This window comes from Pleurodeles waltl, chromosome 7 (assembly GCF_031143425.1).
Source record: "Pleurodeles waltl isolate 20211129_DDA chromosome 7, aPleWal1.hap1.20221129, whole genome shotgun sequence".
Classification (NCBI taxonomy): domain Eukaryota; kingdom Metazoa; phylum Chordata; class Amphibia; order Caudata; family Salamandridae; genus Pleurodeles; species Pleurodeles waltl.
The window spans coordinates 1410669025-1410813203 of record NC_090446.1 but is presented as its reverse complement, the minus strand read 5'-3'; the positions used below and the strand labels follow the sequence as shown (position 1 = coordinate 1410813203).

The 144179-nt window shown below is 46.9% G+C and overlaps 1 long non-coding RNA gene across 1 annotated transcript; it reads right to left on the bottom strand.

Annotated features, from left to right (window-relative positions):
• Nucleotides 1–36916: 36916 nt before the first annotated feature.
• On the bottom strand, nucleotides 36917–131106 carry LOC138247414 (uncharacterized). The gene is made up of 3 exons (XR_011194495.1): nucleotides 130943–131106; nucleotides 43648–43737; nucleotides 36917–38543 (listed from the first exon to the last, which is right to left on the bottom strand). It is a non-coding gene; the product is annotated as an uncharacterized lncRNA (long non-coding RNA).
• Between the last annotated feature and the right edge of the window lie 13073 nt (nucleotides 131107–144179).

Sequence of the window (144179 nt, the reverse complement as noted above, 5' to 3'; positions counted from 1 at the left end):
GGGGGATCAATTGCTCATTTCGTTGGTTAAGCCTTATCATCCTGTTTCATCGGCCTCCCTGGTTAGATGGATGCGATGGTTACTGAATGAAGCAGGCATTGATATTTCGAGATTTGGTGCTCACTCTTCCAGAGGGGCTATGGCTTCAAAGTCTTTTGCTTTGGGTTCTCGTTTAGAGGACATTCTAAGGGCAGCAGACTGGTCTTCTCCTTCGACTTTTAAAACTTTCTATTGTAAACCTATTGTGGATATTGCATCAGTGGTTGTGAATCAGCTTTGAACAAGCATAATCTGAGCCTCCGGTCCTGACATGGAATAAAAACATTTCTAGCATTTGCGTTAAGAATTTTTCAATTCTATTAAGGACTCGGAGGTGAGGATTATCCCGCCGCACTGTTATATATGTTATATTGTGGTACTTAATATTGCTATGAAGTTTATGCACAAGTTTATTGTATTTCAGTGCTAACCCACCCTATTTAGCAGTAGATATAAGTATCATTTTATGATATTCAGTTTTTATGGCCTGAATTTTCTTTTTTTTTCTCTCCTAGGAAATGACGAGAAGTAAATTCGGTCCGTTCTGGTACCGTTCAAGTTTCCAGTCAAGTTGGTTTCCAGTTCTTCAGTTTTTCAGGATTTCGTTTACAAGTTTCCTGTTAAGACTTTGACTTATCTGTTGCGAGTTTTGGACAAAGAAAGAGGAGTGCCTGGGTGTGAAGCAACACTCTATAGGCTTCCTCCGCTATGATCATCACGTGACATATCAAGTGTTGGGATATGTAGTTTTTTGTTTTCCATGATTTTCATTGGCTGCTGTTAAAAATAAAGCATGGAAAGAGAAGCATAATCTGAGCCTCCGTGTCCTTAATATAATTGAAAAATTCTTAACGCGAATGCTAGATTTTTTTTTATTCAAGCCCTCCTCATCCCTTTAGTGGGGGGGTGGGTGGAAAGGGAGCAGGCCAATAAATATCCATGAGATGTGGAAGACTAAGGGGCCCCTCTTCACATTCTGCAGAGGGGCTCCATCATTTTACAATACGCCATTGAGGCTGGCAGACCGCCCTTCAAGCCCTGTAGAACTCTCTACTACGTACAAAGACTAGCCCATTGTGACTGCCTCAGAGCGTTTGGAATTAGACTCTCATAGCTTTTTATGCAAGATAAAATGGAGATATCACTTTCCAAGTCTGACTAAAAGTAGGATGCGCAAATCATGTGAGAGAGAGAATACTTCCTGGATGGAGGCCCTAACAATGAAAGCCTTGATGGGAGATCACTGTCAGCCCTTGAGCTGTACCAACTAATACAGTATTAGCAAAGCTAGTAGGTCTCAGTTTTGGGACCTATTGACTTCGCCAATGGTTCAGCAAGATGTTATTGAATATACATAGTATTTTACATAGGTAAAGAATTTGAAATTGTTAACATGTGTAAACATGTGCCATTTTGTATTGTAATGTGTACTATGTACTGGCAAAGCTAGAGGTCTCATATCTGACGCTGAGCTATTGGGTTCTCCAGTGATTGGGATGTGCGAGCTGAGTCGCAATCAGGTGTCCTGGTGACTTCTGGTTGTTGGAGGGTGCTCATAATGGGCCACAATTAAGAGAGATATGGAGTTGAGTGTGACAGCAGTGTAAACCAGAGAGCCATAATCGTATTCAGGTTACATGCTCACTCAATCCTTGGCCTCTCTCTAGTGAACACCTGGTGATGTTCACACATGTTCACACATGTTTCCAGTTCTAAATATTTACAATAGAATCATTGCTGTTAATCATTTACACCCAGCTGCTACCAAACACTCAGAATGCGATATGTTTGATATTTATGGATGCAATAGCAGAAATCTCACCAAAAGGGCAAACAAATGCTGGTCAATCAGTATGCTGTGTAAAGCACAAGACTGGAGTTCACATGTTTTGGCCAGGCCCTTAATGACTTAGGCCACACTCCTTCAAAGACTCGTTCCCTCACCCTTTTCATCTCACATAAAGCGTTGTTGTTCACAATAGCTTTTGCTTACAGACAGCTAAAATCTGTCTTGTAGGCGAGACCTAAAGATTGTGATGTTGTACAGCTGTGGAGTGCTTGGATTCAAATTTAAAACTTGTGGGGCAGGAAAGAGGAACAACTGCTTCGCTCGTGTGCAGCATTCACTCTCTGGCGTCTCTGGGGGGGCAAGAGCACATCTGGTGCTACACTTCAGAAGGGGGCGTTGTGCCCTTCAGCTAAAACAAAAATCCAAATTCTTGGCCTCCACTGTGACACCCCAGTCTGTGATTTTAGGGGCTCTTGGTGCCACCACATCCCTTTAGAAGTGGTGCTGCAGTATTTGTTCCCTCGCAAACCTGATCCAAGAGTCACCTGGTCATTTTCTCCTTGGCAAAGCAGAACCAAAAATCCTCAGCTTTTCTGACAGTCAAGCACAAATGGAAAAAAATGAGCTAGGGATAGCTACGTGGGGCCAGAATCACCGAGGATGGGTGCATGGGAAGAAACTAGAAGGTGTGGGACGTAACACTTAGGGTGGGGTGGAAGCAACGCAGAAGATACATAGCGGGAAATAAACGAACAGGGAGAGAGTCAAAGTAGAACGTGGAGGGACGAAAAGTAAGCTGGCGGGAGAGCAACAAGAGGCACAGAAAAAGCACATAAGCAACATGGTGTATAGAAAGGGAAAGAGAAGCACACCATAGAGACAGTTGGAAACACATGTAATCCTGTGGAGTGCTCAAACAAAAAGAAAAATGCACCTGACAAATGAGCAGTGGAAGGACAAAAGTAGCAAGTCCATGCTCCAGGGAAAGGACAAGCATAAGAAGAAGGAAATCCCACACAAATAAGATGCAAGCAAATGAGAGTGACAGTAATGTTAACCAATGGTAAGCAATGGGTGGACTCCAAGCCCGCATGGATAAGCCAGGACCTAAAAAGGGGACTATTCTCAGTAAACAAAGGCTCATTCAGGATTCCAGTCCCCAAAATAGAGTGCCTGCCCGAGGTTGGCAAAACGAAGAGAATTCCTTGTTACTTCTACTTTCCTTGTGTTCTGCATTTTGCAGCAAAAATAAAGACAAAAAAGAGGAACATGTCTCTGAGGAATTGTTTTAGTGCAGGAAGGATCTCTTCCTGCACAAAAACCATCCTGACCAAAACACAGGCACCATTGATTGCAATGAAAATAATTGGTAGCAATCTTTTTTGTTAAAACCAAAGCTTTAGACTGCACAGAAACCCCAATCCAGTGCTTAATTTGTGCTTGTTGTTTCTGGTGCTGAGCACCAGCACTTTTTTTGAGGGCCAGGGCTTATTCTTCTGCCTCAAACATTTGCTGCGAGCTATAGACACATATGGGAAAGACAGAGGAAGGGGAAAACGAAAAAGCGTCACAAACGGTGAAAGTAGAAAGCTGGAAGCGTGAGCTAAAGGGGCAGGGAGTGCCTTTAAATGGATTGAAGAAGCCTGAGATGGCTTCAGAATTACGCTGCCTTAGTATTCTGTGTTTGCACATTTAATTGCAGCAGCTGCGTGTTTAGGAGGAGGGTTTTGGGCACCGGCACCTTTTTATTTACAAATTAAGCACTGCCTCAATCTACTTTAAGCACTACTTTAACTCCTATCTCCTTTCATTAAACAGAAATAAGCAGAAATAATCTGGTGGTACTGCGGGACCACAATGCAGTAATTGTTCTACACAGTACCTAATACTTGTTGGGTGCTTCACGACACGGTTGTAATTTACAAGAACAGTTTATTCTCAGATTTAAAATGCAAGGAACATTGGTTTTCACTTCCTTGCAGTCACTGTATATTTGTTTCCTTTTACTGCTTGGTTCACCTTTCCATGAACTCTCTTCCACAGCACACACCTGAACTGAACAGATGCTACAACGGAAGCTTATTCTGCTACTACAATGAGCAAAATGATTGTAAGTACTGTGGCACCCCTTGAATAAAATGCTCAGCTTTCCTCCATTTTGTTCAAGATTTGCCATTGGGGGAGGGACACTGTTCCAACTACTCCTCACTAATCACACGAGAAAGTCCCTTTTCTAGGACAGGCCAAACTGAACAGCTAAGCCAAGCAGTCAGTCTAGAAGTTCAGGCCCAGAGCTCATAGAAAGAGATGTATCCAGTTGTTAGGATTATTCGAAGAATTACCATCTTTCACCTATTGTCTGCACAGTAAGGTCTCCCATGTGGCATATATATTCCCAGGTTTGGGTTGGTGCCATAAGGACTGAAACTACACCTGATTAATGAGAACCAGTTGGCCGAACGTGCCCGTGATTGCTTATGTTCCTGTTGATATGGGACATGGCAACCAAATGACTCTGGTGACTAGGGAGATCAGTAGTTTAGAATGTCGTCACTGCTATGGTCTCTACTATTGTGAGAGTTGTGGTCTCTGCAGGTGTTGCTACTGTTCTCTCTGCTTTAGTTTTCACTGTTATCGCCACTGTGATCCCTGCTGTGGTGGCATTTGTCATTATTACTGTGGTCCCTGCTGTCATGGCATTCATAGTGGCTGCTGTGACCCTTCTTGTAGTAATTTCCGTAGTCTCTCTTTTAGGCCCTCTTTCATTGCAGCCTTGTTCTTGCTGCCACTGTGGCAGTAGCTGTAGCTGCCCTAAGTTTGATAGGTCTGCAGAGATGTGTGTTATACACTGACTGTGCCACAGGGCTCAAGCAACTTCTCAATGATGATGTCTCAGTTGGCTGAAACTAGTCTGGGGTTGGTTTTGGCCTCATTTGCAGAGAGCCTGCAAAAAATTATTGGGTGACTGGATCGATTGAAGCAGGTCGAAACACATTTGATGGTCTCTGTTTAGAATGGGAGAGTGGTTGAAGCAGGATGGTACAATGTCTGGGAATCTTTCAGTCAATCAACCAGTATTTGTGCAGTGCAGCACTATCAGGTCTGGAAGTGTTCAGCCTCTCGAGTGCGAGGTCTTAGTCAAAAAGCCAGGTCTTGAGTTTCTTTCTTCAGTCTGCAAGGGAGGGTGCTGTTCGGAGGTGGCGTGGCAGGTTGTTCCAGTTCTTAGTAGTGATGTAGAAAAAGGAAAGCCGGGGCTTATTCTTCTGCCTCAAACATTTGCAACAGCTGCAACAGATTTGGGGGTGTGTGAGGGAGGGCAAGTCAGGAGGAGGGCAGGTGTCTGGCGGTTTAGAAGAAGTTCAGTCAGTGGTTGATGTTGGCCGGTCCTTGATCATGTGGAGCTTTGTAGGTATCTTGTCTGGATGGGGAGCCAGTGGAGGTTTCTGACGTGGGAGGTGATGTGGATCCATTTGGGGGGGTCCAGGACGGGGCTGGCTGCCACGTTCTGTATGGTCTGGAGTCTTTTGAGGAGTTGAGTGGAGATGTCGGAATAGAGTGCGTTGCCTTAACCGAGGAGGCTGGTGACGAGGGCCTGGGTGATGGTTATCCTGGTGTTGACTGAGATCCATCTGAAGATTGTGCAGAGCATGCGGAGGGTGAGGAAGCAGGAGGAGGCAAATCCGTTGATTTGTTACTTCATGGTTAGTTCGCTGTCGGGGATGATGCCGAGGAGCTGTGGTCCCTTATGGATGTGATTCTTTCGAAGATCAGTACTTCTGTTTTGTTGAATTTGAGGCAGTTTGCTTTTATCCATTTGGCTACATTAGTCTTGGTGCTGCAGAAGTTTTTTCTGGTAGTGGGGGTCTTCAGTGAGCAAGAGGATGAGCTGAGTATCATCTGCATATGATACAATGTTGAGATCGAAGGATATGATGCGGTCGGCAAGGGGGGGCCATTTAGGTGCTGAACAGTGTGGGGCCGAGGGATGATCCTTGGGGTATATCGCATATGATGTTCTTGGGTTCAGAGGTGAGGAAAGGCAGCCGGATGATCTGAATAGGTCCTGCCATTTGAGGGTGTTCTCATGTGGGCTGATGTTGTGGAATCTGTTGATGAGGGTGTGGTGGGAAAACGGCACTGATTGCAGCAGAGAGGTCGAGGAGGATCAGGGCAGTGGTCTTCTCCTCATGATCAAGAAGTGTTCTGATGTCATCTAAGGCTGCAATAAGTGTGGTCTCAGTGCTGTGGTTGATGTGGGATCCTGATTGGGAGAAGTCAAGCAAGTTGTTATATTCCAGGTATTCCGTGAGCTGTTGCTTGATAGCCTTCTTGAGCACTTTGGCAGAGTAGAGGAGCAGAGAGATTGGTCAATAATTTTTTAGTTCACTGGGGTCAGGGATGGTTTCTTTAGGAGGGGTCTGATTTCTGCATGTTTCCATTCGTCCGGGAAGACTGCTGTGGTAAAGGAGGTGTTGAGGATGCTGGTGAGTTCTGTGCTGATGTGATTGGTTCTGAGATTGCACATGTGGTGGGGGCATGGGCCGGTGGGTGCTCAGGAGTGGATGGATAACATGATGGCCGAGGTAGATTGAGTGGTGAGCGGTGTCCATGTGGTGATCATTCTCCCGCTGTGCACTAGTTGGTCAAGGCTGCTGAGGTTAAGAGTTGTTGGTCTGGGGTCAAAGATGTTGTAGATTGTGACAATCTTGCTGTGAAAGTAGTCCGAGATGGTGTTGCAAAGGTCTTGGGTACAGTGGATAGTGTTCCCTGTGGCTGCTGGGTTGGAGAATATTTTGACTATTTTGTGCAGTTGGCTGATGTGTTGATGTGGGCTGAGACGGCTGCTCTCTTGGTTTCCTTGATTTCCCTGTGGTAGTCGTTAAGGGTTGCTTTATGGGAGGTTCTGCCGAAGGGTTCGTGTTGGATTGCTATTGTTACTCAAGTTGGTAGCAGTCACGCTTGGAGGGTCTGAGCTCAGGGGTGTATCATCTGGCTCATCCTGAGGTTGTGTTGGTTATAGCTGGCTTCGGCGGGGCAACTCTGTAGGTGCATTCACTGATGCAGATGGAAACATTCTGGACAGCCAGTTGTAGGTCAGATCAGGCCTTGGGTTGGGAGGTGCTGAGGTCCGAGTCCACTGAGTGTCTCTGTTATCTTGCACCTGATGCAGTGGTTGGAACTGTGGTGGTTGGTCTTGGTATGCTGTGTGCCGGCAATGGTGAAGTGAACAATAGTGTGGTCGGTCCACGTGACTGTCACTGGAGTTGAAGATGGTGGTCGAGTGTGTGGTCGGCTTTGTGCATGGACTTGGTGACCAGTCGGGCAAAGCCAATGCTGCCCATTTTCTCCAGGAGAGTGGTGGAGTTGGCATTGTTGGGGTTGTCGATGTAGAATTTGAGGTCACTGAGTATGTTCTAGTGGTTGGAGTCAGTGGCTACAGGGGCAAAGATGTTGGGGATGGCACCACAGGAGCCCGGTCGATATCCCAGGGGTATGTATAGGAGGGTGCTTCTTACCGTTGTGTTGGCATTGGTTTGTAACTGTAAGTTGATGTGTCCCTTGAGAGGTGTAGCATTGTCATCAGTGGCAATGCATCGGATGAGACTAAAGCAAAATCTAGGAATATATGACCAACAACACAGCAGAGCCGCCCAGCAAGTGCCAACAACTGAACCTGTAAAGAAAAATCCCTGAAACATGTACTGACACTTTGAATCACTCTGTTTGAATATGTTTACAAACATCTCCTAATGCACCCTTTTTTAACGCACTTTAAGGGGGTGATTCTGACCCCGGCGGTTCCTTACCGCCGGGGCCAGGGTCAGCGGGAGCACCGCCAACAGGCTGGCGGTGCCCCGCAGGGCACTCTGACCGCGGCTGTTTTGCCGCGGTCAGAAGTGGAAAACCGCTGGTCTCCCGCCGGTTTTCCGCTGCCCTGGGAATCCCCCATGGCGGCGCAGCTTGCTGCGCCGCCATGGGGGATTCTGACAGCCCATACCGCCATCCTGTTCCTGGCGGTTCTCCCGCCAGGAACAGGATGGCGGTATGGGTTGTCGTGGGGCCCCTGGGGGCCCCTGCAGTGCCCATGCCAATGGCATGGGCACTGCAGGGGCCCCCGTAAGAGGGCCCCACTTTGTATTTCAGTGTCTGCATTGCAGAGACTGAAATACGCGATGGGTGCCACTGCACCCGTCGCACCTTCCCACTCCGCCGGCTCAATTCTGAGCCGGCGTCCTAGTGGGAAGGGTTTTTGCACTGCCTTTTGGCGGTCGCCCGCCAGCCCAGTGCAAAAGCCAAAATACCCTCAGCGGTCTTGCGACCGCGGAGCGGTATTTTGGAGGGGGGAAGTCTGGCGGGCGGCCTCCACCGCCCGCCAGACTTAGAATGACCCCCTAAGTGTACACACAGTCATTTTCATGTCTCAAATACATTTAGAGTCAAAAAATGCACTTTATATAAACTCTTTTGCACAGTTTAATTTGTATTGCTCTTTCTGTATATTCTTGATGGATTTAATTAACTATGCACTTGATAAGAAACATTGAAAGCTATGAGAAAACCCAGTAGCCAATTCCTAACTGAATTAATTTTCTCGATTTTATGGAGGGGGGTGTTGCTTCTCATGCTAAAAACTTGCTTATGTGAGAACTGATACTATCCATTATTTATTGTTAGTTTTTCACTAATTGCTTTCCATTAAACAAGTTGTCCATTGAGGACCCAGGCCCCAATTTCCATACTGCCATTCTGTCTAGTCTTTACCACGGTGAACCAAATATGGGACCAACTAGAGGACTTCAAAGTAGTATCTCCTCCTCAGCTTTTGTTACTAGGATCCCAGATCTTTGAATTCCTATTGACGGCAAAGGACATTCATTGTTGCTATCTTGAAAATGAAATATTTTCACATTAGGAATTATACCAGACCTCTGTAACAGATATTTCGTAAATCTGTGGCATGTACCCAGAATTTAGCACAAGAAAGTACTAGAATGTCCGGCTGTTGGGATTGCATCAACAATGGATTATAACATTTGGAACTGCCCTGATGAAGGTGACCTCAATAATAGAGGAATACCGAAACGTGCTTAGGCAACAGGTTCCCATTGAATCTCATTTGAGATCATAATATTAAAATCTTTATTCGTGGACATTCATCCCTTTCATATCGGTGTATAAGACAGTTACACTAACATTTTTGGATTTGCATCTATGTTGGGTAACAATATGTAATTTTTGGATTCTATTTTGTCATTGTATAAAGCGTATGATATTAGGATCACTATATTGTAACTTTTGTAATTTTTGGATATTGTATTCTTGAGGTTTTAGCCTAGTATGAATGTGGAATGATTGAGTTAGGTGAATGTCAATGTATTTTTGTATTTGGTTTTATATCTTTAATATTTTGTAAATGAACTCAATAAAATGATATATTGTCAATAGAACATCTATTCTGTTATCTAATAATATATGTAGATCAAACCGTGCATTCTAAAGTTGTTGTATTATATGACATACAACACTATGGTTATCGATATTTATAGCGATATGGCATTTGAGAAATATCATTCCCATGATAATTGTTTGTGGTTCATAATTTAGATTTACTCTCCAATTTCCATACGCCTGTGGTTTTACAGTGGTTAGACTCACTTGGGATGATTTCAGTAAGGATGCTGGCTAAGGATGTTTCTGAATGACTAATGGGTATAAAAAATGAAATAACTCTTCTTGCCTCTTTGTACACATTCAAGTAACTTGGAAAGGTACTAGTTTGGGGGTCCGTATATTGGCCTTTTTTGGATGTAGGTATTAGCACAGTTCCCCTTTTCTAAAGTTTTTGAACTTACAAAGTGTTTAAGTAACAAATTAGCTGCATGTGATTTGTGTGGTTTGAGTGCTTGGTTATGCAGTGCTTTATTACTTTCACCTTCACCTTACTTTCACCTAATAATGAAATGTGTGATACAACTTCACTAGTAAAATGGGCTCATCAGAGAATTGTTTAATTTAATATTTGAATGCAAACATGTGACAGCCACATGTATGTTTTTCTTTTTTTCCTTTTGTGGCATATGCTTACAATAAAAAAAAAACAATAATATCTCATTTTGCCAAGGCTAGGCAATTGGCTTTGCCAGTGATTGTTTCACTTTCTGTGTCATGTTGAGCAGTATACTGGTAAACTTTGTGAGACAGACAGTGTCTAGCTTCTCTCCTCATTTCAAATGTTTTTTACACCGTGTGCCATTGTTGGATTCTTAATGAAATTGGGACTGTAGCTTGGTAACTTCAGCACTTGTCACCTCAGTGAGTTCATGGTTCTGAAGTCGATTAATTGAGTAGCACTATATTTGATAAATAATTCATGTTATTCTAAGGAGCACTGTACTCAAGGAAGTTGTTATCATAGGCGCCCATTCACCAAAATGCCAGAGGTGGAGGAAGTGACATCAGATACCCTGTGATCTTAATGACATCAAAGGAAGTGACATAATATAATCCTTACTTTTACCAAAAAGGCATGTCACATGAACCTAGCATCACAACAATTGACATCGCAGAGGTTCCATAATAACTGCATTAGTATAACAGGATAATGCAGACAAATGTCTATTTTAGATACCTCCTATATTATGGAGCCGTCTTGATCTTTTAAAATTCTGGGGCATAATACGTGTCCTGAATTGTAATGAGCGAGCAAAGTGAGTAATCAAGAACTATTCTGGGGTGTTTCTTCCCTGAGAAAACTTTTAAAATAATGGGGTGAAATAGTGTGTTTTATTGCGCAATTTTCACATACATTTCATAAAATGCCATGGGCACAGAAAGGGCACTCATTAACAAAGTGGTATGGTGCCCCATATGTCAAAAGTAATCTCCATTGTGCCAGGGTGAGGTTGCTGTCATGGGTACCCGATATTCCCACAGTATCCCCTATATAAAAAAAGAATATAAAATATGCCAGCTCCAGAAGTTTGCAATTTATTACGTCCGTATGACCCTTATGTCAAAAAGTACCGTAGAATGTCAAGGTCAGCATTTTGTCATGGTAGACACCCTTCCATGTGCCAGATTTTTCACCTTTATGCAAAGAATTACCTGCATTTTGCCAGTACCAGCATTTTGCCACTGGTCCATATGACAAGAATGTTCTCAATTATACCAGTATTTATCTATGGGTACCCTATGTGCCATGAATTACCTCTGGTATACCGGTACCAGTATTTTACCATTGGTGCCCTTTTACCAAGCATTACTCCAAGTGCCAGGATTTTGTCACAGCTGTCTGTCATGATAAGAATTGCTGCAAGTATGCCAGTGCCAGTATTTTGACCTCTTTGCCTCTAAAAGTTAATTATTACCTTCAGTATGCCAGGGCCAACAAATAACTTGCAAGCATCACATCGCATTCTCGCTTAAACTCACAATCACATTTACTTACTCATACTCAAGTTCCATTTAAATAAATTTCTTCTATACATCATTGATTATAATAAAACCTAAAATATAATATCCTGTTTATTAAAACATCCCCTCTTTATAAAACTTTAAATACAGTACAATTATAAAAAAGAACAAGAGGTTGTAGAAAGTGTTTACTTTAGTGGCTGGGTTAAACTACTTCTCTGTTTTACTTGCTTGAGATAAAAATATGTTTGATTGAGAAATTTCATATGGTTACACATAAAAGAATTGCTGTGATAGCCTCATCTACTGTCCTCATGTTGAATTCTATCAAATATTTCAGTGGAATGTCTTGAAAAGTAAGGCATAGACAAATCATATGACGCGTTTGTATTTCAGTGATACCAAAAGTCTTCCTCACAGTGGCTGTCAAATAGAGAGTTCTTCATTTGTCTCTTCTGAATATCTTTGGGCATCCCTCTGAGAATGGTTAGTTGGCATAGCGTTTTTACTCCATTAAGGTCTTTAATGACAAAAGATTCAGACTCTCTTTTATATCTGTGTTTGTATTTAGATCATCCAAAATGAGCTGCTCAAGGGAGTCAGATTTTTCTCTACAACAGTCACAGTACAATTTATTGTAGCCATATGGAGTGGTCGTGGTGATGAAATTCCAATTCAAGACATAGCATGCTTTGAGGGGTTACCTGTCCAAAGACTGAACTAAAATCATCACTTGCATGTATATAGTGTTTATATCTGTAACTGTTTTTGGGTGAAAAATTGTGCTCCGTTCAGCAGTGATGGTGTTACTTTTGCATTAAGAACTTTGATTTACTGATCAATGGTGCTTTCTACATAGATTCTTGTGAAGCTTTTGATAGTGTTGATTACTACTCAGACTTTATGTTACTTTGTTTGAATGTGCAAGCTCCATTTTAGTTTATCATCTATGTTCACACAAGATACTAATGGTGTCCTCCTTAGCAAATTTGTGCTGAGCCAATGTTATTTCATTTTTGCTTATGGTGTTTCTCAAATCACATTACTTGTGTTTGTGTTTGATTAACCAAGAGAAAGATCTTCATGTTAAATTCATGTGGTCTTGATAATTGGGGTTGAAGGCTTCTGGCCCTTGCTGAGAATATAACCAAGTCATCTGCATAGACTAGTTGTGTTTTTGGTTGTTTCCCCAATTTTGGTGGTATACCATATGCAGGTTCCAGATGAAGAAGAAGATCAGAAATATAAAGGGAAAACAAAAGAGGAGCCGATATGCATGCTTGTTTTAGTCCATTTTGGACATGAATTTTTGGTCAAAGAACATTTACGTCTGATAATTTCATCTGTAACCATGTGTCTTCGTGAAAAGCCTTGATAAAGTGAAGGAGAGAGTTGTTGATTCCCCAATTTAGAAGCTTGGACCTCAAGAGAGGGCAGTTTGCCTTGTCAAATGCAATAGTGTAGTCAATGTAACAGGCATACAATGAATTCTGCATGTCTATTGCACTCTGAGCTAAAATTGTAAAGGTAGTGATGTTATCAATGGTAGATCATCAGAGAAGAAAAAATGGACCCAATCAAGAAATATTTGAAGCAGATGTTTTCTGAAGATCTCACCTTCATAATACAAGAGAGTCTGCAATTCCTTGGATCACCTTTATCACCTTTATTATTGATCATTTGGATAATAGATCCTTTCTAAGATGTATAATAGCGGACTGCATGATTCTTTAAACTGCATGACTCTTCCTATATATATTCTTGATATAGGAAAGAACGTCAAAGATCTGAAATCTTTTTTTAATATTGACATGCAAACTGTTAAGCCCGGAAGCCTCAGAAGCCTGAGAAAACCAGCTTTTTGCTATCAAAGAGGAGATTTCATCTTGAGTTAAAAGTTAAGTTGAGTTCAAGTATGGATGACTGTCCGGTGAGAGTGTGCAGTTCCCTCCATAGAAAGTTGTAATATGTGCTTCCCACTTCTCAAAGGGAATAAAATAATAATTTTCAGGTCTGTAAAAGTTTATTCCACTACCGACCAGTGAACAAAATAGTTGAGATTGGTTTGAATTAACTGCCTCATTTGTGCAAGCCATAATGTAGCGAAGATGTTGTATTTCTTTCAAGATCTGATAATAATGCAGCTTGGCTAATTTAATCTGGATTCATGAGAAGATGTGTGAGATAGCTTCAATAACTGTCGTAATGCCTTCCGATGTACCCACTTCACATCTCTGATCCTCTGGTTCAGAAGATTATTTACACCATTCTTCCTGAATAAATGATTTTTACAGTGGAATTTTGTTAGAAATTGGGTCTCTAGTTGGTAGGGGTATGCACCCTGTCTAGGTAGGGACCGCAATCGTAGTCACAGTAAGTCAGATGCACCCCTCAAATTAACCTGTGCTCACCCTCTAGTATCTTGGCACAGAGCAAGCAGGCTTAAATTAAGAGGCAATTTGTAAAGTATTTGTGCAACACACACACAGTAACACAATGAAAATGCCACAAAGACTCCAGATTGGGTTAGAACAATAGAGCATGTTTATCTGTATAAAACAAGACTAAAATGAAAAAATCCAATCAGTAGAAATCAAGATATGAATTTATAAAGCATAAACTAAAAATAGTGCTTAGAAGTCTCCCGCTGTCAAAAGGTTACTTGAGGTCGCAAGGGACTGGGACAAATCCAAAGTTTAGGCCGACCGCAATGAAGCACAGGTCAGATACAGTTCCAGCTGAATTTTTGCCTTCTCAGTTTGGTGGCAAGAATTTGTTTGCAGACATGATGACCTGCCGGGTGTCGTGGACAGACGGGCTGGAGCCTCACGGTTGGGAGCAGCAATGCTGGTGTGTGAAGAGACAAAATTGCACCCGCTCACAGTGGTCCTTTGTGCGAGTGGCCCAGTTATGGTGCCGTTTGCATTTGCGAAGAGCTCAAAAGCTTGATCTGAAGAGGAAAAAGAGAAGAAAGACCACTTCCAAAGGCCCAAGAGTGGGGAAGTGCTTCTTCGGGGTCAAGAGCTGAATGACGGTGGATCCAGGAGCTGTAGCAGGTGAGTCATAAGAAATCTTTTGTATCCCTGAGACTTCAGACAACAGGAGGCAAGTCAGCAAGCCCTTGGAGTCATTCTGGGTTGAAGTTAGATGGGTCCAGTCCTTTTCCCCTCATCAGGGCAGACATAAGCAGGCAACAGAGGCAGCTCAGCAAAGCAGTGAAGCAGTTCATCAGAACAATCAGTCAAGCAAAGTGGCAATCCTTGAAGCACAGAGGACCTTACTCCATTAGTTCTTCCAAGGTCCAGTAGTGTACTGATTTGGTAGTGTCATGTGCCTTTGAAGTGGGGGTGACTTCAAAGCAACTCCCTGAAGTGCACAGGTCCTCCTTTCATCCTAGTCTTGGCTCCAGACTACCAGTAGGGGGTAATCAGGCCTCTGTGTGGGGACAGACACTTCCCAATTCAAGTTTAAGGCCAAGATTTAAGAAAAGTAGCGCTTCACATCGTGAAGCGCCACTTTTCTTGCACCCCTCTTATGCCACCATGTGTGCTGCATATTTAAGATACAGCGCACCATGGCGGTATTAGGATTTGCCGCTAGTGGAGCAAAGTGCAAGAAGGCCCTTTGGTTCCAATAACACCAAAAATGCTCAATGAAGTCTTGTAGATTTCATTGTGCCATTTTTATGGGCCTCCTTGCGCCGGAAATCTCCCTTTGCATACATCATGCATGGTGCATGCATAATGGAGCAGAGGGTCACAAAGTGTCACAGTTCATGTTTTGTGCCACTTTGTAGATATGGCACAGCGTTTTTGGCAATCTAATGCCACTTTAGCACCAGAACAATTACGCCTTAGATGGCGCAAGGCCCTCCTTAAATTTGGGCCTAAGTGTCAGTTCCCCTCTACCATTCCTGCCCAGGAAGCCCCATCAGAATGCAGATGAGTTATCTGTCACACCCGGAGAGCCTGTGCTTGTGGCTGTCTAGAGGAAATGCACAAACGCACAAAGTGTAGCTGTCACCTACCCCAGACGTGTATGTAGTATGTGTATTGGAGACAGGCTGGAAGGCACACAGAGCAGTAAGACAGGAGAAATGCCCTCTTTCTAAAAGTGACATTTCTAAATCCCCAGTAAAGACAATTTATCAATACCATTCCAAAGATATGAACCATTACAAAGCTACAACCTTCTGGTCAGGAGTTGCAGCTTAAAAGTCTATTAAGCAATTCCCAGTGCTGGCCTATGAAAGGGGTAAGCCTCACCAGGACATGTAAAGCTCAAAAGTACATGTCCTACCTTTTACTTATATAGCACCTTGCCCTATGGGCTACCTAGAGCCTACCTGAGGGTGACTCATATGTAATAAAAGGGGAGTTTAAGGCTTGACAAGAGGTTTTAAATGCCAAATCAAAGTGACAGTGAAACTGCAGACACAGGCTCAGCAATGGCAGGGATGTTTAAGGACTGCTGAAGTGGATGGCACAATCAGTGCTGCAAACCCACTTGTAGAATGTAATTTATGGGCCCTGGATATATGGTATCCCACTTTACACGGGTCTTACAAGTAAATTAAATATGCCAATCGTGCCTACACCAATGTTACCATGTTTAGGAGAGAAACTCATGCACTTTACCACTGGTTAATAGTGATACATTGCTCAGAGTCCTAAGGCCAACAAAATGAATTCAGCAAAAATTGGATGGTAATATGCAAAATGTTTGGGGTGCAGAAACCCTGCAGAAAGGGCCGTTTCCAACAATTTCTGATTAAAAATACAGACCATTACCTAGAACGAAATCCCAATCTTCTGGCCAATTCTGGGTCATATAGTCAATTTTCTTCTGTTTTTCTAAAAACTGTGTTATAAACTTTTCATGTTTCAGTTCAGATAGGTTTGAAATAAGGTTTCCATTCCATCGTATGATAATTTATTTATTACCATTACGTTGCTGTCAATTGAGGTAGTTTATGGAAGAAAGTGATAGAAACTCAGGGTTAATGCAATTCCCTGAGGATCATGATTCCTTCCGTTTCTGTGGATAATTTCTTGCAAAATTGTAATTGTGAATAATGTAGAAAAGATTAATCAATAGTTGATTTCTGGCGACCAGTGCTTAAAGTTGGAAGTGCAGGTCGATCATGCTCTATCCTTCCATTTAATGACCCGATAACTTACGCTGCGCAGTTAAGTAAATGTATCCCTTTTTGTTGGAGTAGGATTCCTCCTGATGGTAGTTGAGGACAATGAGGGAATATTATTGATCTCCTCTGCTTTATCTTCAGCTGTTGACACACTGGTTGGTTAAAATATCAGGTTCTGAATAACGCATCTTGCTGGACCTATAGCACAACTACAACTTAGATCCATGATTTCCTCCAGATTGTCAAACAGGCATCGATATTGAACTCTGTTCCTTATTAATGACGGTGATAAATATATGTTTATGATAAGAAGATAAAAAATGTTTGGTGTGTTAGTGTCAAGTAACACTGTTGAAATGTTATCACAGGTTGTCCTGAGTTTTAGCAGATATGCTTTCGTCTGCCAGCTGGTATTGACTAGGATACATTATCCACTGCTTGGAATACAACAAACACTTTGTTATGCCAGAAATTCAAAGGTTGTCATATTGGGCAAATAGAATGATGTAGTTTTCCATGATTCTTGAATACAAATAACATGGAATGTCATAATGAATGATCCCAGTTATTGGTGAGAAGTCACTCACTCTCCTTCACCTTCATTCTCACTCTCTTGCACCCCCTTACACTCATTCTTATTCATTCTCACTCACTTGCATTCACTCGTAATCATACTTACTAACACTGAGGTCCAGATTTACTAAAGCCTTGCCCTAAAGTTGCGTCACTAATGCTGCTTTGCATTAATTTACATCAAGGGGGCGTTCCCATGCAACCATCCATGGGTTTGATGCATATCCCTCTATACAAACATTAGTTAACAAGAATTTGCACCAACATCCTATGCTTGCTTGAGGTAGGCGTAAGGAGGAGAAATGTTTTCATTTCACCTCATTTTCCCTATTTGGCATGTGTGCTGCATTGTACAGCACACATACAAAGTGGGAAAAGCCATAAAGCATAGTTGTGTACTGGAAGAGAGCCCTTCCAAGATAAATCCATGCTTCAGAGAGCACACACCCATACACTATGGTGTACCGGTCGGGTGGGTTGTCGCATGGCCCCCAAGAGTTCCCCAGTAATGGGGAAAGAACATATGCACGGAATCTTAGTAGAAATGGAACATTCTTTTTCTCTCTCTCTGACACAAGGCAGCACAGCAAATTTGGAGCGGTGTTGCCTTGTGTCAAATAATAGTAATCTGGCCCTCAATCTCACACAACCTCATTCACTACCTCTCACTGACTTCCCCTGACACACACACACGTGCTTACACATATAAACAGTGGCAGCTGGTAATTTTAGGAGGGAGATGGGCGAGCAGCACACTCACACACATGCATTCACACACGCATGCATGCACATCCATTCACAACACTCATCAACATTCAAATATACATGCACGCACCAAACGTTCATTTAAAAAACACACACACTTACATTCACACACACACACACACTTACCTTCAGCCTCGGAGGTCCGTGGAGGGTTGGGACTGCTGCCTTCCCTCACTGGCTGACCTTAAGTCAGCCAGTGAGGGAAGGCAGCAGTCCCAACTTCGTCACAGAGTGGGATGGGGTCAGAGAGACTGCTGACCCCCGCCCACTCTGTGACGAGGTGTTAATGATTGATACTCACCCTGGGTGCTTCAGGGTTTAAACCTGAAGTGCCCAGGTCGGAGTCAATGGGTAACGCTTCCCCTTGTCACCGAGGGGAAGGGCCTCAAGGCACCTTTGCTGAACTGAGGAGGTCACACCCATAGGAGCTGTGACCCTTTCAGCCCAGTAAAGTTCAGCTCAGACAGCCAGAAGTCTGCACAAATCGTCCATGTCTCACTCCTGGCTGCCTGATCTGAACATGAAGAGTGTCTGTCAGGCTGAACTTTGCTCAGCCTGACAGGCACTCTTCATGAGGAGCAAAAGGTGAGGGGCGTGGCCTCTCCGCCCTAAAGGGCGGGCAGTGGCTGCATATAAATATGCTCACACATATATACGCTCTCTCTCACATAAGCACCCTCTCACCTGTAAGCATGCACACCACATACATTTTAAACCATTTTTACTCACCACTCCTGCCACCCTTTGCAGCTAAATGTGTTCCATTTTTTCTACTAATAGTGAATAATAGCCAATTATTCACTATTGCTGTAATGAAAAAATGGGCAGAAAATAAGGAAGGGGAGCACCCCTTTGTATTTGGCATCTGTTTTGCCACTTCTGAAGACAGGGTTCACAAAGGCAGTGCCAGGTGTCACAAAGGGCAAGTCAGAGGTTGCAGTGAACCCTAAATGACATCAATGGTTGTTATTATTATTCCTGAGCTTCTTATCAAGAAATTCATAGCCTTTCCTCTAAAAATAATAATTTATTAGTCTGATTTTCATTATACTTGAAAATTTCCTTTGTGGTCTAATTGTCTAATTTGACATTGGTTTCACATACCTTGTTTATGGTATTTTGAAACAATTTGTATAATAATAAGAGACAAAGACTCTGAGAAACGTGCACCTGTGGCATTGTCCCTTTTTTGAGAAGGCGCGTGTTTACTTTAGTTCTCATTCAACGCATTGTGTTTTCTCAGGTCATACGAACTCCTTTCAACAATGTTCGTTGTTATCTTTCTTTGGGTTTATTTAACAAAATTCATGCTACAAAAGCACTGCAGTACAACTTGCTTTGAAGAAAGGGATTGTAAAGATGTGGGAACTTGTTCAAGTTTGCATAGCGCTGCGTGGTGCCAAAGAACCAATTCAACCTCATCAGTTCATTTCCTTCTCTAGTGTCTCCATGTGTCTTCCATACTCCTTTATACATACAAACGCATTGAGCTGCTCCTACTTAGAATCCACTACATTATAGTTACCACTGCTGAGAATATCATTACCAAGAAGATCATCACTGAGAACACCCTACATTGAACACTGTAGGTAAATTTTTTTTTTTATACGACCACCCCCTTTTTCATGGACTGATGCTGCTGGGCTATTGACCCTGTGCCCCGCACATGTGCTACGACCTCTAAAAACATGTTGAAGTTGGCTTTAGTATTAGCTGATATTTCTAACGTACCTGTAAGTCCTTAGTATATGGTACAAACTCTACCCAAAGCTTGTAAGTCAAATGCCACTAGAGGACTGTAGCACATATTGCGCATATTGGCAGAATTTAAGGAGCTCAACGTTACTCTGCGCAGCACAGAGTGCCCGAATTCCACAAACTCAGCAAATGGTGTAAATTTCAACGCCTGGCCTAGTGGAGTTGCATAGAGAGGAATGGCATACAGTGGAGTGGCTACAGTGGGATGGCATACTGATTTATGTGAAAGTTAGCAGTAATGTAGATTTATAGTGTGCATAGTAGTACAAAGCAGTGAATCACCCTACCTTGCATTTCTCCAGATTTACCAGTCAACACAGGGCCACCAATAGTGGCCTTGCATTCCTTTGTAAACCTGACTTAAGTACTGCATTGCCCAATTGACATTGAGAGTGAAGCAAGGGTACTGCAATCCAATAATATAGCTAGGCCTTAATTTCATTTTGAGTCATGGTATACTGTGATAACTTTGCAGTAAACCATGGTATATGGCGATAAGAATCCAGCATATAATTGGGTAATGGCTGTTTTTAGAGAATGAAGAGGCAGCCGTATTGTTTGTACTACACTTTGGCTGTGTTCAGTGTTAGCGCCTTAGAGATACGCAAGTAGTAGGTCCCTACCTATTACCACTTTATTTAAGTAGTAATAGGTTGGGAATGTATTTATATTTTTTCTATGTTCTTAAATAGGTTTATGGCCAAGTACCACAGTCATTTCACAAAATTTTTTAAAATTTAGCGAAATTACCATGGTGACAAATATCACTAAGTTTAAATGCCTTACAACTTAAAACATATTAAACCTACTTAATTGCAGTACCCAAAAGCATTATTTCTGCACAATAATGTATAATCCTGCCACATTTCATTGAAATGCATTCAGCCATTTTTGCGCTACCTAAAATACAGTAGCCTACAGAAAATGCATTGGTGGAAAACCGCATTATTGGACCCCTTTTATCTTTGCACTCTCTTTCGGATTCACCAGAAAAATTTACCACCAGTAACTTGGCTGTCAAGGTTTAAACTGCAAGCTCAAACTGTCAAAATAGCACATTTTGACAGGCCTAAACCCTCTTTTAAATATTAATAAGCCACCACAAAATTAGCCTAAAGTGCCCATAAATAAGGGTGCATTGTGTTTTGAAGGAGGGCATGTAAACATTCATTGTTACACATGTGCTTCCAGGGAAAAGGCCTAAAAAAGCTAATTTCACAGTAGGAGGGTTAGCATTGGAAAGCATTTGAAGTTAATATTAAAAATAAATAATGGAATATCCACCTAGGAACAAAGATAAAAATTTAGTTCTCAGACCTTTTAAAATATTTATGGCAGTTCCAATCCATTGTTAAAGTCCCATTTGTATTAAACATTTCACAAAACATACTTTTAAAAAGTATCCTTATGCTTGCTTAAAGCCTCTAGAAGCCTATTTGCATGAGCTTTCAATGGTCACACAGAAGCTAAACAGCCCCTTCATAAGGTTTGAACTTGCTCTAAGAGCTGAGACAAAGGACTTTGGTTGGGGAGGTGTCACCTCAGTCTGCTGCCTCTGTTTCCTTTCAGCCAGGCACCAATCTCAGTGGGAGAGGAGTTCCCTGTAGAACCAGTTTTGTGTGACCCCGGGGCTCCCTCTTCAGAACACTACTAAACCTGGACAGAAAAAGGGCTACACCTGCTGTTGAGACCTGGGATGAGAACCTCAAGGGCTGGACCCACTCCTACTTGCATCCAGAGCCGAGGTGCGAGTTTTGAATTTCTCCCACTCTGAGCTTTTCCACCAAAGGAAAAGGCTTCACTGGGACTTCATCTTATGGCTATCTGGCCTTGTAAAACCCATCTCAGACACAGTCTGCTGTTTTGCCCTGCTGATGGTTTTTGATTTCCCTTTCATTGACAAAGTTACAATGCAAAACATCCGACCTGGACAAACCTGGTCCCTGTATTTGTTCCACCCTCTATCGCAGTTGCCCTTAACTCGCATTGAGGTATTGGTCAAGTGCAACAAGATGACTGCGGTTGGCGCATAATGTTTTTTGGTACTACTTTAAAAAATGTATATATATCTTCGGATCTCCTTATTGGATTTTTTTTGTTTTTATGTCATTTTGTGCATTAAAATATTATCTATTGTACTAAACTGGAGTTTGATTTTCATTGTGTTGTGTATTCAACGTTTTAACTCTTACATTAAGCCTCTCTGCCTGTGCCATAGCTGCCAAGGATTGAGCTCAGGTTTTAATTACTGAAACCGTTACTGGACCTCACAGGAATATAGACATTAATATTCATGGTGGACTAGCATCCACCTCAAATAATGCTCTACTTTCTCACAAAAACACAAAGCAGAAGGGTAAGTATAGTAACTTTAAGTGTCACCTTATCCCTAAGCGATACCTTACTCAAACTGTGATACAATAGTGTGACTGGTTTACAAAGATAATGTCTTACTGAGAGACATTTTCTATACAAATTAGTCTCCTACTTGTATCTTGCAACACCATTTTGCCTGAGGGGTGGGATCAGGTTCAAAAGTGATGCAATGCAAGATTTTGTGGATTTTTAAGAAAGTTTGTGAAAATATATTCATATGATTCCACTGATGTTCTTACCTCTGTTTTGCTGGTGATGCCACCCCGGTGTACTAACACATACTTGCCTGTTTGGCTAGTATCATTTTGATGAAAGAACCTCTACTGGAGTGGCTGAATAACATTCATCTAAAGCGAGTGCTGAGCAGCTGCCTTTATTGTGAAATAAAGTTACGAGTATCTTCTTGTAAGAGACTGAGGTGGTCATTACAACCCTGGCGGATGGTGTTAAAGGTGCGGTAATACCGCAAACAGGCCAGCGGACAAAAAAAGGGAATCATGACCCTGGCGGAAACCGCCAACAAAGACAGGCACTTTAACACTCCGACCGCCATGGCGGTACAGACAAGCAGCACGGCGGTCACCACCAACAGATAGGCGGAAGACAATGTACCGCCCATAGTATCACAACCCGCCAATCCACCACCTTTTCCGGGGCGGATTGACCGTGGATAAAAACACGGCGGAAACAGTTCCTGCAATGGGAAAACGCTCACCTTAACACATCCCATGAGGAAGGAGGACACCATGGAGCCGGAATTACAAATCCTACCTGCCCTTCTCTTCCTACTCATCTACGAAGACCAGCGCCGGCAAAGACAATGGTGAGTACTGCACCTACGACATAGGGGAGGGGGGAGGCAAAAGTCAGGGGGACACACACGAAACACCCCCACCCCCACCCTCGCATATTACAACACACACACCCGGAAGAATGCAAAGACAAAACAAAATCAGTTCAAACATTGTAATGTATCAAAATACATGTACCAAATATATACAGATAGATATAAAATCATTCTAAAGTATATACATTACGAGAAGTAGTGCAGATATGCACATCTCAATGTCCGTGCACCACTAGTCCAAAAATGCATGGGCGAGGCCCACACAAGATACTTGTCCACAAACGGAGAGAACACTGCCGGGGCATCAGAGAGAAAAACAACAGGCACCTCAGGGGGAAGGGAACGGAAGGGGGGGGCACCTCAGCCGGATTACAGCACCACGCCACATCCACGACGGGGCTCCATGCCCATTGATGTATCCTGGGGAGTGCAAAGCCACAGTCTCACAAGTCTTTACAGTGGGTGGGTTGCCCACTGTTCAATCCTGGGGAGTGTAAAGCCACAGTCTCACAAGTCTTTACAGTGGGTGGGTTGCCCACAGTTCAATCCTGGGGAGTGCAAAGCCACAGTCTCACAAGTCTTTACAGTGGGTGGGATGCCCACTGTTCAATCCTGGGGAGTGCAAAGCCACAGTCTCACAAGTCTTTACAGTGGGTGGGATGCCCACTGTTCAATCCTGGGGAGTGCAAAGCCACAGTCTCACAAGTCTTTACAGTGGGTGGGTTGCCCACTGTTCAATCCTGGGGAGTGTAAAGCCACAGTCTCACAAGTCTTTACAGTGGGTGGGTTGCCCACAGTTCAATCCTGGGGAGTGCAAAGCCACAGTCTCACAAGTCTTTACAGTGGGTGGGTTGCCCACAGTTCAATCCTGGGGAGTGCAAAGCCACAGTCTCACAAGTCTTTACAGTGGGTGGGATGCCCACTGTTCAATCCTGGGGAGTGCAAAGCCACAGTCTCACAAGTCTTTACAGTGGGTGGGTTGCCCACTGTTCAATCTGGGGAGTGCAAAGCCACAGTCTCACAAGTCTTTACAGTGGGTGGGTTGCCAACTGACCAAACCTGGGGAGTGCAAAGCCACAGTCTCACAAGTAGATAACAGCCTCCACTGGTTCTGGAGGGGGACTGGTGCCCAGAGTGCTTCATCCTGTGAAGGACAGAGGTAGTGGATGGATCTCTCCACTGGTTCTGGAGGGGAAATGGTGCCCAGACTGGATTAGTCTCCCATGACAAATCCTGTCCCCGTCACTGTCCCAGCTGCACATGGGATAACGATGCTTGATGTTGCGGTCTTTTCCTTCTTCAGCGGTGCTTGCCCTGTTCACCGGTGCATGCCCTGTTCAGCGGTGCTTCGCCATGGCAGTCTCTGGACTGTTCAGCGGTGCTTTGCCATGGCGGTCTGTGGACTATTCAGCGGTGCTTTGCCATGGCGGTCTCTGGACTGTTCAGCGGTGCTTTGCCATGGCGGTCTCTGGACTGTTCAGCAGTGGTTTGCCATGGCGGTCTATGGACTGTTCAGCTGTGCTTTGCATTGGCGGTCTCTGGACTGGGCATTGGTGTGTGGCATGACGGTCCCTCATTGCCCAGCGGGGCTGTGGCTGCCAGGGCCCTCCTGGGCAATGACTCTGGCGGTGGTCTCCTGACCAGTGACGATACTTGGGCCCTCCTGGGCAATGACACCGGCGGTGGTCTCCTGACCAGAGACGATACTTGGGCACTCCTGGGCAATGACTCCGGCGGTGATCTCCTGACCAGTGACGATACTTGGGCCCTCCTGGGCAATGACTCTGGCGGTGGTCTCCTGACCAGTGACGATACTTGGGCCCTCCTGGGCAATGACTCCGGCGGTGGTCTCCTGACCAGTGACGATACTTGGGCCCTCCTGGGCAATGACTCCGGCGGTGGTCTCCTGACCAGTGACAATACTTGTGCCCTCCTGGGCAATGACTCCGGCGGTGGTCTCCTGACCAGTGACGATACTTGGGCCCTCCTGGGCAATGCCAATGGCGGTGGTCTCCTGACCAGTGACGACGGTGCTGGTGGTGGTGTCCCGGCCGCCGGGAAGGATGCCGCCCTTCTCCGCCGTGATGCTCACACCAGGCTGTGCTGACTTCTTCTGGCCCTTCCCCACCTTTGGAGGAGTCACAGCTGACTCTGCAATCCCCCTGGGACCCCTGTGAGTTGTTTTCCCTCCAGGAGTCTTCACCCGGTGCCATCAGCCACTTTCCAACTTCAGAGCCTTTACAGGGGGTGGACTGCCAGTGCCTTGGCTCCGTGTCACAATGCCTGCCCTGGTGGCCGGTGCACTCCACACACCTTGAACACGCACCACTGGTACTGGAGGCTTTTTGGCTGAGGCGCTACTAAGGGACTGATGAATTGGAGGGGTGCGGGTGGGGGCAAAAAGGTCAACTTTGCAGAGGGACAGTTTCTGACAAACACTGGGATGGGTAGCTGGAGGGGGTCTGGGAGTGGAGGAAGAGGAGGTGGTTGAAGGAGGTGTCACTTTAGGTGTTTTGGGTGCAGGTACTGGAGGCTGTCGTGAGGTGGATGGATGTTGGGTGTGTGGGTGAGGGGCTGCTGGGAGGGCGGTGCTGGTAGGGGAGGTGGCGGCTGTACCTGTAGAAGTGTGCACAGATGGTGCCGCCACCACAAGGGAGCTCCCATCGTCGGACGAGTCCATGTCGCTGGTTGGTGATCCAGTGACCGACGTGTAGCTCCCCTCGCCCTCCATCCCACTGGTGCATTCTGAGTCCGTGGTGTGGCCCTCCATGGCCATGTGGGATGCAGGTCCCTTGTACCCCGGTGCCACTGTACCTCCGCCTGATGATGCTGATGCACATAAGAACAGGGAGAGCAGAAAAAGGGGGAGGGGACGACAGAAGAAAGACAGGTTGAGTGCATGGCTTACCGCTACTGTTGGCGGACAATACAGACCCAGCAGCCCCCTGCACTACGCCGTGCTCTTGGCCTCTACAGAAGCAAATCCTGCGATCTGGCCTACATGCCTATGGTGGACATCTGCACACATGGATGCCACAGGGGCATCTATACCTGTACTTGGGCCACTACTGAGGTGGGGTGAAGTGCCACATGCCCTGCATTACGGAGGGGCCTAGCCCTCGTATTTCTGCCTGGCCTAGGTACACCCACAGCCCTCCTCCCTCAGCCAGCCCCTCAACTGCGCGCCAAGTACCCAGAAAGAGGTTGTACTCACCCCCTTGTGTCTGCTGTGATGCCCTCAAGCGCCCATCCAACTCAGGGTAGGCCACCGCCAGGATCTGGAACATCAGGGGGGTCATGGTGCGACGGGCACCCCTCCCACGTTGGGAGGCCATCCCCAGCTAAGCCTCCGCCGTCTTCTTGCTACAGCGGCGAATGTCCTCCCATCTCTTCCGGCAGTGGGTGCCCCGTCTCTGGTGGGCCCCCAGGGTCCGGACTTCCTTGGCGATGGCACGCCAAATGTCCTTCTTCTAGTGGGTGCTGACCTACATGACATGCACAAGGGAAGAAGAGAAGTCATTACCAACTGCACCTTCGATGTAAGTGTCCCCCCTCCCTACCCTTGCCATGTGGCACATGCATTCACATGCATTCATGTTCCCTGAACTCAGCTCCCTTCCCTCTTACAACCAGCCCTCTCCACCCAGGCATAGCCCATACAACGTGCTCCCTGTGTACTAACCTGTTGGTCTGGAGGACCGTAGAGTAGCGTGTACTGGGGGAGGACCCCGTCTACTAGTTTCTCCAACTCCTGAGCAGTAAAGGTAGGGGCCCTTTCCCCAGACGCAGCAGCCATCGTCGCTTCCAGACCGAGGTCACAGCAGCACTTGCAGTGTAGGTCCTCTCCTGTCGCAGGTCAGGTATTGAGTGATTGAACAGATAGAAAATGGCGGTCACATCCACGGCGGTGCGTATCATCACCGCCGGCGCACCTGTTCATTGGCTCCTGGGACCCATAGGGTCCAATGTTAACCAATGCAGCATTGCGCCGCGGTCTACGACCGCCTACCTCGACGGTGTGCAACGCCAGCGCAGTTACCTCACAATCCCATTGTCCCACTTTAGAGGTCAGGCAGCCGCCATTTCAGGGGCCCACATGGCTTCTTTTACTACTGCGTCACACATAGCTAGGCCTACACTCAACACACATACAGGAAGGGTTTTGTGTCGTGTTCTGTGTATCTGTGGGTACATACCTGGAACTTTGTTGACTCTGTGGTCGCTGTTGTCCTTCCTAGGCACCGTCAGCTGGGACAATTGAGAAGATGGCGGAATCCTCCGGTGTACCGACCGCTGGTGGACCTGTTGACAATGGAGGAGCGACATTTACTCATCACCTACAGGTTTGACCGTGCCACTATCCAGGAACTATGTACCCAGTTGGAGCCAGACCTGATGTCACCAATCCGCCATCCCACTGGAATCCCCCCTGACGTGCAGGTGCTGTCAGTGCTCCATTTCCTTGCAAGTGGGTCTTTTCAGACGACAGTGGCCATGGCATCTGGGATGTCCCAGCCTATGTTTTCCAACGTGTTGTCCAGAGTGTTGGCTGCCCTGCTGAAACACGTAAGGAGATACATAATTTTCCCTGAGGTGGAGGATTTGGCTGCAGTGAAAGGTGACTTCTATGCCCTTGGACATATCCCCAACATCATAGGTGCTATTTATGGCACCCATGTAGCTCTGGTCCCCCCCCCCCCACAGGAGTGAACAGGTGTACAGGAACCGGAAGAGTTATCATTCCATGAATGTACAGATGGTATGTTTGGCCGACCAGTACATCTCCCAGGTAAATGCTATGTTCCCTGGCTCAGTGCATGACGCCTACATCCTGAGGAATAGCAGCGTCCCTTATATGATGGGTCAACTCCAGAGGCACCGTGTGTGGCTATTAGGGGACTCTGGTTATCCCAACCTTTCCTGGCTATTGACCCCAGTGAGGAATCCCAGGACCAGGGCAGAGGAACGCTACAATGAGGCCCATGGGCGGATTAGGAGGTTGATCGAACGCACCTTCGGCCTCCTGAAGGCCAGGTTCAGGTGCCTCCATATGACAGGTGGTTCCCTATTCTACTCACCAAGGAAGGTGTGCCAGATCATCGTCGCCTGCTGTATGCTTCACAATCTTGCTTTGCGACGCCAGGTGCCTTTTCTGCAAGAGGATGGTCCAGATGGCGGTGTTGTGGCAGCTGTGGAGCCTGTGGACAGTGATGGGGAGGAAGCTGAGGAAGAAGACAACGACAACAGGGAGTCAGTCATACAGCAATATTTCCAGTGACACACAGGTGAGAACATTTTCATTTTTACCATTACATTCACTGTCACACCTCTTCCTCTATCCTGTGTGTAATTTCATAGCATTATTTGGTAACTGAGTTGTACCTTTCCATTACGGTTTCACAGGTGTGGTTACCAACGTGTGTTATCTGCTTGCATCCTTCAAGGACTTGTGATGTGTGACATAGGTATGTTGGCTTTACAACTATAAACTCATTTTGACACTGTCATTGATGATACATTTTACCAAATCACAGACTGACTCCAGATTGTTTTGTGGTTCAAGGGTGTTTATTTAAGTGCTCAAAAATGGAGGTGGGTTGTAATATGGTGATGGGGGACGGTGGAGGAATGTCCGTGGCAGAGTCCAGTCCATTGGTCATACAGGTGCACTAGCAATACGGGCTTTGGAAGTGGAGCTGGGGCAGTTAAAGTATGGACAGGGTAACAAAGTGGGACAGTGGGAGGACAATCAGGGTGGTCTCATTTCCTGGCGGGGGTCTTGCCATCTTGCTCTGTCCTGTTCCTGGATCTCAGGGACCGCTTGCGTGGTGGTTGTCCGTCTGCAGGGGGTGGGGTGCTGGTGTGGTGGTCCTGTGGCGGGGCGTCCTGTCCACTAGCGCCGGCGGAGGTGGTGGGCATTTCATCGTCCATGCTAGTGTCAGGGGCCCCTTGGAGTGCCACAGTGTCCCTCAAGGTCTGCTGTATGTCCTTCAGCACCCCTACGATGGTGCCCAGGGTGGAGCTGATGGTCCTGAGCTCCTCCCTGAACCCCAAATACTGGTCCTCCTGCAGGCGCTGGCTGTCCTGAAACTTGGCCAGGACCGTCGCCATCGTTTCCTGAGAGTGGTGGCAGGCTCCCATGATGGAGGAGAGGGCCTCGTGGAGAGTGGGTTCCCTTGGCCTGTCCGCCCCCTGTCGCACAGCAGCCCTCCCAGTTCCCCTGTGTTCCTGTGCCTCCGTCCCCTGGACTGTGTGCCCACTACCACTGCCCCAGGTCCCTGTTGTTGTTGGGGTGGTGGGTTATCCTGGGTTCCCTGTAGTGGTGGACTGCTGATTGACGTGTCCTGGGTATGGAGGTATGGGCCCGCTGGGTGGGTGCTATGCTGGTGTTACCAGAGGGTGGAAGGTCAGTGTTGGGCTATGCCTATGCAAGGGGAACCGACTGTCCCGAGGCCCACGATGGTCCGGGCTGGTCATCAGGATCCAGTAGGGCAGAGCTGCTATCGTCACTGTGGGCCTCTTCTGTGGGTGGAGTGGAGTTGTCTGGACCCTCGGTGTGGTGACGGTCCTTCGTGATCCTGCAGGGGCATAAGTGCATGATTATTGCATGTGTGTGTGTCATGGTGTGCAATGGGTGGCTCACTGTGTACCCCAGTGCAAGCATTCCTTTGGGGGGGCTTGTGTGATGATGGTTGGGGGGGTGTTCTGGGTATGTGCAGTGAGCATGCTTTAGTGAGGGGTGACCATGCTTAGTTGTGTCATGGAGGGCATGGTGTTGGGATGTGTGGTTTGTGTTATGAGTACATTAGTGAGGAGTTGTAGTGATAGGGGAGGGGATGAGGGTGGGGGTGTGTGATAGCATGCAGGTAGGGTAGGGGATCTGATAGTTAAGATTTGACTTACCAGTGTCCATTCCTCCACCAACTCCTCCGAGGCCCTCTGGATGCATGATGGTCAAGACTTGCTCCTCCCATGTTGCTAGTTGTGGGGGAGGAGGTGGGGGTCCGCCGCCAGTCCGCTGAACCGCGATGTTGTGCCTGGAGACCGCTGAACGCACCTTCCCCCGTAGGTCGTTCCACCTCTTCCTGATGTCCTCCCGATTTCTTGGATGCTGTCCCACAGCGTTGACCCTGTCGACTATTCTGCGCCATAGCTCCATCTTCCTGGCTATGGATGTGTGCTGCACCTGTGAGCCAAATAGCAGAGGCTCTACCCGTAGGATTTCCTCCACCATGACCCTGAGCTCCTCCTCGGAAAACCGGGGGTGTCTTTGGCGTGACATGGGGTGGTGTAGGTGATGTGTGGGGTGGTGTATGTGGTGATGAGTGTGGTGATGTGTAGTGGTGTGTGGTGTTTGGTGCGTGGATGTTGTGTGGGTGATTGTGTTGTGTGCCTCTGTGTGGTGGGGTTGTCTATTCTGTGCTCTCTCTCTGGCCTTCGTTCGTGATTTTTTGGTCGTAGAGGTTTGTGGGTGATGTGGGTGTGTGTTTTACATAGTATTGAGTGTGTGGGAGTGGTGTGGGTACGTGTATCAGGTGTGTGTATTTCGAAATGTCCAATGTGGCGGTGTTTTGGAGATGTGTGTGTATTTTGAGCGCGGCGGTGTGTACCGCCAATGGAATACCACGGTTGAAAGACCGCCACGTGGATTCGTGGGTCGTAATAGCATGGGCGTGTTTCTGTTGGCGTGGAGGTGGAGGTTTCATTTTTGCCAGTTTAACACTGACCTTTGGTGTGGCGGACTTGTGTGGGTGTCTGAATTTCGCGGATTCCGAGATGTGTGTCATAATAGCTGTGGCGGAATTCCGCTGCAGTGGCGGTGTATTGGCGGTCTTCTGCACGGCGGTAAGCGGCTTTTACCGCCAATGTTGTAATGACCCCCTGAATTCCTACAAGATAGAATACAAGGATTCGGACTATGCTTCAAGATAGCGTTTTATTCGCTGCAGCCGGTCACCTCCAAAGGGTATAAAAACACTCTTTGGCCAAAGCAACTGACCTTTCCCTCAGCCTTTGATGTCTTTTATTGCAACCTCCCCCCCCCACTTTACCACACTATACATGTGTCACAATTTCCAGACGCCTTCAAGCAAACATTTCCTGTAGCACCTTTAAACCACAAGAACAGGATGTTCAAATACAGAGATAACATTTCTAGAACATGGGGTGACTAGCCGATCTACAAGTATCGAAAGCAAATCTAAGAAACCAGCACATTTGCAAGGAAAGAAACATTGTGCAGGGCTGAGACATAATATTTTCCTCGCAGCACAGAACAAATGGAACTGAAATGTTAGACAAAATAGAGCCCTCACCCCTAGTTAAGAAATCAATTTTTCACATTATGTAGTGGATCTGTTTCAGAAATAGAAAAACACAATTATCCTGATATGCAAGGACATGTTTCCTTGGGTGTTGGGGCCATTCTTAAGTTTTTCTGCTCAGGTATGGCACGCCTTGCTTTGACAGTATGGCAGAGAGTAAATCTGCAGGAGAACCACCCTAAATTGAAGCAGACTTCCTGGTGCACTAAAGGTTGACCATCTTTTGAAGAACAGGCTGCTGCCAATGACTGTGTACCAGCAGAGCTAGTAAAGGTTCCACTGGTGCATAATCAACAGGTCCCCGCACCTAAATGGGGCACAGGAACCCACTCTGCTAAATTCTAAAAGACCCAGTAAGGGTGACTCTAACTTTTCCTCAAACCCTCAATTGTAGCCTAACTTTAAATCTAAAGTTCAGCCCTTCCCATACCCTACATCTAATCCAAATAATAACCCTACTTATAACCCCAAACATAAAACCTACGCCATACCCAAACCATAAACCTAAGGCTAAGTCTACCCAATAAACTAGAATAAATATGACCCATACCTTAAAAGTACACCTTACTGTAACACGTGCCCTGCACCAAATTATACACTTTAGACTATACCTAACTGTAATCATTACTCCTAAACATGTAGTTATCTCAGTTGACATAGTGGTACTTACTCTACTGGTGTTCTGGGAAGTGTAAATTTGATTAGTGGCTTGTAGGTTGTGTAACTGCCTCTCTTGTCTCAAGCTCGATGTCATCAGGAGGTCTTTTTTTAAACTAATCTATTTGATTCAGGCAGTTTCCCTTGCCTGGTGGCCTCTTCATTATGCTTCAGCCAAACCAATGTAAGAGCTTTATTGAGGTGCAGGAAATTTGTCAAGGAACTCAGATATCAACCCTGAACAACCAAGCTCTGGCCCATTATCTCTTGCGAAAATCTGATAATGGACTACTGCATCCAGAAATCCTGAATTGTGCTACTGGTGCCGTATGGGGTCCTCTGTTTGATTGTGGCAATATCGGAGGAGAGGGGAAATTATTAGCATGACTTGATATTACAATATTTAGCTGTGTAAAGCAACAGCCTTCTCACTTCACTACATTAATGGTCCCCACTCCTTCCCTAGCTCTCCCTAAAGTACATGGGATTGTGCTGCCTATGCAGTAAGTCTGGTTATTAGCTATTCCCTTCCACCTTGTGTTCTTGGTGTCTGGTGCCACCCTTTCTTCGGGGAGATTTTGCACTCTTGCTACTTTCCATTTACATGTAAGTGACACCTCTCAAGCAAAGCACATTGTTTTGTTTTTTAAACTGGATGGGGGGATCTGAAAAACGATCTTTAGAACTCCACCATTTTAATTGGCATTATCAAGGTAATAGCTCAGAGCATCAGAGCATACCATCTTTATGCACTATATGAAGCACTTTTTCCTCGCTGCTCATGCCACTCATGTACTTTAGCATAAGGGGCTCTTTATGTATGCAAGGGTATGGTGAGATGTAGGTTCTACTTTGAGTTAATTTGGTCTGGTTCGGCTACTAACTAGTGTCCTCATATTTAGCAACCTCCATCTTTCCTGTTGAAACATGCCAGAACTTTGCACTATGCACTTTAAATGCTAAGCACTCTGTTTGGCCCCCTCCTCTTGCTTCCACACTTTCAGCTTACAAAAAATGTCCCCATTTCTCTTTGCAGTGGGTTCTCCATGTATAGGACTCGTTCCCATGGGGTAGGTCTCCAAGCTGGACTTGGCGTGTGACAATATACCACACCAGTCCTATGACACGCTTGTTCCCATGAAGCCTTGTCCTTATCTGAGGATGGCTTCCTTGTACACCATCCATTTAATTTAGAATGTAGTTGTGAGTAAATGACTCACTTCCTTGCGTACACATTTTCAGACACACTGACGTATTTCCAGGTACTTCATGAAAAGTGTTTCTTAGTTATTTGGGGGGTCATTCCGACCCCGGCGGGCGCCGCCCGCCGGGCGGAGACCGCCAAAAGACCGCGGTCAAATGACCGCGGCGGTCATTCTGACTTTCCCACTGGGCCGGCGGTCGACCGCCAAAAGGCCTCCCGTCGGCCCAGCGGGAAAGACCCAGCAACGATGAAGCCGGCTCCGAATGGAGCCGGCGGAGTTGCTGGGGCGCGACGGGTGCAGTGGCACCAGTTGCGATTTTCAGTGTCTGCAAAGCAGACACTGAAAATCATTATGGGGCCCTGTTAGGGGGCCCCTGCACTGCCCATGCCAGTGGCATGGGCAGTGCAGGGGCCCCCAGGGGCCCCACGACACCCGTTCCCGCCATCCTGTTCCTGGCGGTAGAAACCGCCAGGAACGGGATGGCGGGAAGGGGGTCGGAATCCCCATGGCGGATTCCCTGGGCCAGGGGAAAACCGTCGGGAAACCGCTGGTTCCCCTTTTCTGACCGTGGCTTTACCGCCGCGGTCAGAATGGCCCAGGAAGCACCGCCAGCCTGTTGGCGGTGCTTCCGCGGTCGTTGGCCCTGACGGTCGGTGACCGCCAGGGTCAGAATGACCCCCTTGGTCTTGATGAAGCGCCACTTGATCCGTACACTCTTTCAGCGCGAAACATGTTGACCCGTTGATAGTTGAAGATATTTTTCTTTTCCCATCTCTTTTTTGTTGGCAGAGTGGCTGAGCATTGTCTCTTTTTCACTCCCTAGCATTCTTTTAACCTTGACCAAGACCCTTCGCTGATCAATAAATTGTAAATTTTTTGGAGGGTTCTTGAGCCAATTTTGTCCTTTTTCTCTCTCCTGCTCTTTCCTTGCATGTGGGTTTGAACTCATCCCATGGCACAGACTTTCAGTAAAGACCTCTGGTAAAGTGCCCTCTTGGTGTGGGCCCTCAAGACATTGTAGTGCCAGTCTGACAAGTAGCAATCCCTATGATGAAGAATGACATCCATTAGATGTGTGAGGGTATTTGCTTCTAGATATAGGAGTGCCTAGTGGAATCTATTATCTTCTGTGGAACGGTGTACTCTTATGTATTGAATTATAATTAGGGAGGCCGTACACTGGACCATTAATATCCCTGTCACTCTTTATGATCATACACAATTGCCATTAGCCATTGTTACATTACATGACGGAAACTAACATTACAGGCCTGCAGTGCTACAGGTCCTGGAAGCACTGTGAGAGCAGGAGCTACCTCTTACCGTAATGCCTCAAAAGGTTGACAACATGAATCCATTTTACCAAAGTGTTTTCTTGACTGATGTAGCTGGATGACAAACTGCTGTTTGGTATCATCCCTTTGTCACTGTGTTTTTGCATAGAGAGAAGCTCAATGAGCCAAAAAATGAGAAAATTTTTCATTATTATTTGTGTACTTTTTTGGCTGATTGGGCTTCTCTCACAGCAGAAGGGGGGGTTAGCCTGAATAGACGAACTGCTTCACTACAGCCTTTTCAGAATTATAATAAACAAGAAAATGAAAGATACTTGAAAAGATGTTCCTCCTAAGTAGTAACTCCAAAATATTGTATGACCAAAATATTGTGGTCAAAATATTGTGACTACAAAAATATTGTGGACCCAAATAATATTGAAGATAAATATATTTATATTATATGTTGCATTATGTTTTTGTTTCATCATTTATGTAATCATTAAATCTAGCTGTAATTATTTATAAATAAAATTATAGTAAGTTTCTTATCAGGTTGGTGGATAGCATTCGTTATAATTATTTATTAATTAATTTGGATTCATTAGTGTGATATATTTTGTTTGTTTTTAATTTGTTTACATTTTTAACACATTTTAAACTACTTGTTAAATATTATTGTTGGGGTGTGGTCTATTTTTGGGTGGGAGTTGGGTAGCTATATTTAGGATCGGGCTTGACAGTGTGCCTGTCCCCATACAATGATGTGAGAATCACCAGGAGAGGGGCTTTAGTTCCAACCACAGATTTGGGCAGAAATTCTGTGCTTCGACAAAAAATGTGCTGTCTTCACAACTATAATAATTTTGTTTATTTATCCATCTGCTTGAGCTTGAACTTTCAGGGGCACACACATGGCACTGCAATGCTACTAAAGTCTCTTAAAAAGCGAGATAATTAATGGTGTTTTTCTCTGGCAGCAACACAGATGGGGGAACGGCAGTCATTAACCTATATGGATGTTTAGGTCTGGCTTGGCAGCGCAGCTGTCATTTGACCTTTCAACTTACACCAATATTATTCTACATTTCTTTGCCTCCATACATACACATATCCATTTCCATGCTATTTACTTGTAATGGTTCATATTCACATTGCAAACGCATGATCAATTATTGCTAATTAATGTGTAAATTGTTATTTATTTGTTTACAATAAGGTTTTGAATCATGTAATACATTTTAATTTTGGTTGTGCGGTTTATTGGTTTGGTTGTGTAGTGTTAAACCCATATCTAAAGGCCAGGTCCTCTGCAGATGGGGCTACAGACAACACCAGACTGATTTCAGCCAAGTTAGGCCTCATCCTTGAGTAGTAGGTTGAGTCCTGAGGCACAGTGAGCACACTGCACACATCTCTGCAGACCAGTCAAACTTAGGGCAGTGAAAGCTGCAGCCACAGCTGCTACCCCAGTAGGGATCAGCTGTCATGACAGCAAGACTAAGGCTGCAATGGAAGCAGGAACTATAGGAGGGATTACAAGTATTACCACAGTAATGGTCAATGCCGCAACTATGATTGCCATAACAGCAGTGATACCAGTAGCAATGACAGATGTCACCACAGCAGGGACACCAGAAGTGCACATGTTGTGGACCTGGCCCTTTCTGCAGAGTCACCTCCAAACATTTCGCATTCACCCCTCCTATTTTTGATGAATTTGTTGGTCTTAGGATGCAGTGCACCTTACTGCTAACCAGTGATAAAGTCTTTGTGCAAATTACCTAAAACATGGTAAAATTGGCACATTTAGTTTACTTGTAAGTCCCTAGTAAAGTGGTACTACTTGTACCCAAGACTTGTAAATTAAATTCTACTAGTGAGCCTGCAGCACATATTGTGCCCCACACCTAAGTAGCCCAAAATGTGTCTCAGTCCCGCCATTGCAGCCTGTGTGCAGTTTTGAACTGCCATTTTTACCTGGAAAAATAAAACTTTTAACAGACCTAACCCTCCCTTTTTTATACATACATGTCACCGCTAGGGTAGACCTCAAACAGCCCATTGCAGAGTTAGACATGTACTTTTAAGTTTTTCATTTCTTGGCAGTGAAAAACTCCTAAATTAGATATCACTATTAAAAGGGCTACCACTGTCAGTGCCTTACAGGTGTGCGTTCTGGGGCCCACCTTGTCCCAACAAAGCCCGCAACGTCCTCTGTAACAATCTTCTATAGGTGACCCCTTGTACCGAGAGGCCCATCTTACTTAACACCCTGCAAAGTTGCAGCAAAATCCATTGCACACACTCTACTCTGGTGGCTTCATTGTTGTAGTCACATCACTTAGCGGTAAGTGCATTATGTGTGCTGTGCATAAGTAATAGTAATTGTGTGCCAAATTCACTATAAATAGCAATCCATGTTTCCTTTCATAGCTTATTGGACTTGGGGACTTCATTTCCTAGTTACCCAGTCGGCAGCCATGTTGGGTGTGGCTTGACCTCTGATAACGCGTCCAGCCCTTATAAATTATCTGTACCTGGACACGTTCGAGGTCGGTGAATCTTTTAACCGAGTCGGGCTCTCCTCATCCTCAATAGTCGAGTCGCTCAAATCAATAATCAATAACTGTTGTAATTGGTCATTAATACTCAATTAATAGATCAATACAACACATCAGAAATCAATAACAGTTGGAATTTCGGCGCACCATGACCTTTCAGTCATGAATAACCACACCAGTTTTTTAAAAGTTAGTGAATTTATTTCCCTATATTAACAAAGCTAGCACGATATATGTGTCTCAAAACCAATTGATATATGTATATGAACATTACTAGCTGTCCATAACGGCGGAAGAAACGCAATCTACGCAAAATCTGAATAATGATACACTCTGTTATAGCAATGCAAATCACCAATGTGACTAACTGTATTTGACTAATTGCGTACATTCGGTCAGCATAACAAGATTTCAATTCTTCATGATACATTGAATGAATACCTCAACTAACCTCTAATTAGCATTGGCATGTGGGACTTCATGCAAAACGAATTTAGTCAACACAAATTTGGAAAACTTCTAGCTAGGATCCTATCAAAATAGCAGTTGGTACCTAAAAGGAAAAACACAATGCATAATACATTTATCCTTTCATATTTACCAAATACAATCAGCATTCAAGAAAAGTCTTCGTCCTTCAGGTACCGGTTGATCAGCATGGGGCAAATTTCAAAGGGGCAAAGTTAAGGGCAAGTTTCCTTGCAGCGGCAAGGAGAATAGGGCAAAGTTACTGCATGGGCAAGACGGGGGCAAATCAAAGTTAAAGTCTCTAGGGTGAGAATTGTCAAAGTCTCTTTCTCTCAGTTAGAGAAAAGGGCATCAGGGTATCGTCCAAAATGGAGTCTGGCATCAGGCTTCAAACTGGCATCGAGGAGAATGGCTGACTTCTCTTTGTCCGGTAGGTTTAAGTAAGAAACATTCCAAATTCTGTAGGGTCTTCCATTGGAGGGTTCATAGGTTGGCTTCAAATTGTCCAATCAAAAATTGTCTTTTACTAGCGCCCATTTATGCATACACTGTCCTTGGCGCCTTGGAACACAAATTGTATCATGGTTTGCCAATTAATTTACTATCTGTACCTTCATTGTCCGCACCTGCAGAGACTGACCTTGTATCAAAGGGGATGTAACCGACCTAGCACGAAACCTTGGAGATAAGTGTACCAGCCAGTTTCTACTGGAAAAATACAACTTCAAGCAAGAATATATGTTTCATTAGTTCAAGGAAAAAAATCACGCAGTTAGAATTTGAAACCAAGCAACTAGGCCAAAGCCTGTACTAAATTTAAGCTAAGCAAAACAGTTTTCAAACAAGAAATCATGGCATACATTTGCGATTATGACGGATTAGTACAATTTTAATACTTCATGATTAATAAAGCTCGTTTATAATGATGGCGAACTACCCCGAGGGCACAATTTCCCTCGTACATTATTTTGTTAATTTAAAATCACACTTCAATATATATGTCGGTTACACGGTGTACATGAATATATGTCAAACCTTCTTTTCTGCGTCATCACCTCTTATAGGCGGCCCGACCTGTGTTTGCTGCTTACTATTCAGAGGAATTCCTGGTGTTCGGATGTTGAGTTCCACGTTTCCTGTGGTGGCCTTTGGCTTTCGGGCGCAGTCTTGACATCGCTCTCCTAGCAGAGTTTGCTCTCTGCCTTGCAGCATCGGAGCACTGGTATTTCTCTTCCTGGTTTTGGGGGATTCTCTTGCGGCTCCTGCTGACTTCCAGAATTCCATAGAGTCTTGCCGTTCCTCACAACATACGGAGCAGGTCCTGCTCCGCGCGGTGAGCCCATTCTTTGGGAAAAGAACAAAAGCTTATTTATTTAACGACCACTGTGCAGTGTGAACATTTTAAAACATAATTGCATCTCATTTTGGTGATGCGCTGGTTATTGGTTCTCTTAACAAATCATAGTATGTTTGTGTGACAGTGATGCATTGTGAACCTTATCAGAGTGACTATCATAAACATAAACAGGTGATTGAAGTCACCCGCTGTTGGGTAATTTATGCAGTGTGACAGGAATCATACCACTTTTATAAGCAGTGTGCAGTTTTTTGCTCAATATATAGATAGGTATCCTGAAAATCTTTTATTGTGAGCATTAACATCTTCCTTGACAGATCTCCTTCCCAGCAGTCAGCTTCCCACACCCTTCCCCTCACCTGGTCACCCTAATATTCAGCACCTCTACGGTTTTCTGAACTGGGGCTACCAGAAGGTGGGCCCTAAAGGACATTGTGTGGATTCTGAAGAAGATGGCCACTTTAACAACCTCTCCTGTAGGATAACATTGGGTTGCCTTCTTACATTGAATAAGTGATAGCTTTAGTTTGGGAACAGGAGGATATGTTGTGGTGTTTAAGGAAGTATAATTTAAAACACTCTTTAATGGTAAAGTCCGATTTTAAGTCACAATTCTGAATATGCCATTTTTAGAAAGTTGACATTTTGTTGTCCTAATCATTTCGTGCCTGCAAGCTGTATTCTGGGTCACATCACTAGATGTAATTTGCAATTGGCCATTGTCTATTCCTCTTCAACAGAATCACAAAGGAGGGCTGAGTATTGGTAGACTAGACCACCTGAACTGTTGGGAGTGGCAGAGCTGTCAAATACAACGCTTGCACTTCAAAGGAGCTGCCTCAGCACACACACGTAGAACTTCACACTAGCCTTTAGTAACTCTAAACATCCTGGAACCAGGGCAGGGAGAAAGGAACTTCAAGAACAAGATGTTGGGGGAAGTCTTTGGGCCTTCAGACAACTCTTCAGTACACTCCTGGTCCTGTGGCTACTACAGAAGAAAGACTGTCCTGCTGCAAGACAGCTCTCCCGCTGCCTGCACCAGCCCTGCTGAGAAGGAAAGAAGGAAGACTTGACCTGCCAACTTCAATCCAGGCTACCTGAAGTGACTCCAAGGGTCAGCTGACTGACCTCCTGTTCCAGTCTGTAGGGACATTACATGCTCCAGAGGCCTCCCTTTAACTGTCCAGCTGGCTTGCTGCAACTCATTCTGCCTGGATCTGCATTTGAACCCATCTGAGCCCTGCTGGCCTCTGCAAGAGTTAGTCCCTGATCCCAAGGAGGCACCTCTCCCGGTCCTGGGCCCTTGGTTGGCATCAGAGTGCACTCCTCTGACCTCCTCCTCTGAAGAAGAGAAATCCTAAGGTTTTTATCTCTTTGCGATGGTGAACTGGCCTGGTTGCATCAAGATCTTGCGACCTGCACTGGCAGCTAATTCAAAACTCAGGTGAACCCAAAAGTTCGTGCTACAGTGACCAACAGCAATCACCGGCAATGACAGATCTTCACGTTGCGCTACAGCATCAGTAGTCTGCTGTAAATGGCAAGGTGAAGCTCCAGCAATGACCATTCTCGATGCCTGACAGTATCTTCTCTCCACAGCAATGACCATCCGTGACGCCCAGTCTGCTGTTCGTCCAGCAGCGCCAACTGTCTGCTATGCTCTCCTTTCTCCTCATGGCCACCTTCACCGCAAACGGGATCCTGCCACCAGATTTTGGGAAGGTTACGTTTTAAGTGGGACTCCCTGAATCCAGCCCACACTCCATCACGGTCAGCTTTAACTTATGAGTTTACTCTGCTCTAGCATGACCATATAACTGAGAGTGTGACTTTGTGTTTTTAGACGCTATATAAATCTTTGAAATTGCATATCTGAGATTTTACTGATTGGATTTTTGTTGTTTTGGTGTCAAATAATTTGTAAATGTTACTCTATTTTTTAAATTGGTGTTTTCTTTTCTTGTGTTGTGTTTTCACATTATTATTATTTGTGTGGAGCATAAATGCCTTACACCTAGCCTGTAAGTTACTCCTGACTGTTTTTGTACCATGCTGGAAAAGAGTTAAGCACAGGTTAGTTTAGTGACTTTTGTTGTTCACCCTAACAGGGATTGTTTTCTTGCTTGAGCAGGGTTCCACTCCCTTCAATCAATAAACCCATTTCTCAAAACAGAGCAATGACAGGGAAGCAGAATTGACAACAATGGTCATCACACTCGGGGCCAGAACAGCAACTGTAGCTGCCAGTGCCACAGGGGAAACATGAATGAGGACATTTGCATCCATAGCTGCCAACCCAGCCATAACCGCAGCTGTGATGGCAGGATGGCCAATGGTAGCAATAACAGCTGCCATATTAGTAGGAATTATAAAGGCACCACAGTACCAAAGAAAGTAGCAGCTCCTGCTGTCACACAGGCAGGGAAACCTTTAGGAACAACAGATGTCTCTATAGGGGCCAAACAGTAACCGCATTTGGCAACCACAGCAGTGAAGCACATCAACAGCAGATGCCACAAAAGCTAAAACTACAATTGCAGCACAAATACAGGAAGACCAGATATTATTCCAAGACATCAGGGCCTCCTATCACAACACGGGCAAAAGCATCAACCACAGTTGCAGACAAAGCAAGGATAACTGCTGTTTCACCTGCTGTCAGCTCTGGAGTGACTCAAATAACCATGCCTACTGAGATGTAACCACAGATTTTACCTGTCACTGTAGAATCAGCATCTGTACAAAAGCAAGAACCACATCAGTGACCACACTTGCCTTCACAGAATGGCAGATCTCTTGGCTTCTTTGAGCCGAGTGATTTTGCAACATTTAGAATTGTGTGGCTTTTAGTTTCAACTTAAACACATGCAGAGCTTGTAGCAGAGCAGCTAACTGTAGTTTTGCTACCAGTGGTTATTGATAGTTTTTGTCATCATAACTGACACAGGCAGTATCACTTAATAGAAGAATTGCTTCAATCTGAGGTTAAAGCTCGTTTGCACCCAACCTTTTTTGTGTGACCTCACTGGTATTGGACAGGGCCTTTTTGAAATAAAAATGTCTGTAAATGTGAGAGCAGGTTTAATTTACTCCATTCCAAAGGTATCTGTAAAACAAATGGAAGCCCATACAGAATTTAAGCACAGGGTTGCAGAGACGTACAAAAATAGACTTATGTGAGAAAAAGTGCATGTAGACCCCCAATATGTGCATGTTGGGAGTAAATATGCATTCTATACAGTGCCTTCGCACAGTCAGCGTATCACACGTGCCCTAACTACAGACTCCCTTTCTGCAGCATCACGACAATTATTGCAATGGGCACCGTAGACCCCAGGTTATGAAATGCGATTTTGTGTAAATTCACGATTTATTCCTTCTTACAAAGGTATTTTATGAGTAATATCTATACGACTGTGGAATATCTGTACTTGTGGTGGAGATTCAGCACAGAAAAAGATAAGACAGTCCTGTCTTTTTATTTTGTGGCAAATGCTTGCAATACAAAATAAAACACACACTTTTTGCGCCGCATTTGCCTCGTTTTTTGACGCAAAAACGGCGCAAACTTGCAAAATACCGTTGTATTTTGTAGGTTTGCGCCGTTTCGCGTCAAAAAGCGGCGCAAATGCGGCGCTAAAAAAAGTATAAGCCTCTTCACAGTTTGCCAAGGCCAGTCCTGTTGGCTTTGTCAGTGCTTGTTTACCTTTCCTTATCATGATGAAAAGCAATCTGGTAAAAATTCCAGAGACAGACGCCGTCTAATCTCTCTTCAGTCTACTTTACCTTGTGCAATTGTTGAATTAATTAAGCAATATTTACACCGTAGCTTAGTAACTTCAGTACCTGGGGCTAGCTGGGGGAGTACATCCTCCTGAAGTCAATGAACTGAGTACTATTACAGGGAGTAAATAGTTCATGTTATTTGGAGGGGAAGAATGCCAAAGGGAAGTTGTTAATATTCTTTTTTGGGAGCCTTGTCATGAATTTCACAGGCTTTCCTCTGAAAAATGCGACAAATGATTTGTCTGTTTTCTACCATTTACACGTAATAACATTGTGATCTATTTTGACATTGCTGTCAGATAAGTCGCTTTTGGTTTTAGAAGTTTATTCTGCGAAAACAAAGCACACAATAAATAAAGACTCAGGCAACGAGGAAAAGCTAAACCTGTGCCATTGTACGTTTTTAGGAGGAGCATGTTCACTGTAGCCTCTTTTCATCACATTGTATTTGCTCAGAGCATATACGCCCCTTCCAACGTTTGCTTTCTTTGTGTGTATTTAGCAACATACAAAAGCACTGCTGGAACAACTTGAGCTAATGGAAGGGATGTCATAGTTCTGGGCACTTGTTCAAGTGAGCGAATCATTAAAATACATTAGGGTCAGGATGTTTTATAGCGCTGCGTGATGCCAAGGATCCCATTTAGCCGCACCAGTAGCTCCTTCTCAATTCATTTCTGCCTCTAGTGCCTCAATGTCTTATCCACTGTCCTTTGTGCATGCAACTACATTGAGATGGCCCAACATAGAATACACTAAATTGTAATTATAGAATATCATTACGGAGCATAACACGGTAAGCACTTCGGTAAAGGTAGTAACCCTACATCTCACCCTACTCCCTAATCAATAACCTTACTCAAACCGTAAAGGTAAACATAAGTCGAGCCATAAGAAAAGTGAGTGTGCCTCCTGTGTTAAAAAGTCTTGTTTTATGGTAGTGGGAGACTGGTTCACAACAAGCCCGGAGACAGAAGTATCTTTTTAGGGGGGCATTGCCCCCCATATGACCAAGCAATAAAGGTGTGCAGTATGGTTTCAATGTTTTACAAACACTTGTAGAGAAAAAGTTGTAGTATGCAAGGTTTTAAAGTACACAGTGCTTTTAGTTTATTATTTATGTGATTGGTGGTTCTTCTAAACATCGGTTCTCAGAGTATTGTGGTACAAGAAGATTGAGAACAGAACATCGAAAAGATAAGTGCATGTTGGGAAGTATAGACTTACTATTCCTAACTCCACATCTACATGCCTTGAAGATATATACGTGGTGTACGATATAGAAAATATATACTTGCTTACCTGTCGATATTTTTGATTCAATATCCTGTTCTTGATGTTCTGTGCCATAAATACCCTGGTTGTGTTATTCAGAGTGCGTCCAATGTGATTCTATATCAAGGAATAGATAGATATTTTTAAGGTACATATTAAAGCCCTACCTGGGACTTTGTGCATCAGGAAATCATCACACCCGGAAGTAAAGTTTTGGAATTTATATCTGCTCCTTAGAGTGCGGAGTTTACAAATTCTGCCCAAATTTGTAAGTTAAGTCTCAATTTAACGTGCCACTAATTTACAGAGAGAGCTTGAGGCACATCTATCAAGGACATTTTGGAAAATTAGTGGCAAACAGTTTGTTTGAACAAACTTGCAACAGTGGTGAAAACTAAATAGAACTATGTAACAAAAGGTGGATAGTTCAATGACATTTGATCAAAAGGACTAGTCATAATTGAATAGATTTGAGCCTATACAAAAGCATTTCTTCCTCCGACACTGTCCAGCAAGACAGGTAGGCATAGGTGATTGTATGAGCCAGCAGTAGGTCAGTTTGAGGTCTGTGGCCTGGCTGACGACACTAGTTCCATCTCCAGTTAGAGGAGTTGTAGAGGTAGCACTGCCTTTAAGGCTCTGAGTGGTGGTTTTAAGGGTTGCATCTCGGATCCAACCCTGAGATAATCTCTCTCTTTGATGCTGCTTGCATTGTACCCTCCGTTTGCATTCCTCTGAGTCCTATGGACAGTCTCCTCTCTTTTGCATGCATTAGGCTCCTTGCGCAGAAAATGCAAGGTGGCATCCTCTGCGTACCTGACATTGCTTGGACAATCATGCACGTTTCTGAATGACGAAAGTAGAGAGCATGGAAGCCTGTCATGTGTACTAGAAATGGAAAATATTTACTTGCAGAGAGATTACTACATGTGCAACGAAAATTCAAGCTTCACTGTATGAAACAGTAAATAGAGTGTCATATTTAAGTGTTTCACTATATTCATTTCTTGGCCTCTCAGCTGTGACTGAGAACTAGTGTTGGTACCACCTTTCGTATCAGCCCCTCACTCACCACACTGTTGCATCCCTCAGGGGTCAATCATTTCTCTAATATTATTTAACCTCACCCTGACACCCTTACCAAACTTTTTTAAATCATTCAGTCTCACCTGTCTCAACAACAAAGATATCACCCAAATCGTTTTTAAAATGGATGCCCTGGAAGGCATCTACAATTTAAAACGTAATGAATGCCATCAGGCCATAAACAAATAGATGATGAATAACCATCTAAAGCTCAATATCACAAAGACAAAGATTGTAACCTGCGGAAAATGGCAAAAATACCAGCCTACCCCCATGTGGCCTAAGGAAAATAAGGCCTGAACAACAATATCGAGAGAAATCAAACACCAGCAATAACTATTGATTTAGACCTATACTTGATACCACATCTTAACAACATCACAGAGTCCCTTCTTCACAACATTATGTTGCATCTTTTCATCCATTGAGTACCAAAAGGAACTGCAAGCCATCTTCATATTAGTAATCTACAGCTTATACCTTGGCACACCCAAATTCATCATATGCACATTCAAAATGCTGTTGCAAGACGTCCCCTCTGCCTTTACCCAAGACAGCACATGACTCCAGTCCTGCAACCACTCCACTGGTATAACTTGAAGGGCAATGTTCAAGGCACTCTGGATTGTCCACAGAGCCTCTCAAGGAAAGTAACAGCTACACCCTCAAGTTAAAAGCAAGCAATATAAACAAAACAGGACACAGTGCACCAGGCTTGCACCACTTATCATCATACCACCTTACCATAAGAAATACACAGGAGGCACAGCTTTCTCAGTACAAGCCTCCAAGCTATGAAATTCATTTCCAGCCAAGATTCAAACCATTGAGCAGCAGATATACTTCAGACCACAGCTGAAAACACGGCCATACACTAAGATGTACCGGCTTCAATGGTAGCCCAGCACCGGCACTGTGTGCCAATTTACCAGCCATCAACAAATGAACAGGCATGGAATAACTAAAGGAATCTGTTGCACACTACTGGTCAATTGGAGGACTGTAATCCAGCACACAACTTCAGGTCCCAAATATCTACACATTACGGCCTTTTCTTTACATCACAATGACACTCAGACATGGGATGATAGTAACAATGCCCATCCCAGCAGATCTCTCCACTTCTCTCTCCCTCCAACAATGCCAACATAGGCCCACAACTAAGGGGTCGATTATGACTTCCGTGGACGGAAAAGGCCATCCGCCGAAGTCCCGATGGTCAGATTGCCGCCAGTGCGGCTGCCTTCCCGCAGGCCCCATTAAGAGTTTCCCGCTGGGTCAGAGGGCGGAAACAGTGTTTCCACCCGCTGGCCCAGTTGGAAATGGCCTACAACATTGACGCTGGCTCATAAATGAACCGGCGGCAATGCTGTAGTGCATAGGGTGCACCAGCACCCATCCCGAAGTTCATTGTCTGCAAAGCAGACAGTGAACATCGCAATGGGGCTGGCCAGGAGGTCAAGTGCATGGACAGGTCAGGGCCCCCCCTGGAGCCCCCCTGCACCCCGTCTCCGCCAGCAGTTACATGGCGGTGCTACCATCATGTAACCGCTGGCAGAGAAGGGTGTAGTAATCCCCAGGGCAGTGCTGGTTGCAGCGCAGCCTTGGTGGGTTAGGGCCACCAGCACCGCCAGTCCCTCCTATGGAGGAAAACTGGTGGTGCTGGCAGTCCTACCGTGGTGTTACCATGTGCTAATGTGGTGGTTGGACTGCCCCATTGGCGGCGGTCCTACCTCCCATCGTGACCCTGGCGGTCTTAATACCGTTATGGTCATGATGAGGCCCAAAATGTCTGATTGGAAAACCCAGTGCAGTACCCAGCTATGCAGAATATATATCATAAGCAATGACATAAAGGGACCAGCAGAGTTGTTCAGATTTGCCAGCATACTTGAAAATCATAAACTGTGCATTTGTGCCTCTCACAGCTAGCTCATCATCCACCGCACTGCTACAAGCTGAGTCCAATAACACAATAACTGTACCTCAGTGGTCATCACATATAACATGAAAACACTACCCAAGTAGTAATTCAAAAGAAAAATAACACCCTTCCTACTACACAACCTATATGTTGTTGCTTGCTGCCCATGTAGATAAGACCTTTGGTGCCCCACATAAGGATATTAAGCACTATAGAAATGCTACAAAACAATGCAGCATTTGTCATTTGTGCATCACCAAGATTTGATTTGATCCTATTCAAATCTTTTTCCATCACATTTTAGAATTAGAAAACAAAGGACCAGGGGCCATATGTACAAACACTTTTTCCCATAGACACAGAATGGGTAAAAACCTTTGCTACATCTGGCCCCAGATGTACTAATATTAGGAAAACCAATTTCCTAATTAAGATTCTTTGCGATTTCAATTAAGAAATCGGTATTCCTCAAATTCTTTTGAATCAAACTCTTTTGAGTTTCATTAGTGATTCCTAGTGGGTCACAAATAGACCTACCTCATGCATATTAATGGAGTAGGTCACAACCCATTAGGAATCACAGCCATCACAGGGATGGTGGCCTGCTGAGGGCAGCAGACCCCCATGTCTGTGACTTCTTTTTAAAAAAGCATTTTTTTTCTTTTTTAATGCAGCCCATTTTCCCTAAAGAGAAACTGGATGTCTTTAAAGCCTCCTTTTAAAAAATATTATTATTTACATTATCAAAGAAAATAGGGCTTTTGGGGGCCCTTTCTCCTTTGCAACTGGGTTACCAACAGTTTTAAACTGGTGGTAAAGTATTACTGTTTTGCGACCTGAATTTGGTCATAAAACAGTAATACATACCATAACAACTCGGCATTTAGAAGGGACGCCATAATCTTGCCCCTTCAAATACCGAACCGCGAATGCAAAATGCAGTTCAGTTACAAGTTACTGATTTATATTTTGCATTTTATACATTAGAAAAAGCATTTTTCTAGGATCAAATGGCCCAGTTCTGGAATTGGGCCATTTGCACCTCGAAAAATGCTTCGTACATCCGGCCCAAAGTGTGCTTCATTGTGCTTTCAAACCGGCTGATTTATTTTGAATTATTTGTACAGTTCATTTAAAGTTATTTAGGGCCATATTTATACTTTTTGACGCAAAACTGCGCTAACGCAGTTTTGCGTCAAAAAAATTAGCGCCGGCTAACGCCATTCTGAAGCGCCATGCGGGCGCCGTATTTAATCAATGACGTTAGCCCCCCTGGGGGCATGGGAGGGCACCTCTGGGCTCCTTCAGAGCCCACAGGTCCCTTAATGCCTGCCTTTTCCAGGCGCTAAAAAACGGCACGAAAGCGGGCGTACGTAATTTTTTTTGACCCGCCCACTCCCGGGCGTGAATTTTGCCCGGGAGTGTAAATACGGCGCACATGCCTCGGAGTCACTTTTTTAGACGGGAACGCCTACCTTGCATATCATTAACGCAAAGTAGGTGTCCACGCTAAAAAATGACGCAAACTCCATGGACTTTGGCGCTGGACGCGTATAACGCCAAAGTATAAATATGGAGTTAGTTTTGCGTCGGAATTGTGTAAAAAAAAACGACGCAATTCCGGCGCAAACGGAGTATAAATATGCCCCTTAGATTTTATAGTGTTGTAGAAAAAGTGACATCCTACAGTCTTTTTTTTGCAATCCTGATATTGTCACATAGTTCACTTTACAAAATTCTCTCCTTTTGCAATCAGACAAAGAAAAGTAAACAACATCTCCATGTTAAAAGATAAGCAGCAATTTGTCAGAAAATGTGGCCTGACATTTTAAATGCACATCATATGTGTCAAGATAAAAACAAAATGTAAAGGCACATTTACTACTCATTCATCTTCTTAAATACCCCTGCAACTGTACACTGAGTTTTCATTAGGTACTATGGCAGCTGCCTGGGTCTTTGGGGGGAAGGAGGACATAAATTAATCTAGGCTGGTCCAGCCCTCAAATGCTGTAGCTAAGGGTGCTGGTTCACAAAGAAAATGCCTTGCTGAGAAAATCTTCTACTTCAACGAGTCTCCTGCTGGTATCTTGCAGGACATTTCATTAAGAAAGCATAATTTTGATACATTTTGTGAAAAGAAACCATAAGGTTTCACTGAGTCAGCCCAGCATATTATTATAAGATATTTGTCTGAATGGATGGGATCATTTTGATGAAAACAAATCTGCTGGTGCAGCAGTGTAATGATCGTCAAAACTGAATGCAAGCATGTGCCATGCTATTGTAGCACTCTCTACCAGTGCTAAATTTGTAGAAAATATAATTTCCAGGACCCTCCTTAGGAGGCCATTGGAGTCTGCTCCACTCACTGCCCAACCTGCGCTGCCAGGGACCACACCAATACAACCAGTAACCATTACACCCATACAATTTTGACAATTCAGACTACTCCAGACCCTCAAAGCTATAAGAATGGATTGGGTGTCAGGTATTTAAATATTTTAGTATATATGCTGATCTCTAACTAGACAAATAGCACCACCATGTGGCAGACTGTCATGCTGGTGTTTACAATTAAGTGCCGGCACTAAGCACAGGAAACCACGGGATCAAATTAAGCACTGTGCGCCACATTTTTTTTTCTATTTCAGAAACAATACCCCAAATTAGGGCTGTGTTTCTAAAATAGACAAAACACAATGTCCCTGGTATGCAAGGACATTTTTCGCTGTATTTTTGAGCCATTGTTAAGTTTCACTGTTCAGGTCTGCCATGCATTGCTTTGACAGACTGGAGCAGGTAAAATCTGCAGCAGGAGTACCACCCTAAATTGGAGCAAACCTCCTGCTGAACTAAAGGTGACCGACCAATGATTGACAGTCTTCCAGCACTAACTGTGCACGGCAGAGCTAGTGGAGGTTTACACTGGTGCACAATTAACAGATGACTACACCTAAATGTGAAAAAAAAGAAAAGGGGCCAGGGGACGGACACCCTGACTCCTTACCTCTGGTGGTGGGGTCCCAAAGGGACCCCCACAAGGCTACAAAGTTTTTTTTTTTTTTACGAACAGAGTTGTGGTGGATCCGCCGTAAAATCAAAAAAAGAAATTAAGCGTGATCTCCCGTGTTCTTTACTATAATGCCCTGGGGTGGGCCAAGTCCAAGGGGGCATCTGTGTAAAGAAAAGCAGGGGGGTGGCTCGTGGCCCCCTTCCTCTGCCCTGGGGACCGCCAGCTCTCCAGGGCTCATTATTTGTATGCTGTGGCCATGTGCCCTCCTGCTGCCCTGGGGAACACCACCTCCCCAGGGCATTCACACAATAATATGCAGGGGGCCCTGTGGCCTCCCACACCCGAGGGCCACCACCCCAGGGCAAATTGTAATTTATTTGCCCCCAGGGCTTATTATTTATATGCGGGGCCACGTGCCCCCCGCTGCCCTGGGGACCGCCACCTCCGCAGGGCTTTGTTGTAATATGTGGGGTGGGGTGGCTGCCCAGCTCCCTCCCGCTGCCCCGGGTACCACCACCTCCCTGAGGCATTCACGTAATAATATGCGGGGCGGTGGCTCCCCTGCTGCTCTAGGGACAAACACCCCCTAGGGGAAAATATTTAAAACAAGAAGGGGGGTCCCTTTGGGAACACCATTAGCCCCAGGGACCACCACCCCCTCCCCGGCCAGCTTCACGTTGGAGGTGCCGTGTGGCCCCCTTCTTGGAGCCACTGATGGCCCTGGGAACCACCACCCTTCAAGGCCAGCTCCTGCTATGTCCCAGGGTGCCCACCCCTAGGAAATAGCTGTTTGCAGCTGCAGCCATGCCACAGCAAACAATTTGGGTTTTGACTGTGCGACCTGCTTTTTTCGATGAATATATATAAATACATTATTAGCACCAACAATGCACGTCATAGTAAACACAGTACCAAAAATGCACATGTCCTAGTACTACCAAAAATGCTTGTGGCAGAATAAACACCACACCCCTGTGCAAAGATTACAATCCCTGAAGACAGTACTGGTGCTTTTATCAGAAGAAGCACAATATATAGGGGCTCATTATGAACCCGGCGGTACAGACCGCCATGCCGGCAGCGCCGGCATGGCAGACGCAAACCGCCTTATTATGTACACAGGGAGGGTGGCCTGTGGCGGCCCTCAATCAATCAATCAATCAAGTAATTTATAAAGTGCGCTACTCACCCATCAGGGTCTCAAGGCGCTGGGGGGGGAGCTACTGGTCGAATATCCATGTCTTGAGGCGTTTCCTGAAAGTCAGGAGGTCCTGGGTCTGGCGTAGGTGGAGTGGTAGGGAGTTCCAGGTCTTGGCGGTGAGGTGAGAGAAAGATCTTCCTCCGGCAGTGGTGCGGCGAATGCGGGGGACAGAAGCGAGGGCGAGGCTGGCGGAGCGGAACTAGTGGATGGGAGTGTGGAAGGTGAGTCTGTCATTGAGGTAGGCCGGACCTGTGTTGTGGAGGGCTTTGTGTGCGTGGGTGAGGAGTTTGAAGGTAATCCTCTTCGATACGGGTAGCCAGTGTAGTTCTCTGAGGTGGACAGAGATGTGGTCGTAGTGTGGGACGTCGAGGATGAGTTGGGCGGAGGTGTTTTGGGTACTTTGCATTTTCTTTTGTAGTTTGGCTGTGGTTCCTGCATAGAGTGCATTGCCGTAGTCCAGTTGGCTGCTGACCAGGGCGTGGGTGACTGTCTTTCTGGTTTCAACGGGAATCCACTTAAAAATCTTGCAGAGCATGCGAAGGGTGTTGTAGCGGGAAGAGGAGACTGCGTTGATCTGCTGAGTCATGCTGAGTGCTGAATCCAAGATGATTCCCAGGTTTCGTACTTGAGCGGTGGGTGCAGCTCCTAGGGAGGTAGGCCACCAGGAGTCGTTCCAGGCGGAGGGGTTGCTGCCGAAGATGAGGATCTCTGTTTTGTCTGTGTTTAACTTGAGGTGGCTTGATTCCATCCAGTTGGCGATGGTGTGAAGTCCATTGTGGAGGTTGTTCCTTGCGGCCCTCCACCCACTGCTAGGCTATTGCCGACAGGCAGCCTGATGATGGCGGATATCATTATCCGACAGGGCAGCACTGCAAACAGCGCCGCCGTCCGGATAATAATCCCTGTTTCATCCAGCCTTTCCCTGGTGGGTTCATCTGCCAGGGAAAGCTGGCTTAAGGGGCGCTCCGGTTATGGGCAGTGATATATGGTATAATAGTGATATAATCCGATTTATGGGCAGTGATATACGCGACGGGTGCTGCGGCACCCGCTGCACTGAGGCATTGACCACGGCTCTATGTGGAGCCTTCGGCAATGTCCTGACCCTGCATTCTGCTGGGCCAGCGGGCAGAAACACTGTGTCCGCCCGCTGGCCCAGCAGAATGTTTGTAATTCAGCCGGTGGGATCTCAAGGGGGCTGGCGGTCTATGAAAAGACCACCAGCATGAACACGCTGGGGTTTCCTGCTGTGTTCATAATGAGTCCCATAGTGTATAATCAGACATTCATTATTGCCAGGAGTGCACATAGTGCAATAAACACATTATCAGAGGGGCCCAAACACTACTCTGAATACGCACATCAGGAGAGCATTTCCCCAGAGCATAGGTCAGGTCCCAAGAAAAATGCACATATCACTTCATGGTATTCTCCACAGCACTGGTGAGTACGGTCTGTTACCTCTATCAGGCGAGGAGCTCCTGTGCTCTTCTCATCCCCAAGTCTGCACTGCATGGGAACTCCTTCTCCCCAGGTTGCTTCTCCTACTGAGAGTGCAATACTCCTGCGTGTCTCTCGGGAGAATGCGGGGAGAGTTTCCCCCAGTCGCTCTTTTCTTCACGAGTGGCGGGGAGAGGTCGGGACAGCAATGCGGCTCCGGCACAGACTTCATTTGGTACAGAGGCGCTCCTGCCAGTCCATCTATTTTCCTCTCCTTCAACTGGCTGAGGCTGCCCGCAGAGGTGAAGCTGCAGCCTGCGCATCGCCCGGCTTCCACTCCATCTTCTGGGGGTGGTGGCAGGGATCGCACCCGCCAATGGTACCTCCGTGGAGTGTGCTTTGTCCGCGCTGGTTGAGAGGTTGTCGGTGGGCTCGTTTCCTGCTTCCTGGCATCAGAGAGGGGTTGGGGCACATCCACAGGGATACTGGCCACTTTCCCTGCGAAGGGCACCAATTAACAACAAGCATTTTCAATGCAACGGGTCTCGCGTTTGCTCATGTTAGAGCTGATAGCGTTGTAAACTCCTAACCCGACTTTTCACCTATCGGCAAAAGTGCATTTATGTACGTAACACGAAAAAGTGCAATTACCTGTGTAAAGCACTCGACTTCTGCCAAGCAAAATTGCACTAGGGAAATAGAGAAAAAGTAGTCCACGAGCCGGACAGAAAACAGCGAGCCTCGCATGTTTTCTGTACTTGGTCGATGCACTTGAGGAGAGCTAGCCACCGGAAAAGGCATGACGTATGCATGCCTTCGACTAATGAAAGCAAGCAGATTTTAATAGGCAAGCCCACGAACCAATGAAAAACACTGACGTGACGTCGACAGGGCTCCGAGCCCTTTTCTAATACCTAAAGCGTCTCACTGTGATACGAATGCGCGAGCGCATGCGACGCAGGCTCGACCCTAAAAAGCGCTTCTCATGCGCACAACAAGGCAACCGCAAAACGCTCTCCGGGCGCTTACTCATTAAAATAAACTGCTCCCCATTGCGCTACAGAAAATAAATGGCAAAGCACCCCTTTGTGCTGGGAGGCACACAAAGCTACCGGTGACAGAGGAGCACACCACCCAGCCCCTGGAGACAGTCAAAGGAAGCACAGGGCGGTAGGGCCCAAACAAGCAGGCCAGCACAAAGGGCTGCAGTCAGTGGCAGTTCCTCCTAGTGACCCAGCAGGTCACAGGTCAGTACAGCAGCAGCCCAAGGCAGTTCCTGGCAAGGGCCTTCAGCAACATCTTGTGTACAGATCAGTAGTCCATTAGTGTCTCTCCTACATGGCGAAATCCCCTGTACTTATATTCAGTTTTGCACAAGCTTTCACAAAAGGGGAGAAGGGGTTCCAATCAGTTCAACAGTTTCTAGGAGTGTCCCCGCTCTCCTCCAGCACAGGCTCCAGACATCAGTTGGGGTAAAATGAGCCCTTTGTGTGAGGCCAGGGCACAGCCTTTACAAATGCAGGTGTGCCCCACCTCTCCTTCTCTCAGCCCAAGAAGACTATTCAATATTCAGGTGCACCTCTGTGACACCTCCACCCTCCCTGTGCACAGGCTGTCTGAAAAGTATGCACAAAGCACAGCTGTCACTCTGCCCCAGACGTGGATTGGAGTCAAACCGCAAAACACCTGAGTCATAAGCACAGAGAAATGCTCACTTTCTAGAAGTGGCATTTCTATAATGGTAATAACAAATCCACCTGCATCAGTAAGCAGCATTTCTCACTACCGTTACAGTCATCCAAACATGCCTACACTACCCCTCATAGGTTAGACAATATAAGGCAGTGCATTTCCAATGCAGTTCTATGAGCAAGACAACACTCAAGGCAGTGAGAAACCAAATAGGCTGGTTGTCACTACCAGAACAGGCCACACAACCAGGCACATGTCCTGCCTTTCACATACACAGCACCCTGCCCATAGGGCTAGCTAGGGCCTACCTTAGGGGTCACTTACATGTAGTAAAGGGGAGTGCCAGGCCTGGCAAGTAAATTTAGGTGCCAGGTCCCTGTGGCAGTAAACTGCTCACACAGGCCCTGCGCTAGCAGGCCTCAGACAAGTTTGAAAGGCTACTAACGTGGGTGGCTCAAGCTGCACTGCAGGCTCACTAGTAGCATTTAATTTGCAGTCCCTGGGTAAAGAGATACCACTGCACAAGCGACTTACATGTAAATTAAATGTGCAAACTTTGGTGTAAGTCAATCTTGCCAACTTTAGAAGGGAGAGTACCCGCACCTTAGCATTGATCAGCAGTGAGAAAAGTGCTCAGAGTCCCAGAGCCAACAAAAAGAGGTCAGAAAAAATAGGAGGAGGAAGACAAAACACTTGTGAATGACCCTGCAAAAAAGGGCCTGGTCAAACAGTTGGGGGGTTCCAAAACACATTTTCCCCAATCATTTTTCCATAGGGTCTTTAGCCTGCAGCCCACACCGCTGAATGGAATTACACCAAATTTGCCAGAAAGTTAGAGCAGCAGAGTCCCACAAAAAAGATAAGGAAAAAGAAAGGGTCCAGGGTAGAGACACCCTGAGTCCCTTGCCTTGGTGCAGGGGTCTCCAAAAGACGCCGCTTTGGCTAAGAAGCATTGTTTAAAAAAAATACATTCTCATAAAAATTCATGGCTGGATCTGCAGATTTTTCTGAGATTAGAAAAAGAAATAAACTTGGTCTCCCACGTTCTTCATTTCATTTGCCCCCCGGTGGACAGGGTCCCTGGGGCATTTGGGGCTAAAAAAAAAGGAGAGGGTGCACAGGGCTCCCCTCCTAGGGCCTATTGCAGCCCGGGGACCCGTCACCTCCCCGGGGCAATAACGAAATTGATTAGGTAGGATGTATGGACCTCCCCAAGGCCTGGGGACCACCACCACCCCTGGGCTATCATTTTTGTAAAAAAAAAAAAGGAGGGGGGGCCACGCGGACCCTCCTGAGTGACCCCATAGAGGTGCCCCTCCATATTCTTTGCAGAGGGGCCCCCTTCAGTTTTGTTATGCCACTGCCGTCTTGTCACCCTTCCATGGTAGCTACCAGTCTGACAGTCAGTTCTGGTAGCCCCGTGTCTAGGGGCCAATATCAGGCAGCACTTCAAATGCTCAAAGGTTTGCCCACCAAATGTGAAGTGAGGGGAACTTGGGAGCCCTAGCAGTACCAAGAAGAGCACCTGGTGGCTTGGCATTGCACAGAAGGCTGGTCATTGTCCTTAGGACAGGCTAGACCTTAGTGCCTATTAGAAAACTTGAGTGTTTGGAGCTCCATTGAAGACAATAGAGTGCTCCTGGCTTCTAATGACCGGTAGAAGCCTGGAGCTCTAACATTCCAATGTTATCGTTCACAACCATTGCTATGAACAAAGACCTTATGGAGCCTGAGGGGATTTAAATCTTTAGAGCCTTTGTTTTAGTAATTAAAACATTCTGCCCTCTAGAGGCATAAGGCTGTATTGAAAGTGGTCTTCATAAATAGAATACCTGTGGTCTGAATTAATTGCCAAAACTCTGATGTTAAGAGACAAGTACTTAAGAACTTCACAGACACCTAAATGCCAAAAATCGCTAATTGGGAATTTGCGGTTGAGTTGAGATCCCTGTAATCCGCATGGATCTAAATTCTGAGATACCCCCTTGACGAAAGAAACTTGACACCACAAGCAGTAAACTTGTCCAAATGCTGCTACGGGACTCAATCATTCCTGTGTAAGTCTTTTAGAAATTAGTGGCATGTTTCACAAAAAATGACCTCCCACGTGTACGGCTTTCCACCTTTTTGGGACTTTTGGAAGCTGTTGACAGTAGCAAGTTTCCAGCCTTACTCCTGGAAAAAACTATAGTGAATTCTGTTCAGCCATACAAAAATATGCCAAGGGATATTTTTACATGTGAAAATTGTCAGCATCTGTGTAATTGCCATCCTGGTATATTTAACTTACATGAAAATCCATTATGAATACAAACTCAAGTTTTTTTTATTTGGAAATGGTTTGCAATCATAAATAACGATATTTTCATATAAAAGTCTGACTTTAAAAACATGAAATGCATTTATAATTGAGCACTAAATCCCTAATGCTGTCCTTCACTTTATCCGACAGCTCATTAAACAGTCATGCCATCGCTTGTGTCAGTATCATGGACACATGAGCGGGTGAATTTAAGAGTTTAAGGGGCATATTCATACTCTGTTTGCGCCGAATTTGCGTCAAAATTCGGCACAAACCTAACACCATATTTATACTATGATGCCCGACCCCACAAACTGCAAAATTCAGCAGTGTGCGTCATTTTCTGGATGCGGGAATGCGACATGCAAGGTAGGCATTCCTGTCTAAAAAATGACTTTAATGCCTTTGCGCCTTATTTATACTCCCACGTCATTTTGACTCACAGGAGTGGGGGGGCCTTAAAAATGGCGCACAGGCTGATGTGCACCGTTTTTTAACGCCTGGTTAAGGGCAGGCGTTAAGAGGCCTGTGGGCTCACTTCCATGGTCTCTGACCATGGAAGCAGTCCACAGGTGCCTTTCCCTGCCCCCAGGGACACACCCTGCCACCCTCGCCCACCCCTGGAGGGTACCCATGGACGGGGGGACCCATCCCAGGTACGTACAAGGAAGTAGAAGTAAGTATAATTTTTTTTTTTTTTTAAATGGCATGGGGGGCCTAACTTGGGCCCCCCTACATGCCACTGTGCCCAATGGCCATGCCCAGGGGACAGAAGTCCCCTGGGCATGGCCATTGGGCAAGGGGGCATGACTCCTGTCTTTGCTAAGACAGGAGTCATTTCAATGGGGGTTGTGCGTCAAAAAATGGCGCAAGTCCGGTTAGAGCCATGATTTTTTACTCTAACCTGACTTGCATCATTTTTTGACGCACAACCCCCATTTTTCCCTACGCCGGCACTTGCATAATTTTTTTGACGCAACCCAGCGCCGGCGCTGGTTTGAGTCAAAAAGTATAAATATGGGCCTAAGTATCTGCGGAAGTAAGAGCACTCTCTGGCAGTCTTCCTGTTGTTCCTCTGTAGGATTGGCAGGATCTGACTCCCTTCCCTGAGTTGTCCTTCTTCTTAGTGGGTAGCAGGTGATGGATGGTCATTCTCTACACATCCATCTGTTCTCATGAGCATCACTCTTAGCAGAGCCCAAAGACCTAACCCAGGTCCCTTACTAATTTACAGTGACTGACCCTCACACCGTGTACCCACATTCATCGAATGTGACAGCAGATGGTCATCACCCATGACAAGTGCACACTTCGACTCTCTTGGGGATTTACCCCTTCACCCCTTCCAAAGCATCACCCTTCTAAACAGCCAATAAACACTGCCCACTGCCACTTTGCACTAACTCCAGATTCATGTTCCTGCAGTTCAGCGGCCTCGAGTGTAGATTTTCATCTGTGTGTGATTTTTTCTCCAGAAAGTGACGGAATGATTGTATTGCAGAATATCTTCTACAGAAGAATAATCTGACAAATGTTGATTCTTAAACATCGTTTTCAAAAATATCTTTACAGATGATTTTTTGTTATTGCCTTCTATGGGCTGATATTTCTCTAAACGTTAGAGCTGCAATAGCATCATTTTTTTGGAGCTAAGGTTGCACTAAGGCGCTTTTCTGCCACGCCATATTTACAAAGTGATACACCGCTTGCATTCCGCCACTTTGCGAACACTTCTGCCACATTATGCCTGCGGCAGGCACAGTTTATGCAAAGAGGGTGCTCCGGCGTAGGGAGGCCCAAAAAAATGGTGCACTGAAATTTACATTTCACATTTCACTGTGCCATTTTTTCCATCATTTTTAAAACCTGCTCAGAGCAGGAGTTAAAATGACACACCCATTATATTCAATGGACCTCCCTGTGCTTTGCTGCACTAGCATCAACATTTTTGATGCTTGTGCAGCAAAGCACCACCATGGGGCACTGTATTGTAAATACGGAGCAACCATGGTGTTGCTGAGTGTCTGTAGGTGGGGTGCAAGTAAAGTGGCACATCATCTATGATGTGCCTCTTTCTTGTAAATATGGCCCTTAGGGCCATATTTATGCTTTTTGACGCAAAACTGCCCCGGTGCAGTTTTGCGTCAAAAATATTACCGCCGGCTAACGCCATTCTGGTGCGCCGTGCAGGCGTAAAATTTATACTTTGACGCATGGCGGCGCGAATCACAGGTGGGAGTCATTTATTTTGACGCACACCGCAGCGTCAAGTCGTAAAGCAAAATGACGCAAATGACTGTGGGTCGATTTACGACCCTGCAAACCGGATATGCATCCTTTTTTGACGCAATAGCTGGCCAGGAACAGGAAGGCAGCACTGCAGACTGGAGGTGGGAGTCCAGCACACCAGGAGGCCCTGGACCACATGGAGGAGATGGTCGCAGCCGTCATCCCTGAGGAGATCATCACAGGGATTCAAGGACAGGACAGCGCAGACTACCAGGAGACAACACACATGCAGGGTAAGTCGCATGGGGAATTGAAATGCACTAATGTCAACTGCAACCGGGGGTGGAATACCTACTACACATTGCATGTAAGTCATCATATACATGGAGTGGCATGGGTAAAGGGGCACGGCATGGGGGCATGGCCTGCACAGACAGAAGCTGGGGCACACCATTACACTACACCAACAACAGTCACATGGGGGCATGCTGTCATGCCAACGATGGAGCAAAGAGAAATCCACACAAGGAGGGAAGGCCACAACGTCAAACTGACATCCCGGCACACGTCAGCCACCATACCCCCCACATTAACTAGGGCCCTCTTAACAACCTCTAGCCATACCGACAACTGGAATGTAACTGCGACAACAGTTGCCACTACCACTTCCGCTCTGTGTGCAGCTCAAGTAGCCAATGGCAGTAACCTCCCCATGGATCATACACACCTAAATTAGGGGGTTGAGGATGACAACTTCAACACCCCTTGAAAAAAGACAAAGGCCCCAGTACTGTCAAATGACAATGCCCATAGTTGTTGCAAACATCAGCCAATGTCAACAAAAATAGGAGCTACACAGCACTAAGGACATACCCATGCTGCATATGTCAGGGTCCATCCTGTGCCTGGGTCACAATGTAACATCCCAAATGTCATACTGCTCAGACAGCAGCATTGAGGGGGTGGGGCACATGTAACTGGTCACTGGCATACACCTGCACAGTCAGAGGAGGAAATAGGACACTGCTATGACAATCAGGGTAATCCAATGTACCACACAGTCCCCAACATCAGCAGTACACATTACCAATGCCAACATCCATAACGTGTCATAACATTGCTATGCATAGGATATGCTATATGTCAAATACATTTAAGTGGATGTGAAAGATCAGAGATTGGGGCAGGTCCAGATTGTTAAATGTACTACCAGTGCCATCAGAACACCCACAGCCAGTGAAAGGTCTCACCATGAGAATGGATGTAGACGGAGGGTTGAGTAGGACAAGAAGGTGGCAATTCACTATTTGGCCAAAACCAACACCTAGAAGAGATGATGCTGACAAGTCTAATAACTTAATAACATATATGTGACATGCAGGTGGGCCATAGGCCTGGGAGAATGCCCATCTGAAGGACTGGAGCAATAAACACGAAACAAGATCACAATGTGAATTCATCACAAGGCAGGCATGTCAGATCACTCATACCACAACACAGACACACTAATTGTACCCTGTTTCATTGCAGAGGAAGATGGATCTCCTGCGGATATGCCTGTCCCAGATTACCCTGATGACATGGATGACGAGCTGACAAACATTCCCCAGGAGACTATCCAAAAGGTCCTTGAAACCCTCCAGACCCCACCTTCAGTCACAAGAAGGAGCACAGAACAAGCAGCCATTGCAGAGGATCCACCCACCACCCCAATTGTAAGACCTGCCAGCTCCAATACAGCTGAGGACTCAGACGAGACAGGCAGCAGCTTTGAGAGAATTGTAGTTGAGGTACAGCGGGAGCTGGCCAAGGAGGTGCGGGTGGGGATGCAAACTATGGCAGCCAGCCTAGAGAGGGTGCGTTCGTGCATGATGTCACCTGCAGATCAGGCAGCAGCTATGCAAGCCCTAACATCTATCTTGCAGGAACAGCGAAAAACCCAGAAGGAAATCAGCACAGCTGTAATACAGTTGACCCAACACCTACAACAGCAATCCTATCAACGCGTGCACGAATGCAACATTGAACCCCTCAGGGCCGACCTGGATGCCTACCATCGTGATGTGGCTGCTATTCTCAAGAACCAGCAGATCCTCCTTGCTGCAGTACTGCCCTTAAGACCTTCACAGGTAGCAGCGACCGGGATGTCTGACTCCACGTCTTCTAACACTGAGGTGTGTGTTGCCCCTTCACAACCACCACCACCAAGAACAGAGGAGGCAACACACACATCAGAAGAAGAAGACATGGAACAGATCACCTTCACACGGAAAAGTACCCGGAAGCACTAGTCCCTGCCACATGGCCAACTATTACCAAGGTCCTGCGCTTTGTAACATGCCAGTCTTGCAATAACTCTACATAATGACTGTTCTGCTTACCACTGTATATCTTGTCAGCCTGCCCAGTGATTGTCTCTCTCCTACTCATTGGCATATCCTGTCCCTCTGCACTGTCTGAAACATCACCCCAGCATGTCAAAAACATTTCCGTAACCCCTTGTGTAGGATCACAATGTGAGATGTCACTCTAATAGACTCACAATCATGGACAATGTACAGATAGCACTACAGCACTTTTCAATAAATAGCACTTACACAACAAATCTGTCTCTGGGTAATGTGACATATCAACTGTGCAGTAGATAACTGAAATGTGCCTACTGTCAAATTACGTAGCTTGTCAATACAACTGTCCTGATATTATGTAGTCAGAGAAATCTGCACAGTGCCCATGATTGCATCATACTCTGCCCATCCTGAGGGACATATCTGATGAAGTGAGAAAACCATACACCATCATGCTGTGTTGGACAGAATAATGCTTCCTCAAGGGATATCTAAGTCATCAAATAGTGGCCGCAAAATGTTATCACCATGCAATACTAACACATATAACAGTGCACACTAATCTAAGCAAACACTACAAAAACTGCATGAATGAAGCTATCTGAGTTTACATACAAATAGGTAATCATGCTGAACTGTGTCACAAATGACGTATGTGAGTCATGAAGACAGGAATACTAGAGTGCCTACGAGAACTCATCTTATAAAGGTGTCCTTGATCATCACACTGCAGTCAGACCTAAAACTGTTCCCCCAATACCAAGTCTGGAAGCACTGTTTGTGACGTAGAAAACACACTTATCAACAGAAACACATTGTCATCCATATTAACTGTGATTGGTGGTTGCAACGAAGGGTGTAAACTTTGCAAGGTAGCTCTGGGGTAGCTGCCAATCTTACAGCTCAGTTGGGATTTGTTTGTAGCATAGGACACAAATGTAATAGTACAAAATTCATGCACACTGATTCCAAGCCCAGGATCAAGTACCATTTAACACATACTGTTAAGGGTTAACCAAATATTTATTAAATGCTAATCACAGAAGAGGAAACTGAGGGAAAGTCTTACATACCCTATTCTACCCTGACTACTCATTACCCACTACTGCCCTAACTAACCTAAGCAACACTTACTTATCACATGTAACGAAGCGTTCTAAACATCCACCCCTCACCCCCCTTATGAGACGGGACACATGGAGGACAACACATACTAACCTAAACACATACTATACTATCCTAAACAAATATATATATATATATATATATTTTTTTTAACACACAAGAACCCCAACATAGCCCCCCACCCACCCACCCACACATGTAATAAGAAAAAATAGAAACAATCAGGACCCCCCACCCACTGACACTAACTAAACTAACAGCCTATAGTAACCTAACACTAAGCCCCCTAAGCCCACTAAGTATAAGAACAAGGAAAGAGGAGAGAGGGGAGGGAATAATGTCCATATCAAAAACAGTCTAGAAGTTGGCCCTGCGGAGGGTCCTCTTGATCGACTTCACACGCTGGTTAATGTGGCGCACATCCCGGCTCAGGTGGCTTAACTTGCGCAGCACACGGTCCATCTTCCGTTCCATGTTGTGGAAGGCTGCAGGGTCAACAGATGGAGCTGGGGCAGTCTAGGTACCGGTGGAGGAGGTCTGTGTGTGTGTGGAGCCAAGGCCAGTGGGCTGTCCTGCACCTGTAGCAATGTTGGGGCCTGGAAGTCCGGCAGTTGTAGGCACAACAGTCCCAGCTGTGGGTGGGGCCACCTGCCTTGAAGTGGTGGTTGTGTTGGTGGTGGCTGTGGTGGGCAAAGTAGGGCCACCCTGTGGGAAGGCCCTCCATGCCCCGGAGGCCCGTCCATGGCGATATCGACGGGCCATCCTCCTGAACCCCGACTCTACGAGCAGGAATATCTCATGGCCCGCTGCTGGAACTCACGGACCTGGTCTGGACTCATGTTTGCAGCTGTGAAGACAAATGCAAATATTCTACATTAGTAACTGCATTGTGTGAAATGGCACAAGAAGTCAATCAGACAATACATCTACTGTACTTGTAACAGCTCATATCACAATACAGATCATTGAATGTCCCTGAGGAAGTACATGGCAGGTCAGCCTACAAAGGTCACATCACACATAGCACATCCATAACCTACAAGATGGGTAACAACTGGCTTTGACTTGCCATCTGAGTTCTGCCCATGACCTGGGCTACAAATGTCAGTGTACAGAATGCAAAACTAAAGCCACATGGTCTGCAGGTTGTAACAGGACTTGCCTGTATAGTACCAAGTGCCAAACCTGAGTGTGTATACTAGGTTCCAAACCAAACAGTCACTTATTCACATGTATGTGTAACATACTGGTAGCATCAGTCCTAGGTACCCCATTCACGAACCCATGCCTGTGTTTGAGGGTGGGGGGGTGGATAAACAACTAACAATTTCCAACAAAATGTACACTGAGGAGTGTATAGAAAACTCCACACATGTTTGGCTCTACATACACACACAACAGGTAAGGTCTGTCAACAATTAGGAGTCAGCAAACCCTAGACCAATCATAGGGCCACAATTGTCAGGAAATGCAGAACTTGGTACACAACATATACTTCCAGTAAGGCCTGACTCACACCAGACACAGAGTTGCAAGAACACCCATGATCATGATTAGCATGCACACCTAGGCCATTGCACTCAAGTTCCACATACTTGTAGCACTACATGTGGAAGTACATGCTGCTAGGAGGTTCTACCTACAGTTTAATAAGTATCATGGTAAATAGGGAAGCAGAAGTCTATTGGAAATCAATTTGCTGTACCAATCTTGGAGAATGTGGGTCTGACAGGCTGACTAAATCTGAGCTGACTTCCAGTGCGACTCTTGTTGATACAAGTGTCATCCACATGACTCACCCCAGTACTCACTGTGGTGCCTACAGGAATGGCCTACAATCCCTAGATAATACCATAGGATACGCATTGGCCAACTCAAAACATTTGAGAAACTGAAATCCCACTCATGGAACAAGACAAATGATTGCCCAACGCATCACACCTTGCTATGCGTTCAACACACAGGAGTCCATAACCAGCAAACACAACACATAACAGACATATCAACACTTACTGGAGTGGTTGGGGTCCTCAAATGTAGCCACCTCTCCCACAGTGTAGGGTGCCGGTCAACCTGTAAGGCATGGAAGGAAGAAATGTGCTCAAAATCTGTGCACAGACCAACAATTTCATTAACATATACAATGTGTAGGCTGAATAAGGAAATGGCAGCCATTCAGACATGATGATACTGCATCTGATATATCACGGCCAACTTGTACATAGCATGGGTCTCCTGTGAAAGTTACACACATATCTGCACACATGCATTGGCCCTAACTATCATGTGGTGGCAAACATGCCCCGTCATTGGTGACCTGAAAAAAATATGGAGTGTAATCGTCTCATCATGTGCATCCAAGAGAGACATCCAAAGCCTGGTTACTTGAGGACTGCATTACCAGTAAAACATGCTATGTGGCCATGACACATTTATTACACATAGGTACAATGTACAGAGGGACAGGGACTTTTGTAAGCCCTCATCGTTGTTACAGTTTATTCATTTGATGTGGCCCAGCTATGGTGATTTGCACCAACCATGGAGATGTGAACCCATGTGCATACCTTTGGACTGCCATCCCTAATTGGAATGTGGCACAACTAACTCCAACAAACATTCTAAGATGTTAGCTGAGGGCACCTTACACCTTTTTACGATGTTTCCAAATCCAGATCTGACATTTATCCAAAAAGATAAAGGACCACAATAATCCCTAACATTCATAGTACTTCCGTAAACGCTTTCCTTCCACACTCACCAGACTCACATGAGACATATATCTGAGCCACTTTGCTATAATCAATTGACGTGAAGCCAGCACTCATTTTCTGCATTATGTAGTGATTCTAAAGTCAGTCTACCTATTGCGTCAACAAAGTTAGCCAATATGTTGGTACATCTTTACTTCTCTGGCAAAAGTGCCCTATTTAGACATGATTGGCTCCTATTTTGTTTGGTTGTCTGTCACAAAGGCCGCACCAATTTACTTTACGGAAAAGTATCCTGTAAGTTTGCTGAGCACGTGCTACCTGACAGCTAGCAATTGTGATCCTTCCCATAGTGCATCAATTATACCTGTATGTTTCCCCAGCATTACACACAGTCAGCAAGTTAGCTGGCAGACATAGTACAAATCCTCTGATGTCACGGAGCATTTAATTGTGCACATTTACATGATTAGTACTCACCAGCAGGGCCACCAATCACGATTCCCCAAGAGATCCTGCTCCCTGGTGATGAGGTCAGCCAACCGGTGCTTCAGCTGGTAGTCACTCCTCTGGCTGGCATACACACGCTGCAGGTGATGCAGCACCTTTCCCCACCGGATTCTGCGCGCCTCTGTGTGATACCCCTGTATCACCCTGCCTCAATCATCAGTAGCAAGAAATGGCACACAAGCCAAATGAAGCCCCCCAACTCCTCTTCACCCATCCTGCCAAGACGTGGCCTACCAGACATTGTGGAAATGTGAAAGGGAATAGGGGTTAAAGAAATAGAACGGGTAAAAGGGGGAAAGAAGGGGTACAAATAAAGAAGAAAAGTAAACTTAACCACTAAAAGAGCCCAACTATTCCCAAACTACCACTACCCACAACAGACTCCCACAAACAACAAAAACACTAGATAAATGGACAAATGTACACAAAACACAGTAGGACAGTATACACCAACAATATTTATTTCACAAATTGACAATAGAGACAGCACACAGGACAAAAAAGCACAAAATCTAAGGACACCACTCTCTACACAGCCACACAGTCTAGAAGAATCATAGACTGCAAAGTGAAAGTGAAAGTACACCCACTGTACATGATCTGTAAACAGGATATCCTATTACATCACTTCCTGTATAAAATGTCCGCCCTTTTTCGCGTTATGCGTCATTTTTTGTACACCAATACTGTATTTGCGTCATTTTTTTTGACGCACAGAAGTGAAAATTAGCCCGCATCCAAATAATAGTACATGGCCTGTACAATTATCTGGATGCGGCTTAATGTTCACTCCTGTGCGTCAAAAAAAATGACGCAAATACAGTATTGGTGTACAACAAATGACGCATAACGCTAGGAACGTCAAAATGTCAGTGCATGAACTGGTTTTGGGCTTTTTTTCTGTTTTTATGTTATGTTACATTTGGGACACATCAGAGATAGGCTGATGGCACCCACTATGGTGTTGATGGTGTATGTTCACATGTGTGACATCATACTGCAGCGGACCATGATCCGCTACTTCCTTCACAGTATTTTTACGGTTGGCTGACGCACTAGATGGCCATATGTGTGGCCTACATATATGTATTGCACAAATCGGGCATGTTTGGCATAAGGAGAGGATAGCAATGTGACGCACATATGTACAATACCTAAATGCCTTTGGCTCAATGTGTGTGCTGTGTCAACTAATGTATTTGTTGACCAAGTGTGTGTGTGTATCACATGATGCATTATCGCACATATGCTTGTATGAATATGACGTCCATGTGTCCAATCCTTAGATGCAAGTTATTGTGGAAATGAGAGAGGACATGCGTTAGTCATACATGTAGCAACATCCGTAATGTGGACTTCCAAGATTTAGGGTAACGTAGACACCACATGTGACAAAGCATGCACCAGATAGATGGCAGACGCTTGTTCATGTCAATGGTCCACATTTTCAACATCCTATGTCCTAGAGTTTTGGTAACAGCTTCCTAGGCACTAGTTGGTGAATCCCACAGTGAGTCATACACATGCATTGAGGAAGTGGGTACCATGTTGTTTGCCCAGACAGACAAAGTTGAATCACAAATGTATGATGACACCACAGTTGAGGTCATAGAAGTGAGCCACAACTCTCAAGTGGCTGTGGTGGACCAGCAGACGAGGCAGCACATGTCCACATATTTCCAGTGATCAATTGCACATAGGTGTCTTGTTCATGTGTGTGGTCCAATGATGATCCTGTATATTTTTTGGGGTGTAATTTGTCACAGTTCGGTCCAGGACTCATCATGGGTCAGTGGCAGCTATTCCTGTATCTACTGAGTATCCTTTGTTGATCAATGTGAGTAAAGTGGATGTGGACATGAGAACCTACATGGGGATGGTCCCACCCTGTCACTAAAGATGTGTAATGAGACAGTCAACAGGGCAACCTTGGTGTGCTGAGTGAGATAATGTCTCAGGTGTCATGTTCCGGCAGATGTCATTACAACATTTGTACACAGGTTAACCTCTGCAATTCCCACTGCATCTGGGAAAATCATAGCCTCTGTGCTGATTTTTCTCGCAGCTATTCACCACACACGGCCCATCAATATGTTGTGAGCACTGTGATTCTGTGTGTGAACTGTCAGGGTCCGGACATGTGTGGATTTTTCATGGACATTATCAGAGGTTGCTGGTTCTGCTGAAGGCCCCGTACCCAATCCCTGCATACGGCCCTGGGACACTGTCACACTTTGTCATTCATGCATAAATGAGACCCAGACAAGGGATGGGCCATGAATTTTGCTTTTCACAGAGGATTTAACTCATATGGTACAGTTAAAAGGCAGATGATGCTATACAATGTATTTGGGTATGTATTGAAGAAGCCCCTGCACAAATACCCCCTGATGAATGAGAGGTTTGCTAACGCAAGTGTGGTACATATGTAGACACAGGGATACTTTAGTGTGACGCACAGACAGAAGTCAGTCATGCTGAAAAAATGCAGGGTGAACCAGGATCCAGCAATTTGACAAGTTACATAATCAGTGGTCTGACTAAGACTGTTTGGAGGACGAACTAGAGAGTTGACATGTCAAACTGTGTATGTCCTGTGTTTTTAAAGGTGACAAATGAACCCAAGGGCTGTGTTACACGGCTTAATTAGTATCAATGCTTAATGGTGTATTTGACAAAATGGCAACTCCCATGCTGTTCCAGGCATCAGCAGGGGCAGTGCTTATTGAAATGGGTGGTGTGTATGGAGGTGATAACAGGTGTGGGCTGCATCTGTTTCTCACAAGTCCTGTAGGTGAGATTTGCATTCTAATGGCCAACAGACATTTTCACACGGGAAGCAATCTACAGGTGATAACAGGGCTTAGAAACTAGAAGCCAGTGTATTAATTGACCTGACGTCCATGCAGTCAGATGTTCTATGACAATGGCATACCATAGGAAAGGGTGTAGCACACTAGATTGCTATTGACAGGCTGTGTGTGTAGAGGAGGGAATATCAGGGTACCAATCTTACTATTCCAGGGACCTCTTCAGACAGGTGGGTTGTGACCAGGTGCATGGGTGTGTCAGGAGTTAGGAAATGGGCTGACATGTACATGGAATGTCATGCGCGCAATGCTGCTCATATGTGTGGCACTTGTGCTGTCTATGTACTGCTTCTATAGAACTCTGGTCACAGATAGTCCTTGCAAATATTGGATGCAGTTGGACTTATTGCTGTCAAGGGTCTGGTCAGACATTCCTGTTACTGATGCAAAAGCACATCGACTGCCTCATGTATGAGGCTTGTTTTCCCCTTATTGAGTGATGGTGTCTTAGTTGTGTGCCATATGCTGCGTTGGACCTTGATTTCAACATGTATGTGTGAAATTGGTGTGGTCCTCTGCTGTTGGCCTTCAAAGGTGAAATGTACATGATATATTTCATTCACAGTGTATGTGTATGTGACCATTGTATGTTACGCATCACATTAGCTCTGGGATTTTCAGTGTCCTAATCAGTATATCAGCAATGCTCCATGAGGCAACACTCTTATTCTGATAGTTAGAGATGAAGGTGTGCAAAAATGATTAGCCAGACCATGATATGGTGATTATTATAGGTGTTTATTTAAATTAGTTCATTAAAGTGGTTATGGTGATTATATTTAAAATAAATTGTTCACAATATGTTGCCGCCTGCGTATACCAGCGGCCGTGTTCTGTAGTTCCCCCTCATGTTGCAGGCCAGCTTCCTCCTCTTCCTCCTCTTCAAGCATGTGTGGCTCTGGTTCCAGGAGGGGAATGTTCCTTTTGATGCAAATGTTGTGCAATATTGCACATGTTAGGATGATCTTACAGACCATCTCCGGGGTATATAGGAGCTACCACCAGTGATGTCGAGGTACCGGAACCTTGACTTGAGGATACCGAAGGTCCTCTCGACTATGGTGCGTGTCCTCCTATGTGTGTCGTTGTAGGCACGCTCTGCTGCAGTACTCGGGTTGCCAATAGGTGCCATTATCCATGGCTGGATGCCATACCCCTGATCAGCTGCAAGAGAAAATGAATGGGATCATGTTGATGTAGCTAGCCCCATTGAAATGACCTTTCATGGCAGTAGTTGTCTTGTGTTGTCTGTGACTCTTTTGTGTTATTATGTGGCATCCTAGGCTTGTAGGATGTACCATCTGCATCGTGTTGTTTCCTTGGCTGAACGAGTGTTTGGCTGCTGACCGTTTGTCAGCAGTATGTTTTGGGATTTGCAGTACAGTGTGCCCTCCCTAGCATTGTGACTTTTGATACAGGTGTCCGTGTGTCTTCACTGGGGGTGAGATGATAGTTCCATACACAGAATCATTTTGACAGTGTTGTTAACACGTTCATATCAATGTACCCTGGACATCCCATACCTTTAGACTTATGCAATGGATTAATGTAAACGTCATTGGGATACTTACAATTTGCACTGTGACATTTAGGCAACCCACTCCACACGTTGTGATCTTTGACGTCTTAACATTAGACTGTACACTAATTTCCGATGTGTGACAGGTTCAATGGTGACCTAAGAAACATGGCTAGCGATGTCACAACCTCAGTGTGTTCCTGTTCACATGTTGCTGTTGTGGTGTATGTGTTGTGTGTCCTAGAGGGTTGCTGTGCAGTGTGTATATAAGTAGGTTTTTGTACTTACCAATAAGTGGTCCATTGCCATACCGTCCATCCTGGAAGTGTTCCTTGATGGTGAAGTGACGGAAGATGAAGGAGTCATGGACACTCCCAGGATATTTAGCCACGATGTTGGAGATCAATCCTTGGTGATCGACTGTGGCCTGCACATTGATAGAGTGTGTGTGCTTCCTGTTGTGGTAGAGGTGTTCAGTTGCAGCAGGTGGCACAAGGCGTACATGTGTGCAGTCGATTGCACCAAGGATGTGTGGGAAGCCACTAATGAGGCAGAACCCCTGTTTTGTTTCCTGCTGCTTCTGCAGTGTGTTAGGGAAGCAGATGTGGCGGGGTGTAAGTCCAATGATGGCATCCAGTACTTTGGACAAAAAGGCAGAGAATGATGGTTGTGTTATTCCGGCAACCAGGGCACCAGTTGTTTGAAAAGAGCCACTTGCCAGCATGTGAAGTACGACAAGCAGCTTGGTTTCTGTTGGGATGGTGCGGGGTGTCAGCAAAGTGGGTGCCAACTGCGGTTCAATGTTTCGCAGCAGCTGCTGAATGGCCTGCCAGTTCAACCTGTACCTCTGGATGATGTTGTGTTCCCTGAGGCCATGAAGCGTTGCTCTGGGGTGGAATATCCTCTCCTGCCTTCTGCGCTGCCTTTGGGGTCCCTGCTGGTGTTGTTGTAGCTGCTGTTGTAGCGTCTGCGTGCATGCTGGATAAGAATCACCTCCATGTCTCCCTTTTGCTGCTCTGCTGTTGCTTCTGTGTGTTCAGGTTAAATACAGGTATGTTTACCCCATTTTAACGCCTGCCATGACCCAGGCGTTAATTTTTGACGCAAATCGGGCTGTGCGTCATTTTCCGGGTCCTCCTCCCGGCTGTGCGTCATTTTTGCCCGAAAGCATAAATACGACGCAAGGCCGTTTAAGTCATTTTTTGGACGGGAAACCCTACCTTGCATATCATTAACGCAAAGCGGGTTGCCGCATCCCAAAAATGATGCACACGGCGGAATTTTGTCATCCGCGGGCTCGGGCGTCAAAGTTTAAATACAGGGCAACGTTCGGCGCAGACAGAGTATAAATATGCCCCTTAATGTCTGTTGACATCGCTCATTTACTCCTTCTGTATTAGCCACCAGTTTAGAGGCAAGATGAATGGGTACTTGGTTCTACTTCAATAATTATGAAGACAGGAAGTTGATTCATTCTTTAGTATGAATGCAGTCACACATAGAAACAAGCACTGATAAAAATGGTAAGTCTGATATAACTCTAGTACATGCTAACTCAGTTTTTCAGAAATGGACTTAAACTTTGTGTGCCCTATCTTTGTGCAACCTGACTCTTTCTATGCCTCTTATGGATGTGTTTTTTACAACACAAAAATGGATGATGGACGGAGTGCTGAACAATGCACTCACTCACCCCAGTCACAGATCTGGGTTTAATCCATTGTTCTTTTACTCACTATGCCACCCCAGTTTGATCTCAGCCATATGCAAATCAGTCTTGACCCTGTTCCTCATGGGAACAGTCCAGCCCGAACTTCCAAGCCAGATTCTCCCTGGATCGGAAACAGGCATCCTGGGACCGGTTTCAGGTTATCACCCTTCATCATCCAGGCTAGCTTGAATCCAATGGCACAGTGAGCACAGGACCCACATCTGGGCATACCCTTCCCACTTAGGGCAACTTTGGTAACACAAAAGGATGATGGATGGAACACTAAACAATGCAAACACTCACCCCCGTCACAGATCTGGGTTTAATCCATTTTTCTTTTGCTCACCATGCCACCAGCCTGGCTGATGAAGGGTGATACCCTGAAACCGGTCCCAGGATGCTTGTATCAGGTTCAGGGAGGGCCTGGCAGTTCGGACTGGACTGTTCCCATGGGGAACAGGGTCAAGACTGATTTAGAAATGGCTGGGTCCAAACTGGAATAGCATGGCAAGCAAAAAAACTGATGGATTAAACCCAGATCTGTTGCTGGGGTGCATGTTTGATTTGCTCTGTGTTCCGTCCATAATCTGTTGTTTTTGCATTCATCTTATGGGTGAATAGCACAATAGCACAAGCTTGGAGAATAAAAAACAGCATCACTGCATATCCTGTGCCTTTTATTCCTTTCTCTCAACTCCGTTTTCATTACCTCATTTATTTATTGCACAAGGCTGCATTCTCTATGAGACATACAGCCAGGGAAGCATCTCCTTGTATGTCTACAACTACGGTACCTCTTCATCACTTTCCTAGACAGATGTTCTTGAATCTTTCATCACTCATTCCTCGTCATTTTGTCCCCCCGCTACCTTGCCTGACTCCACTAAGATGGCGAACATCTCAAAATCCACTACACTCATTGCCTCATTGGTACATTGCTTAGTATGCTGCTTCACTGACAAGGGCCCTACCTGCATTGTCAAGAGCACCCCACATACTGTGAGCTGTAGGCACACGCTGGATGGATTTCCCTGACCCTTTGCACTGCCATCCTCATGCGGGTACGATGGCATAGTCTGAGACATTGCAGTATTTACTAACTAGCATCATCTACACACTATTAGAGATTTTCTTGTATAGAACAATGACATTACTACCCTTTTTGACTTGTCTACATGCAAGCTGCATGCACTAATAGGCCCACTCTTGGCGTACTGATGCGTAAAAAAAATTCCTGCTTTTCTCCCATTTGTTACACCTTGGTTACCACGTCTATTTATTCTCTCAGGTTTCAGTTCATCCCCACATTGCTTAATTTGTGAAAAAATAAAATAAAATAAGCGCTGGTCACCAAAGTTTTGCACAGAACCCCGTGCCAGCTCTATCGAATGTTGGGGTGTTGAATACTAAGGGCCCGATTATGAGTCTGGCGGTCACAAGACCGCCAGACTCCGGTGGCAGTCCGACCGCTGCAGCTGTGGCAGTCCAACCACCACATTATGAAGTTGGCGGGCAGACCTGCTAACCTACTGCTGTCCCCGCCAGGATCCAAGATCCCGAAGAGCTGACAGCGGTCCCGGTTGTAATGAGCCAGTGTGGCACTGAACTCATTACTGCCCTGCTGATTACAACATTGTTTTCCGCCATCCTTTTCAAGGGGGGCCTCATGGCATGGGCAGTGCAGGGGTCCCCCTGCCCATCACCCTTGAACTGCGCATTGCTGGTGCACCCTGCATGCAGCAGCATTGCCGATGGCTCAGTTATGAGCCGGGAACAATGCTGTTGCACATTTCCCACTGGGCTGAACTGCACAAGCCTTGGTTCCCCCAGTGGAAAAGTTGTAATGGGGCTTGTGGGGAGACCACCAGCACTGCGGCGGTCTACTTATCCGGAGTTTGGCAGATGGATGTTTCCATCTGCAAAACTCCTTATGACCCCCTAAGGCCATTAAGGGCCTGATTACAACTTTGACAGAGGGGGTTAATCCATCCCAAATGTGACGGATATCCCACCCGCCGTATTACGAGTCCATTATATCCTATGGAATTCGTAATACATTGGGTGGGATATCTGTCACATTTGGGACGGATTAACCCCCTTCGCCAAAGTTGTAATCAGGCCCTAAGTCTTGCTTCTTCTTCATACCTCTTTCATGCCTGACAAACACCCCATTCCCCATTAGCTCATTCTTTCAGGTTCTTGTTCATCCTAGCTTTGAATCTTTATTGCCACTACTTTTCTATCTTTCTCTTCCTCCTCCTTCCCCCTTTCGTAGTTTTCTCTTTATTTCTCTGGGTCAAAGTCTAGTAATAGAAAATAAGAGCTGATTCCAAAAATTAGTACGGGTAGGCTTCTCCTGGAACCACCCTTCTCAAATTAGGCACTGCATCCCTGCTCTATTTAGAGACAGTGCACTGGACGTCTGGTCTCTTCAAGCTGCAACATTAAGTGCCCTTTTAATTTTGTACAAAAAATTATGACTGTGTTTGCTGTGAAGATTGGTTCTGTGAGGTCATCTGATTGTGTGGTCCAGGATATGGAATGCTGAATATATGGCTACCATCTTCTCTCAAGTTCGGAGGACCAAAAAAGCAGCTGCCATTTGATCTAGATGTTACTTTTGAGGCTCAGGCCTATGAAGTCTGGATTTCCTATTGTGGTCTGTTTTAGCCTGCTAAGAGTGCTGAGAAAGATCATCATTTTCATCCCAGAGAAAAGGCCGGCATCCACCTTTGGAGTAACTATTCTCTTGCTTCTTGACTACAGAAATGCACCCTAAATTGGTTTGCATGACTTCTACTGGTAAGGCTGCTAAAGGCCTGACTCACAAAGTTAATTTACACTTTGGAGTATGTTTACACTTTTAAATAAGTTTACTACTTTTTGGTATTCACGAACTTCACTTTTGGAGTAACGTACATGTTTGTAAAATGTACACTTTTATAGTAGCTCCAGCATTGCACATGTCCAGACACTGGTACAGCAACACCCTTCCATAGAAAATACCTGTAACTTACTACAAAGTGTAAGTTACTACAAGGGTGCAGTTTGCGAATATCGAAATGTAATAAACTTACTCAAAAGCGTAAGTTACTGCAAAAGTGCAGTTTGTGAGTAGCACTTTGTAGTAAGTTTCTTGGGACTACTGTAATACTACAAAACTTACTACAGAGTGCAGACTGTGAATCAGGCCCAAGGACAGCCGAACAAAGCTGTACACTTGACTTGTGGCGTAGCTGCCAAGTTTTCAGTTGATTTATGTGTGACATTTCTATGTTTTAGTGTGCTTGTGTGTGACATTCCAAAGCCTTATGTGTGACAATTTGAGTGACAGTTTATTGATAACAGAACGAAGCAACTCATATAATGAGATACATTTCAGAAATGGCCAAAATAATGCTGCAGAGCGCCGAAGGCTTAAGCTAGGTCTGTCCCCTAATTCGCTTTTCTAACACCACAGTCCTAGAAACATATGTGGGGCCTTAATAAACAACAACCAAAGTGTTTGGTTAGGTTTTCAAATGCATGTAGACAGTCGTTTTCGTTTATGGCTGCAAATGAAAGAGTAAATGATCGCATCCGTGATAAGCAATAGCATTCACCATTTATTGAATTGCAAATTTGAATGTTTTTTAATGATACGGAGATCTAGAGAAAAATATGCCATTTTAGCATACCTGGTATCCCTGCCAAGAGCTAACGATGCCAATTCTAAAAAATCTATCTAATCATTTTTTCAACCTGGAGCTCTACATGTTTAGTCTTCATTTATAAGTCAAAGACCAGAATCATCCCAGGCTCCTTTGACCTGTTAAAATAAGTGTCTGCAAGGCGAGGGTATAAATCTCCATGGGCAAAACCCAATTTTATTGGGAAAAATGTGAAATAAAGTAGGAACATTTATACAGGAAAACTGAACTTTTTTGCAAACAGAAAATGTTGCAGCAACAAGCATTTGCAATGCAGTATGTCTGGCATTTGCTTAAGTTAGACCTATTGGCATTATAAAATAATAACTGGACATTTCTTGGCACATAAATTGGTCAATCCTGCCTCATAATTTGACCTCTTCCTGCCACACAATTCCAGTGGCCCGGCATAGAACCAAACCACTTCCATTTACCTTCTTCCTCTATTTGCAGCAAACAATGAAAATGTTGCCATTTTGTATTCTAATTGAAGTCTGCCATGCTTATTTAAATAGAATACCACTTTCACCACCACCCCAATCGGAGTGTTCTTGCTGGCTAACACAATTCCAAGAGAAATAAACTAAAAGGGTTCCCAAACATATCAAAAGTGTTCAAACAGTCAGAGTGTAATAAAGATGTTAAGTTGGCCTGAATCATGGTCATAATTGCAAAAAGGACAGATTAATAAAACATATACAGTTATCGTATGAACCCAATAAAAACATTTTTCAGAAATAAACCTTTGGCATTAGACTGCAATTATAAATTATACACTATAAGCTAAAGGGGGTTAAAAGTGATTGTACATATATCAAAAATGCCTGAGATGGCTTTAGAATAAAGTTGCCTCAGTATTCACATTGACCTGCAACAGCTGCGTGTTGGAAAGGAAAGCTTTAGGCACCTGCATGTGATTATTTACAAATTATGCTCTGAGTGAGCTAAAGGTGTTACAAGTGGCTATATATATATAAAAAATGCCCAAGATGGCTTTAGAATAATGGTGCTTCAGTATCCACATTGAACTGCTACAGACTCGCATTCGAAAGAAAAGCTTTAGCCACCGGCATGTGATTATTTAAAAATTAAGCACTGCGAGCTAAAGGGGTTAAAAGTGGCTGTACATATATTAAAAATGGCTGAGATGGCTTTAGAATCATGGTGTCTCACTATTCGCATTGAACTGCAACAGCCGCGCTGCCTGCTAATCTCTGCTCTGCTGGACCGGACCCATCTTACTCAAACCCAGAGTGATTCCAAGGGCTAGCGATCTTGCCTCCTTTTCTCTGAAGTCTCAGGGACACAAAAGACTTATTGCAACTCTCCTGGTGATGCTGGTCCTACCCGTGTCTAAAGTGTCCCCTCTGGTTCTGGGCCTCAGAAGAGTATTCTGCAGTTGCTTTCTGAAAAAACAGCGCATTGTCTCTACTGTGCCATTCGGAACGGACACATCGCCCTTCGGCACAAAGAGGCAGTTCGCCACCCTGCAGATTCACAGCCTATGTGGCCTGACGACGCTCTGCAAAGCTCGATGACAATGCATTGCGTGTCTTTCAGTGGAGCACAACGAGGATGCAGTTACTTGACTGCGTGGAAAAGATTGATGTATCGTGCCCTTGGCATCAACTCTTTGCTCAATATAAGGTATGTTTTCAACTGACACTATGTAGGTTTTATAGTCCAGCTAACCTTCATCGTGGTTGGCCTAAACTTATGATATGCACCGGTCTCTCTCCATTTTTTAGTTTATTGTTTAAAAATTCATATCTTGCCACCAACCCCTGCCAAGGCAAAATCCATTCCGCCACCTGGCAAGGTGAAGAAGGGGACATCATCCAGCAAGGGGAAGGAGCCAAAACCACCAAGCAAGGCCACCTCAAAGACTCCAGCTGCCAGACCCAAGGTGACACCACCACCTGCCAAGGTGAGGAAGGGGCACTAAACACCAGGCAAGGGACTTCAGCTGTCCGAGGCTGCAGATGAAGGCCTGGTGGCTACCAGCACAACTGCCAGCACCGCCACCTGCACCGCAGCCAGCAGCCCCGCCGCTAGCACTGCCTCTAGCACCGCCTCAAGCACTTCCTCCTGCACCGCCACCTGCATGGCCGCAAGCACCACTACTGTCAGCAGCAGCAGCCCCAGTGGGCAGCCATCTGAGGCTGCAGGAGAAGGAATGGAGCCTCCCCCAACCACTGGCAGCACCAGCACCTACACCGCGGCCAGCACCGCCACCTGCACTGCCGCTAGAACCGCCGCAAGCTCCACCGCAAGCCCCGCCACCTGCACCACTGACAGTAGCACCACTGCCAGCAGCAACCCCAGTGTGCAGCCATCCGAGGCTGCAGGAGAGGGGCTTTAGACTCCCTCCACCACTGGCAGCACCCCCAGCGGCACCTGCACTACCACCACAGTGCAGACATAGCCGCCGCCGGATGGACTCTAGCCCTTCCTCCATGGACTATCATGCATCCTGGTCACTGCAAATCTCGTGGCTCAGACACCCAGGTGAGGGACTGTGAACTGCTGCTACACCCCAAGTGTTGCATCACTGGGCACAGAGCCCCCTCCAGAACCAGTGGTGAAAGGCATCCACTCACCCTTTCCTTGGCAGGATGAAGCACACTGGGCACAAAGCCCCCTTCAGAACCAGTGGAGAAAGGCATCCACTCACCCTATCCTTGGCAGGATGAAGCACACTGGGCACAAAGCCCCCTCCAGAACCAGTGGAGAAAGGCATCCACCCACCCTATCTAAGTAGAATGAAGCTCACTGGGCACAAAGCTCCGTCCAGTACCAGTAGAGAAAGGCATTGACATGGGATACTGTGGCTTTGCAGGAGCAAGGAGTGGGCAAACCACCCACTTGAGAGACTTGAGAGACTGTGGCTTTGCACTCCCCAGGACCAGGCAGTGGGCAAACCACCCACTTGAGAGACTTGAGAGACTGTGGCCTTGCTCTCCCCAGGAGCAAGCAGTGGGCAAACCACCCACTTGAGAGACATGAGAGACTGTGGTCTTGCTCTCCCCAGGAGCAAGCAGTGGGCAAACCACCCACTTGAGAGACTTGAGAGACTGGCTTTGCACTCCCCAGGACCAGGCAGTGGGCATACCACCCACTTGAGAGACTTGAGAGACTGTGGCCTTGCTCTCCCAGGAGCAAGCAGTGGGCAAACCACCCACTTGAGAGACATGAGAGACTGTGGTCTTGCTCTCCCCAGGACCAAGCAGTGGGCAAACCACCCACTTGAGAGACTGTGGCCTTGCACTCCCCAGGACATTGCTGTGGGAATGAAGCCCCCTCCAGGAGCAGTGACATTGTCCCATCTTCCGGCTGATGTGACCCCCCCTTCCCCGTACCCCTGAGGTGCCTGTGTGTTTTCGACCTGATGTCCCTGCCGTGCTCTCTCCGTATTGAGGCAGGAGTCAAGTGTGGGCTTGGCCTATATGTTTTGGCCCAGTGGCCCATAGACATTTTGAGTGGATTATGTACCGCCTTATGTACACATTGTATATATTGTAAATACTGTTTTTGAATTTGTAACGTATATCTGACTATTCCTAATATGACACTCAGTTGACTCCAGTCCTAGCGTTCTTCCAGAGGGTTACGGGGTGTATATGTAATGTTAATGCATGTATTTGTGTGTATGGTGTTAGGGGTAAAGGTGAGGGTGGGGGAGGGGGTGTTGCGTGTTGTGTGTGTGTGCCACTCTCTTTTTCCTCCCCCTTGCCCTCTGTGCTAGGTGCAGTACTCACCATGGTCATCGCCGCCGTTCGTACTCCTGGTAGATGAGAAGATACACCAACATCGTTACACCTGTAGCTCGGGCTCCATGGCGTCCTGGTTCTTCGCTGAATGTCAGAAGGTGAGTGGTTTCCCTTCGGTGTACTGTTTCCGCCGTGCTTTTGATGGCTTGGGTACCGACCGCCCCGGCAAAGCTGGCGGATGGGCAGGTTGTAATGTGGTGGGCGGTACATTGACTTTTGCCTGTCTGTTGGCGGTTACTGCTGCGGTGTTTGTTGCTACCGCTGTGGCGGTCGGTGTGTTAAAGTGGCTGTCTGTGCTGGCGGTTTCTGCTGTGGTCGTGATTCCATTTTTTTTACTGCCGGCCTGTTGGCAGTACTACCACCGCTTTAACACCAACCGCCAGGGTTGTAATGAGGGCCTATGTCTTCCTGGGAGACCTCAACTGCCACCTGGATGACCCCACCAATGCCAACTCCTCCGACCTACTGGAAAGACTGGATATCATCAGGCTATAGCTGCTGATCAAGGGCCCCATGCACAAAGCAGGACACATGCTGGGCCCCATCATCACATCCAACAACAGAATCAGCTATAGCCTCACCTGGTCGGACCACTACATCGTACACTTCACCTTCGCTGGATCCCCCCCGCACAACCCCCATCTGCCACAGCACCCCTCCTGGAAGCTGGACTCAGCAGCAATAGTCCGATGCCCTCAGCACCTCACACCCCAATGTCACCACCAACTTGGATCAGGCAGTACGGGACATGAGCGACTGGGTCATCAGCACTGCCAACCTGGTTGCCCTGACCAAGCCACAGAACTACCAAAAAAGCCAGTTGGTACACCCTGGAACTCAGCAAATCAAAATACAGGTGCAAACAACAGGAGAGCCCCGGCAAGAACCACACTGAGCGAGCCACCTTTAAAAACTGTTCTCAACGACTACTACCGCCAGATCAAACCAGCAAAAAAAATGAGGCCCTGACCTGCCAGTTCGAGAACAGTGTCAACTAAACCAAGGAACTCTTCACCATCATCAGAGAGTTTGCCTTCCCATCAGCCATCAAAAATGCCATCCCCCTGTAATGTTTTATATTTGTTCTCTGATCCATGTGCATGCAGCCATGTGCTGCAGAGTGTTACGCTGGGGTTCTGACATGGAATGGAGGAGACTGCAGTTGCTGAGTGTCTCCCTCCCTGTCACACGTATCAATAAATCTTCTTCTTCAACTTACCTAAGTGCGAGCGGATTCGGGTAATTTCTCTGGCGACAAGTGGCTTTGTGACCGGGAGGAGAGACGACATTGAGATCAGGCAGCTGGAGTAATACTGACGGCATTTCTTGGATTGTGTGGCTGAATTCGCGTTGCAGTGCTCCGTTGCACAGCTGTTTGGATGCGCTACAATCCTTCATTGCGCTGCTGCTCGGACTGCGTTCATCGTGTCCTCTTGAGTCTTCATCTGTGAGGAGAGGTGACATTTTGAGGAAATGCTAGTGTAAGCATGTGCCGTCAGCATGTCTTGATTGCCTGTCAACGTCAGCACGTCTCGAGGAAGTCTCGTGCTGAAGATAATTTGCCCAGCAACTGACAAACTTTTTCTTGAGTGTGTCTAACGCTGAAGTTACATTGCCTAGCAACCTGTAAACATTGCTTTAGCGTGTCTCGAGGAAGCTTTGTATTGGAGTTGTGCTTCCATGACATTCCTTTGAAATATCGTCGATAAGCACATCTGTGTTATATTTGTGTGCTTGCTTTTGGAATTATCAGCAACTGGCACGCTGTATATATATATATATATATATATATATATATATATGTATATATATATATATATATACATTAAAAGAGGAAAGAGTAAAAATATCAGCAGCATAGTTGCAGCAATGTGCATGCCACATTAGATGAAACTTCAAATGACAAAGCAAGATTAACCTTGCCTGATTTATCACTGTTATTTTAGTCTTATTGTTCCATTGTCCAGCTTATTTCACCATGGAAGGTTTTACAGCTCCTGCGTTTTTTCTCAATTCTCCAGGTGAACCGCTTACAGCTTGGGAGGATGGGAAAGAAGGATTCAAGGTTTATGGCCTGGCTGTGGGTGGTGATATTTTCACTGCATCTAGGAACCATGCGATGCTCAAACATTGTTTGGAAGCTGAGGGCAGGCGCATTTTTAATACTTGCTGGATCCAGAAAATGAAGATATAGAAGATAGAAATGAGTACGATTTGGCAATGGAACAACTGTATGTAAATTTTGGAAAAAAAGGAACGTGGTAGTGGAAAGGTTTACATTTTCAAAAAGATGCCAATTACTTGGTGAATCAGTGGAGAGTTATGTAGCTGAGCTAAGAGCTTTTGCACTGTCATGTAATTACAAAAATTTTCAGGATGAAATGTTAAGAGATCAGCTAGTTTTAAAAATGTTCACAACAAACTACAGGAATTTCCTGATCACAAAATTAAGCCTCCTCATGTGTGTTTAGTAGGATACAGAAATAAGCCCATGGAACCCAAGTTGGAGTTCTAGGCATGAGGTTGACATCCAAAGTGTATTTTGTTCAAGATGGTGCCAATCTTTTAGGATGGCCACAGCAAAAAGATCTTGGAATACGGATGGACCTGAGTCATCCAGAACAGGTCCTGGGGGCATGCTCTGATGTGAGTAATGTGCAGAATTCCAATTTTGTGCAAGAGTTTTCGCAGGTATTCAAAAAGGAGTTGGGAAAATTGAAGGGATTTATGCACATAATTTTATTGAAACAAAATGCTGCCCCCAAAGCTCACAGGCCACGCCCTGTTCCTATTATATTGGAAGAACCGTTGCGTCATGATTTAGCAAAACTGTGTGAGCAAGGTGTAATTGAAGAGATTGAGGCATCTGAGTGGCTAGCTCCTGTGGTGATTGCAATGAAGGGCAATGGGGAGTTACGCTTGTGTGTGGATCTCTAAGCTCTTAATGTAGCTATCTGAGTAGATAGACATTGATTGCCAAATATTGATAAAATGTTGACTACTTTGAAGGGGGCTAAGGTATTTTCTACATTGGATTTGTTGTTTGCTTACCATCAGATAGTACTACATCCTGAGTCTTAAGCACTAACGTCTTTTATCACACTTGAAGTAGCTTACAGATTTAAGCGGAAGCCATTTGGTCTGGCTTTGGCGTCTGCTGTTTTCCAGTATAGAAAGGGAAGCCCTTGATTGTTGGTGGGGTGTAAACTACTTTAGGAAGTATGTGTGGGGAATTACATTTTGAAATAAGGACTGATCACCAACCTTTAATTGATGTTTTCTCTACCAAGGGTGCTGGTAGGGCCACTCCTAGAATAGCCCGCTGAGTGATGAGAATGTTGGAGTATAACTATGTTCTGGAGTATGAGCCTGGGAAGAAAAATGTATTAGCGGATTGCTTATCAAGATTGCCTGTTAAGGATGGTGCCAAGGAGGATGAGGAACCTGAGGAGTTAATAGCTGTGGTGGACATAGATGTAGGTAGTATTACTGAAGTAAGGATTCCTCATGATAAGTGGGTAACAGAACCACAGAAAGATGCTACTTTGCAAGAAGTTATGAAATATATGCAAAATGGTTGGCCATCAGGGGGAGGTGCTTCCATGGAAGTGGAATATTTCTGTCAAGTAAATGTAGAACTATCTACGAAAGGGAGTGTAGTGATGAGGGGAGACCAATTGGTAGTTCATGCTGTGTTGCATGAGTGTGTGATGAAACTTGCTCATGAAGGCCATTCGGGCATGAGTGCGACAAAGTGGCCCCTCAGATCAGAGTATTGGTGGGCTGGAATGGATAGAAATGTGGAGCATCATATCAGAGAATGTGTTTTGTGTGCGTGGAGTGACAAGTCTCAGAAGGTTGTGAAAAAATCTCCTATTGAGTGAAACAAATCTGACAGACCTTGGAAGTAAATAGCAATTGATGTCATGGGACCATTGTATGCTTTGGGGAAGGTACCTAAGTATACTTTGGTAGTGCTTGATTATGTTTCACGGTGGCCGGTAGTAAAGTTTGTTGAAAATGTCAATGCTGAAGATGTAGTAGAGTTTTTAATTGATTTATTCGAATCTGAAGATTTACCTGAAACTATTGTGTCCGACAATGGAGTACAATTTGTGTCAAATGTCATGACTAACTTTTTGAAAAGGTACGGTATTGAACATATAGAAGTGTAAGTTTATTTTCCCCAGAACAATGTACCAGTTGAGAGGTGGAACAGAATTTTGAAGGATGGCCTGCAATTGGCAATAAGCAATGGACTGGATTGACGTAAAGCAGTTAAGGATCTCATTTGGCCAGACCGCACAACTCCTCACAGTGTGACTGGTAGATCTCCTTATGAGGGGAAGGAAGCATAGAGCATTCATTTCTAAGGGGTTGGAAAAGAAGAAAGCAGTGTGAGAAAATGTGGAAGGTGATTACGTGGTTGGCGATTGGGTTTGTGTTTTGAAGGGGTGGAGTATCAATAAGTGTGATTCGAAATATTTGGAACCTTTGAAAGATGTGAAGATGTATTAATATTCATTGTTGTTAAATGATGGGAATATGTGGAATTGTAGCAAGATTGTGAAAATTCCAGAGTGAATTGATTGAAAGGTGTTAACCGGTGTTACCTCCAAATCGATTGTTATGAAGGATTGTGGACACGCTCCACATCTGTGTGACAAGGCAATGTTAAGGTTGTCCAAGAGATTAGAAGATTTAGAAATGTGAAAAATATGTGTTTCATAATGACATGATGGTTTAATATGTTCAGTGTAAAATAATGAGGGATGGGGTGTGTAATGTTTTATATTTATTCTCTATTTCATGTGTATGCAGCCATGCGCTGTAGAGTGTTATGCTGGGAGTTCTGACTTGGAATGGAGGAGCCGGCAGTTGCTGAATGTCTCCCCCCAGTCACAAGTATCAATAAATCTTCTCCTTTCACTTACCTACAAACCTACATGTGAGCGGGATCGGATAATTTCATCCCTTCACAAGAACTCTGCGATACCCTCTCTGACCACTTCCACAATAAGATAGAAACAATCTACAGAAACTTCAATCCCCAACCCTCCAACCTCCCCAGCATCCCATCAACCTCCACCTCTGACCACCTGCTCACCTCATGGGGACAACTCAGCACACTGAACACAATCACATTCTTGAACTCCATCCTCCCGGGAGGGTGGGAGCACCCACTGCCCCTTGCCCCCACAGGATCCTCAACCTTGGAAGAAACAAGATCAACTGCAAGCTACCACCATCCTCATTCTCTTGTTAACCATTGTCACTTTCCTAGAAGCCTGGAAAAATGCACAGATCAGATCCCTCCTCAAGAAGCCCTCGGCAGACCCCAGTTTGCTCCAGAATTACCACCTGATCTCTCTGATCCCCTTCTCCACCAAAGTCCTGGTGAAGGCAATCAATGTCCAACTCACTGAATACCTGGAGAGAAACAACCTGCTAGACCCCTCCCAATCAGGCTTCAGAGCCAATCACATCACCGAGACAGCTCTGATTGCTGCAACAGACAACCATTCGTGCCCTGCTCAACGGAGGAGAAGCAGCAACCCTCATCCTGCTCGACCTCTCTGCCGTCTTCAACACCGTTTCCCACCACATCAACCGACTTTTCCAGATTTGGATCACAGACAATGCACTCAGATGGGTGGCATCCATGCTCATGGCACGCATCCAGAGAGTCCACCTTCTCCCCTTCACCTCATAGGTCAAGCATATCATCTGTGGAGTCCCTTAAGGCTCCTTCCTAAACCAAACACTCTTCAAGGTCTACATGACATAACTCGCAGACATTGTGAGATCGCACGACAACAACATTGTTAGAAATGGGGTCTTTGGTTGGCATTCAGGTTACCCCCTGTCCAAGCAAGGACCCTCACTCTAGTCAGGGTAAGTCACACACAATCCAAATTATCCTGTGCCCACCATCTGGTAGCTTGGCACTGAGCAGTCACAGGCTTAACTAAGGAGGCAATGTGTAACATATTTGTGCAATAACTCATACAATAACACAACATAGCACCACAAAAATACATAACACAGTGTTTAGAAAAATAAATTGATAAATGCAGGTCAAAACGATTAATGCAATAAGTAAATGTTGGGATATCACTGAAAAGTGATATAAAGGGGGTTATTCTAACTTTGGAGGAGTGTTAATCCGTCCCAAAAGTGACGGTAAAGTGACGGATATACCACCAGCCGTATTACGAGTTCCATAGGATATAATGGACTCGTAATACGGCTGGTGGTAAATCCGTCACTTTTCCGTCACTTTTGGGACGGATTAACACCTCCTCCAAAGTTAGAATAACCCCCAAAGTGTCTTAAGTCTTTTTAAAGCAAACAAAGTCTCTTTCACGCACAAAGCACCTGGTTCGCGTGAAAAATCTCCGCAAAGAACGGCAGAGGAGGAGATGCGTGGAAATAAAGGGGTGTGCGTTGAATTCTCAGGTCGCACACGGCAAAGCGTTGTTTAGTTTTCATGCAGGGACGGCTGTGCGTCGATTTCCGGTGCTCGGTCGTGGATCCTCTTCGGGTTGTGGAGTTTTCCGACGCCCCGGGGACGATGCGTCGATTTCGGGCGCTGCTAGGATGGAGTCACAGGAGCTGCGTCTATCCGGTAGGCATTTTGTTGAATTTTCTACCACACGGCAGGGGCTGCGTCTATTTCTCTCTGGAAGTCGGGCTGCATTGTTCCGGCTCAGCTGTGCATCGATCCTGTGAGGCCATGCTTCGAATTTCCGGTCACTACGCTGGCGTAGCGTCGATCTTCTCGTTGCAAAGTCGTCTGCGTCGTTCCGGTTCAGCATGCAGTGAAATGTGAAATTTTCACCGCAGTGCAGGCTGTGTGTCGTTACTGGCAGGCTGTGTGTCGATTTTCGCCGCACAAGGAGTCCTTCTTGAAGAGATGAAGTCTTTTGGTCCTGAGACTTCAGGGAATAAGAGGCAAGCTCTATCGAAGCCCTTGGAGAGCACTCCTTCACCACAGCCAGAGAGCAGCAAGGCAGCAGGGCAACAGCAAGGCAGCAGTCCTTCACAGAAAACAGACAGGTGAGCCCTTTGAGCAGCCATGCAGCTCTTCTTGGAAGAATGCAGGTTCTGCTTCAGGTTCTCTTCTCTAGGAAGTGTCTGAGTTGGTAGGGGCAGAGGCCTTGTTTAAATACCCAAATGTGCATTTGAAGTGGGGTAGACTTCAAAGAGTGGCTTAGAAGTGCACAAGGTTCCCTTTCAGTTCAATCCTGTCTGCCAGGGTCCCAGTAGGGGGTGTGGCAGTCCTTTGTGTGAGGGCAGGCTACTGTCCTTTGACATGCAAATGTCAGGCCCTCCACCCTCCCAGCCCAGGAAGACCCATTCAAAATGCAGATGCATGCAAGTGAGGCTGAGTATCCTGTGTTTAGGGTGTGTCTGAGTGAATGCATAAGGGAGCTGTCAACTAAGCCCAGCCAGACGTGGATTGTAAAGCACAGAAAGATTTAGTGCAGAGAAATGCTCACTTTCTAAAAGTGACATTTCTAAAATAGTAATATTAAATCCAACTTCACCAGTCAGCAGGATTTTGTATTACCATTCTGGCCATACTAAATATGACCTTCCTACTATTTTCAGATCAGCAGCTACCACTCAAACAATGTATGAGGGCAGCCCCAATGTTAGCCTATGAAGGGAGCAGGCCTCACAGCAGTGTAAAAACGAATTTAGGATTTTTACACTACCAGGACATGTAAACTACATAGGTACATGTCCTGTCTTTTGCCTACACAGCACCCTGCCCTAGGGATTACCCAGGGCCCACCTTAGGGATGACTTATATGTAGAAAAAGGGGAGTTTTAGGGTTAGCAAGTACTTTTAAATGCCAAGTCGAATTGGCAGTGAAGCTGCACATACAGGCCTTGCAATGGTATGCGTGAGACAAGGTTAAGGGGCTACTGAAGTGGGTGGCACAATCAGTGCTACAGGCCCACCCACCAGTAGCATTTAATCTACAGGCCCTGGGCACATATAGTACACTCTACTAGGGACTTATAAGTAAATTAAATAGCCCAATTGTGTATGATCCAATGTTACCATGTTTAAAGGGAGAGAGCATATGCACTTTAGCACTGGTTAGCAGTGGTAAGGTGCACAGAGTCTAAAAAACAGCAAAAACAGTATCTCAAAAGTGGAGGGAGGCAGGCAAAAAGTTAGGGGTAACTACCCTAAGGCTGTCAGGTCTAACATGTGTCCCCCCAGCTGAAAGTGGGGAGAGCTACCCAACCTCCTGGGAGCTCTCATTGCTAAGGGGGAAGTATCTAGAGAGGCCATCAGTGCTGGCGTAGTCAATCCCCAGGCGATACTCCACCGTAAAGTCTATCCTCTGGAGGGAAATGGACCACCTCAAGAGTTTAGGATTTTCACCCCTCATCTGCATGAGACATCTGAAGGGCCTGTGGTCTGTCTGAACCTGGAAGTGAGTCCCAAACAGTTATGGTCTCAGCTTCTTCAGTGCCCAGACCACATCAAATGGTTCTCTTTCAATAGCACTCCACCTCTGTTCTTCTGCTAATAAAGACTACTGGTTGGTCTAGGCCCTCTTCATTTAGCTGTGCTAGGACCACCCCTATGCCATGCTCTGAAGCATCTTTCTGCACGATAAATTCCTTGGAGTAGTCAGGAGCCTTGAGCACGGGGGCCGTGCACATGACTTCCTTGAGGGAGTCAAAGGCTTTCTGAGAAGCCTCTGTCCAATTCACCAACCTAGGTTGCTTTTTGGACATGAGTTCTGCCAAGGGTTTCACCATGGTTCCATAGCCTTTGTCGATCCTGCGATAAGAGTCAGTGAGGCCCAAGAAGGCCCTCAATTTGGTTTGTGTTCTAGGTGGTTGCCAGGCCTTGTTAGTTTCAATCTTGGCCTGGAGGGGTTGCACCTTGCCACCACCTACTAGGTGTCCTAAGTAAACCATGGAACCCTGCCCAATCTGGCACTTACTGTCTTTCGTGGTCAGTCCTGCCTGTTGCAGGGCCTGAAGTACCTCTTTGAGGTGGAGCATGTGTTCCTCCCAGCTGTCACTGTAGACAGCAATGTCATCCAGGTAGGCTGCACAGAAGGCATCCTTGACAGCTAGGACCCTGTTGACCAATCGTTTGAAGGTAGCGGGGGCATTTTTCAACCCAAAGGGCATCAATGGGAAGTGGAAATGGCCCTCAGGTGTGGAAAATGCTGATCTCTCTTTTGCGCCCTCAGTCAATGCGATCTGCCAGTACTCTGATGTAAGGTCAAAAGTACTGAGGAATTTGGCAGCACCTAGCCTGTCTACGAGCTTATCATCTCGGGGGATGGGGTGAGCGTCAGTCCGTGTGACTGAGTTGAGACCCCGGTAGTCCACACAGAACCGGAGTTCTGGCTTGGCACCAGGTGCAGCAGCCTTGGGTACCAGAACCACAGGGATGGCCCAGGGACTACTAGATTTCTGAATAACCCCTAGAGCCAGCGTCTTGGAGACCTCTTCCTTGATGCTGGCCTTCACCTTATCTGACAACCTGTAAATTTTGTTCTTTACAGGGGGACTGTCTCCTCTGTCAATATCATGGACGCACAAGTGTGTGAGTCCAGGGGTCAGGAAAAACAGGGAGGCGTACTGTTCCAGTAACTGATAGAAGTCCCCTCTCTGGTCTAGGGTCAGGGAGTCAGAGAAAATGACACCCTCCACTGACCATCACCTTCCTTGGCAGAGAGGAGGTCGGAGAGAGGTTCACTATACTCCTGCATACCCTCATCTGTCACCAGAAGCATGTTGATCTCTGTCCTCTCAAAGTGAGGCTTCAGTCGGTTGACATGGAGCACACTTAGGGGGTTCCTAGGGGATTGGAGGTCCACTAGGTAAGTGGCCTCCCCTTTCTGCTCCTTTACTTCCAATGGGCCAGACCAGTGATCCTGGAGAGCTCTAGGCTCTCCTGGCTCCATTACCCACACTTTGTCTTCAGGTTGAAACTCTACCAGGGTGGCCTTCTGGTCATTCCAGCGTTTCATTACCTCTTGACTGGCCTTAAGGTTACTTCTGCCCATTTTCCAGAAGCAGTGCATCTGGTTGAGGAGGGCCAGTATGTAGCTTACCACATCCTGAGGGGGTGCCTTGGGAGCTTTCTCCCACCCCTCCTTGACAATGCTTAAGGGTCCCCTGACAGGGTACTAATAGACAAGCTCAAAGGGACTGAACCCCACCCTCTCTGTAAGCAAAGAGAAAGGATGGTAAGAGGAAGTCCCAGTTACGCCTCAGGGCCTCAGGGAGGCCTGTGATCATGCCTTTCAAGGTCTTGTTGAATTTCTCCACAAGACCATTAGATTGGGGGTGATAGGGTGTGGTGAACTTGTAGGTTACACCACACGCATCCCACATGGACTTCATGTATGCAGACATGAAGTAAGTGCCTCTGTCAGACACTATCTCCTTTCGGAATCCCACACGGGTAAATATCCCCATTAAAGTTCTGGTCACCACTGGTGCAATTACGGTCCTCAGAGGGATTGACTTTGGGTAACGGGTGGCATGGTCCACCAAAACCAGGATGAACCTGTTGCCTAGAGCAGTTTCGGGGTCCAATGGACCAACAATGTCGATGCCCACCCTTTCAAAGGGGGTACCAACGACAGGGAGTGGGATAAGGGGGGCTTTTAACCTTTTGTCAACACCAGAGCAGTACACGCTCTATTGGCGACAAAAATGCAAAAACCCATCACTCTCAAAACTAAGTAATTTATGCATTGTGCTGATATGTTGTGGTTTAACCTTTTGCATTGCAGAGTTCAATCCTGAAAACTTATTTTTAATATGCTTACAAATAATGTTCCTTTGCAATGTATTGCTGCAGGGTTTCAGAGTGTGTTAGGGTGTGGCCCCTTTCCAGGGCCTTCCAGAGACTGTCCCTGCAACATGCCTGGGCATGGTTCTGGGCTGGGCCAAGACTCTATGAAAGAGAGCCAGCCCAACTCCCAGTGCTCACTATTCAGAGGTCCCAGTGCAGAGCAGCAGCTTCTTCCTGAGCTCCTGTCCCGGCGGCCTATTTGGATCTTCCAGTCTTCAGCAATTCATCCTTCATTGATGATCATTGTTCCAGGCAGTAAGACGGTGGTTGGACTGTCCCGACACCGTTATCGAGAATTTTCATATTCTTGGTTTAATTCTTAAATGAGTAACAGATTACTTGCGCGCTATCATTTCTTGACATTTATATGGTAGTTTACAAATAGGCAAGACGCGCGATTTGTTTCATAAAGGTTTGACTTTGTTATTCATTGCGTGCTACCATTTCTTGACATTGGCATGGTGGCTTAAGAATCGGCAAGACGTGCATTTCGTTTTATGGTGTTTAAACATTGTTGTCCATTGCGCGCTACTATTTCTTGACATTTACATGATGTTTTAAGAATTGACAAGACGCGCAACTCGTTTCATGAGGATTTAACTTTGTTGTTCATTGTGCGCTACCATTTCTTGACATTTACATGGTGGCTTAAGAATCGGCAAAAGAAGCGTGATTCGTTTCATTGTACTTTGATCTTGTTATTTATTGTGAGCTGTTATTTCTGTCACGTACTGCGCTGGACTTCTCACCTCTGGATTTCGGATTGGTGAATACACCAAGGTGGTCATTCCAACCCTGGCGGTCCATGACCGCCGGGTTGGAGGACCGCGGGAGCACCGCCGACAGGCCGGCGGTGCTCCAATGGGCATTCCGACCGCGGCGGTAAAGCCGCGGTCGGACCGGCAACACTGGCGGTCACCCGCCAGTGTACCGCCGCCCACCCGCCAGTGTACCGCCGCCCATTGGAATCCTCCAAGGCGGCGCAGCTAGCTGCGCCGCCGAGGGGATTCCGACCCCCCCTACCGCCATCCAGTTCCCGGCGGTCCGCCCGCCGGGAACCGGATGGCGGTAGGGGGGGGGTCGCGGGGCCCCTGGGGGCCCCTGCAGTGCCCATGCCACTGGCATGGGCACTGCAGGGGCCCCCGTAAGAGGGCCCCTAAATGTATTTCACTGTCTGCTGCGCAGACAGTGAAATACGCGACGGGTGCAACTGCACCCGTCGCACAGCTTTCACTCCGCCGGCTCGATTCCGAGCCGGCTTCATCGTGGAAGCCTCTTTCCCGCTGGGCTGGCGGGCGGCCTGAAGGTGGCCGCCCGCCAGCCCAGCGGGAATGTCAGAATTACCGCTGCGGTCTTTCGACCGCGGAACGGTAACCTGACGGCGGGACTTTGGCGGGCGGCCTCCGCCGCCCGCCAAGGTCAGAATGAGGGCCCAAGTCTTCTACAGGTCCTAGATACTCCCAGATAAGGGCGACCCCTTCTAGTAGCCACAGTGCCGCTTGACAGGCTACGCCAAAGCAGACCGTACCCTCCAGAAGGAGTCCCAGAGGGAAAAAAAACCCAACACTGGGGAAAAAAACCTCTAACAGGAACTCCTGAAGGAAAACAAGAAAAAACAGGACTTTACAACAGGAAACAAAAATAGGCAATATCCAGGGTAAAAGGCAGGAAAAAAGGAACAGGTAAAAATCTCCCAAGGCAAAAGCAGGAACAAAGAACAGGCAAAAATCTCCCAAGGCAAAAAAGCAGGAATAAAGAACAGGAGCGAACAGCACAACCAGAAGGAAGTGTTTGCAACGCAAGGAGGAACAAGACTGACTGACTTATATACTGAGAAAAGGGAAGATACATCACAGGAAAGGGAAGTAACACCATCTTGGATTGGGAAAAGCCCATAGACCAGTATAGGAAAAAGGAAGTAGTATAAAAGAAAAACAGTGCATGCTGGGACAAAAACACGAAGAAGACAAGATGGACACAACATGGATAGAGACAGGCAAAAGGACCAACAAAAACCTACCACCAACTACAAAAGAAGAAAAAAGGCTACAAGTAAGTGTAGCGCGTCCGGAAGCGAAATATATGCTTCCCAGAAAGCATAGTCAAAAAACCCTGGGAACGGCGCTCCGAATATCGGTAGCACGTTCCACCCGCGAGGACAGAAAGAGACGCTGCGTCAGAGCGCGGCGTTACAGTAGGTCCCCTCCCCGAGGCACCAGGTTTGTCAGGATGATTGTCAAAAAACAGGCGAACCAAACGGGGAGCATGGACTGAGGAAACATCCTCCCAACAACAGTCACTGAAGGGGTAACCTTTTCAATGGACCAAAAACTGTAGCTTGCGTCGAAAAATTCTGGAATCACAGATCTCCTGGACTTCATACTCAGGCTGTCCGTTGATAGAAAGAGGAGGTGGACGTTGGAACTGACGATGGTAAGGATCAGGAACAAAGGGTTTTAACTGGGACACATGGAAAACAGGATGAACCCTCCAGGTATGAGGTAAGCAGAGACGCACAACTACAGGATTCAGGATGTGCGAAATTCGAAAGGGTCCATAAAAACGTGGTTTGAATTTATTGGTGGAAAACCGGGATGGTAGAAATCTGGAAGACAGCCATACTTTGTGGCCCACTTGATACAAAGGTGCGGCTTGCCGATAACGATCCGCCTTTCGCTTCATAGCTTGTTTCGAAGCTAGGAGAGTTGTGTGAAGTAGGCCCTGGATTCGACAGATCTGTCGTGAAAAAGAAGTGACTGCAGGCACAGAAGAGGATGTTCGAGAAACAGTAGTGAAAGTCCTCGGATGAAATCCATAAGTACAATAAAAGGGTGTGGTCTTGGTCGCACTATGTATTGTGTTGTTATAGGAGAACTCGGCAAGAGCAAGATATTCTGACCAATTGCTTTGTGTGGCATTACAGTAACATCTCAGATACTGCTGAAGTTCTTGATTCACTCGTTCAGTTTGCCCATTCGTTTGTGAATGGAAACCCGAGGATAAAGAAATCTCAATGTTAAAGAAGGCACAAAAGGCTCTCCAGAAACGTGATACATATTGAGGTCCTCTGTCCGAAATGACCTCTTGAGGAAAACCATGGAGGCGAAAAATATCCCGTAGAAAAATGCGACTCATTTCTGGGGCCGTTGGTAGTTTCTTCAAGGCTGAAAAATGCGCCATCTTGGTGAATGAATCTACGGTCACCATGATTACTTGGTTACCAGAGGAGGTAGGTAGAGAGCATATGAAATCCGTGGATAGAGTACACCAAGGAGCGGAAGGAACCGGTAAAGGTCTTAATAAACCTGCCACCTTAGTTCAGGGTGTCTTAGTCTGGGCACAGACTGGGCATGCTGACACATAGGTTTCAGTGTTTGTCTTTAGCGAAGGCCACCAAAAAGATCGCTGAAGCAGCTCCTGGGTCTTCCTGATACCTCGATGACCGGCTATAGGAGAATCATGGCACATTTTCAGGGCTTCTGTCTGCACTTTCTTGGTAGGTAGGAAAAGAGCATGTTGATGATAGAAGTAGTTGTCCTTCTTCTGCAAAAAAGGAGTCACTTTATCCCATTCTGAAGCAGACAGAAACTGGTACTCAGATTGAATGCGTTCTTGAAAAGATTGAGTAGCTCCGATGATCCTGCTAGCCTCAATAAGATGTGGAGAGGAGTTCTGGGCTATGTCAGGATATCTGCGGGATAAGGCATCTGCCACTAAATTCTGGGAACCAGGTATGTACGTGATCACGAAATCGTACTGGCTAAAGAAAAAAGCCCATCGAGCCTGACGACTGTTGCGCCACTGAAAGTTCCGAAGACACTGGAGATTACGGTGATCAGTCCTAGCTTCAAAAGGCTCTCTGGAACCCATCAGGAAATGCCTCCACTCCTTACAAGCTACTTTGAGATCGAGTAGTTCACGTTCCAGTACAGAATAATTTTGTTCAGCCTCTGATAGAATATGAGACAGATAAAAGATAGGATGTTCCATCCATCATTGTCTTGCTTCTGCAGCAGAACTGCTCCAATAGCTCTGTCTGAGGCATCAGTCACGACGATAAATTTCTTGGTATTGTCAGGATGACGCAACACGGGTGCTTGGGTAAAGGCTGTCTTTAATTCTTGAAACGCGCGTTCAGCCTCCTTGGTCCAAATGAAACCCTTCTTCAGGTTCTCTTTCTTAATTGTTTGTGTTATGAAACTTTGTAGGTGGGCAAAGTTATTAATAAACTGACGATAAAAGTGTGATAAACCAAGAAAACATTGCGTTTCTTTAATGGACGTTGGAGAAGGCCAATCTAATATGGCACTGACCTTGTCAGGATCCATGGATATTCCGTGTTGATTAATACAAAACCTGAGATACCTTACTTCAGATTTATGGAACTCACACTTCTCAGGTTTACAAAACAATTGGTTCTTCTTGAGTCTTTCCAGGACTTGCAGGACATGATCTACATGGTGCTCAGGATCACGGGAATATATCAAGATATCATCCAAATAAATGACTACATATTGATTGGGTACATCAGAGAACACTGAATCCATAAATCGTTGAAAAACAGAAAGGGCGTTGGTCAGTCCAAAGGGCATAACACGATACTCATAGTGCCCAAAAGGGGTACGGAAAGCAGTCTTCCATTCATCTCCTTCCTTGATCCGAAGTAGATGATAGGTACCCCGTAAGTCTAATTTAGTAAATATCTTGGCTCCTTGAATGGCATCCAATATATCTCTAATTAAAGGCAGTGGATATCGATCCTTAATCGTTATTCTGTTGAGTTCACGAAAGTCCACACAAGGACGCAGATCCTTAGTCTTCTTTGGGACGAAGAAGAGAGGAGCCCCAGCGGGGGATGTGGAAGGAGCAATCAAACCGCTGTGTAAGTTGTCGTCTAAATATTCCCTTAGCACCTTCTTTTCTTGGTCTGTCAGAGAATACATTCGACCGAAGGGGAAGACTTCATCAGAAATCAAAGGAATAGCACAGTCATAACTGCGATGAGTGGCAAAATAGGATTACTAGGTTTCTGAAAAATCCTGATATATTCCTGATAACAATCTGGAACCCCCTGGATAATATTGATAGAGTTAGTGTTATCCTTAGTTGACTGACAGGACCTTTTTGGAGTCCAATAAGAAGTAGTGGAATAACAATTCTGTTGACAAAATGAAGACGTTAGGGATATAGTTTGTGTTTCCCAATTGATATTGGGGTTGTGTCGGGCTAACCAGGGAATTCCCAAAATCATGATGTGATTTGGTGAGGCTATGAGATCAAAGGCAACGTGTTCTTGATGCCCCCCAAATGTCAAACAAGGAGTAGGAGTTGAGGTCACCACAGGTCCTGAGGTTAACGGAGAGCCATCCACCGTGTGAACCTGCTCAGGAGTTTCTTTAGGAATGCGGGGAATTCCTTTACTCGTAGCCCAGGTCTCATCCAGATAGAGTCCACTGGCTCCACAGTCAAGGAGAGCCAGAAGATGTTCTTCTTGATCTTGTGAACTTTGTATCTTGACCGAGAGGATAAACAGGGTGGACATGCTTTCTTTGGAGGAACATATTGATGGTACTTCAGCTCCTCCCGTCTCCTTCCTCCTTACAGGGGACGGGAGCTGGCTTTTCCCGCAGGCCTTGAGGGACATACCGGACAACTACGGATCAGGTGGCCAGCCTTCCCACAGTATAGGCAAAGTCCCCTTCGTCGTCGTTCCTCCCTTTTTAACTCCGTCAATGGCCCACGAACCAGATCTATCTGCATGGGCTCTTCATGGGGAGGTGGAGAGGCTTCAGATGGACTATCTTCCGTTCGCCGATTGCTAGCACGGAAGGTACCGGACTGGTATGGAGCTCTAGTTCCACGTCTTTCCATCTTGCACTCTCGAAGTCTATACTCGATGTTCATAGATTGATCCATTAATTCTTTCAAAGAACAAGCTGGAGAAGAATGTACAAGCTCATCTTTAATTTCTTCACGCAGGCCTCGGCGGAAAAGGGTTACGAAGGTGCGTTCTACCCAGGAGGTTTCAGCTGCCAGCTGTTTGAAGCGGGTTATATACTGCAGTACATCCTGATTACCCTGCTGAATGTCACATAAGGCTTCTTCAGCTGCTGCTTCTACCCCAGGTCTCTCAAACATTTGTTTGAAAACAGTCAGGAAAGCGGAATAGTTAGCCAGGACTGGGTCATCTGCAGAAACCAGAGGAGTCGCCCAAGCAAGCGCTGGACCAGACAAGGCGCTGATCAGATAGTCCACCTTAGCCTTATCCAAAGAAAACTGGAGTGGATGAAAGGCAAAGAAAACCGTCAGGGCATCCAAAAATTCCTTCATCTTTAAAGAATCTCTGGAATATCGAGGAATAGTAGCAGATACGGGTGGTATGTCCATTGATCGGGAAGACAAGACCTGTCGTAGCGCAGTGTTCTCTGCCCGTAACTGTTGTAACTCTTGGGCTTGTTGTTGGACAGTCTGTAACATGGCTTGAGCATTTTCTGACGCCTCTCCCTGTGGATCTTCCATGGCGCTTTCGCAACGCAGAATCTTTTGGCGTTGCAATCTGTCACGTACTGCGCTGGACTTCTCACCTCTGGATTTCGGATTGGCGAATACACCAAGTCTTCTACAGGTCCTAGATACTCCCAGATAAGGGCGACCCCTTCTAGTAGCCAAGGTGCCGCTTGCCAGGCTACGCCAAAGCAGACCGTACCCTCCAGAAGTAGTCCCAGAGGGAAAAAACCCCAACACTAGGGAAAAAACCTCCAACAGGAACTCCTGAAGGAAAACAAGAAAAAACAGGACTTTACAACAGGAAACAAAAATAGGCAATATCCAGGGTAAAAGGCAGGAAAAAAGGAACAGGTAAAAATCTCCCAAGGCAAAAGCAGAAACAAAGAACAGGCAAAAATCTCCCAAGGCAAAAGCAGGAACAAAGAACAGGCAAAAATCTCCCAAGGCAAAAAAGCAGGAACAAGGAACAGGAGCGAACAGCACAACCAGAAGGAAGTGTTTGCAACGCAAGGAGGAACAAGACTGACTGACTTCTATACTGAGAAAAGGGAAGTTACATCACAGGAAAGGGAAGTAACACCATCTTGGATTGGGAAAAGCCCATAGACCAGTATAGGAAAAAGGAAGTAGTATAAAAGAAAAACAGAGCATGCTGGGACAAAAACACGAAGAAGACAAGATGGACACAACATGGATAGAGACAGGCAAAAGGACCAACAAAAACCCACCACCAACTACAAAAGAAGAAAAAAGGCTACGAGTAAGTGTAGCGCGTCCGGAAGCGAAATATATGCTTCCCAGAAAGCATAGTAAAAAAACACGGGGAACGGCGCTCCGAATATCGGTAGCACGTTCCATCCACGAGGATAGAAAGAGATGCCGCGTCAGAGCGCTGCGTTACAATTTCTTGACATTTACATCGTGTTTTACGAAGCGGCAAGACGCGCGATTCGATTAATGATGATTTGACTTTGATATTTATTGCGTGCTACCATTTCTTGGTATTTTACATGGTAACACTCGAATCGGCAAGACGCACGATTCTCTCCTCAAGTTTATTTCATGGTGTTTATTGTATGCCACTATTCTAAGATATTTATTATGTAATATTCGAGTTGACAAGTTATGTGATTTGTTTCCTGAATCCATATTGTGTTATTCTTGGTGCACAATCCTTTTATGGTGTTTACTATATACATATATATATATATATAATCTGCAATATGCGCAAATTGTGTTGAAACATTTTAAGAGTACACAGAAGGCCAGAGTTTCTAGATGCAATATTGTAAGGTCCTAGTATACATTCTCAAAACAGGATTTATATGACTGTTTTAAAATTTTGTCAGAATGTTTTTCTGATTCTCATGTAAAGAAAAGTACTTGAACAAGAAAGTTTTCATTTAATTCATCTTGATTCCCCTACAGGTATCCGGCCATCTTGAAACTTAGTCATTTTAAACTTAACTCGTAGATTGTTCATGTTTTCAGAGTGACTTGGCTTAGAATCATAGTCTAGTATTGATTTCAGGAGATATAATTTTCATATTGTGTGTTCTAACCTTTTTCTTACTACAGGTCTCCTTCCCAGCTGTTCCCTTCCTAATCCCCTCTTCCCCTCTTGAACTCTCTCAGTCTCTGTGATTTATCTATCAGAGTCTTGGAGCTGTTCAGTGGTGGACGTGTTGGGAACGTGCACAGACCCCGAGGATCTGGTGACTCTGACACCTTTTCCCTGTTTTACCACTGGCCTGGCAGGTAGGATAGGACCTACAGAACACATCTGAGTTTGTCCTCCTCCGGGGCCAATAGAAGTGGGTGACAAGCCTGGCAAAGGGCTTGTCTTGCCCCAGATGTTCTGCCAGGGGAATGTCATGAGCGATACCCAGTAGGAAGGCTCGGTAACACTAGGGACCAGCAGCGCATGCGCTGCCCCAATGGCTGGATCCTCAGGCTCACTGTAAAGGAGATCATTCTCCCAATATATGTGGTGATCGCCAGAGGCTTCACCTGCTGCCTAGGCTGAGGCCTGTTGCCTCATGCCCTCTAGAGTTGGACATTCTTTCTGTGCCTTGCAGAATTCCTCCCTGGTGGGCCCACCCTCAACTTGCCAGCCACCAAGCTCAGGTAGGTCACCTAGGGCGGCAATGTCTTCCCCAGTTGGTTCGGGGGCCTCCTCCTCTGGAACCCCGTCAACCACCGCAGGAACTTTTGGGACCGGTTTCCCCCACCACTTGCCCCTCCTCCTGGCAGTTGTCTGGGCCATTGTTCCAGGCTCCAGACGCCCTTGACTTCCTTCCCGGGCAGCCATGGACCGTGTGGTCATGCAGACCCACTCAGGCAATCCCAACATCTCCAAGTGAGACCTTAGCTCTACCTCCTTCCAGGTAGTGTGCTCAAGGTCATTGCCTAACAGACAATCTACAGGCATAGAAGAACTCACAGCTACTTTTAGAGTACCAGTGCCCCCCCCCCACTCAAAGGAAACCAGAGCTACCAGTAGGTTGCTCTCATGATTGTCGGCGACTCTGACTTGGTGGAATGTATTTGGGATGACCCGTTCTGGTGACACCAGCTTACCTCTGACAGTGGTCATGCTGGCTCCTGTGTCACGCAGAGCCTCCACCCTTTGCCCATTGATGGTGACCCACTGCCTCTACTTGGAAGTATTGGCAGCATGTGGGTTTTTGGCATCATCTCTGCATCCCCCAGGGATACTAGGGTTACCTCTATCTGCTCCCTAAAACTATCTGGGACTACCTCCTCCCCAAGCGCTACGCAATCCAACCCAGGTGTCTGCCCTCCTTTGGGGGGCTGTGCCCTCTTGGGGCACTTGGAGTCGCCCTCAGAGTGCCCATACTTACTACACTCTGTGCATTGGGGTACAAACCTCCCTGTCTTATGGTCAATGAACCCCTTTCTTTTGGAATCAGACCGGGACTGGTTACCACTATTCCCTTGGGAACTATTTTGGGGGCCTTTTGAGAACTCCTTGTTTTTAATTTTTCTCCCCCCTCTTTCTTCTGATGGGAACTTTGACCACCTTTGTGGGTGTCCCCCCAGATTCCTTTCTGGACACTCTGGTGCTAGTCCAGCAGTCCCCCTCCTCAGCAAGCTTCCTGGGATCAGTCAGCTTACTGTCTACTAGGTGCTGGTGCAACTCTGTAAAACAAATACTGAGCGTATGCTCTCTCAGAATCAAATTATACATCCTGTGTAATCATCTACTTTGCAGCCCATCCATTCAGTGCCTTACTGGAAAAGTCAAATAAATCTACCCATGTTTGTGTGGACTGTTTGGTGCTGTCCCTGAACCTCTGACGGTATTTCTAAGGGGAAAGCCCAAACTTGGCAAGTAAAATGGCTCTCATAAGTGAGTATGTGTTTTGATCCTTTGAGTCCAATGTGAGAAGTGTGTCCCTCCCAATTGCTGGCACATACCCCCACATAGCTGTACCCCATTGCTCTTCAGGAACCCCATGAGCCCTTGGTGCAACTTAGTGCAACTTCATAAACAGCCAACCACTTATCAGTGTCATCTCCCAGCACAAAACTGGACACCATATTTTTGGGTATACGAACCTTCTTTTCTCCAGCAGGTCCTGCCTGTATGCTACCACCATTACTCTTGGATTCAGACTGCTTTGCCTTAAGATCCAGCTCCTTGAGACTGAGTTCATGAGCCAACGAAAGTTTCTTCTCAGCCAAAGCTCTCTCTGCCCTATTTTCTTCCTGTTGAGCCTCAATTTTCAGCCTTGCCATTTGCAATTGAAACTCTCTCTCCTCTCTCCTTTCCTCTGTGGTCAGGCCTTGATCAGAGACACTGCTCCCTGGTTTGGCAGGGGGCACAATTGCAGTGGTAACATCATCCACTGATGGCAAAAAATCCTCTGGGAAGCCATCTTCTGGCTCCTCCTCCTCAGCATCCTCCTCTGAATGGGCTTCTGCCCAGGCCCTCAGCGCCACCTGAAATTCCTCCTTTCTGGAGGCACCTTGGGTGGTTACTCCCATCTTCCTGCAGAACCCTTTCAGCTGGTGGACACTATGGCCCTCATTACAACCCTGGCAGTAAATGCTGCCTACCGCCGTGCTGACGGCCGCCAACATACCGTGACCGCTTCGGTAATCCGCCACGGGTATTATGACCGACACATAGAAATCCGACACGATACAGAAACCCACACAAGTCCGCCAGACCAAAGGTCAGTGATAAACTGGCGATAGCAAAACCCACACCGTTACGCCAACAGGAATGCGCCCACAGTATCACAACCCAAAAAATAACTGTGGCAGTCCTTCAATCACGGTAAACCATTGGCGGTACATACCGCCGCGCTCAAAATACACACACACACTTACAAAACCACACCACATTGGACAATTCAATCTACACACACCTGACACACATACATACACCACACCAACACACCCAATCCAATATAAAACACACATCCACATCACCACCAAACCCTTACAGTGAAAAAAAAAGATAACAAGCAGAGAGACACAAGCAAGGAGCACCCACTCAATCAGAGGCACAGAACACCATCACCCATACACCATTCACGCACATCACATCATACACAGCACATCATCCCACACATCCTCACGCATATCACTCGCACCACATCCATGGCACCCCAAAGACACCCCAGGTTTTCTGAGGAGGAGCTGGGGGTAATGGTGGATAAAATCATCCGGGTAGAGCCACAGCTATTCGGATCACAGGTGCAGCAGACGTCCTTTGCAAAGAAGATGGAGATATGGTGGAAAATAGTGGACAGGGTCAACGCCGTGGGGCAGCACGCAAAAACCAGGGATGACATCAGGAAGAGGTGGAACGACCTACGGGGGAAGTTACGTTCCGTGGTAGCAAGACACTAGATTGTTGTACAGAGGACTGGCGGCGGACCCCCGCCTCCTCCCCCACAACTAACAAAATGGGAGGAACAAGTCTTGGCGGTCATACATCCTGAGGTCCTTGCAGGAGCAGCAGGAGAACTGGACTCTGGTAAGTCAAATCTTTACTATTTCATTCCCCCCAACTCTACCTGCATGCCATCACAAACTCCTACCCCTACCCTCACCCCCATCACTCCAACACCTCACATATACCCCACTATCACAACCCACCCATCCCAATACCAAGCCCTGCATGCCACACCAATGCATGGACCCCTATCACAGACCTGCATGGACACCCATCACCCCAGCATGCACAGTAGAGACTCACCCAGCCCACAAAATCACCACTCACACAAGGGCAAGCTGATAGGGAAATCACAATCATAGGAGGAAACACACCCATGCACAATATGGCCCATGCAGATACATTAACAATGCATTTGCATCCCAACAGGACCCCTACTCAACGTCACCGGAGAGGAGGTGCCAGCTACATCCAGTCCCCGCCTGAAGAGGCCCACAGTGAGACAGCAGCTCTGCACACCTGGGTCAGGATGACCAACCTGGCCCATCATGGGCCTCTGGACAGTCGGTTCCCCTGCCACAGTCCCAACCCACCACAGAGCCTCCCCCCTCAGGAAACACCAGCACCGCACCCAACCAGTGGGCCCATGCCACTGTCCCCAGCATAAGTCAATGAGCAGTGTGCCCACCACTACAGGGACCCTAGGCAACCCCACAAACACAGGCCGATCAGGGACCTGGGGTCAGTGGCAGTGGGCACACGGTTCAGGGGACAGAGGCACAGGACAACAGGGAAGCTGGGAGGACTGCTGTGCAACAGGGGGAGGACAGGCCCAGGGAACCCACTCTCCATGAGGCACTCTCAAACATCGTGGGAGCATACCACTAGTCCCAGGAGACCATGGGCCAGATACTGGCCAAGTTGCGGGAGACCCAGCCGCTGCAGGAGGCACAGTACCTGGGGATCAGGGATGACCTAACAAAAATATACACCATCCTGGTCACCATTGCAGGGGTGCTGGCTGACATGGGCAAGACCATGAGGGAGGCAGTGGAACAACAAAGGGCGCCTGACACTAGCCAAACCGAGGAACAGCCTTCCACCTCCGCTGGCGCTAGCGGACAGGAGGCTCCGCCACAGGACCAACAGGCCACCAGCACCCCACCCCCTGCAGAAGGAGAACCACCCCACAAACAGTCCCTGCGATCCAGGCTGAAGACAGAGAACTTTGCCAAGACCCCCGCCAGGAAATAGGGCTCCCTTAATAGTCACCCTTCTGTCTCACTCTGTTACCCTGTCCACCTTGAACTGCCATTGCTCCCCTTCCTATGCCCCCTTAGACAATGCACCTGTGATACCAAGAGACTGGACTCTACCCTGGACTTTCCTCCACCATCGCCCCAGCCCCTTGTACATACACCTATACTTATTAGCATCTAAATAAACACTTTGAAACAAATACCAATCTGGATTCAGTCTAATGATTCACAAATGTATTAGTACAACATTATCAAAGCATTCCAATGTATATGTACAGTGAAATATACCACAGGATGACCTTTGGTGGGCAGCAGTACATATAGCAGGAGCCAGAATGGGGCACAGAGATCTGGAAATAGAGAATCCAAAGGGAACAGTCAGTGGCCATAGACATAGAGTAAGAGGCTGCCTTGTATAATGTCCAACAGATTACTGAAATGTTAAGTGGAGTTACAGTGTCTTACCTGTGTGTCACTGGAATTACTGATGTATTATATTTGTTCTGTTGTCAACATCTTCTTTCTCTGCCTCCTCTTCCTCACTGTCCACAGGCTCCACTGCTGCCACAAGACCATCTCCAGGCACATCCTCCTGCAGAAAAGGCACCTGGCGTCTCAAGGCCAGGTTGTGTAACATGCAGCATGCAATGATGATCTGGCACACCTTTTTGGGCGAGTAGTACAGGGAGCCACCTGTCAGATAGAGGCACCGGAACCTGGCCTTCAGGAGGCCAAAGGTTCTTTCTATAATCCTCCTTGTATGCCCATGTGCCTCATTGTAACATTCCTCTGCCCTTGTCCTGGCATTCCTCACTGGGGTCAGTAGCCATTGGAGGTTGGGATAACCAGAGTTCACCTGTAAATATAGGGTGACAACTGTTAGACACACACTAACCCTTCGGGGCAATCCCATACCCAGACATCAACATATACTGGGTGCGGACCTTTGGCTCACCTATTAGCCACACCGGGTGCATCTGGAGTTGGCCCATCACATATGAGATGTTGCTATTCCTCAAGATAAAGGTGCCATGCACAGAGCCAGGCTATTTGGCATTCACAGGGGAGACGTACTGGTCCGCCAAACACACCAGCTCCACATTCATCGAGTGATAGCTTTTTAATTTCTCCGTGGGGGGGGGCAAATGCTACATGTGTACCATCAATGGCACCAATGATGGGGATATGTCCCAGGGCATAAAAGTCTGCCTTCACTGTGGCCAAATCCTCCACCTGGGGGAACATGATGTAGCTGCGCATGTGTTTCAGCAGACAACACTCTGGTCAACACGTTGGAGAACATTGGCTGTGACATCCCTGATGCCATGGCCACTGTTGTTTGAAAAGGAACCATTTGCCAGGAAATGGAGCACTAACAGGACCTGCATTAGAGGGGGGATTCCTGTGGGCTGGCGGAAAGCTCACATCAGGTCTGGCTCCAATTGGGCACACAGTTCTTGGATTGTGGCACAATCAAGTCTGTATCTGATGATAATGTGTCTGTCCTCCATTGTCACAAGGTCCACCAGGTGTCCGTACACCGGAGGATGCCACCATCTCATATTCTGCCTCAGTGGTTGAAGCCTTTTGGAAGAGAACGGTGAGCAGACGGTCATATTTCCACATCTTTTGCACTAATGTTGAATAATTTACTTTACAGAAGCAGTATGTGAACTCGAGAGTCAGGTGATGTGCCAATGTCTGCTGTGACGCAGTTAGGTGCCATGCCCTGTGCCCCACTGAAATGGCAGCTGCCTGACCTGTGAGGAGGGACAAGTGGAAATGAGGTAATTGCGCTGGCGTTGTGTGCCACTGCGGTCAGCGGTCAATGACTGCCGCGCAACTTCGCATTGGTTATTATTGGGCACTATACGTTCCAGGAGCCAATGGCGATGTACGCCGGCAGTGACGGTACTCACCGCCATGGACGTGACCGCCATTTTCTAGCTATTCACTCACTTGCTACCTGACCTTCAACAGGAGAGGACCTACACTGCAAGTGCTGCTTTGACCTGTGTCTGGAAGGGACAATGGCTCATGTATCTGGGGAAAGGGCCCCTGCCTTCACTGTGGAGGAGTTGGAGAAACTGGTGGATGGGGTCCTACACCAGTACACGTTACTCTACGGTCCTCCAGACAAACAAGTGAGTACACTGTGAGCATGATGCGTGGTCCATGAATGTATGGAGTGTTGTGGATGTAAGCCACATGTTGGGGGGTGCGGAGGCATCCTGGCCAGAGTGCAGCATGTAAGGTGGACAGTGTATGTGTGTAGTGTATGTGTGTCAGGGCATGGGTGGGAACTGGTGGGCAATGAGTATGACGGTCCGGGCGGGTGAGTAATTTTCTTTTCTTCTGTCTTTTCCTTCCAGGTCAGCGCCCACCAGAAAACGGGTATTTGGCGTGCCATCGCCAAGGAGGTGCGGACTCTGGGGGTCTTTCACAGGCGGAGCACCCTCTGCCGCAAAAGATGGGAGGACCTGCGCCGCTGGTCAAAGAAGACGGCGGAGGCCCAGGTGGGGCTGGCCTCCCAACATGGAAGGGGTGCCTGTCGCACCATGACCCCCTAATGTTCTGCATCCTGGCGGTGGCCTATCCGGAGTTGGATGGGCGCTTGAGGGCATCACAGCAGCCACAAGGGGGTGAGTACAGATTCTGAAAGTTGACTTTGCGCGCTTTAGGAGGTAACCTGGTGGGGGATGTGAGCTGTGGGTGCCTCTAGGCCAGGGCGATCATGGCAGGATGAGTCCCTTGTTGGGCAGGCTCTGGTGCACTCCTACCCCAATGGTGTAAGTGGCCATCTACTACTGTGCAGGGTCCTGTAGGTTTGAGGTGTGCAGATGCTGGCGCTAGGCATTGTACCCTATGGGCTGGTGACTGTCTCAGTAAATGGTTGGGCATGGCCTAGTGCATAGGGCGGCTCCCTGTGTGTTGTGTACGCCAACGCTAGTGGTGTTGCTGTCACTGACCAAGTGTATTCTCTGTCTCCCCCCCTTTTTTTTTCTCACCCTGTCCTTGTGTGCATTAGCGTCATCTGGTGGAGGAGCAAAGGCACCAGTGACGGAGGGAGCTGCATCCGACATGGTCCTGGAGGCAGAATCCACCGAGGGTGAAGGTACCAGTGGGACGGAGGGCGAGGGGAGCACCACGACGGGGACAGGAGGGGAGACCACAGACAGCAACTCCTCCTCCAATGGAAGCTCCCTGGTGGTGGCGGACACCTCTGTCCCCACTCCAACAACAGGTACAGCCACCACCCCCTCCCAGCAGCCCCTCAGCATGTTTCCTGTGCCTGCTCACCCAGCATGGTGGGCATCTCCTTCGCCCCAGGCACCTCAGGCCCTGCCCCAGTCAGCCCTGCTGCTCTCAGTGAGGAGGCTATTGACCACCTGAGATCGCTCACTGTTGGGCAGTCAACCATTCTGAATGCCATCCAGGGTGTCGAGGGGCATTTACTCTGGCGTGGCGGCCCAACAGAGAGCATTCAGGCTCTGTCCTCAGCACTGATGGTAGCCATTGTCCCTGTGTCCAGCCTCCCCCCCTCCAACTTCCACTACCCAGACCCAATCCCCTCTACCTCAGCCTATTCCAAGCACACCTTCAGACCAGCATGCACCCAAATCACCACTCAAAAGCGGCTCAGGCAAACATAAGCACCACATTTCATCTCACAGGCACTCACACAAGCACCATCCCCATGCAAACTCACCAACATCCACTGCCTCCACCGTGTCCCCCTCCTCCCCCTCGTCCACCTCCCTCCCATTAGCGTCTCCACTCACACCTGCATGCACTACATCTTCATCCACTACCTCCATCACCAGCACGCCCATCACAACACACCCCTCACTGGCAGTCACTACCCCCACAACCATGCACACCTCCCCTGTGTCCTCTCCCAGTGTTTCTGTGACTCCTCCTCCCAAAGTACACAAACGCAAGCACCCACCCACCCAAGAGGCATCCACCTCTCAACAGCATCCAGCCCATGCACCTTCACCCAAACTCAGCAGACACCTCCTACAACCACTCCCTTTTCCTCCACTACCAAACCCTCTGCATCTTCCCGTCCCAGTGTGTCTAAAAAACTTTTCCTGGCAAGCGGTGACCTCTTCCCTACCCCTCCCCCCGTCCTTCCCCTCAGGCCAGGGTGTCCAGATCCCAGGCCAGCACCTCAGCCACCAAGTCGGCATCTGTTATGGTACCTGCAACTCCCAGAGGATCAAAGGGGACACCCGTCAGGCCAGGCAGTGTGCACAACCCCTGCAAAGGACCAACCCATTCCGCCACCTGCCAAGGTGAAGAAGGGGCCAGCATGCAGCACGGCCAAGGAGCACAACACACCCAGCAAGGCCTCCTCCAAAACTCCAGCTGCTAGTGACAAGGTCCCAGCAGCATCTGCCAAGGTGAGGAAGGGGCAGAAAAGCCAAGGCAAGGCACTTCAGGCCTTGGAGGCTCCAGGTGAGGGCCTGCTGCCCACCATCAGAACCAACGGCCCCACCACCTGTACCACGGCAAGCACCACAACAAACACCGCCGCAAGCACCGCCACCTGCACCGCCACCTGCACCGCCACCTGCCCCGCCGCTGCCACAACAACTGTCAGCGGCAGCATCCCCAGTGGGCAGCCGTCCGAGGCTGCAGGAGATGGGCTGGTGCCTCCCTCCACCACTACCAGCACCTGCACAACGGACAGCACCGCCAGCATCCCTGCCACAGGCACCGCCGCAAGCACCGCCACCTGCACCGCCACCTGCCCCACCACTGCCACAACAACTGTCAGCAGCAGCATCCCCAGTGGGCAGCCGTCCGAGGCTGCAGGAGACCGCCTGGAGCCTCCCACCACTACTGGAAGCACCCCCACCAGCATCAGCACTACCACCAGTTTGCAGCCTTAGTCGCCGCAGGATGGAGTTTGGCCCTGCATCCATGGAGTATCATGCTACGTGTTCCCTGCAAATCCCGTGCCTAAGGTACCCAGGTGATGGAATGTGAACTGCCACACCCCAAGTGCAGCATCACTGGGCACAAAGCCCCCTCCAGAACCAGTGGAGAAAGGCATCCACTCCCCCTATCCTTGGCAGGATGAAGCAGACTGGGCACACAGCCCCCTCCAGAACCAATGAAGATGCCACCCCCTTGAGAGACTGTGGCTTTGCACTCCCCAGGAGCAAGCAGTGGGCAACCCACCCAATAGAGAGACTGTGGCTTTGCACTCCCCAGGAGCAAGCAGTGGGCAACCCACCCACTAGAGAGACTGTGGCTTTGCACTCCACAGGAGCAAGCAGTGGGCAACCCACCCACTAGAGAGACTGTGGCTTTGCACTCCCCAGGGGCAAGCAGTGGGCAACCCACCCACTAGAAAGACTGTGGCTTTGCACTCCCCAGGACATCGCTGTGGGCTTGGAGCCCCTTCGGGGAGCAGTGGCGTAGTACCATCTTCTGGCTGAGGTCCCCCCCTTCCCTGTCCCCCTGAGGTGCCTGTGTTTTTTCGACCTGTGTGGGCTTGGCCCATGATTTGTAACCCAGTGAGCCATGGACATTTGCAAAGGACAGTGTATGGCCTTCTGTACATATTGTAAATATTTGTATATACTGTTTTTCTATTCGTTAAGTATATCTGCCTAAGTATATCTGCCTATTTCTAAAATATCACTGACTTAACTCAATTCCTTTTGTCATTGCGTTCTTCCAGAGGGTAACGGGGTGTAAATGTAATGTTGAGGCATGTGTTTGTGTGTATGGTGTTGTCGGTGGGGGTGGGGGGTGTTGCATGTGTGTGTCACTTTCTTTTTCCTCCCCCCCTCCGCTGTGTGCTAGGTGCAGTACTCACCGTGGTCGTCCCTGCCGCCTCCTTTGAAATTCCTCGTGTATGAGGAGGTAGACCAGCATCGGCAGGACCTGCAGCTCGGGGCTCCATGGCGTCCTGGTTCTTCGTTGATTGTCGGAAAGTGGGTGGTTTCCCTTCCAAAGACTGTTTCCACCATGCTTTTGATGGTGTTGGTACCGCCCCGGAAAAGCTGGCGGATTGGCGGGTTGTAACAGGGTTGTAATAGGGTGGGCGGTACATTGTCTTCCGCCTGTCTGTTGGCGGTGACCGCCGCGGTGTTTGTTGCTACCACCCTGGCGGTCGGAGTGTTAAAGTGGCTGTCTGTGTTGGCGGTTTCCGCTGTGGTCGTGATCACATTTTTTTTACCGCCGACCTGCTGGCGGTATTACCGCTGCTTTAACACCGACCGTCAGGGTTGTAATGAGGGCCAATGTGTCTCCAACAGGGCCAGGTCAAAATTTCCTGCTTGAGACCCAGCCTGAGATATGTTGAGTGAGGATTTTAGTGTAAAAAATTGTCAGGAAAAAACGAATTTGCAAAAGAGATAAAAAATCAAGTTGACCTTCAACTGTGGGTAGGTAGTGAAATGCTTAGCTACTGTAAGTCACTGCACAAATACAAGTCCTATCTCACCGCTGATCACCAATGTTAGAAATGGGGTCTTTGGTTGGCAGTTAGATTACCCCCTGCCCAAGCAAAGACTCTCACTCTAGTCAGGGTAAGTCACACACAATCCAAATTATCCTGTGCCCACCTTCCGGTAGCTTGGTACTGAGCAGTCAGGCTTAACGTAGGAGGCAATGTGTAAAGTATTTGTAAAATAAATCATACAATAACAAAATATAGCACCACAAAAATACACCACACAGTGTTTAGAAAAATATATAATAGTTATCTAGATAAATGCAGGTCAAAACTATTAAAATGTGCTAAGTACATTTTGAGATATCACTGAAAAGTGACATAAAGGGGGTCATTACAACATTGGCGGTAAATGCCGCTTACCGCCGTGCAGAAGACCGCCAACACACCGCTGCGGCGTGGAAATCCACCACAGCTATTACGACCCACAGCTCGGAATCTGCCAAAATCCAGACACCCACACAAGTCTGCCACACCAAAGGTCAGTGATAACGTGGCGATAACAAAACCTCCATCGTCACGCCAACAGGAATACGCCCACACTATCACGACCCACTAATCCACGTGGCGGTCTTTCATCCGCGGTATTCAATTGGCGGTACACACCACCACGCTCAAAATACACACGCTCTTAAAAACACAACCACATTGGACAATTCCAAATACACATACCTGATGCACATATACACACCACTCCTACACATCCAATACAATATAAAACACACACCCACATCACCCACAAACCCTTACTACCAGAAATTTAGAAGAAGGCCAGAGAGACAGCACAGCAAAGACAACCCCACCATACAGAGGCACACAATACCATCACACATACACATCCACGCACAAAACACCACACACCCCTAAACCTCACCCCACACATCACAACACACACCACCTCACACATCACCCAGACCACCCCATGGCACTGCAAAGACACCCCAGGTTTTCTGAGGAAGAGCTCAGGGTCATGGTGGAGGAAATCATCCGGGTAGAGCCACAGCTATTCGGATCACAGGTGCAGCACACCACCATAGCTAGGAAGATGGAGCTATGGCGCAGAATCGTGGACAGGGTCAACGCATTGGGACAACACCCAAGAACACGGGATGACATCAGGAAGAGGTGGAACAACCTACGGGGGAAGGTACGTTCCGTGGTCTCAAGACACCACATCGCAGTTCAGAGGACTGGTGGCGGACCCCCACCTCCTCCCCCACAACTAACAACATGGGAGGAGCAGGTCTTGGCTATACTGCATCCTGAGGGCCTCGCAGGAGTACCAGGAGAAATGGACTCTGGTAAGTCAGATCTTAACTATTATATCCCCCACCCTACCTGCATGTTATCACAGACCCCCACCCTCGCCCTCACCCTCATCACTCCAACTCCTCACATATGTCCCACTATCACAAACCACACATCCCAACACCAAGCCCTGCATGCAACAACAAAGCATACAAAGCATGGACACCCATCACCAATGCATGGCCACTGCACATACCCACACAGACCCCTAAACAATTATCACACAAGGTCCTACACAAGAATGCAAGCACTGGGGTACAGGGTCACCTACCCATTGCACACCCTGGCACACACAGATGCAATAATCATGCCTTTACACCCCTGCAGGACCCCTACCCAACATCACCGGACAGGAAGTTCCAGACATGTCCACTCCACCCACAGAAGAGGCCCACAGTGATGACAGCAGCTCTGTCCAACTGGATCTAGATGATCATACCGGCCCATCTGGGACCTCGGGACAGTCGGTTCCCCTCACACTGGTACAAGCCACAACAGAGCCTCCCCCCTCTGGTAACACCAGCACAGCACCCACCCAGCGGGCCCATACCACTGTCCCCAGGACACATCAATCAGCAGTGTGTCCACCACTACAGGGAACCCAAGCTAACCCACCACCCCAAGAACAGCAGGGACCTGGGGGCAGTGGCAATGGGCACACGGTTCAGGGGACAGAGTCCCAGGAACACAGGGGAACTGGGAGGGCTGCTGTGCGACAGGGGGAGGACAGGCCCAGGGAACCCACTCTCCATGAGGCCCTCTCCAACATCATGGGAGCTTACCACCATTCCCAGGAGACAATGGCAACAGTACTGGCCAAGTTTCTTGAGACCCAGCGGCTGCAGGAGGAACAGTATTTGGGGTTCAGGGAGGAACTCAAAACCATCAATACCACCCTGGGCACCATTGTAGTGGTGCTGACGGAACTTGTGAACACCAGGAGGGACACTGTGGCACAACAAGGGGGCCCTGACACTGGGCAGGACGATGAACTGCCCACCACCTCCGCTGGTGCTAGTGGACAGGAGGCACTGCCACAGGACCACGACACCAGCACCCCACGCCCTGCAGATGGAGAACCACCCCGCAAGCGGTCCCTGAGATCGAGGACAAAGACAGAGAACAATGCCAAGACTCCCGCCAAGAAATGAGACCACCATGATTGTCATCCTTTTGTCCCACTTTGTCACCCTGTCCATCCATCAACTGCCCCAGCTCCACTTCCTATGCCCCTTTGGACAATGCACCTGTGAGACTAAAAGACTGGACTCTGCCATGGACATTCCTCCACCATCACCCCTGACCATTTTACAACCCCCTCCACTATTTAGCACTTAAATAAACACCCTTAAATCACAAAAGTATCTGGAGTCAGTCTGTGCTTTCGAAAATGTGTATTTGCAATAACAGAGGAAAAATGCAATATCCATTGTATTGTCAACATACCTATGTCACACAGCTCTAGTCCATGAGGAAACAAAGCAGATGTCACACAGTGGGACCCACATCTGTGAAATTGAAAGGGAAAGTGACAACTCAGGGTCCATACACTGGGTGAAAGTGACAGACAGATGAGAGGCAGAACAAGTGTATCAGATGTAGCAGGCAGTGATGTCTTCTTACCTGTGTCTCACTGGAAGTATTGATGAATCACCGTGTTTCTGTTGTCAATATCCTCTTCTTCTGCTTCCTCGTATTCACTGTCCACAGGCTCCACAGCTGCCACAACACCTCCATCTGGACCATCATCCTGCAGAAAAGGCACCTGTTGTCGCAAAGCCAAGTTGTGAAGCATACAGCAGGCCACGATGATCTGGCACACCTTCTTTGGTGAGTAGAATAGGGAACCACCTGTCATATGGAGGCACCTGAACCTGGCCTTCAGGAGGTCGAAGGTTCTCTCTATAACCCTCCTAGTTCACCCATGGGCCTCATAGTAGTGTTCCTCTGCCCTTGTCCTGGGATTTCTCACTGGGGTCAGTAGCCATGACAGGTTGGGGTACCCAGAGTCACCTGCAAATGTCGAGGGACAACTGTTAGACACACACTAACCCTTAGGGACAACCCCAGACCCAGACACCTAGTCACACTGTATAGGGTCCATGTCCTCACCTAATAGCCACACACGGTGCCTCTGGAGTTGCCCCATCACATAAGGGATGCTGCTATTCCTCAGAATGTAAGCGTCATGCACTGAGCCAGGAAACTTGGCATTCACATGGGAGATGTACTGGTCGGCAAAACACACCATCTGCACGTTCATTGAATGGTAACTCTTCTGGTTTCTGTACACCTGTTCACTACTGCGGGGGGGACCAAAGCCACAAGTGTCCCATCAATGGCACCAATGATGTTGGGGATATGTCCCAGGGCATAGAAGTCACCTTTCACTGTAGGCAAATCCTCTACCTGAGGGAAAACAATGTAGCTGCGCATGTGTTTCAGCAGGGCAGACAACACTCTGGACAACACGTTGGAGAGCATAGGCTGGGACATCCCTAATGCTATGGCCACTGTCGTCTGAAATTACCCACTTGCCAGGAAATGGAGTACTGACAGGACCTGCACTAGAGGGGGGATTCCTGTGGGATGGCGGATAGCTGACATCAGGTCCGGCGCCAACTGGGCACACAGTTCCTGGATTGTGGCACGGTCCAGTCTGTAGGTGACAATTACATGTCGCTCTTCCATTGTCGACAGGTCCACCAGCGGTCTGTACAGCAGAGGATGCTGACATCTCCTCACCTGCCCCAGCGGATGTGCTCTATGGAGGAGAACAGCGAGCAGAGGGTCAGCCAACACTGAGGTACAAAAACACAACTTAATTGCACACATTTTTGAATCCGCTATGTCCCTGTTTTAATGTGTATGCAAGGCCTAGATATGTGTGACTCATTTAAAAACAATGCTATGTGGCTCCCTGAAATGACAGCTGCCTGACCTGTTATGTGGGACAAGGGGATATGAGGTAACTGCGCTGGCGTTGTACACCGTCGGGGTAGGCAGTCGAAGACCGCAGCGCAATCCTGCATTGGTTAACATTGGACCTTATGGGTTCCAAGAGCCAATGACGATGTACGCCGGCGGTGACGGTACGCACCGCCGCGGACGTGACCGCCATTTTCTGTCTGTTCACTCACTTGATACCTGATCTTTGACAGGAGAGGACCTACACTGCAAGTGCTGCTGTGTCCTCAGTCTGGAAGAGACAATGACTCATGTGTCTGGGGAACGGGCCCCTGCCTTCACCACGGAGGAGTTGGAGAAACTAGTGGATGGGGTCCTCCCCCAGTACACGCTACTCTGCGGTCCTCCAGACAAACAGGTAAGTACACTGTGAGCATGCTTTATGGGCAATGCCTGTGTGGAATGATGTGGATGGAAGATGGGGGGGGGAGAATGATCCGTGCATGAAACGAGGGTGAGTGCATGTGCGTCATGGCAAGGGTAGGAATGCGGGCCAATGACTGTGACGGTCCGGACGGTTATATCTTCTCCTTTTCCCCTGTACTATTCCTGTAGGTCAGCGCCCACCAGAAGAAGGATATTTGACGTGCCATCGCCAAGGAAGTCCGGACCCTGGGGTCCACCACAGACGGAACACCCACTGCCGGAAAAGGTGGGAGGACATTCGCTGCTGGAGCAAGAAGACGGTGGAGGCCCAGCTGGGGATGGCCTCCCAACGTGGGAGGGGTGCCCGTCGCACCATGACCCCCCTGATGTTCCGGATCCTGGCGGTGGCGTATCTGGAGTTGGATGGGCGCTTGAGAGCATCACAGCAGCCACAAGGGGGTGAGTACACTCTCATTCAGCTGACTCAGCGTGCATTACGAGGTGTCTGGGCGGGGGAGTTGGGCTGTGGGTTCCCCTAGGCCAGGGCAAGTTTAGTAGGCAAGGTCCCTTCGTAAGGCAGGCCATGTGGCACCCCACCCTACCAGTGTTCAGAGCCAACTACACCTAGTCAGGCTTGTGTGACTTCCATGTGTGCAGCAATCGGGCATAGGCCTTGTACCCCATGTCCCTGGGATTAATTAGGGAACTCTAAGTGCACGGGATAGTGCAGAGGTCTTCTGTGTCTGTAGTGTCCGCCAACGGTAGCGGTATTGCATGCACTCAACATGTCTTTCTTCTGTCTCCCCCCACCCCTATTTTTGGTCTCCCTGTTCTTGTGTGCAATAGCATCATCAGGCGGAGGAGCAGTGGCACCGGAGCAGGAGGGAGCTGCATCCCACATGGCCCTGGAGGGTGAGACAACGGAGTCTGAAGGCACCAGTGGGACAGAGGGCGAGGGGAGCTCCACAGCGGGGACAGGAGCTGAGACCAGCGACACAGACTCCTCCTCTGATGGGAGCTCCCTTGCGTGGCGGGGCCCTCTGTGCCCCCCACATCTACAGGTACAGCCGCCACCCCGTACCAGCACCGCCCTCCCAGCAGCCCCACAGCGTGTGCCCCGTGGCCACTCACCCAGGAGGGTGGGCATCTCCTTCGCCCCAGGCACCTCAGCCCCTGCCCCTGTCAGCCCTGTTGCCCTCAGTGAGGAGGCCATTTATCTCCTCAGATCCCTCACTGTTGGGCAGTCTACCATTCTGAATGCCATCCAGGGTGTAGAGAGGCAGTTGCAACAGACAAATGCATACCTGGCGGGCATTCATTCTGGTCAGGCAGCCCAATAGCGAGCTTTTCAGACTCTGGCCTCAGCATTGATGGCAACCATTGTCCCTGTGTCCAGCCTCCCCCCTCCAACTTCCTCCACCCAGACCCAAACCCCTGTACCTCAGCCTAACCCAAGCACACCATCAGACCAGCATGCACACACATCAACACACAAGGGAAGCTCTGTCAAACATAAGCACCACACATCCCACAAGTATTCACACAAGCATCATACCCATGCAGACATACCAACAGCCATTGCCTCCACTGTGTCCCCCTCCTCCTCATCTCCCTCCTCCCTCCCTGTCACGTTTCCACTCACACCTGCATGCACTACATCTTCATCCACTACGTTCATCACCAGCACACCCATCACCACACACCGCTCACGTGCACTCACCACCCCCACTACCATTCACACATCCCCTGTGTCCTCTCCCAGTGTGTCTGTGAGCCCACCTCCCAAAGTACACAAACGCAGTCACACACCCACCCAACAGCCATCCACCTCACGACAGCCTCCAGCCCATGCACCTTCACCGAAAGTCAGCAAACGTACACCTCCTACAACCACCTCTTTCTCCACTCCCAAACCCCCTCCATCTACCCGTCCCAGTGTCTAAAAAACATTTCCTGTCCAACCTTGACCTCTTCCCCTCACCTCCCCCACCCCTTCAGTCCCCTAGGGCATGCCTTTCCAGGTCCCAACCCAGCACCTCAGCCACCACATCAGCGGGAACAGTGGTGCCAGCAGTAACCGGCTTCTGGAGTGCGCCAAGTAGCAGGGCAGCCAGTGTGCCAAGGAGCCAGACCACGGACAGTCCACCACCTCAGAAGCATAAGAAGTTTGCCACTGCCCGGAGGGAGACGGGCAAAACACCTGCCACCAATGGCTCTCCCAGGACTGAATTTGGGAGTGGGAAGACAGCTGCGCCACCATCCAAGGTGGGGAAGGGGCACAGAAAGAAAGGGAAGTCGCCGCCAACCTGCACGGCGGACAAGACCGCCACCAGCACCACTTCCCAGGACACCGCCGCCAGCAGCACCGCTGCCAAGGACACCGCCGCCACCAGCACCGCTGCCAAGGACACCGCCGCCAGCAGCACCACTTCCTAGGACACCGCCGCCACCAGCACCGCTGCCAAGGACACCGCCGCCAGCAGCACCGCTGCCAAGGACACCGCCGCCACCAGCACCGCTGCCAAGGACATGCCGCCATCAGCACGCTCACTGAGCCACCCACCAGCACCGCAGGCCAATGAGCGCCGCAAGCACCGCCGCTACTGAGGCCGCCACGAGCAGGATGGAACACTCTGGGCACCAAGTCCGCTCCAGAACCAGTGGAGATTCACATCCACTACCTCAGTCCTTGGCAGGATGAAGCACTCTGGGCACCAAGCCCCCTCCAGAACCAGTGTAGATTCACATCCACTACCTCAGTCCTTGGCAGGATGAAGCACTCTGGGCACAAAGCCCCCTCCAGAACCAGTGGAGAAAGTCATCCACTACCTCAGTCCTTGGCAGGATGAAGTACTCTGGGCACAAAGCCCCCTCCAGTACCAGTGGAGAAAGGCATCTACTACCGCAGTCCTTGGCAGGATGAAGCACTCTGGGCACCAAGCCCCCTCCAGAACCAGTGGAGAAAGGCATCCACTACTTCAGTCCTTGGCAGGATGAAGCACTCTGGGCACCAAGCCCCCTCCAGAACCAGTGGAGATTCACATCCACTACCTCAGTCCTTGGCATGATGAAGCACTCTGGGCACAAAGCCCCCTCCAGAACCAGTGGAGAAAGGCATCCACTACCTCAGTCCTTGGCAGGATGAAGCACTCTAGGCACAAAGCCCCCTCCAGAACCACTGGAAAAAAAAGGCATCCACTACCTCAGTCCTTGGCAGGATGAAGCACTCTGGGCACCAATCCCCCTTCAGAACCAGTGGGGATTCACATCCACTACCTCAGTCCTTGGCAGGATGAAGCACTCTGGGCACAAAGCCCCCTCCAGAACCAGTGGAGAAAGGCATCCACTACCTCAGTCCTTGGCAGGATGAAGCACTCTGGGCACAAAGCCCCCTCCAGAACCAGTGGAGACTGTTATCCACTTGAGAGACTGTGACTTTGCGCTTCCCGGGATAAAGCAGTGGGCAGCCCACCCACTTGAGACACTTGAGAGACTGTGGCTTTGCAATCCCCAGGATAAAGCAGTGGGCAAACCACCCACTTGAGACACTTGAGAGACTGTGGCTTTGCACTCCCCAGGATAAAGCAGTGGGCAAACCACTCACTGGAGAGACTTGAGAGACTGTGGCTTTGCACTCCCCAGGATAACGCAGTGAGCTACCCACCCACTTGAGACACTTGAGAGACTGTGGCTTTGCACTCCCCAGGATAAAGCAGTGGGCAAACCACCCACTGGAGAGACTTGAGAGACTGTGGCTTAGCACTCCCCAGGATAAAGCAGTGGGCAAACCACCCACTGGAGAGACTTGAGAGACTGTGGCTTTGCACTCCCCAGGTTAAAGCAGTGGGCAAACCACCCACTTGAGACACTTGAGAGACCGTGGCTTTGCACTCCCAGGATACATCAATGGGCATTGAGCTCCCTTGTGGAGCTGGCGTCGTGCACTCATCCGGCTGAGGTGCCCCCCTTCCCTTCCCCCTGAGGTGCCTGTTGTATTTGTATCTGATGCACCTGCAGTGTGCTCTCTGTTTTGAATGGCTATCTTGTGTGGGCTTCGCTCATGCCTTTCGGGCCCAGTGGTCCACGGACTCTAAATGGTGCAGTACCTGGACTTGTATTCTTGGTGTATATATTTGTTAATAGTGTATATATATATTTTTTTTTAGTACTGGATTTTACTGATTACAATCATTACAATCATTTCTTTTTGTCTTTGCATTCTTCCAGGGGGGTTGGAGGTGTAAATGTAATGTATCAACATGTATTAGTGTGTGTGTTGTTGTGGGTGAGGGTGGGTGTGGGGGTGTTACGTGTTGCTTGTTGCGTGTGTGTCACTCTCTTTTCCCTCCCCCCTCCCAGGTGCAGTACTCAACGTGGTCTTCGCCGCCGGCGTTCGTGCTCCTGGTAGAGGAGCAGGAAGACAAAGGCAGGTAGAATATGGAGATCCGGCTCCATGGCGTCCTGGTTCCTCGTGGGGTGTGTAGAGGTGAGCGTTTTCCCTTCCAAGTCCTGTTTCCGCCGTGTTTTTGTTCGTGGTGAATCCGCCCCGGAAAAGTAATACTGTGGGCGGTACATTGTCTTCCGCCTGTCTGTTGGCGGTTACCGCCGCGGTGGTTGTTTGTACCGCTGTGGAGTCGGAGTGTTAAAGTGGCTGTCAATGTTGGCGGTTTCCCCCATGGTCGTAATCCCATTTTTTTCCGCCGGCCTGTTGCCGGTTTTACCGCCGCTTTAACACCGACCGCCAGGGTTGTAATGAGGGCCAAAGTGTCTTAAGTCTTTTTAAAGCAAACAAAGTCTCTTTCAAGCACAAAGTACCTGGTTTGCGTGAAAAATCTCTGCAAAGAACCACAGAGGAGGAGATTCGTGGAAACAAAGGGGTGTGCGTCGATTTCCGGTGTTCAGTCGTGGATCCTCTTTGGTTTGCAGGGTTTTCAGACGCCCCGGGGGCAATGCGTGGATTTCCTGCGCTGCTAGGACGGAGTCACAGGAGCTGCGTCGATCCGGTAGGCGTTGCGTAAAATTTTCTACCGCACAGCAGGCACTGCTTTGATTCCTCTCTAGAAGTCAGGCTGGGTCGTTCCGGCTTGGCTGTGCATCAATCCGGTGAGGCCGTGCATTGAATTTCTGGTCAGTACTCTGGCGCTGCATCGATCTTCTTGTTGCGAAGTCGGGCTGCGTCGTTCCGGTTTGGCGTGCGGTGAAATTTTCAGCGCGGTGCAGGCTGTGCGTAGTTTCTGGCAGGCTGTGCGTCAATTTGCGCCGCACATGGAGTCCTTCTTGCAGAGATGAAGTCTTTTTGGTCCTGAGATTTCAGGGAACAGGAGGCAAGCTCTATCCAAGCCCTTGAAGAGCACTTCTTCACCACAGCCAGAGAGCAGAAAGGCAGCAGGGCAACAGCAAGGCAGCAGTCCTTCACAGAAAGTAGACAGGTGCGTCCTTTGAGGTAGGTCTTCTTGGCAGGATGCAGGTTCTGGTTCAGGTTCTCTTCTCCAGGAAGTGTCTGAGTTGGTAGGGGCAGGTGCCCTGTTTAAATACCCAAATGTGCCTTTGAAGTGGGGAAGACTTCAAAGAGTGGCTTAGAAGTGCACAAGGTCCCCTTTCAGTTCAATCCTGTCTGCCAGGGTCCCAGTAGGGGGTGTGGCAGTCCTTTGTGTGAGGCAGGCTACTGCACTTTGACATGCAAGTGTCAGGCCCTCCACCCTCCCAGCCCAGGAAGACCCATTCAAAATGCAGGTGTATGCAAGTGAGGCTGAGTATCCTGTGCTTGGGGTGTGTCTGAGTGAATGCACAAGGGAGCTGTCAACTAAGCCCAGAAAGACGTGGATTGTAAGGCACAGAAAGATTTAGTGCAGAGAAATGCTCACTTTCTAAAAGTGGCATTTCTAAAATAGTAATATTAAATCCAACTTCACCAGTCAGCAGGATTTTGTATTACCATTCTGGCCATACTAAATATGACCTTCCTACTCCTTTCAGGTCAGCAGCTACCACTCAAACAATGTATGAGGGCAGCCCCAATGTTAGCCTATGAAGGGACCAGGTAGCAGTGTAAAAACGAATTTAGGAGTTTTACACTACTAGGTCTTGTAAACTACATAAGTACATGTCCTGCCTTTTGCCTACACAGCACCCTGCCCTAGGTGTTACCCAGGGCACACCTTAGGGGTGACTTATATGTAGAAAAAGGGGAGTTTTAGGCTTGGCAAGTACTTTTAAACGGCAAGTCGAATTGGCAGTGAAACTGCACACACAAGCCTTGCGATGGCAGGCCTGAGACAAGGTTAAGGGGCTACTGAAGTGGGTGACACAATCAGTGATGCAGGCCCACCAGTAGCATTTAATCTATAGGCCCTGGGCACATATAGTGCACTCTAATAAGGACTCATAAGTAAATTAAATAGCCCAATTGGGTATGATCCAATGTTACCATGTTTAAAGGGAGAGAGCATATGCACTTTAGCACTGGTTAGCTGTGGTAAAGTGCAGAGAGTCTAAAACCCAGCAAAAACAGTATCTCAAAAGTGGAGGGAGGCAGGCAAAAAGTTAGGGGTGACCACCCTAAGGCTGTCAGGTCTAACAAACATCATCTCCTATGTTGACGACTTGCAGCTGTCCTCTTCCTCTCAACAGACCCCACCAAGATGAAGACCAGCTTCCACAACTGTATGAAGAACGTATCTGCCTGGATGAAGGACAACTTTCGGAAGCTCAACACAGACAAAACAGAGGTTCGGATCTGCGGCAGACACTCAACCCTCTGGAACGACTCCTGGTGGCCAGCAGAGCTCAGACCCACCCCCAAACTGAAAGATCACGCCTGCTTCCTCAGCATCATTCATGACAGCGAACTCTACATGAAATGCTAGGTCAATGCTGATTTATCAGCCTGCTTCCACACGCTCCACATATTCCATAAGATCTTTAAGTGGCTCCCCATCGGCACAAGGAAGACAGTGATGCAGGCCCTCATCACCAGCCGACACATTCTACACCGAAGTCATGCAATTACTCCAGACGATCAAGAAAGCAGCTGCTAGATTTATCCTCAACCTGTCCAAGAGAACCCACAACACCCAGCACCTGAAGGACCTCCGTTGGCTCCCAATCCTGAAGTGATGTCACTTCAGGTTCCTGACCCATGCATACAAAGTCCTCCATAACTAAGGACCTGCCTACCTGAACCACCACCTTGACATCTGCCAACCAATCACAAACCTCCACTCGGCACACGTTGCTCTCTCAAAGATACCACGCAATCGTCACTGCCACGCCGGAAGACGCTTCTTCTCCCACCTCACCACCAAAACCTGGAACACCCTCCACCTACGTACTGCACCTTTGCTGATTGAATGATTGATTGATTGATTGATGTATAGGTATAGCAGCATCAGTCCAAATTATTGGTTCCAATTATTCAAAAAGAAGCATTTTCTTACAGTGTATAATATCCTATGTTACTTGTAAAAGGCAGATGCGGTGTCTACCTTGCTGTGACAGAGTGCCCATTTGCTTAACTCTAATTCAAGCCTTAAATTGCTTTGGGAATTTTAACTTTCCTATCCCTTAACTATTATTGCTCTTTATGTACCACATGCACTTTTCTCTAAAGAATGTATTGCTGCTTGAGCCAAGCTACCAACTGCAATCTATGTACTTGACACAGAAACATGTTTACCTCTCAAGGAGACTGTAGCCTCTGTTCCCTTCCGTTTAATCATTCAATTTCCTATCAAACAAAAAGAAAACTATGCAAACAACTACGAAAACAAAAAGAAGCAACAGTGCTCATTCTAGGCATGTGTATTTTACATTAAACGCAGATATTACTTCCAGATGTACTCAGTATAACCCTTCTATATGTCGTTCTCTCATTAAAAGGTGTCAACTTCAATTTTTATTCCTAAATTAATGCTGTCAGTTACTAGGGTCCCACTGCAGATGTTTTTAATTTATAATTAAAAGTTTGCTTTTTTGTCATTGTGGAGTTGTTATGACAGCTACTTTACCTTAGGTTGGTTTAACTAATCTTGGAACGTTTTGAGCTACTCCTGAGTTTAGCTAGAAAATGTTGATTCTCAGAGGTTTCACTGCATAGGGAATTTATTAAAGACAAGGAGCCTAGCATTATGCATAAACCTTTATTCGCCACCTCGAAGCAGCCTTTAATGAACATGAAACAGAACACCAAAAACCAAACAAAAGAATAGAACTCTATCAGCCATGTTCTTCCTCTTTTTTCTGATGCCTTCTTTACACTTACTTCATCATTTAATCTTTATTTGAATTTGAAACATCTGAAATAAAATATATGTAAAAAAACTCATATGCTTTTCCTCTTTTTTAAAAAAATATTACTTTAAAACATTAGAAAAAACATACTAATATTCTCTCAATGACTATATTTTTCCATACTTAAACAGAAACTCACAGTAAAACACATCCTACTACACCCAGGGAGGGTGGGATGGAAAATTCTAGCCTCCTTGTCTTTAATAAAATCACAATTCGCTATGCAGTGGAACTTCTGAGAATTGACATTTTATGGCAAGATAGTGGGCTAGAATTTTGCATATTTAAAGCTTTTGCAACACATTGCTTGAAACATGGTTAATAGGTTTAAAATAAAACTTTCAAAACACCTCTTTCATTATTCCAATCGGCTACCCTTAAAATGTCTTCCAATGTTCCACCATGAAAACACTCTTTGCTAATTATCTATTACAGAATGTGCATTAAATTGATTAAGACTCACTCCAGCCTCGCTTACTCATCTTGCTATTGAAGCAGATGATAACCTCTTTGTATGGTTTAACATAAGATATCAATTACTGCTTTAAACCATGAGACCTGTTCTCTTCCACTCTTGATTCATACTCTTGCAAACATTGCACAACACATATATTTGGATTCCCATCAAATCTTTGAAAAAAGTAAATCTGACATAGTTTTAGTTCTTCCTCCAATTTTGAACAAAACTCCTTAAGGTTGATAAAACCATCTACTTACCTCAAACGCTTTAACATCTGAAACTCTCTTGAAGGATATTAAACATAGTAAAGCTGCTATCTTCCAAGACAATGGGTCTCATTATAACAAATGCGGTATATACCACCTACTGCCGTGGTGACAGCTGCCAAAAGACTGTTGCCGTGGCTACCAGCCATCAGCCAGATTATGACTACAGTCGGATATCCACCAGAAGGATGGCGTAAATCCGGCTGTGGCCATGCCAGCGGGTGGCGGTAAGGTGGCACTGCTGCCAGAAGCAGCGGCACGCCAGTAGACTGACGCAGACCGTATCATAACACATGATACGGTCTGGCGGTGTTTTGCTGACGGGCACTGCTGCTGGCAGCAACACCCCGTCCTGTGTCCTGCCAGAGTACCCCCTCTCAAAAAGTAAGTCGGGTGCTCCGACGGAGCAGGCGGGTGGGGGGTGTTGTGTGTGTGTGGGGGTGTGTGTGTATGTATGTGCGTGCATGCGGGAATGTGTTTGTGTTGTGTGTGTGTGTGCATGTATGGATGTGTGAGTGCGTTTATGTTGTGTGTATGTGTGTGTGCCTGTATGTATGTAAGTGTGTGTGAATGGATGTCTGCATGCATGCTTGAATGTGAGAATGCATGTGTGAATGCATGTGTGCATGAAGGTGCATGAATGAAGGGGAGAGAGGGGGTGGGGTGGGAGTATGGGAGGGGGAGGGGGCGGGGAAGACCCCTATCAGTGACAGGGAAGGAATTTTTCATGGCAGTTAGGTTGCCACGAAAACCATGGCAGTAGGCGGGGTCATAATCCCTCAGGCAGGCCAGTGACAGCCGCTAGGCTAGAGACTTAAGTCTCCTGCCCGGTGGCCATTACTGCCGTGGTGGACAGTGTGGTACATTGGCAGTTTGGCTTGAGCCATAATGACCTCATATTGACCCTCTATGTCTTTAAAGTAAGATATCTATTACTTGGCCAAACTTGCAAAAGTTTCAACACCAAATTTATATCCCAAACTATCTCATATCTTGGTACTGGAGGTCTCTTGAAACAAATACCCTTTAAGACTCTACATATCAAAGGGCTTCTTCCAATGAAAACACCATTAACTAAAGAGTGACCCACAGCAATTGCAGATATATTCCAATTCATTATTCTATACTAAAAACCTTTTTGATATAATTCTGCTAAAAAATTAGCAATCATCATTTCATTAGCCTTCACGGGATCCAGATTCCTTGCAGTGCATCAATGTAACCAGACATTCAAAGCATTCTTTTATCTTGTATGCTTTCCCGGGGCCCGGGGTTCATTGAGCAATTCAGAAGCTGGTCCCCAAAGATTTGGGAATCGTCCAGATCCCCTGATGTTCTCCAAACTAGAAAGTTGAGTGAATTGGCTTCAACCATGGGAGGTTCTACTCCTTCCACTCCTATCAGTAATCCACTGCAATACTTTATTTAGTATGGGATCTCCACTGCCATTTCCAATATTGTTGGGGACCAAGGTTGAGAAGCCCAAAAAGGAGACACCAAAACCAACTGACAACCTAATCTCCTTACCTGAACTAGCAACCTCTAGATCATTACAAAAGGAGGTAACTCATAACCCCTCATCTCTGACCAATCCTGGGTGAAAGCATCTACTGCCAAAGCCCCTGGATCCGTCCTCCAACTGAAATAACTCTTCAACTGATGAGTCACTCAGGATGCAAAAAGATTTATGTCTAATGCACCTAGATAACTCTCAATTTTGCAAAAATATATTTTTTTCAACTTTCAATCACTGCAATCCACTAAATCCCTGGAATTCCAGACTGGTATCCAATTCTGTTTCGACGGTAAATACTAAACATTCAGCCCAATATTGTGCTCTAGGCAAAACTTCCACATTTCCTTCACTAGATCTGCTTATTTTCTTTGCCTTCTGCCTCCTAATTTATTTATGGTTTTGACTACTGTCACATTGTCCCTCTTCAAATGAACTGATGTACCCTGCATCTAATTCTTGAAATCCTAAAGTGCAAAAACTCCTGCCTTCATCTCCAAACAATGAATATGTTTTTTTATTTCCTCCAAAGTCCACACACCTCCTGTTTCCTGATTTGAACATGCTGCTCCCCAACCTAGATTGCTCACATCTGTTCCTAATATAAAGGGGGTCATTCTGACCTCGGCGGTAAAAGTCGCTTACCGCCAGCCAGAAGGCCGCCATAACACCGCCGCGGCCGCGGTAAACCGCCACGGTCATTCTGACCCGCAACTGGCAAACCGCCAAAAACCCGACATCCACAAAAGTCCGCCACACCAAAGGTCAGCGGGAAACTGGTGATGACCAAACCTCCACCGTCATGCCAACAGAAATACGCCCATACCATTCCGTCCCACAAATCCCTGCAGCGGTCTTTCAACCGGGGTATTCCATTGGCGGTACACACCGCCGCGGTCAAAATACACACACCTTTACAAAACACAACCACATTGGATAATTCAAAATACACACACCTGAGAAACATGCACACACCACTCCCACACACCCAATTAAATATAAAACACACACCCACATCACCCACAAACCCTTACGACCACAATTGCGAGTGAAGGACAGAGAGAGAGAGCACAGCATAGAGTAGACCATCACACAGAGGCAAATCACAACATCACCCACACAATTTCCACGCACAAAACACCATACACCACCACACTCTACAACACATACACCAACCCTCACCTCATCCACACCACCCCATGGCACCCCAAAGACACCCCAGGTTCTCTGACGCAGAACTCAGGGTCATGGTGGAGGAAATAGTTCTTGTAGAGCCCCAGCTCTTCGGGGCACAGGTGCAGCACACCACCATTGCCAGGAAGATGGAGCTATGGCAAAGAATAGTGGACAGGGTCAACGCTGTGGGACAGCATCCACGCAATCGGGACGACATCAGGAAGCGGTGGAACGACCTACGGGGGAAGGTGCGTTCCATGGTATCAAGGCACAACATTGTGGTACAGCGGACTGGCGGCGTACCCCCACCTACTCCCCCAGAATTCACAGCATGGGAGGAGGAAGTCTTGCACATCCTGCATCCTGAGGGCCTCGCAGGAGTAGGCGGAGGAATGGACTCTGGTAAGTCAAATCTTCACTACTCCATTCCCCCCACCCCACCTGCATGCCAAATCATACCCCCACCCTCACCCCCACCCCCATCACACCAACTCCTTGAAAATGGCTCACCATCACATCCCACCCATCCCAAAACCTAGCCCTGCGTGCGTCCCCAAAGCATGGACACCCATCCCCAAAGCATGCCCACTGCACACACCCATCACCCCCACAAGCCACCGTCACAAAAGCCCCCACAAGGGAATGCCAGCACTGGGGTACACGGCCACCCACCCATTACACGAAATGCCACACACAGAAGCAATAACCATACTCTTATACCACTGCAGGATCCGAACGCCACCACACCGCCACGGAGGGTCCAGAGATGTCCATCCCACCCCCAGAAGAGGCCCCCAGTGATGACAGCAGCTCTGTCTCCCTGGACCCTGATGACCAGCCCGGCCCATCGGGGACCTCGGGACAGTTGGTTCCCCACAGACAGCCACAGGCTACACCAGACCTAACCCCCTCTGGGAACACCAGCACAGCTCCCACCCAGCGGGCCCATGCCTCTGTCCCCAGGACACGTCAATCAGCGGTGTGTCCACCACTACAGGGCACCCATGTTGACCCACCACCCCAACAACAACAGGGACCTGGGGGCAGTGGTAGTGGGCACACCGTCCAGGGGACAGAGGCCCAGGGAAACAGGGGAACTGGGAGGGCTGCTGTGCGACAGGGGGGGGACAGGCCCAGGGAACCGACTCTCCAAGAGGCCCTCTCCTCCATCATGGGAGCATACCACCACTCCCAGGCGACGATGGCTACGGTACTGGCCAGGTTCCAGGAGATCCAGGTCATGCAGGAGCAACAGTACATGGGGTTCAGAGAGGAACTGAGGAACATTAGTTCCGCAATGGGGACCATCGTCGTGGCCCTAAACCAGATAGTCACCACATTGCGGGACCATGTGGCACCACAAAGGGCCCCTGTCACTAGCCTGGACCAGGAACAGCCTACCACCTCCGCCGGCGCTAGTGGACAGGAGGCCCCCACACAACGACAGGCCACCAGAACCCCACCTCCTGCAGAAGAAAAACCACCCCGCAAGCGGAACCTGAGATCTCACAAGAAGACATAGTAGGATGCCAAGACCCCCGCCAGCAAACGATACCCCCTGATGTCATCCCACTGTCCCACATTGTCACCCTGTCCAACCTTGAACTGCCCCTGCTCCATCCTTCCACAGGCATATGGACAATGCACCTGTGCGACTGAGAACTGGACTCTGCCATGGACATTACTCCACCATCACCCATCCCCGTTTTACAATCATGTTCCTTAAATTTAGCACTTTAATTAAATCACCCCAACCCCACCTGCATGCCATCACATACTCCCACTCTTACCCTCACCCCATCACACCATCACCTCCATATGTCCCACTATCACAACCCACACATCTCAATACCAAGGCCCAGCATTCAACACCTATGCATGGACCACCATCACCAAAGCATGTCCAGTACAGAAACCCACACAGACCCCAAACCAACTATCACAAAAGGGCAAACACAATGACACAAGCACAGGAGTAGAGGGTACCGCACCCAATGCACAAGATGGCACACACAGATACTAAAACTATGCATTTACACCGCAACAGGACCCATACCTAACATCACCGGACAGGAGGTGCCAGACATATCCAGTCCCCCCACAGAAGAGGCCCACAGTGATGACAGCAGCTCTGCACGCCGGGATCAAGATGACCATCCCAGCCCATCAGGGACCTCTGGACAGTCGGTTCCCCTGACACAGTCACAAACCACCACAGAGCCTCCCCCCTCAGGAAACACCAGAACAGCACCCACCCAGCGGGCCCATCCCTCTGTCCCCAGGACACGTCAATCAGCAGTGTGTCCACCACTACAGGGAACCCAGGCAACCCACCAACCCAAGACAATCAGGGACCTGGGGTCAGTGGCAGTGGGCACACGGTTCAGGGGACAGAGGCACAGATAACAGGGAAACTGGGAGGACTGCTGTGCGACAGGGGGAGGACAGGCCCAGGAAACCCACTCTCCACGAGGCACTCTCAAACATAATGGGAGCATACCACCATTCCCAGGAGACCATGGGCACGGTACTGGCCAAGTTTCAGGAGACCCAGCGGCTGCAGGAGAAACACTACCTTGGGATCAGGGAGGACTTGAAGTCCATTAACACCACCCTGGTCAACATTGCAGGGGTGCTGGCAGACCTTGTCAACACCATGAGGGACCCAGTGACACACAAACGGGCCCCTGACACTAGCCTGGACGATGAACAGCCCTCCACCTCCGCTGTTGCTAGTGGACAGGAGGCATCGCCACAGGACCAACAGGCCACCAACACCCCACCCCCTGCAGAAGGAGAACCACCACGCAAACGGTCCCTGAGTTCCAGGAACAAGACAGAGAACATTGCCAAGACCCCCGCCAGGAAATAAGACCCTCCTGAATGTCACCCTTCTGTCCAACTTTGTCATCCTGTCCACCTTAAACTGCCATTGCTCCACTTCCTATGCCCCATTGGACAATGCACCTGTGATACAAATAGACTGGACTCTGCCATGGACATTCCTCCACTATCACCCCAGCCCATTTCACACACCCCTCCACTTTTATGCACAGAAATAAACACCCTTGAATCACAAAACAATCTGGAGTCAGTCTGTGCTTTCACTAATCTGTAATTGCAAAATCTCTGGAATATAGCAATGTCAATGTACTTGTTCACATACCAATGTTAAACAGCTGTAGGCCAGGAGTAAACGTAGAAGAGGGCACAAATTGGGACCCAGATCTGTGAAATGGAAAGCCAAAGTGACAAGTCATGGTCCATACATAGAGTAAAAAAGGCAGACTTATGCTAGCTCCTACAATAGTATGAGATGTGGGAAGCAGTTCCATCTTCTTACCTGTGTCTCACTGGAAGTATTGCATGATGATGTTGTTTCGGTTGCCTACATCTTCTTCTTCTGCCTCCTCTTCTTCACTGTCCACAGGCTCTACAGCTGCCACAAGACCAACATCAGGCCCATCCTCCTGCAGAAAAGGCACCTGGCGTCGCAAAGCCAAGTTGTGCAACATACAGCAGGGCACGATGATCTGGCACACCTTCTTCGGTGAGTAGTATAGAACTCCACCTGTCAGATGGAGGCACCGGAATCTGGCCTTCAGGAGGCCGAAGGTGCGCTCTATAATCCTCCTAGTTCGCCCATGTTCCTCATTGTAGCGTTCCTCTGCCCTTGTCCTGGGATTCCTCACTGGTGTCAGTAGCCATGACAGGTTGGGGTAACCAGAGTCACCTGCAAATATCGAACAACAACAGTTAGACATCCTCCAAACATTAGGGAATCTCCCATACCCCCTTGGGGGCAAATTTATTTTAGGCCATTTGTGCTTCCCTTGGGGGCAGATCAGCCTATTTTTATTAGGCCAATCTGCCCCCAAGGGGGGCAGAAACCACTAGACACCAGGATTTTTTTTTTGTCAGTTTCACATGAGGGGAGCGACCCCTTAGGCAAGGGTTGCACCTCTGGGGGGGGGAATTTGTTTTAGGCCATATCAGCCTATTGGAATTAGGCGATCTGCCCCCGGGGGTGGGGGGGCGGAAACCTCCAGGCACCAGGGATTTTTTTTTATTTGTGGGGAGCCATTTTTATCGGGAGACTTGGTGGAACGCTGGGTGGAAGGAAATTTGTGGCTCCTCTCAGATTCCAGAACTTTCTGTCACCGAGATGTGAGGAAAAAGTGTTTTGTTAGCCAAATTTTGAGGTTTGCAAAGGATTCTGGGTAACAGCACGTGGTGAGAGCCCCACAAGTCACCCCATCTTGGATTCCCTAGGTGTCTAGTTTTTAAAAATGCATAGGTTTGGTAGGTTTCCCTAGGTGCTGGCTGAGCTAGAGGCCAAAATCCACAGGTAGACACTTTGCAAAAAACACCTCTGTTTTCTTTGGGAAAATGTGATGTGTTCACGTTGTGTTTTGGGGCATTTCCTGTCGCGGGCACTAGGCCTACTGTCACGGGGTCCTTTCCTCAGGATCTGCACGTCACTGGACAAAAGGCCCACCTCCCGGCATCACCAACTCAGAAAGCTATTATAGCACAGAGTTATGGTGAAGCCAGTCGGGGGGAAGGAAATTAGGGAAGGGAACAGCAGGGAGAGAGATCTGAAAAGGAAAGGTTAGAACAATATGCATTTACTCATTCATAGAAATGTAAATCATTTATGTACTCCTGACTAAATGTGTCTCCGAATTATAAGGTGGAGACCTCTTCTAAAATGAGGGCGAAGCCCCTTGTAAAACACGACCTCAGATTCAAGAGATGGCAAGAACGTTGAACTATGATTATACACAGAATATCAATCTTGTAACATTTATGTATTCACAATATAAACCTTTGATCATGACTTAGAAAATCTCAAAGACTTAAATATGCTTTTCATATCTTAAGTTATTCAAAGAACAATGAACATTTTGATTTGTTTATCTCCAACAATACTTTCGCATTCATAATAATAAATGCCAAAAAGGTTTTACTCATTAAACTTAAAGTGCCTTACTTAATAACACCAGGAAGCGTTTTTACTCAAGTAGTCTAAATCACTTAGATTATTGTGCCAAGAACCTTTTCCTCCTGTGAATTGAAGCGCTTTATATCTGGGAACTGAAGTGCCTGAATTATCATACCAAGAGCGCTTTACATCTAAGAACTGGAGTGCCTGAATTATCATACCAAGAGCGCTTTACATCTAAGAACTGGAGTGCCTGAATTATCATGCCAAGAGCGCTTTACATCTAGGAACTGAAGCACCTGAATTATCAAGCCAAGAGCGCTCTACATCTGAGAACTGAAGTGCCTGAATTATCATGCCAAGAGCGCTTTACATCTGAGAACTAAAGCGCTTTGAATTACTGTGCCAAAAGAGCGCTTTACATTTGTGAACGGAAACACCTTGAATTACACCTTGAATTACTTGTGCACAAAAGAGCGTTACCTCTGTGAACTGAAACACTTTGAATTACTGTGCCCAAAGAGCGTTTTATATCTGTGAACGGAAAACACCTTGAATTACTGTGCACAAAAGGGCGTTACATCTGTGAACTGAAACGCTTTGAATTACTGTGTCAAAAGAGCGCTTTATCTCCGTGAATGAAAACACCTTAAATTACTGTGCACAAAAGCGCGTTACCTCTGTGAACTGAAACGCTTTGAAGTACTGAGCCAAAAGAGTGCTTTACATCTAGGAACTGAAACACCTTGAATTATTTGTGCACAAAGAGCATTATCTCTGTGAACTGAAACGCTTTGAATTACTGAGCCAAAAGAGCGCTTTACATCTGTGAACGGAAACACCTCGAATTAGTGTGCATAAAAGCGCGTTACCTTTTGGAAGTAATAACATCCTCCAAACTTGGATTCAGCAAGGCCTTACCGCTACGAGTATGACCTACACGTTTTAGAATGCACCATGGACTTTGGTTAGACGATACTCTGCCATTCGGAAACTCCGGACTTCTCCAGAGAAACCTCCACGAGGTCTGGCTGCATTGAAGTCTTCAAAATAGTGAGCAACGTGCTTGGGTGTAGCTGGGCTTTATAGGCCTGCCACACCCCAAGATGGCCGCCGCCTCTAAAAACATGGGAAATGTAGTCCCTTCATAGGACAGCACTGATAAGTGCATCTTGTCCACCAATGCCCTGAACGTGCAGCTACTTGAGCTTTACCACAGGGCAGACGATGCTGATGGCCATTCTTTGAACAAGCAGGGATGACCAGTGGTGCGCATAAAGCACCGCAGAGTTGCGCAGTGGAATTTCGGGCGAGACCTGGACAGCGCCTGGCCTTATTCCTGACACCTACCCACACAAGTGAGGTATCCTTTTTATCGGGGGACTTGGGGGAACGCTGGGTGGAAGGAAATTTGTGGCTCCTCTCAGATTCCAAAAATTTCTGTCAGCGAAATGTGAGGAAAAAGTGTTTTTTAGCCAAATTTTGAGGTTTGCAAAGTATTCTGGGTACCAGGACCTGGTGAGAGCCCCACAAGTTACCCCATCCTGGATTCCCCTAGGTCTCTAGTTTTCAGAAATGCACAGGTTTGGTAGGTTTCCCTGGGTGCCGGCTGAGTTAGAGGCCAAAATCCACAGGTAGGTACTTTGCAAAAAACACCTCTGTTTTCTTTGGGAAAATGTGATGTGTCCACGTTGTGTTTTGGGGCCTGTCGCAGGCGCTAGGCCTACCCACACAAGTGAGGTACCATTTTTATTGGGAGACTTGGGGGAACATAGAATAGCAAAACAAGTGTTATTGCCCCTTGTCTTTCTCTACATTTTTTCCTTCCAAATATAAGACAGTGTGTAATAAAGATGTCTATTTGAGAAATGCCCTGTAATTCACATGCTAGTATGGGCACCCCGGAATTCAGAGATGCGCAAATAACCACTGCTCCTCCACACCTTATCCTGTGCCCATTTTGGAAATGCAAAGGTTTTCTTGATACCTATTTTTCACTCTTGATATTTCAGCAAGTTAATTGCTGTATACGCAGTTTAGAATGAAAACTCACTGCAAGGTGTAGCTCATTTATTGGCTCTCGGTACCTAGGGTTCTTGATGAACCTACAAGCCCTATAGATCTCCATGACCAGAAGAGTCCAGCAGACGTAACGGTGTATTGGTTTAAAAAATCTGACATCGCAGGAAAAAGTTACAGAGTAAAACGTAGAGAAAAATTGCGCTTTTTTTACACCTCACATTCAATATTTTTTTATTTCAGTTGTTATTTTCTGTAGGAAACCCTTGTAGGATCTACACAAATTACACATTGCTGAATTCAGAATTCTGTCTACTTTTCAGAAATGTTTAGGTTTCTGGGATCCAGCATTGGTTTCACACACATTTCTGTCACTGACTGGAAGGAGGCTGAAAGCACAACAAATCTTTAAAATGGGGTATGTCCCAGTAAAATACCAAAATTGTGTTGAAAAATTGGATTTTATGATTCAAGTCTGCCTGTTCCTGAAAGCTGGGAAGCTGGTGATTTTAGCACCGCAAACCCTTGTTGATGCCATTTTCAGGGGAAAAAACACTAGCCTTCTTCTGCAGCCCTTTTTTCAATTTTTTTTGAAAAAAAAACAACATTTTCAATGTATTTTGCCTAATTTCTTGATCTCCTTCAGGGGAACCCACAAAATTTGGGTACCTCTAGAATCCCTAGGATGTTGGAAAAAAGGACGCAAATTTGGTGTGGGTAGCTTATGTAGACAAAAAGTTATCAGGGCCTAAGCACTCTGCCACAAATAGCCCAAAAAAGGCCTGCCACCTGAGGGGGCAAAGGCCTGGCAGCGAAGGAGTTAATGAAACAGTTGAGTTTGTAGCAAGGCTGTATGTGCTGGTCCTACATCAGTCAGTTTGGTCCCATGTTTAATGAACCCATTAATGACCATGCCATTGTTCACTGTGCTAGTACAAATTTACAAGAACATCGTTAAATTTCAAGCAAGGTGAAATGCAGCATCTTGAGGCATGAAAAACCCAAGCAGAGGCTGTAAGTGAGGATAATCAAATGTGGATGCTTAGATCATGGACCAGCATCTAAAACTGCTTTGCAATTGGCAAAGGATACAGGAGGTGTGGCAGAAAAGTCCACTTTGCTCATATGTGTTGCAATGAGAAAAGCAGAATTTCAGCTGTGGAGATTGGCACTTAGGAGCCTACTCAAAGTATGTTAAGTGTGGAGCATGTCTTATTGAACAGATCAAAAGCTATATTCAGGGCTAGAAAGTGAGAATTTGATCTCATGGTTGACCCAGTTCACTTTATTTTCCTGCGAAGGTGACTCAGAGATCAGCAAGGAGCTGTTCTCTGACTGTATGAGAGCAGTCTTAGGCTGGTTGAGGGTTAACGACCTACAGAGCAACCCAGAGAAAGCTGAAATACTTCTTTTAATATATAAACTTACCCCAGGCTGGTCTGACTCCTGGCCTGTGATGGACCAACTCCCCTTCCTCCAACACAAGTAGGTAGAAATTTGGGAGTAATCTTTGACAACAAATTATATTTCAAGGCCCAGATCCATTAAGTTGCTAAAAATTGTATATGGCTTTTAACAGCACGTAGAACACTTTTACCCCTTCATCCTTGGAAGGCGCGTAAAAATGTAGACCAAGCCAATATTTGATCCATACTAGACTACGCAAATTCCTTGTGCCTAGCTCTACCTGCTTACCTGATTTGCCACTTACCGGTAGTCCAAACACTGCAGTTCATTTGCTTTTTTACCTTCAAAAGAGTACCCCAACTTCACCTTTTCTTAACAGACTGCATTGTCTACCTGTTAGCTAAAGGATTACTTTCAAAACATTAATGCATGTACATCAGGCCTTTCGTAATACCAGCCCTCATTATTTGAACAAAAGAAACAATGAGTACCAGCCGTGTAGGAGGCTTTCGGTCTAGTAAAACACATTCAATACTAGCCCCTCGCTTCAAAAAGTCTAGGCGTGATGGTGCTTCTCTCTTGGTATTTTAGCCATAATATGGAATCTCCTTCAAGTGCAGCTCAGGTGCCTAGAAAGTGAATTTGTGTTTCACAAATCCTTAAAAACATGTCCCTTTAGCCAGTAACCTCCATCCTTTCCATCACGTTTTCATGTGGTAGCACCGGAACACTCTTTTGGGTAGCTGCTGCTCTCTACAATTAATGTCCTCTATTAATTAATTCATGATCTGCCCTGGAGTCAAATTGAATATCAAATATAAGAAGCCTAAATTTTACCAGGGAAGCAGCCTTGATATAACTGGCTACATGTGGTATGACATTAATTTTCAAGATTGACTGGTGAAGCATAAAATATATGTGGCCAAGTTTGGGCCTCCAAAATTGGGTTGGGTGCACCAATATGGTTTGAGTATAGTTATTAAGCTTAAGAGCCCCAAGCCTGACCCTGGTGGTGTGTGACACAAATGTGGATGGGGTACTATTTTATTTTCATGGGGTGTTCCAAAGTAAGCTAGGCACTGACAAAGGTTATACACATAGGATATTTATTAGAAAGGGGCTAACTTTGTAAGGCACAAGGCAAGAAGGATTCCTCTACTTGTTAGGCAAGAGGTCAAGTGCATGCTTCAGCAGATTACTAGTGGTATTATAGAGCCGGTAGAAGCCTCAGAATGGTTTCTCTGGTCATGATAACAAAGAATATAGATGATGCCTTCGATTTTGCGTAAACCTAAGATCTTTAAATCCTCCTCATTTTTTTGTTGAGGGTTGGTAAGTACTTCGAACAGTGTTTGCCAGCAAAATCAGCTGCACCAAAACCTCAATACATTTACAGGATTTATAATACCAAAAGCCATATGTCAATGTCCATGCCTCCCTTTTGGATTAGCATCAGCTGCTAATGTTTTTCAGTCTATGATAACTGATGTTGTGAAACACATTCAGATGTTTTTTTTTTAAGGACGACATTCTTGTGTTTGGTAACACAATTGATAAACATAATTTGGACTTGAGAGAAGTTTGAGTAAAGCTACCAGGTCTAGGGATGGCACTACACAAAGAAAAATGCAGATTCTTGGAAGAGGGTGTATTTGAGTATGTTATGTTTCAGTGTTCGATTTCAGCTGCGGGGATTAGGCCTAAAGCTGATCTGGTCAATGCTACGGTCAATGATGCTATGCCATCACATAAAGGGCAGCTCAGTATATTATGGGCTTAATTTAATATTATGCAATATTTGTAGAAGATTTTGCAGAAACAACTGAAGACCTGAGAAATCATTAGAGTTAGGGTATGGCATTTATGTTCCAAGAAGCCCAACTAAAAGCCTTTGAAGCCATAAAACAAGTTATAGCCCTGGATGGCATTCTGACCCCTCTAAATGTCAACAAGCAAATTGTGTATACAGTGGATGCAAGTGCATTGTTGGTTGGGCTGTATTGTTTCAGGGCAGCAAGGAAATGGCTGTTGCCTTTGCTTCTCAAACTGAAAGTCTGAGAGAAACTATTTACATTATAGAAAGAGAGGCAGAAGCATTGACATGAGGTTGGGCAAATTAGTTCTTCAGGACCTATGCATGGTAAGCTAAAACAATTTTACAAGCTGATCACAAATCTTTGCTCAGAATTTTGGAGCCTGGCAATACAGGTAAGAGTTCCGCTAGGTTGCTAAGATGTGTATTGTATTTGTATTTTGGGCATTTGTAAAGAGCATTCCAGCCATAGGCATCGAAGCGCTGAAGCAGCTTAAGCAAGGCGGGGTGAATGAACAACAAACTACTGGGAGAAAAGCAAAGATTTAAGCTGCTTTTAAAACGATATGTAAGCATCAAGCCTTCTAACGTGTTACGGAAGTGAATTCCAGAGCTTTTCCGCAGCCATAGAAAAGGCCATCTCCCCATCTAGCTTTCTTACAATGGGGTACTAAAACCTTCTGAAGGCCAGCTGATCTTAAAAGGCAGGTAGGAGTGTACCATTTCATTGTGCATTGAAAGTATCCAGATCCCAGGGAGTGTAGGGCCCTATGGGTCAAACAAAGAGCTTTGAAAGTAATTTGCTTCCTTATGGGAAGCCAATAACACAGTTTTAGGTTCTCCCTGGCAGAGGCAGACCTGGGTAGTCCTAGCACCAGACGAGCTGCTGCATTCTGGATGAGCTGAAGCTTATTCAGAGAAAGTTGATTGATGTTCATATATAATGCATTGCAGTAGTCTAGTCTGGATGTGATGAAAGCTAGGGCCATGGATATTCTGAGATTTTTGGGGAGGAACAGTAAAACTTTTTTTAGTATTTTAATCATACAAAAACAGGCACTGACTATTTGATTGACCTGAAGGTCCAATGTCAAGGAATTTTCAAACATGATGCCCACATTTTTGGCAACTGTTATGGGGGATGGTAAAGCCCCACAGGATTCAGTCCACCAATGGTTGCTCCAAATTGACCTATCCGCCCCAAGTACCAAGATCTCAGTCTTATCTCCATTCATTTTGAGCCAATTCTGATTCATCCAGTGGTTAACTTCCTTCATGCAATTATGAAACCTGTCTGCAACCTCTTCCTAATCATCACTGATGGACACAGTAAGCTGAGTATTGTCCCCATATGAAGACACCTGGAAACCGCATGAATGGACCAGTTTTGCCAGTGGTACCACATACAAGTTAAAAAGAGTTGGACCGAGGGAGGACCCTTGAGGGACACCACAGGGAAGCTGGAAAGGAGTAGCTCTGTAGTCCACACAACTAACTGCAATGGATCTACTGCTCAAAAATGACTCTAGCACCCCCAAAGCAACATCTCTTAACCTGCTAGTTGCAGCTGCTGCACCATCCACTAAGGGAAGATGGTGTGGAATGCGGCAGACAGATCCAAAAGTACCAAGATGGCTACTCCTCCCGGTCCACTTGTCTATGCATTGAATCAGAAGTAGCAATAAGGGCAGATTCCGTACTATGATACTTTCGGAACCTGTGTGGGGAGGAATCAAGACAGCCATTGATCAGGAGATAAGTGGCTAGTTCATGGTTGATGTTCTTTTCTAGAATCTTGGCAGGGGCAGGCAGGAGTAAAATAGGGTGAAGATTTTTAAGATCACTGAGGTCTCTCCCTGGTTCCTTTTTCAGCGTTATGACAATGGCATCTTTCCAAGTCGAGAGGAACAGCCCCAATTTCAACACTTCTGCAAAAATAGCTTCCAGAATCTCAGGGATAAGATTCGGGGTCAGCTATGGCACCCTGGGCAGACAGGGGTCATCTGGAGCACCAGAAGTAATCCCAGCAAGGAGAGACGTGATCTTATCAGCTGGAAGGGGAGCAAACCTACCCAGAAACAGCTCACTGTCAACCGCTCCATCAGCCTCAGAGACACAATTAACGGGATTCAAGGAAAATTTGGGATAATCAGAATGTATCTGTATTTCTTTTTAAACAGCCCTGCAACCTTATCACAGAAAGGATGCACAATTTGTTACATTGCTGCAGAATTGTATGCTGAGTGCAATGCAGGGTGGTGTAATTGTTTGGTGGATTGTCTCTCATGCTTAGTGGATTCAAAAGGGAATGTGTAGAAGACCTTTACACTGAAGAAGTTGTTGGTAGCACTTCTGACACCAGGGAAGTTCTATAGGATTCTGTTTCAAGACTAGAGTGGGTTACAGCTATGTTGCTAATAGGGAGAGTTGCATGCAACTAAGTGTGAGGCCTTATTTCAAAGTTATGGATGAATGTACTATTTATGACCCTTATGTGGTAATGTGTGGTGATAGATTTGTACCTCCTCATGGTGTTAGAAAGAAATTGAATACTTTGGTTCATGAAAGCCATATTGGCCAAACCATGATGAAATAGCATCTCAAGAAAGATGTTGGTGCCTGGACATGGAAGCACATATCACCCAGGAGGATTATTGACCGAAGGGTTTGCATGGATGGGGAGAACAGACTGAAAGTTGGTGGAGGAACTTAATGTGAGCATGAGTGGGATACAGGTTCATTTTGGGTCAGGGTTTGTTTAGATTTCTTTGGACATTTTACTGTTTTGCTGGAGACTTGAGGGCATATTTATAAGAGGCGACGCATCACTGCGTTGTGGCAGCGATGCATCAAAATGACTTCTGCTGCGGTACAACAGTTCTTTATGCCATGGATGTGTCATATTTACAACATGCGCACCATGGCACAAGGTCCCGTGGTGCCTCAAAAAGAATGACACATCTGTGGGAGGTTTGTTGTAAGGAAAACTGAGGCATGTGCTGCAAAAGTGACGCATGGCTTATTTGCTGCACCTACAGCAATGCAGGTCAGCCTTGCTTCACATTTGAGTGTGGACTGTGTCAGAAGTCCTTCAAAAAGTGATGCACTACAAAAAAAAACTTTTCCCCTTTCATAGAAAGGAAAAGATGGAGCAGGCAGCAACAGCCAGGGTAACAAATGCAACAACCACAGCACCAGCCCGGATGTCCAGAGGTGACAAAGCATAAACAACAACTCTTATTCACCTCAAAACTGCCATTAGGGAAGAAAGAGGCCATATGGAACTCCATGGTGGATAAAATCAACAGTGTAGGGCAAGTCAAGAGTACAGTGACAAACTGAAAGTGTTAGTATGACTACAAGAGCAGGACCAAGGAGAAACTGGCCAGCAACTTAAAGGCAGATTGGAGGAGGAGGACCTGAGGTCCAGGAGGAGCTGACTTCCTTGGAGCAGCAGATGGCATAATTCATCCCAGCCGAGTTGGTGGCAGGAGTGGAAGGACATTGCAGTGCAGTCTATGAGGACCAACAAGACACATGGGGTAAATGGCAACAAGGGACAATTGCACCAAATATGTCATGTTCTGTAGCACAGCATGCTACTTTTCTGTGCTTCACTGTGCTGAGTGTAAGAGAAAGGGATGTAAATGGCCACATGTCCAGTCACACATCACAGACATGTAATTTAAGAAAAACACTCACATGTTGCACAGCCCAGTCCACATACATGATGTATGTTCAGTCCATGTGTGATGTGCTGTACCAGTCCAGCTTCACCGTTGGATCTTGGGATTTTTTGGGAAATGTATAACATCAGTGCCCAGTACTACAAGTTCCACAATACCTTGCAAAAGATCTAGACTGGAACATCACAGCATGGCAGGACACTGGATTCCTTACAACCTTGACTTGGATAATGCATGCCCCCTTGCACCAGGAGGCTAGTGGGTTTCTCTTGGTGCATTCCTGTTCCTTACCCCAGTGTTGGTGCCCTTATGGCTGCCTAGCATCAATGCAGGCACCCTTGCAACATGTTGCAAGGGTGCCTGCGTTGCATGCAGGATTGTCTTTGTGCAGGAAGGCACACCCTCCTGTACTACAATAATCCATAAAGGCATTTACTTCATCCCATCTGTGCAGAATGCAGCACACATGGAAAGAGGCAAAAAGGAGGAGAAATAAAGTTATTTATCCTTGTAATTCCTGCCCTGGGTGAGCAGTTGGTTTTAAGCATTTCCAGGTTTACCCATCCTTGTAAGTCTGGGAATGAGTCAAAAGCCATGGGGGATGCCTTGGAAAGCCCACCACAACGCACATGGAATGACCCCCTGATGCAAACTAAGTCAATGCAGCCATTTTCACTGCATTGCCTTACTCTATACTCATGAGGCCAATCAAAGGCACACAAACAGCCTTTGCATGCCTTCATACCTATGGGTCTGCCATCTGTGCTGCTGGTGCATCAACACAAGTGTTGCACTGGTGGTACACGGGGCATGTAAATATGCCCCTCAGTCCCTAGTATTTAACAACATTGCACACAGCTGCACTGATGTGTGGGGTGTAAGCACCCAGGTGTGCCATGGTACCCAACATTCTAAATCTTTGTAGGTAATACATCTTGGGGGGGGCAAGTGATGCATAAAATAGTGAGCTTTGTGTTTTGTTAAACAATAGATGATGTATGAAAAAGGTTGTAAGTGTGGCAGAGCACATTGAGCTGTCAATATGTTTGAATGTAGCACTTTGCATAGCAAGGAGGTGTGAAGTGGTGTGTGTATTGCCAGGTAGCCTGAGCTATCCATACGCTTGCTGTGTTTGATAGTGTCACATATCTGGTGCAGCTGGGAAGGGATGACATAGAAGAGGGCATAGATGGACTACATCCTATGTGTGATGTGCACCAGGGGGAAGATGTAGCATGTGTCAGGAGGGAGATGAAGAAGAAAACTTGTATTAGGATCCATTGGTCAAAGCAGGAGGATGACAAACAGGGAATTCAGAAGTGACAGGATAAGCTAGGTTGCCATACCTATGGGCAGGAATCAGTGATGGTTGGAGGCTGAGAAGTATGGGTAAAGTTGTGTGGCTAACCAGGGTAGGTACATGTCATGCATTATCAAAACTACTAGCATGTGTGGTACAGTCTGACATATAGCTCATAAATACACACAGCCATATTAAGCAATTTGAAGTGGTGAATGTAAATGTAGGTGGTGTTGTCACATGTGAGTCGATATATGATCAGGTTTTCATCTGTGTGTGACAGTAAGTGGAGTCACTGAGTACAAATGAGGATTGCCAGAAGAGTCATTAACACATTCAAATGAGTGGGGCTGAGTCTAACAGTATGTGATACTCAGCAGATAACCAACCCTGGCAATGATAAAATGATGTGAGTATCCCATCAGAGTTAGCACACACTGGCCACTGTTTACACAGATAGAACCCCGTGGTAATTGCATGCACTTACACATTCCTGCTATGTAGCAGGTTGCTAGCTGTGTAGAGTAGTGTGGATGCATGATAGATATGGCAACATGAATGCACAATGTGCATACCATCCGGCACAACAATAATCCTCTAACAGTTGTTCACATGGAATTCATATAGACATCTATTGAGGATGAGCCAGGAAAAGTTCATCAAAATACCCAAATCTTAAGCAGAAAAGAGACATTCTGTTTTGAACAAATCCAAGCTTTATTAACCAAAGAAGTCAGCCAGTATGTATATTAATCCATCAAGGTATTATTCATTCCATCCAATCAAAACATAAAATAAATATCCACAGTCAAGAGAACAGTGAAAGAGTTATTCAACTAAACCCCAAATTAAAGAAACCAACACCAAGAAAAGTAAGCAGAGGTGATGGAATGTGAAGCAACTGGTATATTGGCACAGGTCACAGAACAGCCAGATCAATTATATCCACTTTAAAAAACCCAGGGAATTTGTCTGGAGTGTTTGTACATGTCAGGTCTGTCTTTGAGTGATGACCACGAAGTTTCAACCTATTTCGAATGTAAGGGTCTGAAGAAGTAAGGGTCAATTAGAACCACTGTCATAGTAAAATAAACTCAAACTGAATATTGGAAATGTATATATATACTGGTCTGAATCTGTGGAGGGCCTAAAAACACTGGAGTGCAAGGCAGAATTCCTGGGGTTATAATTAAGAATAGCTATCTGTAAAAAGTAAACACACATATCAAAATTGGACCGATTTAATCAGCCTAAAATACAAGAACATGGTGTTAGCCAATGTAACTAACTGAGCAAAATATAAATAATCAAAATAGACAGGACTCTGCCTACTTATGTGCAATGGTGTACTGGTACTATATAGAAAACTGACCTGGAAGCAAATGAGGTGCCAGCGGTGGAAGCACTGGGACCCATCCCCTCCCGGACTACATCCTTCCCAGAAAATGTAAGTGATCATCTTACAGGGGAGAGGGGGTTGTCTGTGTGTGCGTATCTTCATATGTGAGTGCATGTGTGAATGTTATGAATGCGGGGGAGGGTGGATGTCTGTGTGTGTGAGTTCGTCAGTGTGAGTATGTGGATGAGGAAGGGGAATGGTGTATGTGTGCGTGTATGTGGAGGGGGTGGTGTATGCCTGCGTGTATGTGGAGGGGAATGGGGTGTCGTTTGCATGCGTGTATGTGGAGGGGTGGTATGTGTGTGTGTGCATGCAAGTGAATGTGAATGTATGTGTGGGTGTGTGCTCATGAATGGGGTGTTTGTGTGCGTGTGAGCATTTGCATGGGTGTGCCTGAGTGTGTGTACGTGCATGAATGAGTGTTTCTGTGTGCATGTTTGAGTGTGTGTGCTCGAGTGAATGGGGGTGTATGTAGCAAATGCGTGGGTGAGTGTAAGAGTGTAGAAGTGTGTGGACATGTGGGGGTGTGTCTCCTGGCGACAGGAATGAAGATTCCTATCGCTGGATGCAGGACCACCAGCATTTTCATGGCGGTGCGACCGCACACAAATGCTGGGGTTTTCCGCCACGTAATACTGAGTGTTATTATGGCTGCTGCTGGGCCACATAAAAATTGGCAGTACGGGTGGCGTTTTGGCAGTTTGGCTTAGGCCAAGCCTCCAAACTTGTAATATGGCGGTCTTTACCGTTGGCTCGTCAGAGTGGATTCGTAATGAGGTCCTTTGTCTCGTTACTTGGCACATTTGTATGCAATAGCACCCAAATGATTAACCTGATTGAAGGCATGGATTTTGATCAGAGGAGATACTGGTAACCCTAGATATGGAGTCCCTCTATACAAACATCCCCCAACAAGAAGGTATAGAGGTTATGAGATCAATCCTTGACCCACGTCCTGCCCTTTGTTGGGTTCCTTCTTCTTTCATTGTGGAACTCTGAGAAATTGCCTTGACCACCAACTATTTTCTTTTTGACAGTGACTGCTACAATAATGTTCCTTGACATCAAGGGGAGCTAGTTTTTCTCCAAACTTAGCCAACCTGTATGTGGGGCAGTTTGAGAATTATTATGTTCATAATCAGAATAAATTATTCCTCAAGAACAGTCAATGCTAGAAGAGGTATATAGATAATATTTAAATGATCTGGGGGCGTGGTCTGGCCACGATTCAGGATGGCCGCCTGAGAGCCGAGCTCCGGGACGAGGGTGGCGGCACCGGGGGCACATCGGGCCCTCCTGTGCAGCGCCGGAGCACGTCTGAGGGATCGGAGTCGGTGGGGGGCTGATGTCCGGCGCAAAGCAGAAGCGCTCTCCCCTGATGTACCATGGGGAGAGCGGAGCACGGCCCTGAGGCCTGCGGCAGGAGCAAGAGCCGCAGCCTCAAGTGGCGGACCGGCCGTGGCGGAGGAACTTGCCTTTCGAAGACTTGCGGTAGGAGGCGTGCCCCCCCTCTGCCCTCGCTGCCACGAACACTGGCATAGGCGCTGAGCGGCCGACGCCTCGCCCGCCTGCCCCCATGTGCGACGACCGATCTCCCCTGGGCTTGGGGAGAGCAGAGAACGGGACATAGATCCGCGCGACCCGGAAAAAAGGAGAGACCCGGAGACACACCTTCTCCCTTCTCGGACCCCGGGGGGTGGCAATCGTTGTTGGACTCTTCCGACGGCGCCCATCCCTCCCAACCTGGCCGGAGATCGGAGGCCGTGCATCCACGGCCTTGTGGTGCGTCATACTGCAGCGGAGACCTACGCGGGGGGAAATACCGAAAACTGAAAACAGAGAACGAGAAACAGGACACAGCAAGACGAAACACAACAGAGAGAAAACAGGAAGCAACCAAGAGATAGGGATGTAGAAAAAGAAACGAAAACGAGGAGAGAACTAACGAACATTGAAACAAGGGGAAGAGCAACAAGGAGCAGCATAAGATAAACACAATAAAAAGACGAAAGTACAATAATAAATAAAGGAAAAGGAAAAAAATAAAAATAAAATAAGACCCAACCAACCACGAACAGCGCGCAAATCAGCCCAAGGAATACAACAGAGCCAGACAGTGCGCAGGAGGAGGGGGGAAACAATATACGGCAAGAACGACAAAACAAGAGACTACACAGGTACAGCAAAGGAGGGGGAGGGACGGACGGTGGGAGAGGGGGACGGAGGGCAAGGAGGAAAGTCAGGATTATCCGAAGTGAAAGTACCTCCAGCCAGCCAGGAGGCCCAACCCAAGAGGCGCACCTCATCCTCACTCCTACTCCTTCTCCTTCACCGCGACTCCCCCCAAACAAACCAACGCAGGGCATGGAAGACGGCAAGAGGCCTCTCTCTCCCCCCCCCCAAACTGACGAGGCTCAGTCTACATTCGAACACATGCCCAACTTACATTTTGTCCAAGCATCTGTATGTCGACTTTCTGAGGTCA